Genomic DNA, 133368 nt, shown 5'->3' on the forward strand with positions numbered 1-133368 from the left:
GCATGACAAAGCCGCTTCTGTTGAACCAGAGCAGCACACGGAAACGCCATTCACCTTCCCGCTGTAGCGGTACCTACTTATCTATTTGCACTTTGCCGTGCTTTCGAACTGCTAGGTTGGCAGGAGCTGGGAGCTCACCCTGTTGCGGGGATTTGAACCACCGACCTTCTGATCGGCAAGCCCTAGGCTCTGTGGTTTAAGCGCCACCCGCGTCCCATAGCTTAGAGGTCGATTAAAATATGGCAGGAGCCTCTTCTGGGAAGCTCAGGAACAGAACCCTAGCACAAGAGCAGCTCTCCCCTCCTGTGGTTTCCAGCAACTGGGATTTAAAAGAATTGGGAAGAGTTTATCCATCCTGGCGAGAAGTTTTTGATAACCCTCTCCCGCACGAATCTGCTTGGGGGCCATCACAGCCTCCAGTGGGCGGGAGTTCCACAGTTTAACCCCCTTCTGCGTGCCACGCCCCCTCTAAATTCAATAGGGGGAATGGACCGATGCATATGCAAACATGCACAATCTCTATTCCTATATACACCCCATTGCATGTGCATGCAAAGCGTATATTTTAAAGGGGCAGAATTATCTTGGGGGAGGGGGGTCTCCGAAGGGAGCCTTGCGCAGGAGATGAAAGGGAGTCCAGAGCGGAGCAGCAGCAGCCCCGCCCAGGTCGCCCTACGATCCGCCCAGGCGGGAGGGGGCGGGGCCGCTTCTCTTCCCGGCGCCTGCGCGCTGGGCGGTGTATGTGTCTGGCGTCACAAGATGGCGGCGGCCATGCCTGGCTCCGTCTGAGGGGCTGAGGGCGCAGGGAGGGGACCGCTTCGGGGCTGCCGCGCCCGCCCACCACCACCGACCCGCTCGCTCTCTTGCTCCGGGGCCGGCGGAAGCAGCCTCAGGAGGGGCGGCGGCGCCTGACGCTGCGCGGAGAGGGAGGCCTCGCCTGCGGGCGGCGGAGGCAGGCCCGGCCCGTTTTCCGTAGGCCTCGGCGAGGGGCGGCATGGAGAGCACCGGCGTCGTCGTCGCGGGAGGGGGCAGCAACGTGCCCGCCTTCCTCACCAAGCTGTGGACCCTCGTGGAGGACCCAGAGACGGACCCGCTCATCTGCTGGAGCCCGGTGAGGGAGGGGGCCGGGCGGGGGGTCTCGGGGGGCGTCCTCCTCCCTGCCTGCGGCGGACTTGAAGCCGCCTGCCGCCGAGCCAGGCCCTTCGGTCCCGCTCTCCAAGCTCGTCTCTTGTGGGGGCAAATCTGGTGCGCAGGAGATGCGCCGCTTCCTGCATAGGGGCCTTCACCGGTGTCCCGTGCCCTTATTTCACTGTTTTGGCTTCATGTGTAGTTGGGCCTTGTTGTCCTGGAGAAACTCTCAATGGGAAATCTCTGGCCATCCAGACTTCATTAAACTGTAGCTCCCCTTACCTTTGGTCAGCAGCCATGGTGTTTGGGGTGAGGGAATTTGGAGTCCTGCAACATAGGAAAAGCCACAGGTCCCCCATCCATGTGGGAATGGGTTTGGGCTGTAGAATCAATATAAAGTGTGAGCTTATTGGCTGTTGCCAAGTAACATTACATGGCTAATGCTACTTTCCATCTTTCACTGAAATTTTGCACTAGTGTTTCTGAATTTCACCTTACAGGGTTTCTGAGAATGAAGTTTTGCACATTCAAAAGATGCCATGGTAATATGCAGTCGAAACAAAAAATAAAAAAATTCCTTCCAGTAGCACCTTACAAGCCACATACACCCGGACAACACCATTACTGGCCCCAACAACATCAAACATACCATCTCAGGACTATTTAATTGCTCATCTTCTAACATTGTGTATGCCATCAAATGCCAACAGTGCCCTTCAGCTCTCTATATTGGACAAACAGGCCAAACCCTACGCCAAAGGATAAATGGACATAAATCCGATATCAGGAATCACAAGACAGAGAAACCAGTAGGAGAACACTTCAATCTCCCAGGACATTCTATACAAGATCTCAAAGTAGCTGTCTTATTACAGAAGAATTTCAGAAACAGACTGGAAAGAGAAGTTGCTGAATTGCAACTCATTACCAAGCTTAAAACCATGGAGAGACCTGGCCTGAATAAGGACATTGGATTCTTATCTCATTACCGTATACAATGATGAAGCTTTCTTCAGCCCTTGGTTTTTCCTGCAAGACCAATTGCAGTCGTTCAGAGTCATTAACAGTTGTCAACAGGTTTACCATGCCAATCACCTATTCCCACCACCCTTCTGAGTAATACCCCTCCCCACCCTCTGACTATACATAAGGGTCTGGTGACTTCTGTTTCAGTGTATCTGAAGAAGTGTGCAGGCACACGAAAGCTCATACCTATGACAAACTTAGTTGATCTCTAAGGTGCTACTGGAAGGAATTTTTATTATTTTTTGTTTCGACTACATCAGACCTGTAAATGGTAGTATGCAGTAGTAGTACATTTTCAAGATTTCCAATATGAATAATAGAATTGAAGAGTTGGAAAGGACTCCAGTCATCTACTCCAACTCTCAACTAAAGCATCTATTATAGATGACCATCCAAATGCTGCTTAAAAACCTCCAAGGACAGCCAACCACCTTCCAAACAAGTTTGTTTCACTAAACAGCTCTTGCCATCAGAATTTTTTTCCTGGTGAATTGTCAGAATCTCCTTTCTTGTAGTTTAAAGCCATTGTTTCAGGTTCTATCCTCCAAAGCAGGAGAAAACAAGCTTGCTCCATCTTCCACATGACAGACCTTCAAGATGTTTGAAAATAGCTATCATATCTCCTCTCATTTCTCTTTTCCAACCTAAACATACTCAACTCCCTCAACCACTTCTCATAAGGCTTGGTTTCCACACCCTTGATCATCTTGGTTGCCATCTGCACACGTTCCAGCTTGTCAATATCCTCCTTAAATTGCTGTGCCCAGAGCTAGACACATTATTTCAGGTGTGGTCTGATGAACACAGAATAGAGCAGTACTATTGCTTCCCTTCAACTGGACATTATACTTCTCTTGATGTAGCCTAGAAGACAGTTTTGGTTGGAAACTCTTTCCGCTGGCCTAGGAGCCCATGCTGACTGGTGGCCACAATCTGCAGGCAATGCATTGTCCACTTTCCTGTTGCTCCCTGGTGCTGTGTCATTCTGGCTACAGAGATCACTATTTCTTTACTGTCATTCTGGCCCCTGCCAACAGGCTACACTTACTGGTCCTTTCCTGCCTCTTCCCTACCATTGTAGCCATTGGTTTCCCATATCCTTTGCTGGTTTTGTCTTCTTCTCCTTGCCCCCTTGCTCTTTCTACCACATTGTTCCTGTTTGCCTTTTTATTCTAGACCATTTGTGACCTTTTCCAATCACATAACCTCCAGTTTGTATTTAGTTGTCTTTTTCAGTGTCAAGGTCAGAATTCCAAGCATTGTGGTTTCAGCGCAGCTGAGCGAAGCTGGTCACTAGTTTTCGTGGGAATGTTTATGTCTCTTGCAGTGAGATTAAGTATCTGTTCTCCAGATTGTTCAGCTTTAGTGCCAGGAGGTGTAGAGGAGAATTCACAACACTGACCTCTTTGCTTATTCTCAATTCTCTAAGGTGAAAGTGTGTACTTAGATCCCTCCTCCCCCCACGGACATTACTTTCCTATTGAAAGACATACTGGGAATTCCTGTCATAAGCAGCACTTGCCTGAGTCTTAGCAAGGGGGCTACTGGGTGGCAAAGGGTGCTTGTTGTGGCCAGCTCCCTCTGTTTCAGAGGCAGTGGCCCAGTACAGAATGCTTCTATGTAAAGAAATGAAACTGGAATATCCACAGTGTTCCATCCCATTGGAATACAGGCTTTCCTCAAACAAAGTTTTGTTGACTTTGCACATCAATCTGTGCATGTGTTTAGTTTGTTCTGAGGTATGTGTAGTTAGCAGTGCAGCCTTAGTTCTTTAAACTTTTTGTGTCATCTCAGATGTTTGATTTAACAGTAGGTTGAAATCCTTGAGAGCAGGAAAGCAAAGCCTCTCATTCTTTTCTTCTGTGTACTCTTGAGGGGTTTCTGAAGTAAGCATCAACCTAATGAGAATGAACAGCAGCTTAATTCAATATAGCAGGAGGTAATTCATGGAGTCCCAATTATAGGATTGATGACCTAATTATAGGATTTAAAATGTTGGTTTTATACAGCCATGTTCTCATAAACATGAGGAAATAGTTGCTTGAAGAGGATGGCAAATCCCACTCTTCTCTGGAAGTCAAAAAACAACAAAAACTATTGCTGAGAGAGAATCACAGGCAGCAGCCTGTCTCTGAACCTCAGTTGCTGGGGAACAATAGCAGGAGCATTCCACTGTGTTGAGGTCTTGCTTCTGCGGTTCTACCTTAAGAAGGTGTGCCTGGTTGGCTGCAGTGGTAACCAAATGCTGGATTAGAGAGGCCTTTCCTCTGACCCAGCAGGGCCGTTTTCTGGGTTTATTAACCTTGTGAAAGGGGTTAGTTACAGGTAGGTAGCCGTGTTGGTCTGATGTAGTCGAAACAAAATAAAAAAAATTCCTTGCAGCAGCACCTTAAAGACCAACTAAGTTCTTTATTTTGGTATGAGCTTTCGTGTGCATGCACACTTATTCAGATACACTGAAATAGAAGTCCCCAGACGCTTGTATGTAGAGAAAGGGTGGGGAGGGGTATCACTCAGGTGGTGGAAATGGGTGATTGACTGAAGGATAGCTGTGACTTGTGAAAGGGGGTTTGAATGTGCTCTGTGTCTGACAGGAATAAATAATGGGATGGGTTTGTTTTATAGCTTGATGATGCATGGCAGTAGATTTGGAGCAATGCAAGTTTTAGTTTTAAAAAACTCATTCATTATCACTGATTTTGTACTCAGTATTACATTGGCTCCCAGTACGTTTCCAAGCACAATTCAAAGTGTTGGTGCTGACCTTTAAAGCCTTAAACGGCCTCAGCCCAGTATACCTGAAGGAGCGTCTCCACCCCCATCGTTCAACCCAGACACTGAGGTCCAGCTCCGAGGGCCTTCTCGGTAGTGGCACCCACCCTGTGGAACACCCCCCCCCATCAGATGTCAAAGAAATAAAGAACTATCTGATGTTTAGAAGACATCTGAAGGCAGCCCTCTTTAGGGAAGCTTTTAATGACTGATGTTTTAGTGTATTTTTAATCTTTTGTTGGAAGCCACTCAGAGTGGCTGGGGAAACACAGCCAGATGGGCAGGGTATAAATATTATTATTTATTTACAGTGCTGCCAGATAGAGATGCTAAACTACTTGTGCTCTTTTGGACTTCATCCTAATATTAAAAGTTACTGGAAGGCAATTTTATGATATAGTTAAAATAATAAATAAAAGAGTTATACAAATAATCCTGTATTTGTTTAAAAAATAGTAGTGAAAGTTCTTAACCCTAGTTAGGTATAGAGGAAGGAGATTAGTTGCTCCCAGTATTTCTGATTGCTTAGAGACAAGGCGGCTGAAAAAAATTGTTGTTGTTTAGTCGTCTAGTCGTGTCCGACTCTTCGTGACCCCATGGACCATAGCACGCCAGGCACTCCTGTCTTCCACTGCCTCCCGCAGTTTGGTCAAACTCATGTTCGTAGCTTCGAGAACACTGTCCAACCATCTCGTCCTCTGTCGTCATCTTCTCCTTGTGCCCTCTATCTTTCCCAACATCAGGGTCTTTTCCAGGGAGTCTTCTCTTCTCATGAGGTGGCCAAAGTCTTGGAGCCTCAGCTTCACGATCTGTCCTTCCAGTGAGCACTCAGGGCTGATTTCCTTCAGAATGGATAGGATTGATCTTCTTGCAGCCCATGGGACTCTCAAGAGTCTCCTCCAGCACTATAATTAAATAAAAGATTGTCTTCCTTGGCCTCCGTATGTACAGGTTTAGAAACCAGAGACAACTATTCTTTCCGTCTTTATCTGCAGACTTCCCGATCATAATTTTGTGGGCTGGCCAAAGTGACAGCCGGTCTGGAGTTGATTTGTGTGATAGCTTCCATCTCAACTGAAGGCTTTCACTTTATAAATGTGCCTCCATTAATAAACTAGGAAGATTCCTTGCAGTCTTGATAAAATGTGGTGAACATATACTGGTATGTTAGAAGTATCTCTTGTAAGCAAGACATCGGTTTATACAGTGGTACTTCGACTTACGAACGACTCGACAACCGAATTTTTCGACTTACGAGTGGGGCAAATGGCCGCATGCTTGCAAATTTCTTGACATCCGAATGGAAACCGCGGCGGTTTTAGATAGGGTTTTTTCGATTTTTCCGTTTCCAATGCATTCCTATGGGAAATCACGTTTCCAATGGCACTTTTTGACTTACGAATTTTTCGACCTACGAAGGTGCCTTCGGAACGGATTAAATTCGTAAGTCGAGGCACAACTGTATTGTAAAGCGCCCTGTGATTATGTTACTAATAATTGTGTACTGAATGGCAAGCTGACACCTTTAGCAGCTAGCCAGCTCCATCAGGCTCCCCCAGCCTCTGAACTATGCCAGCTGGTCAGTTTGTAGAAGTTGGTGCCTATGTTTTGGATTTTATTTTCCCTTCCCTCCTTGTCCCTTTTCCCTTGTGTGTTGTGTATTTTATTTACAGTATTTATCATATAAGCTTATAGGTAGGGAGTGACTTGTTTTGATTTCATGTAAGCTGCTCTGGGAGCATTTTTGGCTGAAGAACAGGGTGCAATTACTCTAAATAAAATAATAAATCTACTATTGCTTACTAGCATGGCCACTTCACATGGTCTGTGTCATGTGCCAAATTAAGTTTTACTGACTTCATGTAGCTCTCCCAAGTGCCTTTATTGACTCAGTCAATCTGAGGTCAGCTGCAACTTGCCAAGATCAGAATTTAGAAATGTATCCTAAACCTGGATGTTAGATTTCTGACTCATCTACATTATTGAAGTTTTGATTGATGGTGACAGATAATGTGCAATGGATTTTAATTTTAGAATCATAGAATCATAGAATCATAGAGTTGGAAGAGACCACAAGGGCCATCCAGTCCAACCCCCTGCCAAGCAGGAAACACCATCAAAGCATTCTTGACATATGCCTGTCAAGCCTCTGCTTAAAGACCTCCAAAGAAGGAGACTCCACCACACTCCTTGGTAGCAAATTCCACTGCCGAACAGCTCTTACTGTCAGGAAGTTCTTCCTAATGTTTAGGTGGAATCTTCTTTCTTGAAGTTTGAATCCATTGCTCCGTGTCCGCTTCTCTGGACATGGAGTTCACACCCTCCTGTTTTGGCAAGGCAGCCAAAGCAGCTTAAAAAAGAAGAAGTTTAAGCTGCAACCAACAAAGCAATAAATAAATGAAGAATGAGAACAGTGAAAGGCAGCAGCAGCTCAAATACACCACACACAAAACAAATAGCAACACCAGAACAGCAGGTAAAAATTAATCGGCAGAAAGTGAAAGCAGGTGCACCACAAACCAACAATTTCCACAAGCCAAGCCGAAAGGCAAAATTCTTAACAAATGATGAGGCCAGGTGGATCTTCCTTGATACTTTTAGGCATGCATAAAGGCAGATGCCACAGCCCAAAAGGCCCTGCTGTGTGTGATCACTTTTTCAGGGTGAAAATGGAAGGTTAGGTGGAAGGGAGAGGGTGGATAAAAATCAATGGGTTTTTTTTTAAAAAAAACCAACAAAACCCAAAGCAAGCTTTATAAAATTTAAATTGCATTTTTAAAAATAAAATGCTTTGGCAGGAAAAATCTTTCTAAAGATAGTTTTCTATTTAAGTCACATTAAGTTACATATTCCAAATGTAAGTCCACATTAAGTTACATAGTCCATTTTTTGGTAAATGAATTCCATTAATCCATTCCCAATTTCATGCTCTTCCAGAGGTTTCTGTAAGATTATTTGGGGCAGTTTTTCTAACAAGAAGATTTCACAGGTGCTTGTCTTTGCAGTTCTCAAAAGTGTGAATTTGTGTTTGCAGAGATAATATATCTTTTCTTCCCTGAAAAAATGTTATAAAATAAACATCCAGAGTTAAGGGAAAAAACCTTAATCCCATTGTTCCTTTGCAAATTTATATACACAGAATCAACCCCTTACCTCTTAAATGCTAAGTTCCAAGAGGTTCAATGAATAGATTGTTTAGAGTGGAAAGGAGCTGCACAAGTAGCTAAGTGTGAAGCAGTGAAAGTGCAACATTGTGAGCAGAATACGCCACAAGTCAAATCTGATTTGATTTAAGTCAAATCCACCCTGGAGGGAGAATTGACATGCATTCAAGACTTTTCAGCTGAAAAAGTCTTCCAAAGTGGCTTACAGTGATTGATAAGAAGGCAGTTTTCTCCCTCAGGCTCACAATCTTAAGACTCACAACAAAAGGGAAACAGACTGGAAGGGATAATGAAAAAAGTCGGCTCGGGCACTCATTCTTAGAGGTAAAAATGTAAAGGTAAAGGACCCCTGAGCAGTTAAGTCTAGTCAAAGGTGACTATGGGATTGCAGCGCTCATCTCGCTTTCAGGCCGAGGGAGCAGGCATTTGTCTAGTTCAGAGGTTGGCAACCTAAGGCCCATGGGCCACAAGCCATGGGGGTCGTTTAACCAGCCCATGGACCATCACCGCCTGCTCAGGGACCCCCACCGCCCACTCGGTTGGCTCCTGTGCACCACGCTAAACAGGCGCAGAGCAGGGACCGCCTCCTCGATGCTGGCCAGCTTCCCATTGGCTGCAGGAAGCTCCTGCAGCCAATGGGAAGCTGCGCACGCCTCCGCACTGGAAGGAGCGCCGGAAATAGCATTTGCGCATGCATTAGTGCGCAGACACGCACGCACTCTGGCCCAACGCGGCGTCTGCGGGACCGTGAACTGGCCCAAGCCACAAAAGCTTTGCCCAACCCCCCTGGTCTAGTTACAGAGACCTTGTAGTCAGCAGCAGGAGTGAAACAATTCGGAGAGGAGCCAAAAGTTTGTGCTCTTGCAGGAGAAGCAATGAGGAGGTCCTGCAGTGCTGCTGCCCCATCAGTCTGATGGAATGGAATCTATTGTGCTGCTATTAGAGCCTTTTGGAGATCCTTCACAGTCTGTCTTCATGTTATCACCTCAAACAATTTGGTATTATCAGCGCACTTGGCTGCCTCACTTCTCACCCCTAGCAGCTTTAAGTCGTTTGTGAACAAGTTAAGGCCGGGTCTGATCCTTAGGGTTGAGGACTCTGACTCCTTGCCTGCAAAAGTTAGTTCAGGCGCAGGGATCTGCTCTGCATCTTCTGCTGTGAAGACAGGTGTGAATTGTTTGTTCGGCTTTTCTGCAGTCTCCTTATCCTCCTTCAGCACACCTTTGACTCCATTGTGATCCAAGGGTTAAACTGCCTCCCCCTACCAAAAAAAGTGGGCAGGTAGGAGAGAATAATAAGAGGTGTTTTTGTTTGTTTTTGTTTCTTAGTGTTTCCCAAAATTTCCAGGTTTTCCTTGGGGAATAATTGAAATAATCCTCAGGAAAAATCAAGAAAACTTTCCCCCCATTTTAAAATTTGTGTTTTCCCCCTTCTGGGCCCTTCACATCTCACCTTCTGCAGAGACTGGCTTTGCTGTCTATAAATTAAGGACAGATAATGAAAAACTCGGCACCTTGTCTCTTCCCGCATCAGGCTGCCCTCTCCTTCCAGACCCTTGAATCTTGGCTTTTTCAGAAGGCAAATAAGTGGACAGTAAGACCCTGGTTATTGTTGGCTTTTGGTATTGAGTGATCTAAGGCCATGTGCGTACTAAAACTTTGTACAGCACCTCATTATTTTAGGCACTTCATGGAGCAAATGGTATTTATTTCCACTTGAGTCAGTGGTGTTCTGATCCTTTCAAGCTGGATAAGCCTACATCTGGTGTTTGGAGTGACTAGGAAGGGCCTGGCGGAGATGGGGGGGGATGTGTGACCTTGTGCTTGGGGGCAGTGGGCCAAGTGATCCTTTTGCTAGCGGTGGCTCCAGAGACGGAGCTCTTGTAGCAATCCCTCGCCCAGGGCAGGCAACCTCGGAGAGGTGCAGGGCTGTGTGTGAGCAGGGCTTTGGCCGTCGGTACATCCTTCTCCTGCATTTTTGGGTGGTCTGAGATGCCATCCTCTTGCTCTGGAGGTAGCATGCACGCTTTTGCTGCAGGGTTGTGATTTGTCTATAGCAGGTCTGGTTTGGTTCCCACCTATCCTAGTATTGACATGAGCTGGTTTTGTTCTCCCACCATATGGAATTGTCTTAAAAAGAAGATGACTCAGTGGCAGAGCTCTTTCCTGCCATGAAAGAAAATCCAGTTGTAAAAAGTCTTTCACTCTTTTATATCACTCTGCCAGATTGAAATTTCTCTCTCTCTGTCTGTCTCCTGTAGAGACCATTATATTTTGATAATAAAATTCCTGCTATGTGAGACAGAGAAGTCGTGTCACCTTGCTCAGTAAAAATGGTTGCATGCTTTTCGCATAGCCAAAGGTTGAAATATTGCTCCTGCTGGACTAGAAGCTCCTGAGGCAATTCTGAGCTGGGGTGGCTATTCTCAAGCTGACTGCTGGTCCATGGCAGCTAAGAGGAGTTCCTGGGCAGCCCTTTGGCTCAAGTGAGCATGCAGGAGGGAAGGGAAATTCCTCAAATGAAGGAAAACGTGGTTAAGACAAAACAAAAAATTACAGCCAATAAATTATGATTATGATTATTATTATGATTATTATTACAACCGAGGCGCGGCTTCCTATTGGCTGCAGGAGCTTCCTGCACTCAAGCAGAAGCCTCGCCAAACGTTCAGTTTCCGAAAAACGTTTGAAAACCAAAATACTTACTTCCAAGTTTTCAGAAGCTGAAAGGTTCCAAAACGGAGGCGTTTGCGAACTGAGATTTGACTGTACGTATATGGAGAAAGCAGAGGGCAGTGCATCAGGAGATGTGCTGTTTGTGGGCATTTCTCAGTGCCTTGCTCCAACTCCCCTCTGCCCTCTGTCTTTGCATCTCCAAAGAGAAGGCATGTCAGTTCTGGATAAGAGAGCCCCAGTTAGCTATTGCCTTGGCCAGTGCACTCAAGTAATTCTCAAGGTTTTAGCTTATCAGTTCTTCACATGGGGACACACTGAGCAGACCACTGGCACTATTGGGTCCCTCACTACATAGGTCTTTCCCTAGTCTGCCATGGAGCTAAGAAACTTGGCTCCTGTGTATGTAGCTGAAACTCTGGGGCTGCCGTGCTATCCAATGGGGTTGGCACCAGTTAAGGAATGTTGGGTGAGTCAGTCACACATTCTTGCTGGCTGCCTTGCCTCTCTGTCCTCCCCTCTCACTCCACCCTCCAGCTCTTGGGCTGAGCTAGGAAGAAGGCAGCCTGGCTATTGAGGCAGTTAAGATCAGCAGATGCCAGCCATTGACATGGGCTGCCTTTTTGCCTCATCTCTCTGCTCACTTTGCCATAGTTACAGCAGGTGGGTTTCTGCAGCTGGCAGGCCTACAATAGCTGCTCAGCTCTCCCTGCAAATCTGTGGTCGACCCTGTGCCAGTGTGGATTTCTCTAAGGGCTTTGGCTCAGAGAGTTCCTCAGGTTTAGTATACTAAACAAGCCACACTGGCTTACTGCACAGGCTGCTCGAAGAATCCTGTTGGTCAAATCTTCATATGGACCAATAGACGTGTAGAAATAGGAAGGCTTTGCCGGGGGGGGGGTAATAGAAAAACCGAACCCCCCCAAAAAAACATTCTTCTGGTTTTTCTCCAAGGCCTTGACATTTCGAGAATGATGTGGGAGCAACCACACCCATTGTAAAGGGTGTATTTTAATGTTTAAGGGTGTATTTTAATGTTTAAGGCTGTATTTTAATGTTTTATTTCTGTATTTTAATGTTTTGTTGGAAGCCGCCCAGAGTGGCTGGGGGAACCCAGCCAGATGGGTGGGGCATAAATAATAATAATATATTATATTATTATTATTATTAAAGGGATGTCAAAATCCACTAGTTGGGTGACTAAGCCCAGTGTCCCCATCCTTCTGCTTCCCAGACTTCCCAGTTTCTCATGATTGAATGCCATGATCAGTGATTACCTGCAACCACTGTGGGCTTTTATGTTTTGCCCTTGTGTGCATTTAAGTGGCTGTCATTTGATTCTTGATTGCCTGAATCTGGCCCCTATTTCTACTGGCTGAAGGCACAGCCCTGTTTTCACATCCGTCGGTGCCTGAAGGGCAACACCTCCATGTGGGGTTGCCAACCATGGGGACCAACCCAGCTGCTTGAAGTCAGTGGCACTGCTGCCGCACAGGCTTGCTCATCTCTCTTTCTGTTGTTGCAGAGTGGAAACAGCTTCCATGTCTTTGACCAAGGCCAGTTTGCCAAGGAAGTCCTTCCTAAATACTTCAAACACAACAACATGGCCAGCTTTGTCCGGCAGCTGAACATGTGTAAGTATATTCTCTGTTTGGTGCACAGTTTGTGCGCTTGACTTCAGAAGTCTCTTGCGAACACGAGGGGCTTGCCTGACGGTGGGGTTAGGGCACCTTGGCAGTTTGTCAGAACATGAGCTGCACCGTGCAGGACTTGTGGGCAAAAGTGCTCTAGCTTCTCAGACTGGCCTAGTAGCTTCTTCACATGTAGTGAAGAAAAGAGCAACTTCCTCTTCTGATGTACAGCGGATCATCTTGGCAAAATTGGGTTAGGATCAAATGTTTGGCATTGTTAACATAGAATTGGCATTGTCTACGAAAAGTGTCTGGGTTAAAGAAAAGGTTGAGTACCAGGCTTGCAGGCAGGACTACAAGGGGTCTGTCATGGAGGAGCTTGTGCCTCCTTACGTGGGACTCAAACAGGAGGTAGCAGGTTCATGGAGAATATGTCTGTGAACAGCTAATGGCTCTAAAAGTGAAGAACGAGAACTCCATCTTCAAAGAGGGCCTGTTCTGAGTTCTAAACAGGAACGTCCATCACTGCTTGTGGCCAGCCAGGTGCCCCGGGGGGGAGGGGGGGGGACTTGAGTGTGGACTAGGTGAACCGTGCTCTGCTCCAGCAAGGCAATTTGTGTTTCTTCCTCCTGGAACACCTGCCTTGCATTTTGGGAGCTGAGATCATTCGCTGATGTGCTATTTTGTGTGATTCACTTTGGAAAGTTGGCTCAGGAAAATGACAGCATTAAGCAACATGCAGACTCAGCAGATACTACTTTCTGGTTCTGACGCTGGGGGAAAGTAAAGTCTCGGAGTTGGGAGGTCCAGTTGCCCCACAGGCGTATGCTGCATGTGAAATACAGGCTGGCTTCTCCAGCATTCCCCTGACCACCTTGCCAACCTGCTCTGCTCCTTTGCCTTCCAGATGGCTTCCGGAAAGTAATCCACATCGAGCAGGGTGGTCTGGTGAAGCCTGAGAAGGATGATACTGAATTCCAGCACCACTACTTCCTCCGCGGCCAAGAACATCTCCTGGAGAACATCAAGAGGAAAGTAACCAATGTGAGTTCTCCATAACAGTTGCTGGCCCAGATTCAAAGGAGCTCTTGAGGAACTGATGGAATGGGATGGAAACCACACTGTTTCTTTCAGCCATTACCTGCCTGGGTGCTTCAGGATAGTGCAGAGAGAGGGTTTCTGCTTCTTCCTTCTCAGTGTTTTCGGCTTTTGCCTTGCCTTGTCTGAACTTTGGTTCAGATCACCCAATTTGAGGTGGCCTGTGATAAGCACCTTGTGCATGCATAAGTGAACTCACAGAAGAAAAGGAACTTGCCAACAAGCCACCTCCTCCTGTGTGCTTCTGTGTATGGCAGGAGGCCTTGGCAATCTCTCCTCTTGTTGTACTCTTCTTTTTGCACTGCTTGCAAAGATCTGGCCTTGCTGAGCAGCCTGGACGTCCCTGGCTCAGCTGAAGCCATCCTGTAGGCTAGGATGTCTTGCAAATCATGCCATGTTAATCAGTGCACCTCTCTTGCATTGAGAATGCTCCCAAAATATGTACAGTCATACCTGTGGTTACGTTCGCTGCGGGTTGCGTACATCACGGGATACGAACGCGCCGAACCCGGAAGTACCGGAATGGGTTACTTCCGGGTTCGGCGATTCGCACATGCGCAGATGCACCAAATGACGTCATGTGCAGAAGCACCGAATCGCACGGCGAGCATGCACAGATTGAGTGCTTCAGGTTGCGAATGGGGCTCCGGAACGGATCCCTTTCTCATCCAGAGGTAAAACTGTAAGCCTGTCTGTAAATTCTGCAGTCTGTTGGCTTTCCTCCTGCCTCTTCAGTCTCTGCTTATCTATAGTGCTGCTTGTGTATGTAAACCAGAAGCAACAAACCGCATTCCCAAAATTGTTTCATGAAAGCAGCAAATAGCTTTCTCTCTGAAACTGAGATTAGCGGTTCTCCTAACTCAGGAGAAGGCAGAAGCTGCACAGAACCCTTACCTATGTACCCGTTTCCATACTCTCACTGCCCCGCCCCCCACTGCTCAAACATGCTTCTTTCAGTTACTTCCCTGAGCCATGACCCCCACAAATGTTTGAGGGTATTTTTTTTAACAGTCAAACAGTGTGTGTGTGCGCGCGTGTGTGTGAAATTGCAGTACAGAGAGAGAGAGCGCTAGAAAATGCAGAAGCACATCATAGTCTGCCATGCAGTAGCCAAGGTTGGATAGCAGAGTGGCAGTGCATGCTGGGAAGCACGAGGAAATAAAATTACACTTCAGTGAACTATCTTCAGCAGCTTTGTTGGTCTCTGACTGCAGCTCTCTTTGAGAAGAGGCAGTGCACACTCTGTCTGTGATGCTCAGCCAGCTATTTTCTCGTTTGGAAGCCGTGAAGAGCCATAAGTAATAAATCTTCCTCTGCCTGCAGGTATCTGGCATAAAGAATGAGGATATCAAGGTTCGCCAGGACAGCGTGACAAAGATATTGACTGATGTCCAGGCAATGAAGGGCAAGCAGGAGAACATGGACTCCAAGCTGATAGCCATGAAGCAGTATGTACAATGCAAGGGGCAGGGGGGAAAGAAAGGGTATTCTGGGTTTGGCAGGGGGAGTCTACCTTGCTCTGTGTTCTAGCACCCTCTGCTGGCAGGTAGCATAACATGCAAACCGCCTGATTGCTGCAGGAATTGAACTCACTCCTTAGCAAACTTTCTTGCCAGGTGGTGGACTGCAGTGTTTTTGTCTTCAATTCTCTCACTCAGCATGTTGAGTTTTTAATGCTAACTTTGTCTCTTCCATCTAGGGTGGTGTATCACCCATTAACCGCCAGGGTAGCGTTAATAATAGCAAGGAACTTTTTTTTTTATTGATGCGCCCATAGCACAGTTAAAATGACAAGCGGCAACCACAGTTGTTCAACTAGTTAGCAGCCCTTCTGACATGTCCTTGCTGTGTAACTTGCGGGATGTGGACTTTACCCTGTTGTTGATCAGTTTTCTTCTTGTAGTGCCCTTGTTAAGAGAAGAATAAATACTAATTTTTAAAAATTACATCGGCAGCTAAAATTTAAAAAATCTTTAATTTGACACTGACGGATAGAGGCACAGGCTGGTTCCAGTTTGGGAGGGAGCAAGTTGGGAAAGGCCTTCTTTGACCACCATAGTTGTGAAGGGCAGGGGGAAGGCGTCTGTACTCAGCTTGTCCTGCTTGCGGGCTTCCGCCTTCTGTTTGGCCACTGCGAGGACAGGATGCAGGACAAGATGAGCCCCCTTTGTTCTGCTCCAGCCACAGGGCTCGTATGCTCTCCACTTGGAGTTTACAGAGCAGGGAATTTCTTGTATATGTGGGGAAATTGCTTAACGTTTGCTTATCCCAGGCTATTGAGGACTTGAAAAATTCCCCATGCCTCCTCGCCAGGCACAGATGGAAGGTGGGGCATGCAGTGAGCAGCTGGCAGTTGGTAGATAGTTTGCATCCTGGCTCAGTTGTAGGGGAGACCCAGGAAGGGTGCTTTCCCTTGTGGAGTGGAGCCTCGAAAGGAGGGCTTAGCTTGCACCAGAATTTCCCAGAGCACCTTTTCCTGCACCCACACATGTGGGAACTTAAAGGAAAGAGTTCTGGATCCCAGGGGACATTTCTCCAGGCTGGTTCGATGGCCAGCACTCTGTTCAGCAATGAAGCCCCACTGTAAATCATCTGCAGCCGCAGAGGATGGCTCATATCAGTGGATGAGGGCATGAAGGCAAAGGCTTGCAAATCCTACTTTTCCTGGAAGATTAGTCAGTGGCTTGAAGCAGCAACCCCTTCCTGTTTTATGGCTGCTGTGGTGCCCCTCCTGGCAGCTTTGGGCCCAGCTGTTCTCTTGCCAGGACAGGAACCCTGATCCCTCCAGCCGTAAACAGCTTGACTCCTCGCCCGTGGAATGTGGAGCTTGATGATCACTCGGTCTCTTGAGTCATCCAATCTTGCGGCTTTCTGGTGGGGCTTTTGCCATTCTGAATTGTTGCTGGCCAAGGTCAGGATTTGCCAAGCTGCTTGAAACCGCTTACAGAAGGGAGGGTATTCCAGGCAGACTTGCTGCCTGGCTGTGTGTGCCCTAGCGCTCCTCTTCAAGCCCAGAGACCAGGCCTGCATGCTTCTTGCCTGTCCACAGTGGTGCTGCACAGGGTCAGAGTGTGGTGGAGCTTGGCCTCCCTGTCTTGTTTAGACTGTAATGTCTGAGAATTAAGGGGGGGGTGCTTCAGTACCACCTCCCTATCTGGCAGAAGAAAGAAGCCCAAGTGGGCAAAGGGTGCCTTTTCGGAACCTCATTGTAGTGTAGACCAGGGGTAATTCAGCTCCACAATGATTTTGTTCCTGCTCCCCCAAAACTCTGCCAATTTTGACAATACTGTAACTGCAATAAAAGGAAAACAAGACTTCAAAGTAGACACAGTGCTGGGTTTGGCAACTCGCCTCCTCCCCTCATCCTCAGTGTGATGCTGTGATGAGTGGGCAAGGGAAGAGGGGAGTGTGTTGCCAAACCCCTTCTCATCTGTGGAGGAGGGGCAGTGTGTGTGCCTGTGTGTTTCTGTCTGTGTGTGTCTTGTGTGTATACACTCCTCATGTAGACAAGAAAATGGCTGACTTAAGAGATCCAAAAGCTGAGGGGGTGCTTTCTGCTGTCCATAGAGGGCACATAGCCCACTTGCTTAAGCATAAGCTCTGAGGTTCTTGAGGAGCCAGTAGTGTGAAGGTTTGTTAGCTGTGCTTCATCTTGGGCCAGTCCAGGGTCAGGCTGCTTATAGCAAACTCTCATGGGCCCCAAAGAGACAGGCCTTCCCAGGGCAGCTTCCTGGCCTGATTCCTCTTAGCTTCAGCAGGCAGTGCAGAACTACTGACTGCTGCTGTGGCCTGTGCAGGCCAAGCAAATTGCCGGGAGCACCTTGTTCTCACTGTGCAAAATCACAGTGCCCCAGAAGAAGGGAGAAGGACAACGCCTTCTTGAGTTTAGTGATCCTGAACTTGAAGGGTCTAAACACAAGAGCCACATAGGAAGACTGGCCCTCTTTTGAGTTAAAGTATTGTAACACCATCAGTGTACATGGCACCCCAAGGAGTACAAAGCAGAAGACTGATCCCTCGGAGAGGCTGGCCTAATGTGGGATGGATGTGAGCAGGTCCACCTCCACAGGGTTGGCCTTCATTTTGGTTGGGAAAATTGGCATGCATCCAAAGAGCTTAGGGGCTGCATCCGACCAGTGGGCCCTCTGGGGAGACCACAAGCAGGACATGAGCATAAGAGCTCTTTAAAGCGCTGGATGTAAAATATATTTAAAAAAAGAGAGGGGGGGGAGAGATCTGAAGGAATAAAGTGTTTGTAGTGAAAGGTTGGATGGGTGAATGCAAGAGGCCATTTGGGCCCAAGGGGGCTTTTAGAGCCCTGGTTTCAAATCCTGCCCTGCCTGCGAAAGGGAATGTTTTCATTGTCTGCCTCCAATGCACACTTGTAAAGGCTGGTGGGCCTGCACCTTGTGATGCATAGTGCTGTATAGGAGATGTTAATGTTTAATAACTAGCCAGTCCCTCCAAAGCCAGAACAACACTTAGGGGGCTGCTGTGGGGAAGGCAGGTGGGCTTTGGGGGCTCAAGCTTGGCAGTGCTTTGCTCTGGAAACGGCCTTTGAGTGTGTCAGCTTCCGCTGGCCTCTCTTTCCCCTTCCTATGTTTTCATTTGTGTTCAATCCCTAACCACCTCCTAAAAATGGAATCTGTAAGCCAGAAGCTTCCTTTCAGGGATTTTTTTTAAAGTTTGGAGCGGTTGTGGTTTTGAACCTGATAGCCGCCTTTTAAAAGCTGCTGTTGGCTCTTTTATCACAAGACGTGTAGCTCCTGAGCTTAATGTCTCCTAGGTGAGCCCAGCAAATGCTTCCTGGGGACCTGGGAAGCCAGACTCATGTCAAATGCAGGAGTTATGGCCTTAGGCCTGGTTCCAGATCCCACATCCACCTGGGCTGTGGCTGAGGGGTGAGGAAAATGGCACCAGGTGAGTCGCGTGCTCTCTGCTTTGGTCCTCTTGGCTGTGGAACCCTCATTGCAGTGGAGGGGCAGCACCTGACACTCAAAGCACTGCATTGGGGTGGGGCACTTCTGGTGACTCTCAAGATGTTGCTGGACTCCAGCTCCCAGCATCCTCCCAGACGGTTGGCCAGGCTGACTGGGACCAATGGGGTGGGTTGGAGCCAATCAGCATTTAGAGGGCGGCCATCCCTGTGCTATGGACATTAACCCATTTATTCTGGCCTTTAGTGGAAAGTAAATCCACATATCACTACAATTATGTAACATGTTTATGGCCTGCCTGAAAATTGTTAGTTAGTGTATGACTGTTTTGCTTGTTGGCTTGATTTAAATGGTATCATTTATGTTATTGTAACCAGCCCTGGGGTCTCCTGCTGAGGCATGGGATTGATAATAACAACAACAGCAGCAGCAACAAAATACTCCAACTTCCAGTATAGGAGTCAGGGTGGATTTGATTTAAATCAAATCAATTTAAATCACTAGACAGTAAGACTTGATTTAAATAATTTTTTTTACAGAAAGACTCATTCTTGCTGGTATAATCTTAATATTTACAACCAGATGAAGGTTTCATTTTGGAATAATAAATTTTAAGAGTAGTTTGTACAGTTCTGTCAACAATTACTGCTTTGGTTATACTATTAGAAATACATAGATAATTATGAAATTATTGTGAGGTTCAATAAGTTAACTGTGAATGCTTATTAGTTGACTGGCAAGCACTTCAAGGTCTCCCCAAGGACTTACAGATTTAATAAGTTTACTGTTTAATTTGGGCAACTTTTCTGCTTTACTTTATTGGAAGGAAATAATAATTTCCTTAATAACAATTTATTTAACTAAAACAATAGCATTATAGCATATGTATCCATGTTTGTTAACTGATGTGGTTAAACAATTTTTTTAAAAAAGAACTTAGACTGAGTTTTAGCACACATGAAAAACTTAAAACAAATCCTTAATTCCTGATGAATAGGCTTTGGACTATAATGTAACTTAAATAGAAAACTGTCTTTAGAAAGATTTTTCCCTCCAAAAGCATTTTATTTTAAAAATCCAATTTAAATTTAAAAAATCTGACGTTTTTGATTTTTTTAATAAAAAAACAACCATTGATTTTTATCCACCCTGATAGGAGTATTTTGGGGGGATAACAAAAGAGGGTGCAGATCATCATAAATATGATAGCTTCCATAAGTTCACCACAAAGGTGGCGAGGTTGGGGAAGGTGAAATCAACCGGTCCTGCAGCTCTCGCGCTCTCTGCTAAGTGCGCCTGGTCTCTGAATCCTCGCAGGCCTTTCTTTCCAAGCAGGAAAGCGAGGCAGGAGGGCTCTGGTTGGCCTTGCCTTCGCCTGCTGGGAGCTGCAGTGTCTCCCCGAGCCTAATTCTAAACAGATTGCTGGGAGCGGGGGCCAACCGGGGTGACCGCACCTGTGTTTATCGGGGCCTTCCCCCAGCCGCCTTTGGGGGCTCCGTTGAGCTTGGCTCGGCATGTCGAAGCCCTGCCGCGGGGACGCCGCAAGTACTTCCTCCTGGCCAGACCTCGTTTACAAGGCCCTGCCGTTTTTACAAGGCCCCCGTCGCCCACAGAACGAGGAGGTTTAAAATTTCTCTTGGTAAAAATAAATCCGAGCAGACACCCTTATCTGGCCTTCTGCCGCCACCATCCTCTTCTTCCCTGTAACGGAATTAGTTTCCCTGATGCGGCACCTCTCTTCCTCCTCCTCCTCCCGCTAAATCATACCAAATAATAATTCTGACCTGTGTTGCTCTCTTTATGGTTCCAAAAGCAACAATATATATTATCCTTCTGACACTCACCAGAGGGGATATTTTTTTGCGCTGGAACATTTGCAGAAAAGATTGTGTCTGTCAGTAACGGGCTGCAGAAAAGCTGAGCTCGGCCCTAATGGAGCCAGCGAGGGGATGGCCAAGCTGGAGCCGCCAGTGGCCTCGGAAATGCCTCATTAGAGGAAGCTTCTGGCCTGCGGGGACCCGGGGCCCGAAAGCAGCCTTGGCTAGCGGTGGACAAGCAGGAAAGGGGGAAAGTTCCAGGCTGGGAGCGGTGGTGTCGGGGTTCGCTGCTTCTCCCAACTCTCGTTCTGCATGTAGACTGTGTCCTGGTTTCGTGGGCCCTGCCCTCTCGGTTCAATCAACTCATCCCCAGTGCCCCCTACTGTATAAAAAACATCATTCAGATTAGCGGTTTGCACAGCCCACTAAGGAAGATAATGGCACAATAACATTCAAAACGGTAACAATGAATTGCACATTTATTCCAAATCCAATGAACACGGTGTAATTAAATTAATTCAATTAACTTGATCCAGTGATACCAGCTTTTCAAAGTCTGATAGCCATTCCCCCACTTCTGCCCCCTCACCTCTTAGCACCTCCCTGGGTACTCACCCCCAGGGGGCGCTACCACCCACTTTGGGAACCACTGGGTTAAGTGGGGGCATAGAAGGGAATATCATGGGAATTTCTCCCCCCTCCCGTGTGTGCGCGTGCATGCACTTCTCAGTGGGTTGGATCAAGTTTCCAGCTGCCAGTTTCACCACTTTTCAAGAAGGAGGCCTGGCTCAGCCCTTGCCAGGATTAGCAGCCAGCCTCTTGAGTTGCACGGTTCTCTCCTTTAAGACTCCCCCCGCCCACTGCCCCCCAGGACAAGGAAGGAGGCTTCCCTGCCGGCACTCTGCAGTGTGCTGTGTCGAGAGGAGGATCGTAACGGGAGCCAGTACCCTGCCTATGCAGCTGGCTGAGGTTTGGGAATGAGACATCACTTGCAAGGCCTGGACAAGGGGAAGAAGAATTGCTGTAAATCTCAGGGAAGGGAAATAAATGTCTTGCTTCCATTAAGGAGGTGCAGGAGACTGAAGTACTGGCGTGGAGGAGGCTACCTGGCCTCTTCCTTTCCAGCTGTCTCCTATGAATAAGGTTTCATCCTTAAGAAAACCAGAGTGATGGCAAGGTGGCCTCCTGCCTCTCTGACAGGGACCCCGGCACCCTTGCGCACAAAGAGCCAGAGTTTGTGTGGCTCCAGCCTAGCCTAGCCAAGGAAGGGGGTTGGTCAGTGTCAGAGGGCCTGGTATGGCTACTCTAGAGTAACGACTCCAGCATGGTCTTTTAAGGTTTTTATTAAGTGCTGATTATTTACAGTGTTCAGAGCAGTAAAAATGCATCCTTAAGGTGAGGTGTCTGAACTCCCGAATGGCGATTGGCGCGTTTTCTTCCAGCACCACAGCTTTGGCAGACCCAACCTCTTCCCCCTACGTTTGCGTCGCAATTCGGGAGTTGGGGGAATTGGCCTCCCCCCTGTGCGTCCTACTTCCTGTCCCACCTGCGGCCTGGGCTCCACAACCTTGCCTGAGCCTCGGACACCACTTCCTGACTCTCCGCTGGAGGCAGAGCTCTCCTTACTCTCTCCCGCGCTTGGGGATGGGCTGGAACTTAAGATGGGAGGGACTTCCCTGTATCCCTCGTCCCTCACAGTCAGCTTTCTTCTTCCCTCTGCCCCCTGGCCCACGTTTCCAGGTTCAGCCTTGCCTTGTCCCGGGTGTGCTGTCAACAGCTCCAGTTAGCCGGAGCACCTGAGGGTGCATCTTGAAGGCAGATGAAGCTTTCTGGATGCTGGAAGATTCCGGGCAGATAAAGTCATTCTTCATGCAGCACAAACTCTGAAACTCCTTCCCCCAGGAGTCATTGGTGGCCACCAACCCGGGTGGCTTCAAAAGAGGATTAGGCAAATTCATGAAGGAGAGGGTTGTTGAAGGCATGATGGCTCTTCTGTGCCTTTAAATCTCAGTTGCTGGAAACTGCAGGTGGGGAGAGGTCCTTTGGACTTTCCACGGGGGCATCTGGTTGACCACTGTGCGAGCAGGTTACTGGACTAGTTGGGCCACTGGTCTGATCCAGCAGGTTCTTCTCATGTTCTTTCTAGTCCAGCCCTAGCCCTCCACTTCCTCCTGGTGGGGAAGCTGCTTATGCTCCGTCTTCTGGGCTTGCAACTCCCATCACCCCCAGGCAGCTTAGCCACTGGCCAGGAGTGGTGGGGTGACTCCACAGCCTGTCTGAAGGGCTAGCCTCCCCCCTGCACCCACACACAGAGTGTGCACGGCCCTCTCCGCCTTGCTGACTTGTAACGACTCCAGTCTTCTGGCTGATCCTGCCTGAGGCAGAGATGCTGGGCCAGGCTTTTATGACCTCGACATTAGACGGTTGTAATGTGGTGTGTTACTGCCTCTCTGTGCAAGATGCTGCATGGATTCCAGCTGTTCTGGCGAGTTGCACCGCAGCCCCTGCTTGTCACGGGGGACTTTGCTGGCCCGCAGTCAACCGTCAGCTTCGTCTCAGAATTGCTTTGATGGGCTCTGAGCAACACACTCGTTGTGAACTCTCTCGCTCTGTGTCTGTCTTTTTTTCCTTTTCCTTTCTTCCTCCTTGCGCACAGCTGCGCTTGGGGCTTAGTCACTGCTTGAGATCATCTGAAGCTGGTTTTACTGGCCACGGTGTTCCATGAGGTTAAGGACTGCTGGAGTCGTAGTTTATGGCAGGCTCAGATGTGTGAGCCGCTGCCAGCTGCGGCCTGAGGCTGTGCCAGGAAAACCTGTGCTTCTGCCTGCAGGCTTGCTGCTTTGCCTGCCGAGGGACCTTGTCCTGCGCCTAAAGTGGCCTCTCAACAGGCACCCGCCACTTGCCCCAGGGGAGGGTGCTGGGGAAAGTACTGGGAGGAGGTGCTTCATCTCTTCAGAGACATGGTCTTCAGCCTGTTCTGGGTGCAATCAGGTTTTGTAGCCGGGGTGTGTGTGGGCGCTACCCCTGGCAAGGGGTCGCTTTCATCATCTTGGGCCGGTGGCAGAAAAACCCTGGCCACAGTTATATATGAAGTGTCAAGGCCCACCTTTAAAGCCCCCTGCAATTTAGCAGCGCCATGTGACCCACAGCGCCCCAATCTGAGGTGAGGCGGGTGGCGACTACTGAGACAGTTTTGCAGTGGTGGCCCCATTATTGTATGGACCTGCCAACCTTGTTGTCATTTCAGCACCAAAGACATTTTGAATCTCTCAGACCTGTGTGTGTGTGTGTGTTTAATACGTTGTTTTGTATAGCGCATCAGATTTCTGAAAAATAGAAAAAACTGCCGCCTTTGCAGAGCTTGTAGTGTGTGGTTTGGGATTTTTGTTTCCCTACTGTGGACAGGCAGGCTTTGACCCTGTGCAGCCATTACTATATCCAGTTCTGTTTGATTCTGGAGAAGGGAGTAGCTTTGCGTCCCGCAAAGTGAAGAAGTAGCAGGCTCAAGCCAGCAACCAGCCCACCCCTCAAACAAGATGGCTGCGTCTCCCTCCTTTCTGGGCTGCTTCTACTTGGACCCCTGCTGTCATCGCCCTTGTCATTTATTTATTTTTTGCAAGACTCGCCTTTGCCTTCCTCCCAAATTCCTGCCAGCAGCCATGCGATGAAGTTGCTGTCTGGCTTCCTCCAAGCCTTTGAGAAGGCCTGTCTGCAGGTGCTGTGCGGCAAGCCCCTCTCCGCTCTTTCTGAGTCGTACTGTCCACCCAGGCTCCCTTTGATGTTTAAACATTGCACAGTGCAAGGGAGAGGGCAGAGGGCTCAGCAGTGCTGTGCTGGGACCCTCGAGTGATGGCCTCATCTCCCAGTGCTGCAATGACCAAATGGGTCCTGTTAAAATAGTTCCCCTGAGGATTTTAGTTCTGAACTGCTGGCGCAAACCAACCACTGCATCCCTGGCTCTCCCACCACATGGTACGCCTCTCATTGTAATGACTTGCGAGGCAGGTCCCTAAGTGCCCTGGTGCAAGGGCCTTTTGTTTAAAGACTCTGGCCAAGGGAATGTGTGGATGGAGAAGCTTCTTCTCTCCTTTCTTGGAAGGAGTGGGGTCAACCCACACTATAATAATTATTATTTATTATTTATACCCCAACCATCTGGCTGGGTTTCCCCAGCCACTCTGCAAAGGAGTTGGTGCAGCCAGTGGTTGCCTGTTCAGTTTCTAATAAGCAGGTGCCTTCTGGTTTAACTTTCAAATGTCTACTGAAAACTCCTATTCCCTCAGGCCTATGCAGGCAATTAAGAATACATTTCCCTGCAATGGTTTATTGATGTCTGTTTATAACCTTTTAAAAAATGTTTTTACTGCATGGTTTTATACATTTTTGTTGCAAATTGCTTTGATTATTTAAAAAATGAAATAGCGTTCTATAAATATTTTTATAAACAAAAAGTGTTTTCCCACCCTGCAGAGAATAATTCCTGAGACCAAAAACATTCGCCTTCCATCCTTTTTGCCGGGGACCCCTTTGGAGACCCCACCTTAGGACAATGAGGGTGACCAGCAGACGCCTTTCTTTAGCACACCCCCAGAGCTTCCTGTGAGCAAAAATGGGGCTTCTGCACTCAGGAAATACCAGGGCAAAGTAGGGGGTGCTTGTGGGAAGGAAATGCTGATCAGAGTGTTGGGTGCAATTGAGACTGTGGAAGGAGTCAGCTGTCCCTTGCTGCCTTGAGCAGAGCAACTTTGTGTACATTTGTGAGCACCTTTCCTAGGGTGGCTCCAGGAAAGGCCAGGGGGCTGTCCGTCCTCTGCAGGAAGATCTGGAACCCATGTGATGCAGAGTTTTGGCCGAGCTTGGCCATGACGCTCTCTAGGTGACCCTGAGCTGGCTCCCAAATCCCCATGTGAGCCATATATAAGGCACAGGGTGCTGTTTCCGCGCCCGCCCCCCCACCGTGCGCCTCCCGTTATCAGGAGAGCAAAACGACAGTCTTCTGACTCCTCTAGCGGCCTCATAATTTTTAGGAGAGCACACACCGGGGTGGTGGTCTCCAGAAGGCCTGCAAAGAGTTAACAACCCTTTTTTGTGGGAGGAGGGAAACTCAAAGACTTTCCTTCACACACTGTTTTATAGAGCAATTAAATGGCGGTGAAGAGTTTATATGGGCCGACTTGAAAGGTTTCATTTCAGGGGTTATGAAAAGATCTTAGGAGTGTTTTATTTATCCAATTTTGTACCAGAATGACATAAACTCTTACCCTCTGCCCACCTGCCTCTCTTAAAACTCCCCCTCCCTGTCCTCAGGGGAGGGCCAGAGTCCAGGCTCCCAGGCCTGCCTTTCCACATCCTCCTCCCAAGCAGTTTGTAAAGTGTGGATGGCCTTGAGAGGAGGCAGGTGGGGCTCAACATCTGACCCAGGATCTGACTGCCCTGATTCTGAGAGGTCTTCAGGGGGCTGCAGTGAGGACCCACCTTTGTATTTGCAAGCACAATTTCTGGCAAATGAACCTTCGTGGTCTCTGCCTTTGATGAGAGAGCGTACCATGGCTGCACCTGCAGCACCTAGCTGAGATTCCTCCATTGCAGGAGGTTGGACCAGAGGACCCTGAAGGTCCCTTCCAACGCTACAATTCTACCCAAAGTACTGAAATTTACGCTAAGTTTGAGAGTTTGAGCCCTCTTGTTCCTGAAGTTCCTCAGGAGACTTCCTGCTTCCAGTTCTGCCTTGCTAATTCATGAAATAGAGAAGGGTAGGAAATGGGGTCTTCCCAGTTTGGGGTACTTCCCTAAGAAAACCTGCCAGTAATTATGGTCAGGGTTTTCTGAAGGCACTGCTAGGACATCACTGTTGGGCCAGACCCAGGGTCTTCTAGCTCAGCATCCGGGTTCCACCAGCGGCCACCCAGATGTGCCTGGGGAGCCCACAAGCAGAGGCATGAAACAGCCGACCTTCCCTTGATGTTCCCCCACCCCAGTCGCCTGCTGATCATGGCTGCCTTGCTACCCCTGAAGGGAGAGGCGCCTTTAGCTCTGGTGGTGAATAGTTGCCCATCGACCTGCCTCCCTCAGATTGGTTTCACTTGGTGGACCACCCACCCGCAGGCCTGTATGAAAAGCTTCCCCCTGGAGAGAGCGCTGGGTGCCTGTGCATTTCTGCTGCTTTTTATTGCTTGCCTGCATTCTGGGTCGCTAATAGGTTTTGCAAATTTTGTGATGCTTGCTTTTACACGGCTAGCTGCCGCAAGCTGCTTTGATGTTAAAAGTGTGATGCAAATGAAGGGCAGTATAGGAATTTGATTAATAATAATAATAATAATAACATTTTTAAAGTAAATAAAGCTTCCAGTATGTCTAGCCCAGGATAAAAATGGGCACGTACCGGTATATTTTTCAAATATAAATAGTGGAAGTATATAAAAATAAACACTCTTTTCCATCTTTCTGTAGGTTTTGTTTCATTTTGAAAGTTTTGCTTCATTTTGAAAAATAAACTTTTAATTTACAGTTGTTTATTCTTTATATTTTGAATTGGATATTTATGGGGGCGCCCTATTTTAAGCGCTTAGGGCCCTGTGAGATGTTCCTTCAGCCCTGCAGGCTTCCTCAGGCAGGCAAGAAAGCTGCCACTTGCAAACTGATTGGAGCTGGGGGAGCACAGATCGCTCAGCATTTCCTAGGAGTTGGTTTCCATCAGCTTCTCGAAACGAATTGGTCACTGTGCTGCAGCCTTTTCTGTCTTCACCAGGCCATTTTCAGCTTCAGTCTTGAGCCCACCCCCCCACCCCCTTCAGTCCCCAATCCTCTTATCCATGAAATAATGTTTCCACAGTCCCTTTGGAGTACAACCTGGAGACTTGCACGGAGGGGGAAGAGTGGGCAGGAGGGCAGCACTAGCTCAGGTGGGGCAAGGGCAACTGAACATGGGTCCTTGGTCAGGCCACTGGCAGGAGGAGCGAGGCTCTGAGCCATCCTGCCCACACCACACCTGAAGTGTCCAGCCTCTTCAAAAAGCCTTCCAGAAGGCAGGTGCTTCCACATCCCACCTGGGCATCGGGGACCAGCATGAAGCAGGGCCCCCCCCACTCTTTGCTTGAATTTCGTGGCAGGAAGACACTCTCTTTAGTGAATGAAAAGGAGAAAGTAGAGACGGGGAGGCTGCTGCAGTCGTGACTCTCACAGACATGACCAGAGAGCTGTTGGCTGCCTGTCCTCCCACGAGTTGCGGCCTGCCTGGTTCCTGGCAGGGTTTTTGTGCCTACTATGCTCCTGCGAGGGTTTCCCCTGTTGCCATGCTGGGACTGTGCTGCCGACAACCAGGCTGGACAACCACATGTTTAAACTTCTGCAAGATGCTTCTTCATCTTCCTGCAGTGGCTGCTTGCAGGGTCTCTCTGCCCAGGCTAATATGGCTGCCGCCTTGCTTTTCAGTGAGAATGAGGCGCTGTGGCGGGAGGTGGCCAGTTTGCGGCAGAAGCATGCCCAGCAGCAGAAGGTGGTGAACAAGGTAAGCCCAGCCTTCACTTCTCAGCAAAGGGCAGCTTCCTCCCTGCCCTGTGGGCCACACAGTCAGCTGGAGGCCTGGGGCTGCTGACCTGCAGGGGGCTTGGTAAATGCACCCCCCAGAGCCTTAAAGGGTTAAGGGTCATTGTCTCTTAAGGACAGGAAACAAGATCTCTTGCAGCCAGCTTCCCACTGCCTTGGCATGATTCTAGATTGGAAGTTTTATACCATGGTCTTCCCAATCCAATTTTTCTCTCTGCATAGTTGGCTCATCAGATCCCCACATTCTGTTTTTTCAGTCCTGGATTTTTGTTGCTGTTCCACCACCTGCCATACACACCAGTCAGGAGAGCCTCGCAGAATGTAGGGGGATTCCCCCCCTTCCACCTGTTTTGGGCACATGCACAGATATTTTTCCCCCTGAGTGTGCACCGTTCTAAAACCAACAGCAACAATTTCCCCTGTGTGCATGAGCAGTGCCAATTCCACATCTAGAAGCACTCATGGACAATGAGACTACAGAGCATGTGCAGAGCGGCTTCTATTTGCTCCTGAGAAAACCCCACATACCTGTCACTAGGAGTGAGGTCTTGAGTCCACCCTGCTGGGTTTTACATGCTGGTGGTCAGCTGTGTGTGTGCTGGGGGAGGGGTCTCAGAGATCTGAGCAGGGTGGTCCTTTCCAGAGTGCCTTTGGATCTCAGTCCAGCAGGATTGCCCCCCCCCCTCCAGCTAGAAGTGTGCATCACGCTTGGTGACATTTCGTTTTCTCTCCCACAGCTTATCCAGTTCTTGATTTCGCTGGTGCAGTCCAACCGTATCCTTGGAGTGAAGAGGAAGATGTGAGTGGGCCTCATCCAGAGGCCATCCTTTGATTCTCCTCTTGGCTGGGAGGATCTCCCAGGGTGACTCTCAAGGACCATCCGTGGAGTTTAAGCACAAGCCCAGCCTCTCATTGAGATATTTACACCTGTCTCTGGAAAACTCCAGACTTGCCCTTGAGAAGCACCTCTGGGAGAAATTCCCGACTGTGCCTGCCTTTTCTTGTCTGTACTCTTGCTAAGCCCTTTCTGCAGGAATCCTTTGGGTGTGGTTTATCTTCTCATTCCCCCCTAAACACTCTTCTTTCCCCACCCCTGATCCATTTATTATGTTTCTGCTGTGCTTTGAGTCTCCTTTTTGTGGCTTTATGAGCTGTGTGATTCCTATATGGCAGGGGGTTGGATTAGATGACCCTTGGCGTCCCTTACAATTCTATAATTCTGTGATTCTTAATTTTCTTCCTCTGCATAAGGCTGAGAAGCACCTACATGCTGCTTGTGAGGGGTGTGTGTGTGGGGGGTGTCTTTTAAACCAAACACACACCAAGGGATATGGCTAAATGATTTTGCAAGAGGGCAGCTGTCTTTGCTCCAGCAGGAAAGCAGGAGACGCCTTAAGGCTACAGATGGGCTCTGATGCTCCTTTGCAAGAAGGCAGTCCTGGAGTGGAGCACACGCAAGTGGCTTCGGTGGGCTAGTCCCACACTCCTGGGTCCAAAGAAATGGGAGGAACCCCCAACCCCAGCTCAGTCCCCTGTGGGATGCACACCTGCCCTGGTCCCTGTCAGCCACAACCTGAAAACCCAAACCCGTTTCAGGGCTCCTGCTTCCAGAAAGCAGCCTGCAGTGTCTGAGCTGACCCTAGAGCAGGCATAGGCAATCTCACCCCTCCAGCTGTTTTGGGACTACAACTCCCATCATCCCTAGCTAACAGGACGAGTGGTCAGGGAGGATGGGAATTGTAGTCTCAAAACATCTGGAGGGCTGAGTTTGCCTATGCCAACCCTAGAGGGTGGGCTGCCTGAAACCGCCTGTCAGGAGCGATCTCTTCAGAAGTTCTGTAAGCAGGATGGTGCCCTCTGCAGTCTGGTAGCCCCTTTGGTGCATGCCTGCCGCCTCTGCTCTCTGTGCCTCACAGCTCTCTCTGGCTTTCCCTTCCAGCCCCTTGATGTTGAACGACAGCAGTTCGGCCCACTCCATGCCCAAGTACAGCCGCCAGTACTCTTTGGAGCACGTCCACAGCCAGCCCCCGTTCTCCGTAAGTATTTGGCTTGGACAGAGGGAAGCTGGGCAGCTCAGGGGCAGCCCCATGGAGGCAATCGCCTTTTGGACCCTCAAGGCTCCCAGGGCCTCATGCCAATATCTGTCCTCCTCGCAGGCCTCCCCCCCGGCATACAGTGGTGCGAACCTGTACTCCCCGGACCCCTCCACCAACTCTGGCCCCATCATCTCTGACGTCACAGAACTGGCCCAGTCCAGCCCCTCTGCCTCTCCCAGCAACAGCCTTGATGGAAGGTACGCAGCAGCCCGGGTTTGCTTGGTTCCCTGTGTGAGCGCCCAGAGGGACGTCCAAGGCACAGAAATGGGGAAGGAAGCTGCCTGGGGGTGTGGGGTGGAACAGAACTGCCTACTGCACAGGTCCCAAGGCTCTCTCCCAGCCAAGGCTCTCTTGCGACTCTTGGCCTTTGGCAGATGTGACTGGCAACCTTTCCCTCTGTGGCCCGAATGGCTAAAAATTCATTAGAGTCAGTCAAGATTCTCAGCAAATTTCTAAACCAAAGTGGCATGGAAGTCACTAAAGGCCAATCAAGTTTCAGAGGCAGTAATCCCAGGGTGGTTCTTCCCATAGAAGAACTGCTCAGGCCAGGCCTCGCAGGGGGTTCATTTACACACCCTTTGCAGGGGTTAGTTATTCTGGGTCACTGTGTGCTTCTGTGGAAGCCTGAATTCTGCCATCCAAAGAGGGAGGGAGAGAGAAACACCTGCTTTTTGTTCACAAGAGGTTTTGCCCAGGAGTCCCCCTTTTTCCTAGGTGTGGTTGATTTTCCTTCTGCTCCCTTTGACCTGTGACTCACCCAGGGCTGGTGGACTGAGCTTGAGCCCCAGGATACCTGGCTGTGTAAACGGACCCAAAGAGTGCAAGCAGCATTTTCTGTTGGTGCTTGGAATGCCAGCCTGAGATTAGCAGAAGATGCACGAGCTTTCTTGCTGTGTAGCTTTTGCGTATGGGCAGAGCTGCCTTGGCCAAATTGAGGGGACTCCCTTTGGAGGCTCTGCCCTGAGCCCACTGCTGCCCCTCTGCAGTCACTTGTTCACCATTCCTGCATGCAGAGCCTGAGCTCCTGGAGGGACACCAAGGGCGTTTTTCTCAGAGCCCTGTGCCCAGAAGCCCTTCGTCTTGTGCTGCTGAGCCACGAAGGGTCCGCTTGCCAAAGCGTTCTCTGCGTACAGGAACCCGTATCTCCCGGCCCTTGAAGTGGAGGGGACCTTCTTGGTGCTCTGCCCCAGACAGTTCCCAAGGCGAGCCGAGTTGTGAGCCGGACGCTGCTGGCACTGGGGCAGAATCACTCGCCACAGCGGCAGCCCCCGTCTCTTGCCCTGAGTGTGCCTCTCCGCCAGGAACCTTCCCTTCGAAATGGGAACCAGATGCTTGCCTAAGTGGCTCATCACAGCTTTGTTCTTTTATACCTGGCGACAATTCCAGTGGGGCTAATTGAACCTCCCACATAAAGCCGTTTCGGGGAGTTTGGGTACTGGAGGGAATTTCCATCTGCCAGAGAAACTATGCTCTCCCCCCCCCCTTCCCATCCTCATCTCTCTTTTAAAAATCCCCACTGCTCAGAAGCCACGAGTGGAGGAGGGGGTGGCAGAGCTTAGACTGATTCATTTCCCAAACCTCGGAAGAGAGGAAACGTGCGGAGAGCAGATCCAAAGGGCGGAAGCTTCCTGGGGATGTCTGAGAGTCCTGTGCGAAAGGCTCTAGAGCAGCGTTTCCCAAAGTGGGCCGTGGTGTCCCCTGGCAAGGGGCTCTGGGCTGGCTCTGGGGGTGTGAATGACTTTGGAAAGCTGGTAGCACTTGATCATGGTCATCAGTTTTGTTGAATTAATTGATTAAGTTTATTGAATTATTAATCTTCTGTAATGGATTGTGCAAACTGCTATTCTGAATAATTTTTACAGGGTAGGGCAGGGGGCACTGGGGATGAGTTAATGGAACTGGGGGGGGGGGGTTGGCCAGAAAAAGTTTGGCACCTACTGTTGTAGAGAGCGAATGGTGGCAGCTGCTGACCATGTAGGAATACCACTGTCTGCCCAGGGCTCATGTCTTGCTTTCTTTCCATTCTTCTGTCCTAGGAGTAGTCCTGTAATCCACATCAAAGAGGAGCCCCCCAGCCCCTCTGGCAGCCCTCTGATTGAAGAAACCAGCCCCATCAGCACTCCTGCCGTCGAGTCCCCCCTCTCTCCCTCCGCCTTCATCGACTCCATCTTGCAGGATGAGAAGCCCAGGGGTGCCGTGGCCACAGCCCCTCTTGCCGACAGTGGCGGCAGCAGCACAGCCACTGCACAGGCCCAGTCCCCCGAAAAGTGCCTCAGCGTCGCTTGCCTGGACAAGTAAGTGTGGGGTGCGCAGGGAGCACCTGGCTGCCGCTCGAGGGTTGCAGGCTGGATCCAGTGGGTCCCTAACCCTGTCCTGCTGTCATCATCACCCATCCTCTTTGCCAACCTGCTTCTTTGTCTGAGGGCAGGGGGGTGGATTTATTGACTGTTTATATCCCACCTTTTCTCCCCAAGGAGTTCAAGGTGGTGTGCTAGGTTCTCCTCCTCATTTTATCCCCACAACCCTGCAGGGGAGGTTCGGCTGAGAGGAGGCAGCGACTGGCCCGAGCTTCATGACCAAGTGGCGATGTGCACCTGGTCTCTCAAGTCTTGGTCCAGCACTGCCTCTCGCCAGTGTGGCTGTAGCCCATTCTTCAGGCACAGTGCAGCCTGGATGGTCAATTGCTGCAGCCCAGAGCTGAGCCACTTTGTCCTAGGCTCGAATCCTGCTTGCCTGTCTCCCTCTGGGGCCCCTGCTTGGCCACTGTGAGAACAGGGTGCTGGGCTAGAGGGGCCACTGGGCGGATTGAGCAGCCAGGCTCTTCTCATGCTCTTGCATCAGTCCTGACAGAGGCAGTGAGTTTGCAGCCAGACTGAAGCCGTTTGACCTGAAGCTGGAGGCTCTGGGGCTGGGGGCTCCTCTGTGGAAGGAAGCTAACTTGCCAGGGAGAAGATCACTAGGCTAGTCTGCCCCCGGCCTGCAAGTCTTCTATGTGTTGAGGGCGGATGAGGTTCTTCCAAAGAGTCATAGAACTGTAGAGTTGGAAGGGACCCCCAAGGGTCATCTGGTTCAACCACTGGCAATGCAGGAATCCTTCCCCCACTTGTCCCTCTTAAGCCCTTTGCTGCAGCCTGAAGTAGCATGGCCAAGGCTCAGAGGGAGCCGGGCTTCTGCAGAAGAGGAAAGGGCAGGATTCCCCTCCAGCCCAGGAATCCTGCAGTGCCAGGAGAGCCAGGCGTGGATGTCTTGACCCTCCAGGTCACCTTAAGTCTGCTTTTAAACTTCTAGCCAGCCCATCCCAACAGCTTAGCCACAAGAGCCAGCGGGTGGTCAGTGAGGGAAGCCAGGAGCATCGGGTTCCCAGGAGAGCAAGAGGCAACAGCCCCTTCCCTTCCCTTCCTCTCCCCCTCTCTCTCCAGCCTGGCTATGGGCTCCTGGCCTCCCTCATTGCCTGCTAGAGTGGTGGCTCTGTCAGCGGTGGTGGAAGGAAGGCAGGCTCCAAAATTCAGGAGGGGGTTCCCTGGGCCAGATAAGAGGGTGGTCCTGCAGCACTGACAGAGAGCCACATGGGTCCTAGCAGAGGATGGCCAATTCTCAGTGACATATTTGGAGACAGGTGTGGGCTGTTTCTTTCTCCTCCTCTGCAAGGGGACCACTCATGGGTGCTTCGTAGTGCTGGCTGCTCATGCCTCTGTGCCCCTCCCACAGTTGCAACTGGATTTCAGCTCCGGACAAAGCATCCTGGCTTCCCAGTGCTCTCTGCTCTGGGCATTCTTCTGTGCCTTGTGTGTGAGGCAGCAGGAACTCCTGGGGGCTGCTTGGCAGAGATCAGGGGATGTGGGTCAGTAGCCCATGCCACACGACAAGCATGTCCACACTCAGATGGCACACTTTCAGGGGAGGCCTGCCAAGGAACCTGGAGATCTGGAACTGAAGGGAGAGGTGATCTGCCGGGGGGGGGGGGGAGGAGGTGAGGAGGCACCTACTTTTGCTCCCCAGGAACAAGGAGAAGATGGTGGATCCCAGAAGTGCTGAGAGGGCTGCTGCTTGCCTGTTGCTGGAAACCGCAGGAGGGTAGAGGTCTGCTCTTGCACTCGGGTCCTGCTTGCTGGCTTCCCATTGGGACACCTGGTTGGCCACTGTGGGAATAGGATGCTGGACTAGATGGGCCCCCTTTGGCCTGATCCAGCACAGTTCTTCTTAGGTTCTTACCACCAGGGGGCAGAGGTCATGCACTTCCTGTCTTGGAAAAGTCGGGAGTTGGATGCAAAACAAGCAGGTTGAGGTCAGTGAGTTGCAAGTACCTGATTCTGCTGGTGGAATTTGGAGGTTTTGGCCCTCAGTCCCCAAGAGAAGCGCAGTTTGGATCAGGCACCTGCCCCAAGGAACAAGAATCTGTTGCCCCAGGAATACGGTTGCTGGGTCGCTTCTGCAGGCAGTACCACACCTTCCCTTCTCTCCCTGCCTGCCCCAATGTAGGGTCCCTCCGGTCAACTGCTCTTTGCTCTCTTCCCCAGAGTTGGTTCACACCAAGGGCCTCCCTCTTGCTCTTCCTGGAGGGGGTCGGCTGCCTGCCCTTCCTTGCCTTTTGAAAGTAACCTCCGTTTCCTCCCTGAAGGTGCCGAACTCTCTGGGGCTCCTGAATCCGAGTGTTCCTCTTCTCTTTGTATCTTTCAGTTTGGCTCGCTCTCCGCAGATGTCCGAAGTCACCTGCCTTTTCCCCAGCCCTTCCTCTGCCTCACTGCACTACAGACCACAGCAAGGGTTAGCATTTACATTGCTTGCTGCCCCCCCCAGGCCCTGTGACCACCAGGGAGTGCTGGGAGGAGGTGTCCCTTCTGCCAGGCCACCCGGCTTTCCTTCCACATGGTGCTGGGAGGGTCATTTACTTTGGGGATCGGGTGCCACACTCGCTTCACACCGGAGTTGAACCCACAATGTAGAAAACCACCTTTTTGAAATGCCCATCCCTTGTGGCTCAGGGTGTGGGGGGGGGGATGGGGAAAGGTAAACCCTGAAGCACCTTTGTACGCTGAAGTTATCCCTCCCAATATGGGGCATCCCCTTGAGGGACACCGTATCTCCGGGGTGGAGCGCAAGAAGATCCCAGGTCCACTCCCTGCTGCAGGGCCAGCCCACCCATGAGGCAAGGCAAGGCGACTGTCTCAGGCGGCAGGATCCACAGATCCTGCCCCTAAGAACTGCACACACACACACACACCGCTAGTGCTGCAATGGCAGCAACAGCCGCAGCGCACTCCTCAAAGGCCAGATCTGTGCCCCTGCCCCGAACGCTGCCCCTCCAGCGGCCTCTTGGAGAACAGGAGGGGCTACCCAGTCTCCTCCCAGCCTGCTCTTGATGTAGCTCTTCACTTGCCCCTTCTTCCTTGGTGGGCTTCTTTGTGGTTCGCCTCAGGTGAACTCCAGGCGGCAGGCAGGTTTCCTGGCTTTTTAAGCACGTACAGAACTGGCCTCCTGCCTCAACTGCTAAGTCTGCTTCAGGCGATTCGCCTTCGGACTGAGTGGCCACAACTCCCGGTGTAGAGCTTGCTCCAAATGCACTTCCCCAGTTCCCCCTTTGTCTTTGAATGGCTCCGCCCTTCCCAGTCTCCCGTCTTTGGTCCACGTCTATAATCTGATTGGGCAACTCTGGGGCGGCCCATGCCTGCCGCTCCATAGGAGGGGCTTGGGCCCAGCCCTTGAGAGCCCCGACTCTTAAGCAGTGAGGCTTCCCCTGCTGATCTGTAAAATGAACCAAGGTAGGCTTGCAGAAACCGGAAGGTAGCTGTAACCACTGGGTCTGTTTGTTGGGGGGTGATGGCAGGCCTGTGCAATTCTGCTATTCCAGAGCAGGCAGGAAGGGACGCCCTGCTCCTCTTAAGGCTTTGGGCAAGGAGGCTTCTGAGAGGCAGCCGGGCTCAAAGCCCCAGTGGGCTGCTCCCTCACTTGTGACCATTGAAGGCATTTCCTCCTCAACCCATGAGCAGGCTGGAGCCCTTGGTGGGTGATGGGAGCTCAAGGGGGCCAGGAAGATTGGGGTGGAGATGCACTGGGCCCAGGAGGACCCCTAGGAACCATGAGGAGAGCCCTGCTGGATGAAACCCAAAGAAGCCCTCCTCCCCTTGTGGCCAACCAGGTGCTTCTTGTGGGGAAGCCCCTCGAGCAGGAATTGAACTCAGTGGCAGCCCTCTCCTTCTTCCTGCTGTTCCCCAGCAACTGGCAGTTCAGGGACATGTGCCTCTGGTCCTGGAGGAAGCAGGCAGGCAGCCACCCTGGGCGTCAGCCCCGGCCCTCGCTGCCATCTCTCTCTTCTCTTGGGTCCCCAGGAATGAGCTGAACGAGCACTTGGACACCATCGACTCCAGCTTGGATAGCCTTCAGACCATGCTGAGCACCCACGGCTTCAGCGTGGACACCAGCGCCTTGCTGGACGTGAGTCTTCTGCTCAGGAGTCCCTGCGCCTGGTGGGAGGGGCAGCTGGGGGAGGGTTGTGCCTCACTCTGCTAACGTCACTGTCCCCTCTCCCGGCCTGTCTCTCGTCAACAGCTCTTCAGTCCTTCAGCGACCGATTTGAACTTGCCAGATCTGGATAGCAGCTTGGCCAGTGTGAGTTTGCTCAGGGAAATCTCCGTCAAGGACCTCCCCTTTCCAGCCCCATATGGCGTCTGAGTCTGAAAGTGCTCTCCTCCTCGGAGAAGCCCACAGGGTGATGTCATCCCATCAGCACCTCTTCTCAGGCAGGGCTAATGAGGTGCTGAGTGGGCCTTTCTCGGCGCAGCCTTCTGCTCAGCCCCGCCATCAGCTGACCAGACTCCCCAGAGTTGCTCGCTGGATGTGTTGATGGGAAGATGAGGCTGAGGCTGAGGCTGCCTCATTCCCAACACATCCCTCTAAAGCCCTTCCTCCGTTTATTCACCGCCACCCACCAAGGCACAGCCTGGAGGCAGGGCCCTTCCGAGCATCGCGAAAGGCTGCAGAAGACTGGTCCAGATCTGATCCTGGAGGGTGCAGTTCCCCAGGAAGCTCTCCTGCACCAGCCCCATTGAAGCTCTTATGCAAGAGCTCTTCTGCAGCTCTTGTTTATTTCAGTGTGGCCTGTGCAGGAGAACTTCCTGCCGGATTGTGCCCTACAGTCAGGGAGGTGGTAGACCCACAGTGCCAGCCAGCTAGGGACTCTCCTGTGGGGGTGGGGGGTGGGTGGAAGGCTGGGGGGGGGGTACGGCTGGGGCTTGATTCCTGTGAGACATGCCCAGCAAAGCCCCCTCCTTGCTCTCTGGGCCTCACAGGCTTTGGCTCAGCAGCGCCTCCTCTCCCTTTGCAGATCCAAGACCTCCTCTCCTGCCAGGAGCAGCAGAAGCCGGCAGATGTGGAAGACTCTGCAGCAGACACAGGTGGGCATCACGGCTGTTCCTCTTCTCTCCCTGCTCCCACCCACTGATTCTCCCAAGGCCAGGCAGGAGCGTGAACATCCTAGCAGCTGAACGAGCCGTCCTGGCCCACACAAGGGGAAACTGAGGCACGCCGGGGGGGGGTTCCTGTTGCCTGTTTGACCTGCCTCTTCTCCATCCAAGTCATGCTGCCACAGTGGGGGGGGGGGTGTTCTGCTTTGCTCTGGGGGCAGTCTTAGAGTTTCCAACCAAGAAAAAGTCCTCCTTCCCACGGCAGCCTTGCCCCTCCCCCCCGGCCCCTTTCTGATGGTGTCTCTGCCCTTCCCGTAGGCAAGCAGCTGGTCCACTACACAGCGCAGCCCCTCTTCCTGGTTGACTCGAGCTCCATGGACATGGCCAACACGGAAATGCCCATCTTCTTTGAGCTGGACGAAGGACCCTGCTTCACGGAGGACGAGTACATGGAGGACCCCACCATCGCCCTCCTCTCGGGGCCGGAGACTCCCAAGCCCAAGGACCCCTCTGTCTCCTAAGGCCGGGGCCTGGGCCAGTGTGGAAGGAAGGAAGGCCGGACTCCAGGAAGGGCCGGCTGGCCAGCCGCCCCCTTGCTTTGCTCCAGTGACGTTGCAGACGAGCCCCCTGCTCTCCCTTTTGGCTCTCTGGCCAGGCTGCGAGGGCGTGTTTGTGTCTGTGCTTCGGGTGCCCACCCCTCCGGGTGGCGGCTCTGGGTGGGCACCGTGGCTTTGGAGGGGCGGGGGGATGCCATTGGTGGAAGACGTGTGTGTGTGTTCCTTGGCTGTTGCTGCTGCCGCCGCCTATTTTGGGTGCCAGGCGCCCTAGGCCTGGACGCTAAGCACCGACCCCTTGCCCTGCCCTCTAGGCGGAGAGGAAGGAGAGCAAGCGAGTGAGGAGGGCGTCGCTCTCACTGGGGAGGGGAAGGAGAAAAGGAGATGGAGAATTCCCCCTCCCGTCAGCATGGACTTGTGGGCATTTCGAGAGAAATGAGAGTGCCTCTCGCACCCGGGGCTCAAGGGCTGGGTCCCTTTGTCACGTCTGCTGTTGCGTGTGTCCCCAAATGTTACAGGGCGCCAGGGCGGGAGGAGGTTGCCCCACCCGATGCCCCTTTCCCCCCACGGGGCTTGTTTCCCTTGGCTTAGCAGTAATGAATTTGTACATTTGCATTTTGATTGTTACTAGAAGAAAATTGTATTTTGGATTTTTACATGAGAGAAGAAGCCCCCTCCTTCCCCCTCAGCCTTCCTCTCTCCTGCTATATAAATACCTATATATACATATTCAAATATATCTATATATATATCTATACACGTGAAGTGGCCCATCATTCTCTAGGCGCAGCACACTTTTCTTTCCAAAACACCGCGGGTCCCATCCTGCCAGCCAATACTGGGATGCGGATCCCAGTTACTGCCCAAGGAATATTCCTCCCACCCACACTGGAAGCGGAAGAGTGGGGAGAAGGGGCCCATCCACCTACTAAGAGACTACGGGCCCTTTTCTGCCCCCGTCCCCACAATATCCTGTCTCTGCAAAGGTCTAGATCAGGCATCCCCAAACTGCGGCCCTCCAGATGTTTGGCCTACAACTCCCATGATTCCTAGCTAAGAGGACCAGTGGTCAGGGATGATGGGAATTGTAGTCCAAAACATCTGGAGGGCCGGAGTCTGGGGATGTCTGGTCTAGATAGAGCAGGGTGCCCGTGGTGTTTGTCTTCACCCCACCCCCCACCCAGTGGCTTTTTGTCAGGTTCACTCCTTCATCAACTGGAAGCTTCCTCCTCTGCTCTCAAGTGGACCAGAGCCTTCCAGCTGGCCGGCGAGCAAATCCTGCCAAGCTCCATTTAGTAGCTGGAACCAGCTGACGGGGGGGAGAGCAGAGCGCTGAGTTTGCGGATCAGGATCAGTGAACTGTGCCCAAGCAGCTGGGGGTGGGGGGTGGGGATCCTGCAGAGAAGCCAGTGGGTTGCCTCCCACCCACCCTCCCTCCCCAGGCGAGACTCTTGGTTGCAGCAGGAAAATGAGCCGGTTGCATCCTTCGAAAGAAAACCAAGGCAGGGGCCTCTTCCTCCTGATGCTTCTCAGCCTCTCTGTGTCCAGAGGAGGTGGAGAATTTGGGCCCTCCAAGCAGGGAGCCGAAGGGCCTTACAAAAACCGAGGCAGGGGGCTGTGAGGCTCCGGCCAGGCCTGGGGCGTTCGCCAACCCAGTACGATTGCCCCACGGCTCACTGGGCTTGCAGAAGGGCCGTTGTGGGGTGCCAATGGACCTCAGCCTTCTGCTCTGGATTTCCCAGCTATGAAGCTTTTCATGCTCCTTTTCCGATTCTGGACCTCCTCCGTTATAATGGTCTCCATGTAGCAATCCCCGTTCTCTCATTTGGCAAGGGAGGATCAGAGGCTGCTGGTCCAAGACCTTTTGGGGTGGGGAACGTATCAGTGGAGGGGGTGGCATGGGGAATGTGACGACGAGGGCGAGTCAGGGGCACACACGCAGAGGCGTAGAAAGGGCTTCTGGTCAAGAGGGGCGGTGTGGGTTTGTGAGAAGCGCCGGCAACAGACAGCCTTGTCATTGGCTGCAAGTCTCAAGGTCAGTCACAAATTCGGCACGCTGGATTCTGACAACTCCAGCCCTGCCACAATTAACTGGGCAAAAATATTCCAAGCTTGCCCTGACATGACCTTTCGGGGCGGGAGGTAGTTTTGGTCAGCCTTGTCAGACCTTTAGAATAATGGAATTGTGGAGTTGAAAACAGGGCTTGCTGATCAAAAGGTCAGCGGTTCGAATCCCTGTGATGGGGTGAGCTCCCGTTGCTCGGTCCCAGCTCCTGCCAACCTAGCAGTTCGAAAGCACGTCAAAAATGCAAGTAGATTAATAGGAACCGCTGCAGCAGGAAGGTAAATGGTGTTTCCGTGTGCTGCTCTGGTTCGCCAGAAGCAGCTTTGTCATGCTGGCCACATGACCTGGAAGCTGTACGCTGGCTCCCTCGCCTAATAATGCGAGATGAGCGCGCAACCCCAGAGTCGGTCACGACTGGACCTAATGGTCAGGGGTCCCTTTACCTTTACCTTTACTAGAGTTGAAAAAGGACAACCCCCCCCCATCCCAATGCAGAGATTACAGCTAAATAATCCCCAACACCCCACCTTCCCAGGGAGTCTGTTCCATTGTCAAACGGCTCGCTCTTTCTGAAAGTTCTTCCTTGTGTTGCGTGGGAATCTCCTTTCTTGCCATTTGGATCCATTGGTTTGGGTCCCACCCTCCAGAGCAGCAGAGAACAAGCTTGCTCTCCTGTCCCCTCTGTCTTCTTGCTCCACCCCTCCCGCCTCCCGGACGCCCCAGTTGGAACATGGCTCTAGGGCCAGCGCCACCCCTGCTGTGCTGGGACACCAACTCTTAACGTGGTTTGCTTGTCTTTATTGAACAAGGAGGCAGGCCCACATCTGCATGCATTAGCAGGACACAGTACGGCAAGAGCAAGTCGGGACAGCAGCGGAGAAGGCACCCCAACCCCCCAGGGCCACACAGAAAAGGCCGGCAAGGTGCTGCTGGCTAGCCACACGATCCCTTGGCAACGGCAGCCCCTTCACCAAACCAAGCACACACAGCAGCCTGACTCCTGGCCAGCACCCATGCGCTGCCGCAAGGTGAGCGCTGCCCTCGGAAATCCAGGTCTCGGAATGGGGACAGAGTTCCTCCGCCCTGCAGCAGGCCTGGTCACAATCCGGCTGGGGGGGGGGGGCTGGGGCTGATGGCAGAAACCCTTCTTCCTTGCCATGCACCTTGTGGTGCCCTCCAGAAGCTACGTCTCCTGCCTGGCAGGGGCTGATGAGAGTTGTAGCCCCAAACACCTGGTCTAGTCCTAAGTGCTCCCCCCACCCCCCCAAAAAAATTCTGGGGTAGGAATCAAAGACAGGTGCTGTTGCCTGCCAGCCAGCCTCCCACCCTGCAATCTAGGAAGCTGCCTTATGCCGAGTCAGACCCGTTGCTCCACCTAGCTCAGTATTGCCTGCACAGGCTGGCAGCAGCTCTCCAGGATATCGGAGAGGGAATCTCAGCCCTGCCTAGAGAGGCTATCGGCAATTGAATCTGGGACCTTCTGCTTGCGCAGCAGATGATGTACCAGTGACCTGAAGCCCCCCCCCCAAGCCAGTTATGGGTCCTTGTGCAGGACCACCACCACCCCCCGCTGTTCTGCAAGCTACTCCAAGCTCCCAGACAACCGGACTCTGCTTTGCTCTCCCTCTGCTTCTTGGGGCCTCGCCTTCCATGCTCCTGGGACACGTTCTCACACTCCCCCCAGCCCCACCAGTGGCTCAGAGGCCATGGAAAGCTCTCGGACTAGAAACTTGCTTGGGCTGGCCAAGAAGGCAACCAAGACTCCTGAAGGCTGGGGTGAGAGGGACCTGGGCTACCCTGAGACCCAACAGGCGACTGGGACGAGCTGCCTAGCATCCGGAAGCGAAGCCTGGGGAGGAGGCTCCTGCAGCTGGAAGCAGGGCACCAGGGAGCAGCGGGCCAAAGCTGCTGTCCCGGGTTTTGCTTCTGCTAATGGCCAGGCCTGGTTGCTTGGCAGCGGGTGGGGAGAGGCCTTTTCCTCTAGGACACCTTCATTTGGGCAGTGTGTGGCTTGGCTGGCTGACTGCAGCTTGGCATACCCGGGGCAGTGGGCAGGTTCCTGCGTTTGAGCACAGGAGTCAGGCTGCATGGCCCTGGGGTCCCTGTGGCCAGCCAGGGCAGGAAAGGTGGCGTGAAAAGCACAAGGGGGGCCGGATCCAGGGGGTGGAGAGAGGGGAGCCTGCAGGAGGAAGCAAAGGCTCAGTCAGCAGTGCAGGAGCAGGCAGGCGACGGCTGTCCACTGGGGCATCTCAGGGCCTTCAGCAAGGGGGGGAGGAGGAGGAGGCAGCAGCGCTCCTCACATGCCTGTGGAGAAGAAAGAAGAAGAAGCCGCTCACCTCATCTCCCTGGCCTGGCACCTCACAGACCCCCCCCCAAGCCTCTCTGGAGGGTCTCCTGCATGGATTCCTGGGGGGGTCCCGTCCCAACTCTGATTCTAGGATTCCTGAGCCATGGTAGAGTTTGCCATGCAGTCAGTGCTGGATCTGTTGGGCCAATGATGGTCCTTTCGAAGATTGCAATGTTTTTTTGGGGGGGGGGCAGCAGTGGAAGGAGCCTCCTGGGACAATCAAGGAGGCCTGGAGCTGCTGCTTTGGGAGGCTGAGTGAGGCCCCCACCAGGCTGCCACTGTTTTGCAGGAACACACGGAATTGAGGCTCATGCCTAAAGTGTTCTGGCACCACAAATCTACTATAAAACATTTTGATAGGACAAAATGCACCAGGAAATGCACTAAAATTCATGGTAGTGGAGGCAGGGAGATCGGGACGGCACATAGGTGCTCCCTTGTACCACGTCAGACCACTGGTCCATCTAGAGCCCAGTATTGTCTGCACTGACAGGCAGCGGCTCTCCAGGGTGTCAGGCAGGGAGTCTCTCCCAACCCTGCCTGGAGCTGCCATTATTGCAGATTGATCCTGGGACCTTCTGCTGCAAGGCAACTGCTCCGTCTGAGCTGCTGTACAACCTCCCAACAATCCAACGGGAGCAGATGCTCAAAAAGGAAAGGGGGTTGTATCGCCTCCTCTGCAAGGTTCCTGCAAGCAAATCTGGTTGGGCGTCTAATGGGCACAAACTGCCCCACATGCTCCCTCTGTGTAGGGCATGGGGTGGGCCTGGAGTGCACCAGGGTTCCCCCCCCCCCCCGACACTACGGCATGCCCGCTTTGCAGGGCTCCATGGTGCCAGGGAGGTCTTTGTTCCTGGGAACGGCACATTCTGAACCAACACTGCTTCCCTTCCAGCCCGGGAATCCTGACACTCGAGGGACATGTTGCAAATGGGTGACCCTGCAAATGTTGTGGGGCGGCAACACCCTCACTCCCTGACTGGGATTGATGCAAGCTGGAGCCTGGCAAAATCTGGAACCCCCCACCCCTGATTTGGGGGGTCAGAAATGCATTTCTCAGTGAGTTTGGTAGAGGCCACAGTGGCCTTGAGCAGGAACCGGACCCAACTGCAATGCCTTCAGGGGACAAAAGTGGGGGCACTTCAGGCGTCGGCATGAAAAATCAGGAATGGGGCCCCAGCGGTTGAGGGCATTGGAGAAGGATCCAGCTAACCCAAGGCAAAATGAACCTCAGAATCAGGCCAGCAGCCTGTTCTCCCAGGGGCCAGCCAGTGCTGTGGCCCTTCGTGGGACACTTATCTTGGGAGGCGAGGGACTCCTCTGAATCCACTTCATGGTCCAAGCCTGGGGAGGAAAACATCCCAGATTACAGCTAGAATAAAGGTAAGAGGAGCCTGCAGGATTGGGCCAAAGGGAGCCCACCCAGTCCAGCATCCAACCAGATGCACATTAAGGGAAACCCGAAAGCAGGATTTGTGCGCAAGAGCAATTTTCTCAGCAATTGAGCCAAGCCTTGCCCCTGACTGTCCTGGTCTCCCCTCCGTCTCCCACGCTGCTTGCCTCCCCCAGGACAGAGCCTTGCACAGCCCTCTGGAGGGATTGTCCCCACACAAGAGGCTTCACTTCAAGTGCAAGAGACCTCCTTCTGTGGGGTTGCCCCTTTTCCGAGACCCCTGATGTGACTCCCAACCCAGGAAGAAGAACTTACTTTCTTGGGACTCGTGGGAATGAGCGGGAACATCCATGGCGGGACCTAGAGAAAGCAGAGAGAGACAGAGGTCCCTTCCATCTCCCACAGGTGGGCACGTGGGGCTCAGAGGTGGCCTGGACAGTGCTGGGTGAGCCGGCAGCTCTCCTCCTTCCCCAAGAAGGTGCCCTCCAGGTGGACTACATCTCCCATCACCCCCCGCCAGTATGACCAGGTGACACTGGGGTTGTGGGAGCCATCTCCTAGGGGCTCCCCACCCCCATTTGATGGGCATTGCCATTCAATATGATTGATTATGCGGGGCGGGGCTTACCAGGACATACTGTATTTTATTCAAGTTGGCACCCCTCGACCCAAACATTGAGAGGATCAGAGGAGGCCCTGGCGCGGTTTTCAGTGGAGTCACAGCCAGGCCAGGGAGGCCTGGGGGGAGGCCTGGCTTGTAAGTCAGGGCAGCTGAGGTCAGAGCCCCCCCCCCCCAAGAAGGCAATAGGGGAGTTGACAGGAGGGGTTGTTAGACAGTGGAACCGACTCCCTCGGGAGGATGGGCTCTCCTTCCTTGGAGCTTCTTAACCAGGGGTTGGGTGGTCACCTGGGTGCTTCAGATGAGGTTCCTGCATTGCAGGGGGTTGGACTAGATGACCCACAGGGTCCCTTCCAACTCGAAGATTCTATGAGTCTATGATTTGGACCCATGGGAAGGCAGCCTGGCAGACGTACCACTCTGGGTGTCTCCGGGCAGAGGGTCCAAGCTGAAGGATCCAAGATTGGAGGCATCGCTGTTGAGCATCACGTCCCCGTTGACCTCATCGGTGTGGGCGCGATTGGCCCCTGCAAAGCTCACGGGGGCCACCTCTGTCCAGGGATGGAGCAAGAGAGGAATCAGTGATGAGGCTCTGGCAGCCCCCTGCCCCAAACGGGGGCATCGCCTCTGGGTACGAGGGGGGTCATACGGTGGGGCTGGGGGCCTTTAAAGTGAGCAGGGATGGTGCCAGCATTTTGCCACCTGAGGTCCAAAGGACAAGGTGCCACCCGCCCCTTGGCTGCAGGGAAGCTCCCTTGACTGGCAGCTGGGCCAGCCCTCTGAGTTGTGGGCTGGCAATGGGGGCAGCACACCCTCCACCTCACCTGGGGCAGGCTGTGTGGAATGCACTGCTGTGTCCTCCAACAGAGAGGGGGCCAGTTGGGGGGCCCAGGAGGCAAAGGAGTACAAATGGGGCCAGGAGAGGAGAGCTTGCTGGGTCGTGCCTACCTGTAGTCATGGGATCCGCAGGAGTTCCGATCTCACCTGTGGACATAGAGACAGGTGTTCAAATGACGCACGACAGAGAGGCTGAACCCCACTCAATCTGCTTCTAGACATTTGGTGGAATTCCAGTCAAGGCCTCCATCTCTCTGTGGGCTGTTTGTCGGGAGCCAAAGCAAGTCCCAAACTTTAATAGCTACTTGCAGAATGTGGACCCGGCTCAGGGGCTGAGCCTCCACATGGCCAAGGAAGGTGTAACGGGGGGGGGGGGGGGAGAGAGAGAGAGAGAGTGAGTTGGATGTTGTGAAGTAGCAGCAAGGATGAGAGTGTCCCTGAGCATGAGCAGAGGGCATCGCTCTCACACCTGAGGCACCACAGCCATCTCCCCCTGGCTTGAACCATCTGCTAGAGATTCTTTAGCTGTGAGTCCTGAATGGCAGGGGGCTGGACTAGATGACCCCTGGGGGTCCCTTCCAACCATACCATTCTATGATCCTCCTTTTTTGCTAAAGGGGCATCTCTGGCCTCCAGGATTCCACTTACTTTCTCCCGAGGCCTCGGATTTACTGGAGATGATGGGCTCTGAGTTTGCCATGGGCTCTGAAAGAGATGGGGAGGGGGAGAGAGAGAAGCTGAAGGGGGGGCTGGGGGTCCCGTGCGATGAATCCCCTTTGGGCATTTCCCCAAGTGGAGCAGCAGCTGCTCTGCGTGCAAAGGGGAAGGACTTTGCCACTCAAAAGTCAAGCCCCTTTAGACATACATACATACCTGTTGTCTGGCTGCCTGTGGGGGACGTGGGGCTTGGGGAGGTCAGGGGCTCTGCAGAGAGGGAGAGAGAAGCAGTTGCTTATTATCATTGTTGTGGGGGTCAGCCCCTTCCATTTCTTGGGGTCCTGTACCTACCTACCCAGCGAGGGTTCAAATCCCACAGAGGAGGTTCCTGAACTAGTTGGTCCAGCCTCTTTGTAAGACCAGGGCCTTAGCTGGCTGCTGCTTAAGTGTCCTCATCGGCGTCACAAAAGCCTGAGCTGGGATGCAAGAGCTACCACTAAGTGAGGGGGCCCTCCAGGCCAATGGGTGGGCTTTTCCTCCACCCTCCCCTCCCCTGGCTGCTATTTAGGAGAACAATAGCCAGAGAATGTGCATGTGAGCTGCAAGCAGGCCAGAAGCTTGAAATATGAAAGGATGAAATATGAAGCCTGAAATATGAAAGGATGTCATATGGAGGAGGGAGAAAGATTGTTTTCTGCTGCTCCAGAGAAGCGGACACGGAGCAGTGGATTCAAACTTCAAGAAAGAAGATTCCACCTAAACATTAGGAAGAACTTCCTGACAGTAAGAGCTGTTCGGCAGTGGAATTTGCTACCAAGGAGTGTGGTGGAGTCTCCTTCTTTGGAGGTCTTTAAGCAGAGGCTTGACAGGCATATGTCAAGAATGCTTTGATGGTGTTTCCTGCTTGGCAGGGGGTTGGACTAGATGGCCCTTGTGGTCTCTTCCAACTCTATGATTCTAAGCCGGAGACACAGAGATCTGCTGGATCTGTGCTGGATCCAAAGCTGCGACTAATATAGAAGCAGGATCTGTTGTGGGGTTAATGCTTGGAGCCCCTCCAGCCTATGCTCAAGTTGCATGCATGTGCTTTTAAAAAAACCAACTTATATTCTAAACCAGGGGTGGCCACCTCCCAAGAGACTCTGATCTACTCACAGAGTTAAAAACTGGGAGTGATCTACCCCCTTTTGGGGGGGTTCAGGTCAAAGCTGTTGAGTTTTTTTAAGGAAGGGAAGCCCTGTTTTTTTGAGTTTAGGTCAAACTTGTTGAGCTTCTTTTAGGAGGGAGGCCCATTTTTGTTTAGGGCTTCAGGTCATAGTTCAGCTTTTTTTAGGGAGGAGGAAAATTTTGGGTGAGCTTTTTTTAGGGGTGCCAGTGATCTAGCAGTGATCTACCACAGACATCCAGTGATCTACTGGTAGATCACAATCTACCTGTTGGACGTGCCTGTTCTAAACTGATCACCTTCTTCCCAAGGAAACTGAACAGTGGGAAAGTGCTGGGAATCGCTGGAGTCTCTCACTGCTCAGAGGTTGTGTAGCTGGGGTGCTAGCTGCTTCTTTGCTTTGCAGGATGCTGGCCTCTTCTTTTCCCCTTTACGGGGGTCCCACACGCCCAACTTCCGGGGCCCCTCCCTCTCCCCACCCAAGTGCCGCCTGCAACTCACCATCTGCCACCACAATGGCCAGGAGCAGAAGCGCGGCTGCCGTGAGCAAGAGGAGCCTGCAGGGCAGAAAGGAAGAAAGAAAGAGGGGGGCTGAGCGTGGAGAGGGGGCTGGAGCATTAACATGACAGTGGTTAAGAGTCTGAGCTTTGAGCCATGCCAGAAATCTCAGCTCGGCCGTGAAGTCCCTGGCCCTGCCTCATGGCTTTGTTGTAAGGATGGCTGGTTGTGCAAACCTATGGGAAGAGCTTTAAGTGCTTAAATCAGAAATAATATTGTTTTAAAAGTTCATCAGGTTCTTCAGCAGCGGAGAGGTGCCTGCTGGGAAGTCACACTCCGATCCCAGAAGTGGAGGGCATTCTGTACATGCTCAGTGGCACACCCATTCACCCCAGCTATGATGGGGCACGATTCCCTCAGAAAATCTCCTGCAGAACAAGCACACAGCAGTGGAGAGGAGATGCTGGAGAGCCCCTGTAGAAATGAGACCCTGCTGATCCCTTGATGATGATGATGGTTTTATTATTTACACCCCACCCATCTGGCTGGGTTTCCCCAGCCACTCTGGGTGGCTTACAGCACATAACAAATTGTAAAATGTACTGTACATAGCTGTCATACACAGGTGACTGCAATTCATGGGATGAACAAAGACATTGGATTCTTATCTCATTATGCATGATCAAGCTTTCTTTAGCGCCTCAGCCCTTGCTTTTCCCCCGCAGGACCAATTGCAGTCATCAGCAGTCGTTAACAGCCATCTACAGGTTTACCACTCCCATCAGCCCATCACCCATTCCCCCCCACCCCCCCTCTATATATACATAAGGGTCTGACTTCTGTTTCAAGTGTATCTGAAGAAGTGTGCATGCACACGAAAGCTCATACCAAAATAAAAACTTAGTTGGTCTTTAAGGTGCTACTGAAGGAATTTTTTTTATTTTTATCTCAGTTAGATAGAGATAGACACACACACACACACACACACACACACACACACACACCCCACACATGATACAGGGCTCACCTACACTTCTGCATGTGCTGTGCCTTCAAAGCAGGAGTCCAGGCAGTTTCCCGCTTGAGTTTTCCCCTTGCCCCTCTCCCTTCCAAGGGAAATCCCGCTCTTTAGTGCTACATCAGAACAAATGGCAATCTGGGGAAAACCCAAATTCCTCTTAGCTCCAATTGAGCACTAAAGAGCAGGGTTTTTTTCCCAGGAGGGTGAGGGAAGCAGCAGAACAAGGGGAGGTGTGGATAAGCCAGCCTGTATAAACATATGGTTTCACTGTGAAATCACTTTGGGAGGCTTTACGAGAAGCGATTCATAAAGGAAATTAAATGAATTAATAAATAGTCAGCTGAACAGTGCTTTGGGGTACAGTCATACCTCGATTTAAGTACGCCTCAGTTTGAGTATTTTCAGTTTAAGTACTCCGTGGACCTATCTGGAACAGATTAATCCACTTTCCATTACTTTCAATGGGAAAGTTTGCTTCAGGTTAAGTACGGACTTCCGGAACCAATTACACTCATACCTCGGGTTAAATACGCTTCAGGCTGAGTACTCCACGGACCATCTGGAATGGATTAATCCACTTTCCATTACTTTCGATGGGAAAGTTCGCTTCAGGTTAAGTACGCTTCAGGTTAAGTACAGACTTCTGGAACCAATTGTGTTTGTAAACCGAGGTACCACTGTATACATCTTTGCGGATAAAACATATTTTTGAATTTGTCAATTCAAAGTGGATTATAAAGCACAGTGACTTAACTATTGCATTTTGGTCAACATTTGCAGGAGGAAATAATTAAAAAGTGCTACGGATACTGAGCGACAGAAGCAGCTCCCCAGGGTTCTGGGAAGAAAAGGAGTCTTTTATCTGGCCCACCTGGAGATGCCCTGGATGGGGAGCTGAGTCTGGGACTTCCTGAGTCCAAACAGAAGCTCCACGGCTGAACCACAGGCCAGGGCAAGACCCTGCCTTCCCCCTCCTCTGGGTGCCACCTCCCACCTCCTTGGGGGCAACTCAGCAGGTGCCCAGCCCCCGATGCACACGGACCCTGCTACAAGGCCATCCTTCAACAGGGGCCTGACTCCAGACCACCCGCTGCCCAGTGGGGTCCCCAGTTGGTCAGCTTTCTGGCAGATAGGCCTCCCTGGCTGCAGATATAACGGGAGGGAAACTGAGGAGAGGAGAGGAGGGGAGGCTGACCTGTTCTGCGGGATGCCCTGCAAGACCCACACCTGGACAGGGATCTAAACCTGGATTCACCCAGGGCAAACAGGTGCATGGACCCAGCCCACCCATAGGGCCCCCTTTCCGCACCCAAGCAAAGTCGGCACGCACCTGTGTTGTGCCCGCATGATCCTGGGCATCTGGCGCTTGGGGCGGTGCTGGGATCCAGTCTCAGGAACTCTGGGGGAGGCAGAAACACTCTGTGTGCTGAGCCACGGGAGGCCCATTATATGGGTCTGTCCCCTCCAGGGGGGAGCCGGCTGCGAGGGGCCAGCCAATCCAGAGGCTGGCAGGAGGGTGATGGGTGGGGCAGAGCCACAGAGGCCCCTGAGCAGCCCCTGGGCTCCCTTCCTGAGGGGCAGGGGGCTTTGTCCCCACCCCCACCTGCCTCTGTGCAGCAAAGGTGGGGGGTGCCCGGCCATGAGGGGCAGCCCTTCCTCGCCCTGCCTGACACCAGCCCAAGCCTGGGCACAGGTACCCCAGCATCGCCTGCTGCTCTCAGGCTGCCTGCAGCTCCTCAAGCAGAGAAAGGGGGGGGGTCCTTCCCAAGGAGACTTTGCTAGCTGAGATGCTTTTAACTGGAGGGATTATTTACGCCATGATGAAAGTCTCAGGTGCCCTTCCTGGACCTTGGCACTTGCTCCCCATCAATTAACCCAGGCAGCAAAGAGGGGAGTTTGTTCGGTGGAATGCAAGGACTCCTTTATTAGCACAAAGGACAATTGGGAGTTCAGAGCAGGGTGTGTGTGTGTGTGTGTGTGTGTTGGTGGACTCACTCGCTGGAGCCTTACTGCGAAGACTGTGCATTGGTTAGTGTGCACTGATCTACACACATAAAACAAATTCACGCACAAACCCAAACCCCAAAAGTCCCATGGCGATCGGCAAATGGTAACGGGGGCAGGATCGTGAAATCTGGAAGCCCCTAGTCATGAACCAGCACATGGGCAGTCAGGGCCAGCTCTAGGTAGACCCCCGGTGGCGCAGGGCGCCACGGCGCTGGCCCGCCAGGAGGGTGCCACGAGCTGCGCCCGCCCGCCCGCCGGCCGGTCCGCCGGTTCGACACGCAGCTGTGCCCACAGCAACCACGCTGTGCCTGCCCGCCCGCCGCGCAGCAGCGCCTGTGGCAGCCGCGCTGCGCCCACCCGCCCACCACGCTGGGAAACGGGGCGGGGGGGCGCCGGAGGGATCCGTCGCTCCAAGGCGCCAGGGGCGCTTAAGACGGATACAGATCCAGTCGTTCTGACTCAAGAAACAAGGCAGCTGAGCAGCTCGGCAGTTGTATGTATCCATGACTGAGCAGCCCTTTTTAGGATCCACCCTGCTCACCCTGAAAAGGGGGAGGGGCTTGAAATGGTGCCCTAAACATAGTCTACCTCCCTTTCTCCCTGACTGGACTACCACGCCCAGTGGGGTCACCAGCCTGTGGAAGGACGTGTGGATCCAGAATTGGCCTCCACAGTCACTTACGGACTCATTGTTAAAACCGTGTTCTTGGAAGACAATCTTCCTTGGCTACGAGGGATCGTCAAAGAAGAAGTGTGGGTGCAAAGACTACAGAGAATAACTTTGCTCCGATGATGGATTATCTATACAGTATCTGTCTGTCTATCCACCCACTCACAAGCCATGACTGTAGGAAGCGCCTGCCAGGACGGTCCAGGCCTGGGGTCCTCCCTCCTGATCTCATGAGCAGATAAAGCCCCCCCCATGCGCCCCCAGCCAGGTACACCTCTCCACCCCCACCCCCCAGCAATGCGCAAGGTGCCAGCGCCAGAACAAAGCTCCCTTTGTGGCTGTGGAGCATCTCAATGTGCTTTTGTTCAGGGCCTCTCTCGGCTCTCCTGGATTAAAGGCTCTCACAGGGGTGACGTAGGGCCTGTGGGGCTGGATTCGGTTGCAAGGGCTGCCTGGCTGCCTGCCCCTGGGAGGACTGAGGCAGCCGCGGTGGCCCCTGTGACAGCTCCCCCCCCCACTGCCAGCGCCTTCTGCCAGCTCCCTGTCTGCCCAAAAGGGTCTGAAGCAAGGGGTGGGGGCTGGACGTGCTCCGTCTCCCTGCCTCTTCCTCAGAAGGGGGAGCCCCCAACCTCCCCACAGGGGGAAAGGGCTGGCTGCCCAAGGGGGTCCCCTGAACGTGGCCAGGAACTCGATGCAACTGGCCGTTGGAGCCTTGTTGCCATCTCACTGCCGGCACATTCCTCTCTTTGTGGAAGCCAGACCAAACCTGAACTGAGCCCCAAACGGAGAGAGCCATCAATTGGTTCTTTGGCTTCCTCGTAGCCGAGGAAGATTGTCTTCCATGAACACGGTTTTAACAGTGAGTCCGTAAGTGACTGTGGAGGCCAATTCTGGATCCACACGTCCTTCCGCAGCGGGGACATAGGTTTCCGGGCGGGAGTTGATCACGATTATCCTTGGCAAGTGAGAGGGTACCCGGGGGCCTTTTAAAAGTGGTGCCAAATGCAGATCCCCACTGGACGGAAGACTGATGGGAGTGTGGAACCAAAGCAGGGTCCCTTCCCCCCCCCCCGGCTCATCTAGTCAACACCCTGCAACGCAGGAAACTTAGCTAAAGCTTGGTAGAGCATGAGACTTGTAATCTCAGGCTCCTGGGTTCAAGCCCCACCTTGGGCAAAGGATTCCTACACTGCAGGGGGGTAGACTCTTCTTTAGGTGGAAAGAAGATTCCACCTAAACATTAGGAAGAACTTCCTGACAGTAAGAGCTGTTCGGCAGTGGGATTTGCTGCCAAGGAGTGTGGTGGAGTCTCCTTCTTTGGAGGTCTTTAAGCAGAGGCTTGACAGGCATATGTCAGGAATGCTTTGATGGCGTTTCCTGCTCGGCATGGGGTTGGACTGGATGGCCCTTGTGGTCTCTTCCAACTCTATGATTCTAAGACTAGAGGACTTGTGAACCCTTCCAGCTGGCTGTGACCATTGCCTCCTTCCTGCTTGCTGGTCCAGGCCTTACTAAGGTGACTTCCCTGATTCTGGGATGCTTGAACCAGCAACAGGGAGCAGCAGCCTTTGATGTGCATCTCTGGAGACAAACGGCTTGGAGGAATCCGGCGCCTGCCTCGAGTGCTGAAGGAGAAGTCATGCTTAGTAACCTGGAAATTTGGTCCCAGGACAATGCAGCCGAAGGAGTGGGGAGCTGCTGGGGGTGGGGTGGGGGTTTCCTGCTCCCCCCTCCTCCCACCTGCCTGGAGAACACTGTGCAGGCCCCGGCCCAGCAGCTGGCCGGCAACCAAGCTGCGGAGGTATGAAAGGCAGCCGCCAGGCTCCCCGTCGGCTCGTAAAGCCTTCCCCGGGATCAGCTCTCGCCTGCAGCCATGTGCTTGGGCTCCAGGGAGTCCTGGGGGCCTGGCCCTCTGGGATGGGGCTTCTGGCACCTGGCTCCAGGCGCTGGGCGGGGAAAGGGGTTGTGCTGGCCAGCCGCTGCCAGATGAAGGAGGCCAGCTGCACAGAATCAGCCCTGAGAAACCCCACTGCACCTGACCTCGGCTGTTTGTGGCCGGCGGGGGCAGCGCGCAAAGAGGGCAGCGCATTCCGCCGCGGTTTCAGAGCCAGCCCAGGCGCTTCAGTGGTCCCTGATGAGCAGAACCAAGCCCGGAGCGAGTGATGGGGGGGAAGGGGAGGGGAGGCTGCGAGCAGGACTCCTGCCTGGGCCACACCAATCTGGGGCGGGAGGGCAATCTCGTGAGCAGGAGGAGAGCTTAGGGTGGCACCCACCTGCACCTGCCCCTCACCAAATGCCTGGCGTAGCTCAGTCGGTCGAGCATGAGACTGTTAACCTCAGGGTCACGGGTTCGAGCCCCATGTTGGGCAAAATATTCCTGCATGGCAGGGGGTTGGACTAGATGACCCCTGGGCCTTCCAGCTCTACAGTCCTGTGATTCTCAACACAGGCATCTTGCAGGCCTGAAGCGTATTTTTGGCATCAGATGTGTCTCATCAGGTCAGTTGTCTCTGGGGGTATAGCTGGGGTTCTTGACATTAAAAGATGGCAATAAAACAGCCTTCCTCAACCTGGCGCCCTCCAGAGGTTTCAGACTACAGCTCCCACACCCTGACTGGAGCTTGTGGGAGATGTAGTCCAAAATACCAGGAGGGCGCCGGGTTGGCGATGCTCCAGTAAATCCACAACAAACTCCCTCCTGAAACCTTTCTGCTCTCAGCAGTTGTGGGGGATTTGCACACGCAGCCTTGGCTCCCCCTCTTTGCGCCCAGGTAGGCCACGGATGCGGCCCCAGAGGTCAGGAGCAGGGGGGGGGGCTTTTAATCTCCTGAGCAGGCAGGTGTAGCCTGGATGTCTGCGAAGGGCGGCGGCCCCTCCCTCCTGGCATTCCTCCCCCCACCCCACCGGGCCTGGCAGAACAAGGGGCTCTTTGCTCTGGGCTCAATGCGCTTTTGTTCCCCGATGAAAGGGTCTCCAGGAGGGGCGGCTCAGGAGATTGCAGAGTGCGATTGGGAGTGTGGGGCTCAGGGGGGCTCAGGAGGCAGCGCCGCAGCCGCCGTCCTCATAATGAAAGGCCAGCTTGCCAGCCAGTCTTGGAATCGCTTCCAGTGCTCTGGACCACCAGCAGCAGCTGCTTGCATGACCCTCCTGCCTGGACCCAAAGGCAGAGGAAGGGGCTTCTCTGGACCTCAACTCAAGGGCAGCAAAAGTGGGAGGGACTATTCACACAATCCATCTGCATGCAGGTCCCCTGAGGGAAGCAGAGACTCCAAAGCTCATATTTCAATGTGGCAAGTTGCATTATCATAGAATCATAGAATCCTAGAGTTGGAAGAGACCACAAGGGCCATCCAGCCAACCCCCTGCCAAGCAGGAAACACCATCAAAGCATTCCTGACAGATGGCTGTCAAGCCTCTGCTTAAAGACCTCCAAAGGAGGAGACTCCACCACACTCCTTGGTAGCAAATTCCACTGTTGAACAGCTCTTACTGTCAGGAAGTTCTTCCTAATGTTTAGGTGGAATCTTATTTCTCGTAGCTTGAATCCATTGCTCCGTGTCCGCTTCTCTGGAGCAGCAGAAAACAATCTTTCTCCCTCCTCCATATGACATCCTTTCATATATTTGAACATGGCTATCATATCACCCCTTAACCTTCTCTTCTCCAGGCTAAACATGCTCAGCTCCCTAAGCCGTTCCTCATAAGGCATCGTTTCCAGGAAGGTTTGGGGAGTTGGTTCCTGCAAAACTACCAAGGGGATCCCTCCAACATGGGGGTAGGGAATGCCCCACCTGGATTGGGGTGAGGGGTGCCTCAGATTAGAGTAGGCTGAAGGCAAAGAGTAAGGTTACCGTAACTTCCGTCATGACAATGTAGTTGTATGCACACTCAGAGGATGACCTCCAAACCATCCTAAATATCTTCGCAGAAGCTTACGATAAGCTTGCCCTATCGCTCAACATCCAAAAAACCAAAGTGCTGCACCAACAAGTACAGTACAAAAAAACCTCTCTGCAGCGCCACATATCCAACTCAATGGCGTAACATTAGAAAATGTCGATCACTTCTCCTACAGGCAGTTATCTTTCCACAAGGGCCAACATTGATGCCAAAATCCAGCATCATCTGAGCTCAGCAAGTGCGGCTTTCTCCCGACTGAAGTGCAGAGTGTTTGAGGACCAGGACATTCGCAGGGAAACCAAAATGCTTGTTTACAAAGCTATTGTACTACCGACCTTACTATATGCTTGTGAAACCATCATCGACCACTTATAAACGCCATCTCCAATTCCTCGAAAAACTACATCAACGGTGTCTCTGAATTTTTTTTCACATCACTTGGGAAGACAGGCGAACTAATATCAGTGTACTGGAAGAAGCAAAGATCACCAGTGTTGAAGCAATGATTCTTCAACATCAACTTCGTTGGACTGGTCATGTTGTGCGGATGCCTGATGATGGTCTTCCAAAGCAACTACTCTGTTCCAAACTTAAAAATGGAAAGCGTAATGCTGGTGGTCAACAACAGAGGTTTAAAGACTGTCTCAAGGCAAATCTAAAGAAATATAGTATAAACACTGACAACTGGGAAACACTGGCCTGCGAGCCCTCCAGTTGAAGAACATCCTTTACCGAAGGTGTCATGGGCTTTGAAGACACTCGAACTCAGGACACAAGGGAGAAACGTGCCAAGAGGAAGGCATGCTTGACAAATCCACACCGGGATCAACTCCCACCCGGAAACCAATGTCCCCACTGTGTAAGGACATGTTTAGACCATGTTCATGGAAGATAATCTTACTTGGCTCCTTAGGATCGCCAAAGAAGAAAAAAGAGGGGTGCCTGCCAGGCTCACCACAGGCAGGTGTGAACCCAGTTTCTTGAGGAGGATCTCGAGGAGGAGCAAAACCATGTTAGTCTTTGCTAGAGCAATGAGGAGGAGTCTTTGTGAGACCCTGAAGGCTAACACATATGGTGGCAGAAGCATTTGTGGACTACGGCCCACTCCCTTATGCCAGGAAGGGCTTGGAAGTTTTCAAAGTGCCACAAGACCCAGCGTTGTCTTTGGGGGAACTGAGGCTCTCAGGAAACAAACCGAGTCCCTTCCTGTGAACTGAGCGCTGTTGCTGCGCTTGGATCTGCTGGCGTCGCCAGGTGTGAGCGCTGGTCCTCAGGTCGAGTTTTCACAGCGTGGAATTAAACCCAACCACCTGCCAGCCGCTGCCACTGAGAGGAAGGAGGCTGTGCCTCCCAGTCCCCCCCCCTTTTTAATTCCAGTGATTATGGAAGGCATGAGTGGGGTCATTTCTAGAGGGCAGGTGGCCCAGCCCACACAGGACAATGGGGACACTCAGTGTTCTTGCCAGCAACACTGCCTCCCTTCTCTCTTGAGTCCTGCTGCCTGGAATGTGCCACCTGCACACATCTTTCTGGGTGCCTGGCTGTGTCTTTTTTTTTGGGGGGGGGGGTTCAGCTGCCCCCTGGGAGCTCCATGCAGCACTGCAGATCATGGCTGGGCTCTGCATTTCTGGAGGAAATTGAATTTCGCATTTCTTTCGATCTGCAGCTTCTGTTAAATAAAGCACAGGTAGCGCCGGATTTATGTATGAGCTAAGCAAGCTCTAGCTTACGGCCCCACTCTCTTGGGGGCCCCCAAAAAAATTAAAGGGAAAAAACTGGGTATATCTTTCCAAAATATAAGATGTTGTTGTTGTTTAGTCGTTCAGTCGTGTCCGACCCTTCGTGACCCCATGGACCATTGCACGCCAGGCACTCCTGTCTTGAAAATATAAGATAAAAAAACCAAATAAAATAAAACCTACATATAGCAACAGTATTTTAGGTTATGTAGGCTCCTAGGTCATGGCCCCTGCCTGCCAGCCTGCAGAATGCAAAAAACAGTGACCATTTGTTGTTGACAAAGGACAGCTGGACATATAAAGGGCCCCATTCCCTTCAGTAGCTTAGGAACTCATCAAAGCTAAATCCGGCCCTGAGCACAGGGAAACTCTTTTGCTACGCCATGTCAGGTACCCCATGGGCTGTATTTTCCAGGAAAAGGGTATGTTCTTTGTCATGTGCATGATGTAAGTGCCTGGGAGGTGGTTGGATCAATGCTGTGTTGGTAAACGTAAAGGTAAAGGGACCCCTGACCATTAGGTCCAGTCATGACCGACTCTGGGGTTGCGGTGCTCATCTCGCATTATTGGCCGAGGGAGCCGGCATATAGTTTCTAGGTCATGTGGCCAGCATGACAAAGCCGCTTCTGACAAACCAGAGCAGCACATGGAAACGCCGTTTACCTTCCCGCTGTAGCGGTTCCTATTTATCTACTTGCATTTTGACGTGCTTTCGAACTGCTAGGTTGGCAGGAGCTGGGACCAAGCAACGGGAGCTCACCCCGTCACAGGGATTCGAACTGCCGACCTTCTGATCAGCAAGCCCTAGGCTCAGTGGTTTAACCACAGCGCCACCTGGGTTCCAACTGTGTTGGTAGAGTAGGACTATTTTGAGTGGCACCAAGTCATGAGTCTGAGGTTATGAAATTCAGCCAGATTCTATTTTGCTTCCTCCTAACCTTTAGGAGGATTCTTATTCGTACTATTAGAAGTAATAGAGAAATGGTTACAGATGCGACCATAATGCCAAGGGGTGTCTATGCTGAACAGTGGGGAGAAGAAAGAGAACCGTCAGTTAAGATGGATAAGAAAAACAACTTCCCTTTGGGATGTAAACAAAGGCAGGCAACACTCGGACACCTCTTCTAAACTGCCAGCCTTCTTTCTTCCAAAGGAAAACGTGTTTCAAAGCAGCATTTGCAATACCTTGGAAACTAAAAGGGGAAGGGGAATAATAGCCTTGGAATTTTGAGCAGTAGGAGATGTTGCGCTTTGCCAACAGAGGCACTGGGAAGCCCAGGTCCACACATCACATTGTACCCTCCAGATGTTGTTGGACCAGCACTCCCCCCCCAACCATTGGCCATGCCTGCTGAGGCTGATGGGAGTCCCCCCCCCCGCCAGAAACCTTTGCTTAGTGTGCATAGATTAATCTCACTCCTTTCGCTCTCCCTGGTTCATGCAACAAACCACTATCTCTGGCTTAGCGTGACCTGCGTGGTTTGCTTCTCTCCAAAAAAAACGGAATCCGTAGCATTGCAGACTGTGGTTTGCTGAAGCAAATCAAAGGACAGTTCCCAATCCAAGCGTTAGGGCATCCCAGGGACTGTGTGGTTTGTTTCCTCCTAGTGAGAGTGAGGAGGAAAGAAACAGCCCAGAAAGGGGCATTGTTGCTCAACCATCAAGAGGGGCTGCCCCTGACATGCAAACAGGGCGATGATGATGAGTTATCTGAACCCATGTTGGACCCTAGGGGTTTGGGGGTCCGCTTTTGCAGAGGGGTGCTTAGTCGTTTTCAGTCCGAGTGGTATGTTAGAACAGCCGAGCCTCTAACAAATTTAAAAAATAAAACACAGTGAAAATGTAATTCACAGATTTGCACAAGCGATAGAGAAGAGCTGTAGTTCCGTAATCCGCGGGAGCTTGGTCCCCAAGTCCTGTCTCCCACATCCATCTCTAGTGCCAGGGCAAGGAAAGTGGCCTCCCTGGGCTAGAATGATGCAGCAGCAGCTGGTCCAGCCGCCCAGTGGAGACCTTCATTTCCCTGCTTTGAGCTGGACTGTGTCGGGTCTGCCGGGGGCAGGAACGATCCCCAGACATAATGCAGGAACGAATCCAGCCCGTCTCTCCCATCAGCGTTCAGCGTGCAGCTCTAGGGAGTTCCGACAGCCCTTTCCCGACGATTTATTACGACCCACGTCTTGGAGACACTGAGTACATTTTCAGAGTCCTGCAGAGATAAAACGTGGAGGGAGCCAGGCTGAGGTTGTGCACTAAAAGGTACTTTATTAAGCGTAAGGCAGAACAAAAGAAAAACATGTCTCCTCTCGCTGAGAGAAGTCCAAAGAAAAAACACACAAAGGGAAACGGAATACAGCAAACATCCCCCTCCGTGATTCCAAAAATCTTGGCTGGAATGCATAACACAGGCATGTGCACAGTGAGAGGAATAGGCTGGTCTGGCTGCTCTTGCGCATGAGTTGGCTCAGCAAACGATGCACCATCTGTGCCCGCGACACTTCTGCAAGCACATTTCCACGCAGCAATTGCAACCGTCATGGGGGTGGGTACAGTTAGAGCATCTCCCCAGGTACAAAGCCCTGTGTCGCAGGTCCAGCCGATCCGATGCACCTGTGCAGGGTTCTAGACACTGTGCGCCAAGTTCCCTCTGGGTTGTTGAGATTGCGCGACCATCCTTGGCTCATAGGCGGTTTTGGCCAGAGGTTGTGGGGCCTCTGAGACCCCTCTAGACAGGGCACCTGGTGTTGCAAGGGTCTCCGGAGCGGAAGAGGTTGTAGACGTTGACCAAGGGGAACATGAGGAGGGCGCCCAGCATGGAGCCCAGCTGCACCATCGCCCCGCACCAGACCAGGGCGCTGTGCCCCTCATCCCGCAAGACCACCCCGATCATCAGCTTGACGTAGGAGAGAAGGCCCACGAAGAGCACCCAGCACAGGATCTGCAAAGGAAGCCAAGCATCAGCAGGGGGTGGCCAAGGGCCTCTGGGTGCCCCACCCAAGCAAACGCCAGAGTTTGATGAGCAGTGGGTGAAGGCACAGGGTCTCAAGGCCACCAAATGCAGGTTCATTGAAGCACATTGGGCCACCTTCAGGTGTTCGTTCATGCGCATGATGGATCCATAGGGGCTCTGACAGTCCACACTGGGGAGAAGAGGACGGTGGTCTCCGTTCGGAGTCCATTATATCAAGTGCTGCCTTTTCTTACACAAAGCTGCCCACCTCCAAAGCAGCTGCCGGGGGTCTTTCTCTGGGTGCCCCTCACCCAATGAGGTCGGTGCCTGGTAGTGCCTGGAGGGAGGGCCTTTTTGGTTGTGACACTCTGGACTCTCAGGCGAGGACCTCTTCGCCCTCCTGGCCTCTTAAAACCTCACCTGGATCGCCATTGATCCTGCTGCTTCCTTGCTTAGCAAGGGCTCCCTGACTGAGACCCCAGAGATCCATTGCTGTCAGTTAATGCAGGCAATACGGAGTTAAATGGGAGCCCACTGGATATGTCTGCCAACCTGCGCCTTCTGCCGGTTCAGCTGGCTAAAATGTTTTCCTTAATACAGTGGTACCTTGGTACTCAAACAACTTGGAACCCAAACACTGCAAACCCGGAAGCAAGTGTTCCAGTTTACGAACTTTTTTCAGAAGCCGAACGTGCTCCGTTTTGAGTGTTGAGCTTCCAATTTGAGTGCCACACTCCCGTTTTGAGTTATGCTGACGTCTGTCTGTTTTTGCTAGTCATTTTGTGTTTTTGTGGCTCTGTTTTTTTTGTTCTTATGACTGTGTGGAACCCAGTTCAGCTACCGATGGATTGATTGTGTGACTGCCGTACACTGTTTATTGCTTTCATTTTATGGATCAATGGTCTCGTTAGAGAGTAAAATTCTTGTTAAATTGCTGTTTTAGGGGTTGTTTTTAAAAGCCTGGAATGAATTAATCCATTTTGCATTCCTTTCTATGGGAAAGCGCGCGCGTCTTGGTTTCAGAACGCTTTGGTTTTGGAACGGACTTCCAGAATGGATTAAGTTTGAGAACCAAGGGACCACTGTATGTTGGTTTTATAATTCTTATTGCTCAGTTTCTGTGAGCTGTCCTGAAATTAAAAGAAAAGAAGGCTATAGCTATATAAATATAAAAATTTCCTTCAGTAGCACCTTAAAGACCAACTAAAGTTTTTTTTTTACTGAAGGAATTTTTTTTATTTTGCTTTGACTCAGACCAACACGGCTACCTACCTGTATATAAATATAGTTACATCTGTTTAGATGTCCCATAATGAAGGAGAGGTGGGGGTTTCTCTCCCCCTGCCCACTTTCCTGGCTCCTCCTGTACTTGGTTGATTGCTGATGCTGGACTGGGGGGGGGCAGGACTGACTTCCGGGGGGGGGTTGATTCCATGTGAGGCAGCTTGGCATCTGATTTGGGAGACGGTGGTAGAAGGCGTTGCCTCTGGGTGCCTGAGGAAGCTGAAGTGGGAGGAAGGGTGCAAGGGCCTCATCCTGCCCCTCACTCATACTTACAATGAGGACCACTCCATGGGATCCATGCAGCAGAAGCGGGCAAGGGCTGAGCACCGCCATGGCCATGATGTAGCAAGCAAACAGGGATCCGGCAAAGGACAAGACTCCCATGACCATCAAGGATCTGGGGGGGGGGAGGAGAAGTTGGGGAGAGAAAGGGCTCAGGATCCCAGCTCAGGATCCTCCCGACACCCCTGGTCTTCTGCTGGAGGCCACCAGGTTTAGCACTGGGGCATCCTGCCCTCTCCAGGTTTAGTGCCACCTCTGCTGGGGTGCTGCTTACCCTCCAACACCCCTCTGATCAAAACAGAGGTCCTCGTTTTGGGTCTCAAGCTCTTGCATGCGCCAGCTGGCTCCCGCAAGAACATGGGACCAAAAATAGGGCATTCCGGGATCCATTCGGGACCTGGGATGGCTTCTGTAATTCCGGGATGTCCCGCTCAAATTGGGATGATTGAGGAATTTGGTGCGGCAGGAGACAACATGGGCAAGCTGCCTTAATGGCCAGTCACCCTCTTGCTAGGCCTGCTTCGTTATTGGTTACGTTTCTTGTTGGAAAATATCTTCCGCCCTTACAGACCCCAAGGTGGCATGCAAAGGAGACGGAAGGGTGAGAGAGGTGATCTGAGTGCCACCTTCAAACATCTCAAGGGCTGCCACTCCGAAGATGGAGCCAGCTTCTTTTCTGCTGCTCCAGAGGAGAGGGGACCCCAACCAACGCAGTCAAATTGCAAGGAAGGAGATTCTGACTAAATGTTAGGAATAATATTCTGACCATAAGAAGAAGAAGAAGAAGAGTTTGGATTTGATATCCCGCTTTATCACTACCCGAAGGAGTCTCAAAGCGGCTAACACTCTCCTTTCCCTTCCTCCCCCACAACAAGCACTCTGTGAGGTGAGTGGGGCTGAGAGACTTCAAAGAAGTGTGACTAGCCAAAGGTCACCCAGCAGCTGCATGTGGAGGAGCGGGGAAGCGAACCCGGTTCCCCAGATTATGAGTCTACTGCTCTTAACCACTACACCACACTGGCTCTCATAAGAACCATTTGACAGTGGAGTGGACTCCCTCGGAAGGTGGTGGGGTTCTCCTTTGTTGGAGAAGTTGGGTGGCCTTCTGGATTAGGGATTCTTCAGCTGCAATTCCTGCACTGCAGGGGGTTGGACTAGATGACTCCTGGGGTGCCTTCCAGTTCTAGGAAATCCCAGAGGTCTGCCCCACGCCCCTCCACTGACAGCGCAAGCCCTGACTCAGCAAGACCACCTGCACGTCTTGTGAACTGGCCCCAGCCAAGGGCCCTGCCTGTGCCTTCTGCCCCCCTTCCCAGCAGCCCACTCACCTGTTGGGCAGGTACATCCCCAGGAGGCAGGCGAGGGGGTTGGCCAAGGCAGCCAGCGTGGCAGAGAGGTGGTACGTGGTGTTTCCATAGGGCAGGCAGGAGTAAGATTGCACCGCAGGGAGGACGCCATTGGTCAGGGCGTTCACCCAGCCCAGAAGCCCAAAGATGTAGGCTACCTGGTGCCAGGAGTAGGTCCCGGATCTGAAGAGGCTGCCCGCGGGGTCGCTGAGCCTGGGCCGTTCCTCCACCGTGGCGCGCCCGCCGCCCGCCGCCTCCATCTGGACTCGCACCCGGTACTTTTCCTTGGCCTGCTCCCGCTTGGCGGCTGGCAGGTGGTTGAGGAGGAGGAAGGAAGCCAGGCAAGAGGCCGTCATGGCACAGAGGAAGAGGAAGAAGGCAGTGGCCGAGAAGCGGGCCGGCTGGTACTCCGCCCGCAGGCCTGTGCCGTTGCCCTGCCGGCTCCCGTTGACACAGCGGAGCGTGCCCACCCCCTGCCCCAGCGCCACCAGCCCTGGCAGGAGGCCGCTCAGCCCCTCGCCCACAAAGTAGGTGCTGAGGTAGGTCGCCCGCAGCCTCCGCATGTAGGGCAGGAAGGTGACGGAGGAGGTGCAGTCCACCAGGGCCAGGAGGAAGAAGAGGCAGAGGAGGGCCACGCTGTGGGGGGAGCCCCCCACCACGCTGGTCTCCCCCCAGAAGAAGGCCAGCAGCAGGCAGGCCAGGGAGCCGAGGGAGAGGATGCCGTAGATGATGCCTACTTCGCTGAGCCGCCCCGGGAGGAATCGGTGCGCCAGGGTGACGGCCAGGGGCCCCACGTTGGCCAGCTGGGTGATGACGGTCAGGCAGGACGGCAGGAACCAGCCCTCCGGGGCGCTGGGCACGATGAGGGGCAGCTCCACCCACATGCCGTTGATGGCCACCCAAGAGCCGGTGCCCAGCAGGCAGACCAGGGTGTGCACCGCCAAGCTCATCGCTGTGGCAGGAGGGTCAAGGGTCAAGGGTTGGGGGCTGCCGTCCCGTGGGGCCGCTTCTGGAAGAGTAAAAGGAGGCAGCGGATTAAGAAGAGAAGAGCATAAGGAGAGCCTGCTGGATCAGGCCAGGGGCCCGTCTGGTTTTCACAGGGGCCAACAGATGCCCCAAAGGGCAAGCAGGAGCCCAGCACAAAAGCAACTCTCCCCTCCTGCAGTTTCCAGCAAGCATTGCTACCTCTGATCGTGGAGGCAGAGCAGAGCCATCCTGGCTAGGAGCCATCGATAGCCCTCTCCTCCATGCATTTCATAGAATCATAGAATCGTAGAGTTGGAAGAGACCACAAGGGCCATCCAGTCCAGGCCAAGCAGGAAACACCATCAAAGCATTCTTGACATATGCCTGTCAAGCCTCTGCTTAAAGACCTCCAAATAAGGAGACTCCACCACACTCCTTGGTAGCAAATTCCACTGCCAAACAGCTCTTACTGTCAGGAAGTCCTTCCTAATGTTGAGGTGGAATCTTCTTTCTTGTAGTTTGAATCCATTGCTCCGTGTCCGCTTCTCTGGAACAGCAGAAAACAACCTTTCTCCCTCTTCCATATGACATCCTTTTATATATTTGAACATGGCTATCATATCACCCCTTAACCTTCTCTTCTCCAGGCTAAACATACCCAGCTCCCTAAGCCGTTCCTCATAAGGCATCGTTTCCAGGCCTTTGACCATATTGGTTGCCCTCTTCTGGACACGTTCCAGCTCGTCAGTATCCTTCTTGAACTGTGGTGCCCAGAACTGGACACAGTACTCCAGGTGAGGTCTGACCAGAGCAGAATACAGTGATACTATTACTTCCCTTGATCTAGATGCTATACTCCTATTGATGCAGCCCAGAATTGCATTGGCTTTTTTAGCTGCTGCTAAAAAAGAATTTGTCTCATCCTCTTTTAAAGCCATCCAGGTTGGTGGCCATCCCTGCCTCCTGTGGCAGGGAGTTCCACAGTTTAACTGCATGGTTAACGTGGTTAATGCCCTGAGATTCCCTGGGGTTTGAGTGAATGCCTGGCCTTTTCTGCAAGGCAAGCCGTCAGGTGGCTCCCTCTGCCAATCCGCCTCGGTTTTTGAGAGGTGGGTTTGAGCTGCAGGCTTAACAGTTGCAGTTGTTAAGCTGCAGGCTTAACGGGGGGGGGGGTGCTGCTGCTGCTGCTGCTGCTTCTGGGAGCCATTCAGGCAAAGGGTTTCAAATATGTGTGGTCCTTGCAGACTGCCGCTAGTCTGGGTTGGAATTCAAGTCCATCTCAGCTCAAGCTGGTTGCATGGTTAAAGTTCCTTTGGAACAAGAACATGTGTTTGTTTTCTTGCCAAAGGATGTGGGTAGCTACACCTGCAACAATTGCAAGTTGGTTGCCCTACTAGAAAACAAGGTTGCCCTTCTGGAAGGGAAGGTGCAGCAGCTTCAGGGGCGTGTATCTACGCTCCAGAGAATTAAAGAGCTGGAGCTTTTCTTGGATGCAGCAGAGCACACTGTCTGCACCAAGGAGGAGACAGGGGATCTCCCTGAGGAGGAGGTCAGTTCCCCAACACAGCAGCCAGATGTATGGAGGAACGTGACTCATAGAAGTAGAAGGCCCAGGGATCGCTCTGAGTGCTTAGAATTACACAACCGTTTTGAAGTGCTCATGGAAGACGAGGAACAGACTCCACCTGAGGATCTCTCCCTCATCACAGTTGATGAGGAATATGAAGACGAGCAACCAAGTCAGTCCTCTGGAAATATGCAGGTAACCTTGGAAGGGACAGCACATAGAAGAATCCCAACCGAGCCTATGAAGAGGCGTGTAGTGGTGATTGGGGATTCCCTACTGAGGGGTACAGAAGCAGTGATCTGTGGGCCTGACAAGATGTCTCGAGAGGTGTGCTGTCTACCTGGGGCCAAGATCAAAGATGTAACAGAACGGCTGCAAGGAATCATAAAACCCACCGACAAATACCCCTTCCTTTTGGTGCATGTGGGAACCAATGACACTGCAAGCCATAGCTTACAGAAGATCAAAAATGATTATGAGGCTCTGGGCAGGAAGTTGAAGCAATTAGATGCACAAATTGTCATCTCTTCTGTCCTCCCAGTTGAACGACTTGGCCCAGGGAGAGAGGGAAAAATAGGGAAAGTGAACAACTGGCTTCGCAAATGGTGCAAACAGGAACGGTTTGGATTCCTAGATCACGGTCTGCAGTTTCTTGAAGATGGACTTCTGGCAAGTGATGGACTGCACCTCACAAAAGTTGGGAGGAATGTTTTTGCCACAAAACTCAAAAACCTCATCAGGAGGGCTTTAAACTGACTTATGTGGGGGAGGGAGACAGTGGTCCTGAAGGTAGGAGTCTATCAAATGCTGAAGATGATCATCCAAATGTCAAGGACCAAATGGAGCAAGCAGCATGCAGACCTAGTGGTGGGACGAAAATATCCTTAAATAAGAGACATGGGGGAATGATCAACGGTCTTCAATGTCTGTATACTAATGCACAGAGCATGGGAAATAAACAAGATGAACTTGAGCTCTTGGTACAGCAAACTAAATATGACATAATAGGCATCACTGAAACCTGGTGGAATGAGTCTCATGACTGGAATGTAGTAATAGAGGGATACAATCTATTTAAGAGAAATAGACCAAACAGGAAAGGAGGAGGAGTAGCTTTATATGTTAGGGATATGTATACCTGTGAAGAGATCCAGGATTTAAAACTTCAAAGCCAAATTGAGAGTATCTGGGTCAAAATTAAGGGAGAGAAAAACAACAGTGACCTCATTGTGGGAGTTTACTATAGATCCCCAAGCCAAACTGAGGACACAGATGATGCCTTCCTGGAACAGATGGCCAAGCATTCCAAAGGAAGTGAGATAGTAGTAATGGGGGATTTCAACTATCCTGATATTTGTTGGATGTCAAACTCAGCCAAGAGCATAAGGTCGAACAGATTCCTCACTGGCCTTGCAGACAACTTCATTGTCCAGAAAGTGGGAGAAGCAACAAGAGGATCAGCCATTTTAGATCTGGTCCTAACCAATAGTGATGACTTGGTTAGTGGGGTAGAAGTGGCAGGATCATTAGGTGGGAGTGACCATGCTCTTCTGGAGTTTATTATCCAGCGGAAAGGAGCAACCAAGCATACTAAGGTCCAAATTCTAGACTTTAAGAAAGCCGACTTCAGAAAACTTAGGGAAACGCTGGGTGAAATCCCATGGACAGTAATACTAAAAGGGAAGGGAGTTCATGATGGTTGGGAGTTTGTTAAAAGGGAGATATTAAAAGCACAACTTCAGGCAATACCAATGAGACGGAAACATGGAAGGTGCCTAAAGAAGCCAGGGTGGCTATCTAAAGAACTTTTGACTGAGTTAAGATTTAAAAGGGATATGTACAAAAAATGGAAAAGGGGGGAAATCTCCAGAGAGGAATTCAAACATATAGCCAGCACGTGTAGAGACAAAGTCAGAAAAGCTAAAGCACAGAATGAACTCAGGCTCGCCAGAGAGGTTAAAAGCAACAAAAAGGGCTTTTATGGGTATGTCCGTAGCAAAAGGAAAAACAAGGAAACAGTGGGGTCACTCAGAGGAGAAGATGGTGAAATGCAAACAGGGGACAGAGAAAGGGCAGAACTCCTCAATGCCTTCTTTGCCTCAGTCTTCTCCAAGAAAGAAAACAACGCCCGACCTGAAGAATATGGAGCAGATGATTCAGCAGGGGAAACACAGCCCAGAATAAGTAAGGAGGTAGTACAAGAATACTTGGCTAGTTTAGATGTATTCAAGTCTCCAGGGCCAGATGAACTACATCCAAGAGTATTAAAAGAACTGGCAGAGGTGATTTCAGAACCACTGGCAATAATCTTTGAAAATTCCTGGAGAACAGGCGAAGTTCCAGCAGACTGGAGGAGGGCAAATGTTGTCCCTATTTTCAAAAAGGGGAAAAGAGAGGACCCAAACAATTACCGCCCAGTCAGCCTGACATCAATACCAGGAAAGATTCTAGAGCAGATCATTAAGCAAACAGTCTGTGAGCACCTAGAAAGAAACTCTGTGATCACTAAAAGTCAGCATGGGTTCCTGAAAAATAAGTCATGTCAGACTAATCTGATCTCATTTTTTGACAGAATTACAAGCCTGGTAGATGAAGGGAACGCTGTGGATGTAGCCTATCTTGATTTCAGCAAGGCCTTTGACAAGGTGCCCCATGATATTCTTGTAAAGAAGCTGGTAAAATGTGGGCTAGACAATGCTACCATTCAGTGGATTTGTAGCTGGCTTACTGACCGAACCCAAAGGGTGCTCATCAATGGCTCCTCCTCATCCTGGGGAGTAGTGACTAGTGGGGTGCCACAGGGTTCTGTCTTGGGCCCAGTCTTGTTCAACATCTTTATCAATGACTTGGATGATGGGCTTGAGGGAATCCTGAGCAAGTTTGCAGATGACACCAAGTTGGGAGGGGTGGCTAACACCCCAGAGGACAGGATCACACTTCAGAATGACCTTAACAGATTAGACAACTGGGCCAAAGCAAACAAGATGAATTTTAACAAGGAGAAATGTAAAGTACTACACTTGGGCAAAAAAAATGAAAGGCACAGATACAGGATGGGAGACACCTGGCTTGAGAGCAGTACATGTGAAAAGGATCTAGGAGTTTTGGTTGACCACAAACTTGACATGAGTCAGCAGTGTGATGCAGCAGCTAAAAAAGCCAATGCAATTCTGGGCTGCATCAATAGGAGTATAGCATCTAGATCAAGGGAAGTAATAGTACCACTGTATTCTGCTCTGGTCAGACCTCACCTGGAGTATTGTGTCCAGTTCTGGGCACCACAGTTCAAGAAGGATACTGATAAGCTGGAACGTGTCCAGAAGAGGGCAACCAAAATGGTCAAAGGCCTGGAAACGATGCCTTATGAGGAACGGCTTAGGGAGCTGGGTATGTTTAGCCTGGAGAAGAGAAGGTTAAGGGGTGATATGATAACCATGTTCAAATATATAAAAGGATGTCATATAAAGGAGGGAGAAAGGTTGTTTTCTGCTGCTCCAGAGAAGCGGACACGGAGCAACGGATTCAAACTACAAGAAAGAAAATTCCACCTAAACATTAGGAAGAACTTCCTGACAGTAAGAGCTGTTCGGCAGTGGAATTTGCTGCCAAGGAGTGTGGTGGAGTCTCCTTCTTTGGAGGTCTTTAAGCAGAGGCTTGACAGCCATCTGTCAGGAATGCTTTGATGGTGTTTCCTGCTTGGCAGGGGGTTGGACTGGATGGCCCTTGTGGTCTCTTCCAACTCTATGATTCTATGATTCTATGTCCCCTTGCTTGTCCCAAGGCCAGCTCAACTCCCTGCTAATAAATCAGACCAAGTGCTCAACAGACCACCGGCCACATTGAACAAATCCGGATGAATGGGTCTGGAAGTGGCCTTGGGGAGCATCAGAGAAGCCCGGCTGCAGCTGCTGGATCAGGCCAAAGGGGGCACATCTGGCCCAGGACCCGCTCCCCTCCCAGCAGAGAATGAGATGCCCGCCCCCCTTGTCAGTGGTCTTCAACAGGTGGGTCGGGACCCACAAGCGTGTCGAGGCCAAACTCAAGCTGGGCCACAACAGGAGCACGGCCACCATGCAGATGTATGGCAAAGGATTAAGCAGCAGCTCCCCAATGCATGTTTGGGATAAGAGTGGGTCTGAACAGGGTGACGGTCCCTGCCCTAAGGGAAGCCCCCAAGGCGATTCTCCCCTGAGTTTCCCCTCCCTCCAGCATCACACAGCTGACTCGTGTTGGGCTTGTGATCACTGACGGTCTTGAGATCCTTTTTGCTGCTGTTTGTTCCTCTTCTGTTGGTCTGACTCGTCTGCCTGCTTTTTTTCTCTGGCTCTCCTTTTGGGGGACACAAAGCAGAAGTGCCGGAGGAGCCTTGCCTTGGGCTTGAAGCAGCCAAGAAGCAAGCAGAGAGTGTCTGTGGGTCAGGCCTGCTCTTGCTGCTACCCAGGCAGAATCCACCAGTCTTTCTCCTCCAGCGCAAAGAAGCCTTTCAGGGTTTGGGGAGCAAATCCCCCAAGGTGTTGCTGGGGGGCAGAGAGAGGCAAATATGCCAACTTCAGTTTCTCTCAGTTTCTTGCTTTTCCACCCTTGAGTGATCCTTTCTCCACATTTCCACATCAGTTTTCAATTTCTTTAAAATGTCCTCATGAAAATTCACCAGCTTTTTAGTAGAAATTTCTCCTAATGTGCATATTAGTATGCAACATTGCCCGAATACACATTTTAGCAAATCAATTTCCCCTAAAATTATGCTACTTTCACTAACATGTACGTCGTTATCGACACTTCTCCCCAATATATGCATTTTTGCACATACTGTATTATGTGGCTGGTGAACTGCACTGCAAAATTCAGAGAAATGCAGATTTCGAAAGCTAGATGTGTTTTGATTCCCTTATTGTTTGAAAAGCGTGAATTAGGGAGATCCATGTTTGAATGTGAACTGAAGCGGATTTTGGAGACTGGTTATGTCCAGTGCAGGGACAATATCCAGACCTCCCATCTCTCCTGCTCTTGGCCAGGAATCTCCCTATTCTGGGTCAACCACAGGCAAAAGGGCAAAGGGGCATTGTGCCTGTGGAGCCTGGCAGAATTAGGCTTTAACCTCCTCTCCTTTGAGCTCTCAGGCAGCCGTCTCTTCTTCCTCCTCTTGCAGACACAGTCTTTGGACTTGGCCCAAGAAGGGGCAAAGTCCTGCCACTTTGTCCATATCGGGGCCTCATTTTAAACTGTCCATGCCCCTCCCAAAGAGGAGAATGGTTGCACTCTGCAAAAGGGGGCCTGCTGCAATCAGGGGCAGAGACTGAAGCTATGGGGGAACCTTGAGAGAGGAAGAAACATAGGTAGGATTTGGGGGTGGGGGTGGACAGAGGGGCAAGCAGCAAGCACAGAAGCAGTTCTGACCCCCTCCTCCAAAAAACCAACCTGTCGATGCCCCAGGAGCTGCCTCCTAGTTTCTTGGATATTAAGAACTGCTGTTGCTGCTCTCACTTTTTCTCTTTCTTCTTTCTTACCTTGTTGTTTAGTCGTGTCCAACTCTTCGTGACCCCATGGACCAGAACACTGCCTTCCTTCCACTGTCGTCTTACCTTACTTTCTTTAAAGGTAGAAGATGCCATTTGCTGCCCCCTCCCCCCCACACCCCTGGCCCAGTCCAGGGCATCACTGTCTGCCTGGACTAAACCCCTTAGCAGCCTTGGGCTGTTTCCCTAATGGAGGGCAAACCCTTTCTGGGGTGGATGGGGAGTTAAATTGCACCAATTTGCTTTGCTTGTCCAATTTCAACTCGTCTCAATTTTTCACAAGAGCTTCCTCGCAACTGTGGCAGAGAAATGAGCAGAGAAATGAGATTCCTGCATTGCAGGGGGTTGGACTAGATGGTCCTTGGTGTCCCTTCCAACTCTAAAGATTCCATGAACACAGATGTAGACACAAAAACACACACACAGGAAAGTGCTGGTGGGGAAGGGCAGAGATTATTCCCCCCTTGCAGGGAGTGACAGCTGAGGGCCCCGACCCCATCTGGTGGTTGGGGGAGCCCATGATTTTAACAGGCAGGGAAACTGCGTCAGGTTAAGACCCAGCACCCCTCCGCCTGGGAATTAAGGTGTGGCTAAAGAACAATTCTGACTCACCCGCTAGTAAACCCCAAACCACCTTGTGTCTCTCTCCCACCACCCGACAGGGGGGGACGCCTTTGTGGACTTGGAACTCCTTTGCTCTGAAACCAGGCGATCACCCTGAATTCCATGGAACCACTGAGAGGGGTTGGACTAGATGACCCTGGTGGGTCCCGCCCAACTCTGCAATTCTGCGGTTCAGGGGAGGCGCCATCCTGGCTTCATCGGTTTGTTGCGCTTGCCTTCTGAAGCTGGGAGTTCGAAGTAAACTATCCATAACCTTTTCCCCAGCTCCTGACTCAAGAAAGCTGAATCAATCATTACAGAGGATGGCTGCAGAAGGGAGCATTACGAAATGGCATTTTGTAGAAATTTAACTTCTGGGGAGCTGGAGGAGGAAAAGACGGAAAGGCTCTTCGGGAGGTGATGAGCCATTTAAAACAACCCTCCCCAAAAGAAGGGGCACAGAGGCAGCCAGATTGCCCCATTTATCCCAAGTCTCTCCCCCCCCTTGCCACCACCACCTGCGGTGTCCGTCCAGAGCTGCCCAGCACCCCCCCTCCCGGCTGCACCTCGTACCTGCTCAAGGGGGGCTCCTCCTTCTCCTCCTCCTCTTCCTGGCCCCTAGTGCTCCCGGCTCCACTGAGCTGAGCAGAGCTGAGCAGAGGGAGCACATGATGGGCTCGGATCCACGGATCTGTCAGCTTGCAATGTCACACCCTGCCTTCCCCCCGGGGGGGGCAGGGGGCGGGTAGGGAAAGGTTGCAGCCTTTGGGACTCATTGGTTTGGAGAAGAGGCGGCACGACAGGAGGTTAGAAAGCACTGCATCATGGCCTAGGGGCAGTGGATGGGGGAAAAGTTTCCTTCCCTCTCTCCTAACATCCCAGGAAGCTGAATGCGGGAACATTCAGGGCAGCACATGATTCGACTGTGGAACTCACTGCCACAGGAGGCTTTGAAAGGGGATGAGACAAATTCATGGAGAATGAGACTGTTGGAGGCAGAGATGGTTCAGAAATACCGCTTGTTGGAAACCACAGGAGGGGAGAGGGCTCGTGTGCTCGGATCCTGCTTGCAAGTTTCCCACAGGGAACTGTTCGTTCAGCCATTGTGAGAACAGGATGTTGGACTAGATGGGCGCCTTTGGCCTGATCCAGCAGGGCACTTCTGAAGTTCTTAGTCATGCCACGCAGCACCAGGGCAGTGGCCACGCTCCAGCCCAGCCCTAGCTCTGAACCCCTCCCTGGTGGGTCACCCTTGCAGGGAGAGCGTTTGTCGGCCCAGAGGCAGAGCTTGCAAGAGGGAGCTTGGTTTCAAGAGCCCTGGGTTGCCCTCCAGTCCCGAGTTTGTCCGTGACATAGCTCCCCACCCCTCTTCCTGTGGCCTCAGACAGAGGGTTCTCTGTTTGGCACAAAGGCTTTCCAGACCTCAACAGCCTCTGGGAAATCAGGGTGGAGTGAAAAGGATGGCATCTCTGGCAGAGCAGAGCATCACTGGGTCCTGTTAACTAGTTCAGTGCTGGTTCCTTTAAAAAAAAAAAACCCCGATCGTATTAAAACTTTTCCTAGTACATTAGAACCATCATCATCATCATCACCATCAGCTAAACACAGTAGAAAGACTGCAAAGTCCTCTTTCACAGGTAGATCTTGTCCCACACAGAGAAAAGTGATCCCTTCTGGCTCTCACCTGGGAGCCTCCCTTTCTTCTCCCACCCTGGGAGATCTTCCTTTCCCTTCCTCAGCTGCTGGGCATTCCCCTGGCAGGAAAACGTTGGGAAAATGCTGCCCGGGAGTGTTTGCCCTGTGCTTTTAAAGGTGAGGGACTGCAAACCTGTGGCAGATGCTCAAGGCCACTGGCCTCAAGGGATGGTACCACTAACTGGGGTGGTTTGCAGCCAGAGTCTGCAACCAAGGAAGCAAAGAAAGAAAGAAGGGCTGTCCTGGCAGACTGGGGGAGTTCAGCTGGTCCCAACTGCAGCAGTCAGAGCGCTGGCTGGGTTGTCTTCAGAACTCCCATAACACCCCCCTCCAAAGCAGCTCCAATGGCAGGGAAGGGAGGGTTGATGTAGGATTGGAATGTATTAAGTTAGTTATGATAGAAAATATAATTTTGGATTATGTGGAGTATAAATTTTAGGTTAAGGGGAATTATTAAAGATAGGTAAAAGCTGATAGAATATGGAATTGGTCAAGTTAATCGGGAGATTTCGGGACCGGAGTGAAGAAGCGGTGGAAGATGACCGGAAGAAATTTAAAGTTTATTTAAAGAATAAGCGTATAATAGGATAGAAACAATGGAAGTGAAGGAGATACAAAGAGGTTGTAGATATTATAATGTTGAGAAATAAGTATTGTTAGAAATTGGTATAATTATATGAAAAGAAATGAAATAGCTGGGATGGTAAAATATAAAGATATTAAAGATATAGAATTAAGATAGTTTTAAGTAGTAATTAGATGTTGTATAAGATTTAGAAATTACTAAATGTGATTTATAATGAAACGCAGTAAGAGGAATGAGAAAGCCATTAGAAATTAGATTAGAAGATTGAATTGTAAGAATTTTTGTTTTGTGTTTTTGTATTTTTGTATTTTGATATTTTTGTATTGTGTAGTTTTTTTGTAGTTTGTATTTTGTATGTTTTTTGTTTTGTTATAAAATCTCAATAAACATATTAAAAAACAACAACAAAACAGCTCCACTGGCTACCAGTTTGTTTCTGGGCCCAGTTCAAGGGGCTCATGCTTAAAGCCCTAAATGACTCGGGCCCAAAATACCTAAAGAGCTGCCTCCTTCAGACACTTTTGGGAATTAAATATCAGCAGAAGGGGCTGTCTTGGCAGTTCCAGCTCCCACAGAAGGCTGGGATGGTGGCAGCCTAAGAGGGCCTTCTCTGTGGCAGCCCCCAAGTTGTGGAAGTCCCTCCCCAGAGAGATGAGTCAATATATAAAGGTAAAGGGACCCCTGACCATTAGGTCCAGTCGTGACCGACTCTGGGGTTGCGCGCTCATCTCGCATTATTGGCCGAGGGAGCCGGCGTATAGCTTCCAGGTCATGTGGCCAGCATGACAAAGCCGCTTCTGGCAAACCAGAGAAGCACATGGAAACGCCATTTACCTTCCCGCTGTAGTGGTTCCTATTTATCTACTTGCATTTTGACGTGCTTTTGAACTGCTAGGTTGGCAGGAGCTGGGTCCGAGCAATGGGAGCTCACGCCATCGCGGGGATTCGAACCGCCAACCTTCTGATCAGCAAGCCCTAGGCTCAGTGGCTTAAGCACAGTGCCACCTGGGTCCCTGCGAGTCAATATATAGCTTTTGGCAAATGCTGAAGACCCACCTACGGTATCTGCCCTTGTCTTTGACACCTGAGATGTGTATTTTCCATTTTATGTGGGACGTGATGAATTGAAGACCACCCAGCACATAAAGTCTGACTCTGATTCATTTTATTCATTTAAAATATATTATTCATTTAGGCAATTTATACTTTCTTTGCAAATGTTTTTACCCCATCCACATTAAGGAAAAAATATATTCCAGTCGTGTGCAGCATAAGAAAAACAGTAAAATTACATCCATAAAAGAAAAGCATCACATACCAAATAGATATATAAGCTTCAGATCTCTAAGTGCTTTATAGCATCCTAAAAATATCGCAAATACAAAAAAATAGAGTAGAAATAGATCTTGTCCAGGCACCCCCAAACTTTGGCCCTCCAGATGTTTTGGACTACAATTCCCATCTTCCCCGACCACTGGTCCTGTTAGCTAGGGATCATGGGAGTTGTAGGCCAAAACATCTGGAGGGCCGCAGTTTGGGGATGCCTGATCTTGTCTTTGGTCTCCAGCCCTGCTCAAGGCAGCTTACAATGAATGAAACCGTCAGTGACAAGAAGATAGCCACTCGGATGATCCTTGAAAGAACCATTGAGGTTCAATGCTGTCCAGGGCTTGGCAACGGAAGGTTTAAGGGAGGCCTAAGGGAGAGTACCGTCCGTGACTGGCGGCTGAGCGTGCCTGGGGCCCGTCTGCAGTGGCTTCCATCCAGCCAGAGGGGGAACCCCAGGAAGGACCCCAGAAAGGAACTGACAAGGAGTGGGGGCCCCTTCCTGCATTTAAGGGCTTCGGGTTGAAATAAATAAATAAACAAACCAGCACGTTCAGTTGTGGCCAAAAGTCAGGGCAGATCTTCCAAGGACTGGCAAACCATTCTCAGGTCGAGAAGTCCCCTTTAACCAACTGGCTGCTGCTGTTTTCTGAGCTAGGTGAACTTCCCAAAACGCCGTGCCGGGCAGCCCCACGGGCGATGGAGGCCCTGCCAGAGCCGCTGCCAGGCTGGCTAGGGCTTACTCAGTGTTAATTAGCCGACCAATACAGTTCAAGGCAGCGATCCTAAACCCTCTTTCCTGGGAGTAAGCCTCACCAAATGCAATGGGACTTAAAAAGCCAGTTGTCTCCTGCTTTTCTTCGGACTGCAGCTGATGCAAAACAGACTTAACTGGCACAGCTCTATGAGATCGCAAAACGTTGGGTTTGAAAGGTCCGCACCAGTGCCCATTCACTACAGAGCCCAATTCAAGGAGCCGACACTGGTTTATACTGCTCTAAACGGCCTCGGACTCAACTATTGGGAGTCCAGCCATATCCTTGTCCCTCTCATGAGATGATTAGCTACCAAGGAGGCCCTTTTCTTTAGCCATGCCATCGCTCCGAGCTCTGCCCAAAGCTGGGAAAGCGCTAACTAGGCTTTGGGAAGGAGGGGGCAGGAGACTTGGACCCTTTGGGAGCCCTCACGCCTCCTTCCCAGAGCCCAGCGCCTCACTTGCCCGGCTTTGGGGAGGCGGCACAAGAGCTGCAGGTGGGCACAAAAAATGCCTCAAGGGCCGCATGTTGGTCTGCCCTGTTCTAGCCCTGCTAGAGTCACAGGGAAATATGAACAAAGGACAGCCATTCTAGCTGAGACTAACATAGAACAGGCCTGAGGGGAGGCTCCATAATTCTGTGGGTGGGCCACTTTCAGCAAATTCGAGTTCCCTGCCCTGGGACCTTCCTGACTTATTCTGCTCTCTGCTCTGCCTTCCCTGAGAGTCCCAGCCCTCTGTTAGCTGTCCCTCCTGCTTCACTACAGTTAGGCCACCTTTCTCCCCAGGAGCTCCAGGTAGCGTTCATTCTTCTCCCCATTTTATCCTCACAACAACCCTGGAAGGTAGGCCAGGCTGAGAGGCAGGGGCTGACTCAGTAAGAGCTTCATGGCTGAGTGGGGACAAACTCCCAGGTCCAACACTCTTGCCCCCCCCCCCGGGTTTAGTGTAAAACCTCCACAGCAATTGTGCAGATTTTGCACAGAATGCAAGGTACGTAAAATGTGTCTCGGTTACCTAATTTATTTCTGGGTGCTTTGTTTTAAAAAGCCAATGGAACTGTAGCCAGCCCATCTTAAAAAACAAAAGTATTCCTGACTGCCCCCACTTGCCCCCTGAAGCCAGTCGCCAGTCGCAGGGTGGTGCCCCTCCCTCTCCCCCTCCTCACTTCCACAATGCAGCCCACCTCCCCCCATGGCAGCCTGTTGTCCCCCCCCCCCCGCGAAGACACCATTCCCGAGAGGTTCAAGGGGCCTGGATCACCAACAGGGAGGAGGCCTGCAGAGTTTGTGTGTGGGTGGGGGGGGGAGTCTTTTGGTCCCAGATGGGGGGTATAGAGCTTGGTTCTTAAGGCATGGTGGTTAAGGCCTCTGTGTCTGTAGCAGCACCCCACCCTCCTAAGCATGTGGCCAAGCAGCCCCTCAAGGCAGGAAGCTGCTACCTGGACTGCTGCCAGGGAAGGATGACCCTCCCCCCCTCCTCAGAGTCATCCTGGGCTTCTGCCCCAAGATGGTTCAAACTAACCCATGATGAAGAGCAGAGGAGAGAGGGGCTGCGAGCAAGCAAGGGGGTCTGTGCGCTTCGCCCCTAAGTCTCTCTCCTCTGCCTGGGGGGAAACAGCACGAAATGGTTCAACTGGCAGTGCTGGAGGGGAGCCAGGAAGAGTAGACATGTCCCCCCCCCCTGCAGCCAGGACTGCTCCCCCCCCAAGTGCTCACAGCCCTGGAGAGAGGCGGCCCAGGGTGGCTCCTCGGAAGCATCGCCTCCCTGCTCTTCCTCCTTGCCGTCACAGCCTGCAGTTGTCCACACAGTACTTCCCACTGGAGAAGAGCTGGTAGATGCTGGTGAGGGGGAACATGACCAGCGCTCCCAGCAGAGAGCCCGCCTGGATGATGGCGCCGCACCAGACCAGGGCAGCGTGGCCAGCCTCGTGCAGCAAGCTGCCAATCACCACCTTCAGGTAGGAGAAGAGGCCCATGAAGAGGATCCAGGAGATCACCTGCCGAGAGAAGAAACCCTCCGCTGAAACAGCAGCAACACCTGGGCAGCTGAGGAGGGGAAGGCAGAGGACGCGGGGCGGGCTTGGGTTGGGGCTCACCGTTTTGAACCGCTATTGTGACTTGGGGGTCGGAGCTCACCCTTGTTTTGGTGAACAGAGGAAGACTCCCCCTGGGGGCAATGCTGCGGCCACTGCAGCCTGACCTGGAAAAGGGCCTGCGGAAGAACCTGCAGGATCTGCTCCTGGCCAGGGGAAGGGTATGGACTCAGCCACCACCGCCGCCACTGAATCATAGAATCATAGAGTTGGAAGAGACCACAAGGGCCATCCAGTCCAACCCCCTGCCAAGCAGGAAACACCATCAAAGCATTCCTGACAGATGGCTGTCAAGCCTCTGCTTAAAGACCTCCAAAGAAGGAGACCCCACCACACTCCTTGGCAGCAAATTCCACTGCCGAACAGCTCTTACTGTCAGGAAGTTCTTCCTAATGTTTAGGTGGAATCTTCTTTCTTGTAGTTTGAATCCATTGCTCCGTGTCCGCTTCTCTGGAGCAGCAGAAAACAACCTTTCTCCCTCCTCTATATGACACCCTTTTATATATTTGAACATGGCTATCATATCACCCCTTAACCTTCTCTTCTCCAGGCTAAACATACCCAGCTCCCTAAGCCGTTCCTCATAAGGCATTGTTTCCAGGCCTTTGACCATTTTGGTTGCCCTCTTCTGGACACGTTCCAGCTTGTCACTATCCTTCTTGAACTGTGGTGCCCAGAACTGGACACAGTACTCCAGGTGAGGTCTGACCAGAGCAGAATACAGTGGTACTATTACTTCCCTAGATCTAGATGCTATACTCCTGTTGATGCAGCCCAGAATTGCATTGGCTTTTTGAGCTGCTGCATCACACTGCTGACTCATGTCAAGTCTGTGGTCTACCAAGACTCCTAGATCCTTTTCACTGCCGCAGCTCCTCCTTGGGGGAAGGAGCAACATCCTCACTGCCCCCCCCCCTGTGCCCAGAGATCAATAGCTCAGCCAGGGAAGCTGCCATACTCACCACCAGAGCAGCTCCTGCAGGGCTGCCTACCAGGGGAGGGCAGGGGCTGAAGGCCGCCAGCACCATCAGATAGGCTCCAAAGACACACCCCACGGCAGAGATGATGCCCAGACCCAGGGACGACCTGGCAGGAGGCAGAGAAGCAGGAAAGCACTTGACACCTGGAGCAGCTGCTGCAGAGAAGATGGCTTGAACTCAAGCACCAAGTTTCGCTCTCCCTGTCTCCAGGGACACATACTCTCCCCCCCCAGATTTTCCCCTGAAGTCAGGAGAAATCTCGCCAGCGGCGAAAGCAGAGCCTTTCCCCACTGAAACATTGGCCACATGCTGCCTCCTTGTGGTCCAGCGGGGCACCATCGCCCTACAGAAACCTTCGGGGTTTGCAAGTTGCTCCAAGAATTTCCCTCTAACTTGGGAGTAATTCCCCTATTTCAGGGCCAAACTGCAGCCTTGGGCCGGTAGGCATTGGAAGCAGGACTGCAGGGCAAGTCTAGCCCTTTGCCCCCCCCCCCAGCACAGCCCCGAGCCATTCCTCACCCCAGAGGTGTTACAGGCCAAAGTGAGGAAATCTTGTGGGCCTTCTTCTCAACTAGTCATGGTATAGCATGACCAGATAATACAGATAAGCAACTTCTAGCAGCTGTCATACCAGGAAGTGGTGTGTGTGTGAGAGAGAGAGAGAGGGGGGGGGAGATAATCATTTGAAGCAGAAAACTGTGTTGGGACTGTTGATATAATTGGTCCATGTCTTAGAATCCTAGAATCATAGAGTTGGAAGAGACCACAAGGGCCATCCAGTCCAACCCCCTGCCAAGCAGGAAACACCATCTTGATCAGCCCCCCTGCAACGCCTGGGTTCTGTTCAGGGTTATCACGCCAGATGCCCCAAAGGGCCTAAGCAGGACCCCTCCGCCTTGAGCAGCACTGGCAAGAGGGAGAGGGATCTGCTCAGAGGAGGAGATGAAGGTGACATGCTGTTTGGTTCAGAAGAGCATGGCGAGCCAGGGGGGTAGTGGATCTCTCTTGTATCTTCTAAGACCAGAAAAACTCTATTACAGTAAATTAGTTCACGCTGTACCAGCATCTCTTAGAATGTGGCTTGGGCATTTGTGCTTGTGCCATGAGGCAAGGGATGAGAAACAGCCCTGCCTGATAGCTGCCTGTTTTGTGGGAAATGAAGGCGGCTGCTGTTCCTGCTGGGTTCACAGCCAATGGCCCAGCGGCCCCCGTCCCAAGGGGAGCCCCCAGCCCTGCCCAGCTTTTGCTCACCCACCTGCACAGCAGGAACATAGCGGTGAAGCAGGCCACGGGGTTGGCAATGTTGCTGAGCACCACGGACAGGTGATAGGCCATGTCCCCATAAGGCAGGCAGGAGTAGCTCTGGACGGAAGGCAGGACTCCATTGGTCAAAGCGTTGGAGACCCCCAGGAGCACCAGCAGGTAGACGTTTCTCCCCGTCCAGAAGGTGGAAGCCGGCTGCTTGGCGGGCTCTCCGGCCGCAGCATCCTCTGTGACGTGCTTGGAGGCGGGCACGCTCTCGGACTGCAGCGGGAAAGACTCCTCCGTCTTCACGCTGTCCTGGGAAGAGCTCTTCTCCTCCGCAATGCCGCTGCGGCTGTGCCAGAGCACCAGAGCCACAAAGGCCAGCGCGGAGACAACCAGCAGGGCCAGGAGCAGCCAGAAGTAAGTGGTGGCCGAGAAGTTCTCCTCCAGAAAGTGCGGCTGGGTGCCGTTGGTGCCATTCCGGCACTCCAGCTGCCCCACGCCCTGGCCCAGGGCAAGCACGCAAGGGAAGAGGGCGCTGAGGCCCTGCCCAATGAAGAAGGTGCGGATGTACAGCTGGGGAAACTGGTACATGAAGGGCAGGAAGGAGACGTTGGAGGTGCAGCACACCAGGGCCAGCAGAAAGGCCAGCACCAGGAAGGCCAGGCTGTGGGGCTCACCGGCTACCACCACAATGCGGCTCCAGAAGAAGGCCAGGAAGAAGGCCGCCACCACGGCCAAGAGCTGGATGCCGTGGATCAGCCAGCGCTCCTTCAGCCGCCCGGGGGCGAAATGGTGAGCCAGGGTCACGCTCACGGGGCCCACGTTGCCCAGGGCAATCAGGACGGTCAGGTAGGCAGGCAGGTTCCAGCCTGGGAAGAAGAAGCTCCATTAGGTGACTTTGGCTATTGCATCATCCTCTCCTCTCTCTGCAGCTGAACTCCTGCTCTCCAGTCATTCATCAACTGACACACTTATTGCCCCCCCCCCCACAGCTAGAACTCTGCAGAAGCCCATCCACGGCCATTCAAGGAGGCAGTGCAAGGCCAGGACATTTGTAGCAACACGTGGAGAAACATTCTCCTTTTCTGCTGGAATTACAGGATGTCCCCCGACCCAGCCACGAAGGGCCGAGCAAAATAAGGGAGCAAGAAAGGCCTCCTTTGTCTCCCAGGCCCTGCGCCCCCCATGAAGGAGCAAGCATGATGCCTCCACAGAGACGCTGGGCAGGGCAGCTTCTGCCGAGAACAAAGAGTTCTCACAAAGAAGGGCTTATCACAGGGAACCTCCCTGCCTTATTTTGTTTTCTAAAGGAAAGCAGTATTTATCCCCTCCCTTCCCCAGGCAAGACGGCAAAGAACATTCTTGTTTTATTGCAATCACTGGGTTCAGCGTGTGCAGCTTGTGAAGGAAGGAGGGGCCGCCATGGAGACGACTTAAGGCCCTCAGCCTCAGCACTCGCTCCCAAGGGTCTGCTGGATGCGGTCACTGACCCACCTAGACCAGCATCCTGTTCTCACAGTGGCCAATCAGGTGCCCCAAAGGGAAACCAGCAAGCAGGACCCAAAGGCAAGAGCAACTCTCCGCCCTGTGCTTTCCAGCCATTGGGATTCAGAAGCATTGCTTCTGCTCCGACTGTGGGAGCCGAGCTGAGCTGTCCTGGCTAGGAGCCACCCTTCGCCCGCTCCTCCATGAGTGTCTCATTGTCTTCTAAAGCCTTATCGGTTGGTGGCCCCCACTGCCTCCTGTGGGAGGGAGTTCCACAGTTTAACTACGCACCGAATAAAGGAGTACTTTGATCTGTCCTCAATCACCCAACTATCGGCTTCCTTGGATGCCCACGAGTTACAGCGTTACGTGAGGGAGGGAGGGAGGGAAACCTTCCTCTATCCACTTTCTCCATGCGTGCAGAGTTTTAGAAGCTTCTATCGTGGTGTCTCTTACACACACTGTGTTTGCGTGTCTTTAAGAGGAGGAACCCGCCCCAAGTCTTATGGCTTGCATGGAGGCAGCCTCGGGGAGGGGACTTTTCAGAAACATGACAACAGCAGTTTCTGGTGCCTCTGAGCATCTGCAATTGAGGTGCAAAGCGAGAAGCTGGCTCCTTTTCCACAGGGGGAGGGGAAACACCTAGAACATCTGCTTCCAGGTCTAGCCAAAGTGGGTGGGGCCTTGCCCTTGGCCTCTAGAGCCCAGCAGGGGCTGCAGCCTGTGGAGCCTCCTCAGGCAGGACACCCAAGCCCCTCCCAAGGCCAGGAAAGAGGGGGCCTTGGCCAGCACGCCCCTCCAGGCCCTCCTTCTTTGTCCTGCCCCTCAAGAGCTTGGCTGATCCCTCTCGCCCCTTCCTGCCTCCCCACAGGAGCCGCTTCCTTCCTGTCCTGCTGCAGCTGAAGCTCCTTTCCTCCCGCAAGAGAGGCCAGCCCGCCCCCAGCCCCTGCTCCTCACCTTCCGGCAGCAGCTTCACCACCACGGGGAGCTCCACCCACAGGGAGTTCACGGAGACCCAGGAGCCCATCCCAAAGAGGGCCACGAGGAGGTGGGAGACCACGGTCTGGCTGCTCAGTGAGGCCGACATCCTCTTTGCCTGGCGAGAGAGAGAGGGAGGGAGGACAGACAACTCAGTGGGCTCCTCACCTTCACCTGCAAAGGAATTCAAGCTTGCGTAACCTTCCACATACACCCCCTTGTGTGCCATCCTGGCCTCGCTGGTCCCGCCCCTCCTCCTGTTCTCTCCTCACTGGCAAACACTAGAGCAGCCACCCCAAGAGGGATATATTGGAGCAGAACCCCCACGGGAGGGCATGTTCTGGTAACCTCTTGGCCAGACGATTGCAACACGCCCTGGAAGATGACCCGGAAGCTGCAGGCGGTGCAAGATGTGGCAGTCAAGATGCCGACAGGTGCCACACAGGGGGCTCATAGGTCCCTGATCTTTAAGGATCTGCAGCGGCTGACTGTTTGCTACCAGAGCCAATTTAAGGGGTTGATGCTGGAGTTTAAAGGAGTTCATGGCGGGTTGGGACTGAGTGCCTCTCCTCTAACCTGCCGACCTGCATGCCTTCAGGTCTGCAGGAGGGACCAACCAATATAGTTTCGCAGGTAGGAGCTCGGAGAAGGGCCTCCATGGTCATGGAACCCCAGGGGTGGCGTTTCCGCCTTGTTGTTTTTGGAGTCAGCATAGGACGTACCTTCCCTTCCTGGCATTTGGGGAAGGCTGAGCTGAAGAACTGCTCTCTTCTAGTGCAAGATTGATGTATTATTATTATTATTGGCATACCACCCTATAGCCACAGGTCTCAGGGTGGTTCACAAGATCCATTACGCGTGTGTCATACTTTAAGCTTTAGAATCATAGAATCATAGAATCAAATATGGCTTGACATATGGCTGTCAAGCCTCTGCTTAAAGACCTCCAAAGGAGGAGACTCCACCACACTCCTTGGCAGCAAATTCCACTGCCGAACAGCTTTTACTGTCAGGAAGTTCTTCCTAATGTTGAGGTGGAATCTTCTTTAACTTTAGTTTATTGTTTTTTAAAAGAAAGTAATTCAGCTGTGTACTGCCCTGCAAGACCTCAGGTTGAAGGGCAGGTTATGAATGGAGTGACTAAATCTGGTAGCCTCAGCCATGCTGAAGGGAGCTGCAGTCCAAAACATTTGGAGGGGATCAGGCTGGGGAAGGAAGATTTAGGCAGCGTTTCTCAAACTTTGGTCTCTAGCTGTTGTTGGACTACAACACCCATCATGCCTCACTAGCAGGACCAGTGGTTGGCCATGGTGGGAGTTGTAGTCCAACAACAGCTGGAGACCCAAGTTCGAGAAGCACTGACTTAGAGTGCAAGCTCCTTGGGGCAGAGCCTCCCTCCCTCCAAGCACACAGCTTTATGCTGCAGTATGCTGTGTGAATCCCTCCTGCCTGCTTGCACATAGGATACTCAGAGGCCTGCAGAATGCCTGGCAGGGCACACTATGCCCTGCTTCAGGAAGCCCATGCGAGCCTGCTCTGTGGGGACAACTGACTTTTGGAACCACGAGGAATGGGAAGTCAAGAGCAATGCAGCTTTTACCTTGAGTGAAGACAGCCAGTCCGGGAATCTGAAGCAGGGCTGTATCTTGCAGCATAAGCAATGCCAGGAGACTCTATTGGGCAACGCTAGCCATCCCTAGAGGGAGGGGAAAATGCACCTCTATTTAATCAGATGCCCAATGCTCAGGTGATGATAGAAAATTTCCAAGGAAATGAATGCAATTTAGACAAGAATTCTCCCTTGCCTGCAGCTGCACTCTGAACCCAACATTAAGAGGTGGCGGCGTATTCTACTTTTCAAGAGCAGTTGTTTGAAAGAGCAGAAGGCCACAACCAGAGTGATACTATCAAAGCTCAGGTAGTCAAAATCTCCCTCCTTATCTGAGCAAAACCACTGGACACAAACACCAGCTTCCAAGTAGTACTTCTGTCTTTTCAAATATGTTGCTGCATGTACATCACTTACATTATTATTATTATTATTATTATTATTATTAAACAAAAGATGATGTGCTGGGAATCAGCTGGTGTGCAGAAAGAATCAGAGACAGGCAGTTAGCGGCTCTCTCTTTAGTGTCCTTCCGTGGTCAGCGGGGGGAAAGATGGAGATGGTCACCTGGGCAGGAGGCTGCATGGCCAGAGTAAGGAGGGCTCCAAGTCAGAAGACTGCTCTGAACTGCTGAGTCGGCTCTTGAAGGAGAAAGGCTGCCCAGTGGCTGCCTGGGAAAGGAGCAGCCGAGCCCTTTGTGCCCGCGAGGAAGGGAGGGCTCCTGTCCTTTGCTGCCTGGCTGGTCTGACCCGTTGGGTCACCCACGGCAATGAGCTGCTCCAAGCCCTCCAGCGAGTCGAAAGAGGCAGGCGGAACATAGGAAGCTGCAGTCTGCCTGGCTCAGTTCTCTCGCCTACGCTGACTGGAAGCTATGGCTCTCTAGGATTTGAGGCGCTCAGCTCTCTTGGTCCTCCTTAGAGATACCACTGGGATTTGAAACCGGGACCTTCTGCACGCAAGGCAGAGATGCTCTGGCGCTGAGCTATGGCCCTTTCCCATCCGGAAGGTGCCCTCATTTGTTGGTTGGTGCACCGTCATGGTTTCTGGTTTGGATGTGTCCTCTTCCTCCAGTGAATTGCAATCCTGTGTGCCTCTCCCTCTCTTTCTCCCTTTCAGACACACACTCACGAGTTTCCCCTTTGAATAATATTTAAAAAATAAGAACTGAGAAGATGGCTTCATTTTTACCGTAAGGTTGTAGTGATCAAACACCCTGCATTTAGTTACAGGAGTGAAACATTCATAGTTGAGAAGTTCAAAAAGCCTCAGATCATAGAATCATAGAGTTGGAAGAGACCACAAGGGCCATCCAGTCCAACCCCCTGCCGAGCAGGAAACACCATCAAAGCATTCTTGACATATGTCTGTCAAGCCTCTGCTTAAAGACCTTCAAAGGAGACTCCGCCACACTCCTTGGCAGCAAATTCCACTGTCGAACAGCTCTTACTGTCAGGAAGTTCTTCCTAATGTTTAGATGGAATCTTCTTTCTTGTAGTTTGAATCCATTGCTCCGTGTCCGCTTCTCTGGAGCAGCAGAAAACAACCTTTCTCCCTCCTCTATATGCCATCTTTTAATATATTTGAACATGGCTATCATATCACCCCTTAACCTTCTCTTCTCCAGGCTAAACATACCCAGCTCCCTAAGCCGTTCCTCATAAGGCATCGTTTCCAGGCCTTTGACCATTTTGGTTGCCCTCCTCTGGACACGTTCCAGCTTGTCAGTATCCTTCTTGAACTGTGGTGCCCAGAACTGGACACAGTACTCCAGGTGAGGTCTGACCAGAGCAGAATACAGTGGTACTATTACTTCCCTTGATCTAGATGCTATACTCCTATTGATGCAGCCCAGAATTGCATTGGCTTTTTAAGCTGCTGCATCACACTGTTGGCTCATGTCAAGTTCATGGTCTACCAAGACTCCTAGATCCTTTTCACATGTACTGCTCTCAAGCCAGGTGTCTCCCATCCTGTATTTGTGCCTTTCATTTTAAGATCATTTTAAGCTAAGCCTCTGCACAGAAATGCAGCACAAAACAGGAATCTTCCCTGCCCACTGACCCCCTCCTGTGCCACCCCAAGGAAACAACCTTACCTTTGAGGAGGGTGTGGAATCAGCAACAAAGAGACAAGAGAGGCGTTTCTTGACTTTCCTTATCTAGATGTGATGCTCCTAAGCATAATTTTCTAGCAAGGAGCATGAAATTGTAAATTCTCTGCCAAGGAGCATGACATTGCAGATTTCTCTGCAACTCTGTTCCATGCAACTGACTAGCAGCTAATGATCTGTTATGTATTATATGGGTGGAAATCATTAAGGGTGCCTTACTTGGAAATATAACAGGCAGAGCAGTGGTTGTAGTGAACTTTACTTCTGAAATATGGCACTTAATGGTGCAACAAACTAAAGAGGAGCTGCAATTCCCCTTAATTACATGCATAGGCATCACTACAGGATATGCTAACATGCAATGACATGATGTACAATTAAGTTCAAACCCTCTAGGTAAGCCTAGTAAATAACCTCACAAACTTTACTAGCCTGGTTTTTTTAATTCACTAGAGACTGCTTGCAGCTGGCAGAGGAGGAACATAGATAATAATAATAATAATAATAATAATAATAATAATAATAATAATTTCTACCCCACCCATCAAGCTGGGTTTCCACAGCCACTATGGGCAGCTTTCAACAAAACATTAAAAACAGAACAAAACTTCAAACATTAAAAACCGAGCTGCATTTTGATGCTGGGTTTTCCTTCTCCAGTTTCTTGGCAGAGGAAGGGCAGGGAGTTCCTTTCCTTCTCCATTTACTTGTCTGTATCCAATTTCTGGCTTCCGGGCTTTTGCTTAAAGACAAGGTGGCTGTAGGGTTTGCCTAACCTCTGGGTGCAGGGGTGGGAAGCTGATCTGGTTGATAGGCGAGGGTCAGATTCAATAATCTGTGATTAAGAATTCAAGCATGGTGATTACCACGGGGCTGGCAAAGAGCCCTGCTCGATGCTTTGAAAAGCCTCTGACCCAGTGGGCTTGAAGGCACCACTATCAGCTGATGGGCTTCAAGCCTGCTTTATGCAGTGACTGGCTGTGCAATCACGGGGAACGCGATGAAAGTTGTGGGACGGGTGGGCATGCTTTGGGGGAAACAGTCTTGGGGGACAAACTGGGACTCGTGTGAGACCACACTTGGCCTGGGGGCTGGAGGTTCACCACCCCTGTCGGATGACATCCTTCTGAATAAAAGACAGACAGACTAAACGTCTGGAAAGCAAGCATTGTGGACCTGAGTTTATATCACTTTGCCATGCACTCAGTATTTGATTTGATCTTAAAGGCCTGTGGCATCCTGAGTTCTGTCCTTAATGTCAGGAGCTTCCAGTTCTGTCTGCCAGAAAAGGCTATAGGCTGCTGCAACTGGAGTTTCTCCTAAGCCAACAGCCCCCTCCCCCAGCATTCAGTGCGTACATGGAGAGGGAGGAACAGGACTGGGGATCCCCATTGGCTAGGGCTTCAGACTTTTGCATGCAAAGTGGGAAGGCCTGAAGAGGGAAGTTAATGCATCAGAAATCCACTGGGGTTTCTGATGGCATGGGAGGATGGCAAGCTGAACCTGCAGAGACCCTCGCTTCAAATCTCCCTTCTGGATGTGCGAAGGTTGGAGGTGGAGTTGGTTGAGATGGGGGTAGGACTTGTGCATGCGGCCTCCCTCCTCTCTCCACACCTTCTGAGAACATGTGAAGGCAAATGCTCCTACTCTCCGAGTAAACTATGTTCCCTTCAGTCAAGGAGACGGATTGCTAAAGAGAGACTGCTCCACCTGTTCTTGCAAAAGCAACGGTTGCAAAGGAACCAAAATGTTCCCCTCAGTTCCCCCCCCCCAACTTGAATAAGAACTTTACAAAGGGACGTTTACAGGGGAGGTTAATGCCACCACTCCTATGTTGGCACAGGCCAATCTAATTCCCCTCCATATTCCATGATTGTTTACCAGTCCAGAACCACCACCTATTCCCTGCCCAATCACCGCAGTGCTCTCTCTCCAAGTGACGTGTACCAGGCAGTGTTAGAAACGGAGACAGAAAAGCCAGGAGCTAAAGGGCACTTTAAACCAAGGTTATGGGCGCCACCATGGAATGTCTAGGCGTGCTTTTTTAATAACAAAAATACAAAGCTGAAATGAATGAACTGCAGCAAAAATATTGTGTTCTTTTTTTCACATGGTCTGGCCATTCCTCTGCCCACCCCCCTAATATTCTTAAGAGAGTCTCTTCTTCTCCAGTCTTCAGAGCGTAGCTGGAAGTGGGGAGGCAGAAAAAGGTCCTCCTTTCCTTCCACTCTGCAGTTTTACTCTGAAATCTCAGGCACAGTACTGCACCCACAGCTCAGAAACTGCTTGCACTAATGAAATTCCCTGTCGCAAAATGTGCCTAGAACAATGCGAGTTTTGGACCCTGGTACGAGGCACCTGGATTTGCAGATGAAAGCAGAGGAGGATATTGACCTGATCAAAGAAGCCCCTTGTGCAGGAATGATGCTCCAGCACAGCTTCCTTTCACCAAAACAAGTTTGTCTTAGAAGGGAAAATGGCAGGCAGGCTGCCTCGTCTACCACGGAGCAAGTTTCATCCTGCCTGAAAGGAACAGAAATTGGGAGCATGTCTAATTCCAGAATGGCATCACAAACATCTGCTCTCCCTGCCAAAATCCAGCCCCAACAGGCAAGAAACTGCCCCCATCTCACGGCACTTTAAAAATTTATTCCTGCACGTTCTAGGGATGGGCCTCATCTGCAGAAATAGTTGCACAACGCTCTCTTGCGTTCCTGCCTGAAACATTCCCAACTGCCAATGTGGAAGGAGGCAGGAAGAGAAGTGTCACAGAATCCTTACCTTCCACTAGTCTCAGGCACAGACCCCTCTGGGAGACTGCGGAGGGAGAAGCATCACTTCTGAGGTTGGCAACCAAGGAGGAGGATGGAAAGTTCAAGCGATGTCACAGCAACACCGGGTCAAGGAACCTGGAAGCACAGAGCCTATCAGCAGCAGAATCGAAAGCCAGCATGTGCTGCTGGAATGAATGGGGTGATCAGAGTCCAATTCCTGCTCAGCTTGATGGCCTTGGACAGGTCCCTGTCTCCTTCTGCACAAACGGTGGTTCTCCCGGTGTTGGACTCCAACTCCCATCTGCCCCAGCTAGAACGGTCCACGGTCAGGGCAGGGCAGGTAGGAGTGGAGCGCATAAATCCCAGGAGGGCCACGTGTTTTCCTTAGACTTGCCGTAAGAATAAGGCTAAGATGCAAATGTAAGACGTAAGACCAAAAGGGTAACTCACTCTTCCAGTGCATGTTCTCCTTCCCCTGCACTCTCCTCCAGCCCAATCTTCATTCTGGGGTACTACAAAACAGAGGAGTTCTCGTCAATCTCTCCAGGTTCTCTTGATGCCCTCTGCAATTCTCTTACGGTACTTGCCACCTCCACCAAGCCATTAACCGTAATTTCTCTAATACCCTCAGCACCTAAATCGGGACATCCCTGCTCCCATCAGCCTTTCTCTGAACCAGGCAGCAGCAAGCTCCCCAGTAGCACAACAGGAGCAGCAGACTTTGCTCCTCATCCCTTAAGTTACTCATTGCCTTTTACAACTCCAAGTTATCAAGAGCTTCCACACAGGAAACCGAGTAAGTCTGCTGCAGCAAAAACAGAATCTTTCTACACTTTAAAAGTCTAAGAGGCACAACACAAGGGATGAAAGAAAAGGGCCTTCCATGATTTAGCAACTGGGCAAAGAATAGGAAGCAGATGGTAGAAGCAGACAGTTCCCACAATGGAGGGAAGTAAGAAGTTGAGCCTCTAGTCTAGCGGATCTGTGCTTTTGAACTTGTATGCGACTTATCTGGAGCCAGGAGTAAGCAGCACAGTGACCTAGTCTGTAGATAACAACAAATTACTGTATTCAGGATGGCTTAGGCCAAGTGGCCTTCAGAGCGCTCCAAAAGCCCTTCTCCAAAGTGGATGAATGGGCATTAAAAGGGCAAACACTCCCCGCCCCCCCCAAACCCCTTTGTGTACACAGTCCTGGGGTCTGAACAGGCAGCGACTGACAAGGAAGGAGATCACTGGTGCGTAACTCAATGAAAATGTCAAATTAATATGCAATAATAGCTCAGGGTGAGGCAGAAGGAAAATTCTGTGCTAGGTGTTATCAGAAAAGGTACCAAAAATATGACTGTCAGAATCTTGGCTTTACACAAATCTACAGTGTGACCACACTGGGAATAATGGGTACAGTTCTGGTCACATCTCAAAAAATGAATTGTAGATGCAGAAAAGGGCAACCAGAATGACCAGGGGCAAATAGCACCTTCCTACTAGGAAAGATTAAAGCGCTTGGCATGTGTGTCTCAAGTTGGTTTGGGGGGGGGGGGAGATTAAGGAAAGCCACGATTACTTACAAAATTATGCATAGCGTAAAGAAGGTGGACAGAGACAAGTTTTTCTCCCTCTTTCATAATTTTAGAATTCAGGCCAGCAAAATTGATTTCAGAGCAGACAAAATCCAGAATTAAATTATGAAACTCAGTGCCCCGAGGCAGCTTTGAAAGGGGATTAGACAAATTCACGGAGGGTGACAGAACTAAGCTGTTCTGTCTAAACAGAACCTCCGTCTTCAGAGGAACCATACCACTGAATATCAATGACTGTGCTGTCAGGTGGGGAAAACAAACAGCCATTATTATTATTACTATTATTTACATTTTTATCCCGCCTGTCGTGCTTGTGGCCTTCCCAGAAGCATTTGGCTGGTCACTGAGGGACAAAGGTCACTGCACCAGGCAGACTTTGGCTCTGATCAGGCCCTTCGATGGCCTCCCTCCTTAAGGAACTGCCGACAGAGCCTTGAAGCTCCGAAGGGCTGACCTGGCCTGACCCCGCGGAGCCAGCTGGTTTCCTCCTGCTCCGGAGGGCAGGACCCGAACCCAGGGCTTCCAGTGGCAAGAAAGGAGGAGATGGTGACTTAACACCGGGGAGCCCTTTCTGAGGGCCAGGGGGGGGTCTCCTCACTTGGAGGCTTGGAAGCACGAAGGACCCAGCGGAGATTCCCGTTGACTGGATGACCCCGCGGGGTCCCATCCTGCCGAAAACCGAAGCCTCTCCTCACCCCAACCCCCCCCCCCGCGTCCTGCTGCTGCAGGAAGGTGAGGAGGAGCTCCAAGGGGTCTCCTCGGAGGAAAGACGCTGGCGCCCGCCTGGCCCCGGAGTCTCCCGGCGGGAGGGAGACCCCAAAGAGCGGCTTAAGAGGCGGCATTTGCCCGGGAAGGGCCCCCCCTCGTGCTCCCGGGCGACTCACGTGCTGCCGGCGGCGGCGGTGTCGACCGGGACGCAGCCTGGCCACGAGGAGGACGGCCTTGAGGCCCCGCCCTCCGCCGGAAGTCCCGCCCCTTCATCCTGGGAGCCCCGCCCCGGCTGACGGGACGCGGCGGAAGCCCCGCAGGCCAGGTAAGCGCGCGGGCGCCGCGGCAGACCTCCGCTTGGCCCCTTTCCCGGCATCCCCCGCGCGGACGCGCTCCTTCCCACAATGCCCCGCGGGCCCTTGGCCCCCCCCCCATCCTCAGGAAGCGCCTTCCTTCCCGGCGTCCCACAATGCTCCTCCGCGCGCGCCTGGCTGGGCAGCGCAGCCGCCTTCCCACAATGCCCGGCGGTGCCTTGGCCTGGGCGGCCTGTTTCCCTCTCCCCCTCAGGAGCAGCCCTCACGGCTCTTTCCCAGCATCCCCTGCGCTGCCTCCCCACAATGCCCCGCGGCACCCTTGGCCAAGGATCCAAGGGAGCATCTCCTCTTTCCCAGAGTCCTCAGGGCTGCCCTTGGCAGGAGTGGAGGGACAGGGCTTGGATGAGGCAGCGCCTGGGCACCAGGGGAAGAAGAAGAAGAGGGTCCCTGTGCTGCTCTCTCGTGCCCTGTAGGCATTTGTTGTTGTTGTTGTTGTTGTTGTTGTTGTTGTTGTTGTTGTTGTTGTTGTTGTTGTTGTTTTATTTATATCCCGCCCATTTGGCTGGGTTTCCCCAGCCACTCCATTGGCATTCGGCAGGAAAGGGGGCTCTGGAAGGCAGCTTCAACCCGCATGTGCCCTGGCAGCAGGAAGCCTGTAATCCTCAGTGGTTCAGGTGTGGCCATAATAAAGAAGGGGGTGGCTCCCTGATCTAGGCAAGGCCAGTAAGAGTCAGACCTTAGACTTCCTTGAATATAGAGAAGATTCTAGTTGGAAATAGGAGCTGTGAGGTGGAAGGCCCCAGCTCAGCTGAGCCGTAATAGCATGATGTGGCCTTAAGCAAGTGCCATGGACACGCGCAAACACGTACACACAGAAAACATGGGAATAATGTTTTATGGGAATAATGAGACAGGCCTGCTTTACAACTTACTGAAATAGTACATTTCAAGGACTTGGATAACTTGGGGGAAAGAACTGTATAAACACCAGGTGTAAATAAACTGTTATCCCTTCTGGCCACAATGGTTGTTCTTCTTTCACATTTCCCCAGGAAGAATTCACTGGACACCCCCTTATGATCAACCATAAATGAGAAGGCCAGCATGGATGAGAAGCCCGGAGGGAGTGAGCTGTCTCCAGGGATGCCCCCCGCCTCTCTGAGACGGGTTCCCCGCAAGAGGGGGGCAGAAGTGAGTGGGAAGACGGGGCATGCCGGCCAGCCCCCAGCAAAGAAGAAGAAGGCGGCTCGCAAAGCCCCTCGGAGAGTTGCCCCTCATTACCTTGTGCACGAGACGGACAATGACATGCTGCTGATAGTTTCCAACGTGGAGGAGGCACGACAGCGGCCGCTCCGGAAAGTGCCCAAGAAGAAAGGGAAGCAGAAGCAGAAGCAGCAGAAGAAGAAGGGATTGAAGAAGCAGGCAACACACGGGAGGAAATGCGTAAAAGGGGAGACTTTGGCAAACCAGCATGTGGCTGCTGAGGATCGAGGAGAAGAAAGCAAGGCATTCCCCCTCAGCACCCAGCCAGCAACTGGAAGTTCCTGGGGCGAGTGCCTCCCAGTGGAGATCCTGGTCCAGATATTCCGTCACGTTGTGGCATCGGAAGGCTCAGTGCCATTCCTCTGTAGGTAAATGGAGCGCTGTGGGCGCAGCCAAGGAGAAGGAAACCATCTTGGCGTACAGCAGCCTTTGTCAACCTGGTGCCACCTTCATGGTTTGGACTGTGCTTTGCTGCCAAGAAGTGTGGCGGAGTCTCCTTCTTTGGAGGTCTTTAAGCAGAGGCTTGACAGACATATGTCAAGAATGCTTTGATGGTGTTTCCTGCTTGGCAGGGGGTTGGACTGGATGGCCCTTGTGGTCTCTTCCAACTCTATGATTCTACAATGCCTTATGAGGAACGGCTTAGGGAGCTGGGTATGTTTAGCCTGGAGAAGAGAAGGTTAAGGGGTGATATGATAGCCATGTTCAAATATATGAAAGGATGTCATATAGAGGAGGGTGAAAGGTTGTTTTCTGCTGCTCCAGAGAAGCGGACACGGAGCAATGAATTCAAACTACAAGAAAGAAGATTCCACCTAAACATTAGGAAGAACTTCCTGACAGTAAGAGCTGTTCGTCAGTGGAATTTGCTACCAAGGAGTGTGGTGGAGTCTCCTTCTTTGGAGGTCTTTAAGCAGAGGCTTGACAGCCATCTGTCAAGAATGCTTTGATGGTGTTTCCTGCTTGGCAGGGGGTTGGACTGGATGGCCCTTGTGGTCTCTTCCAACTCTATGATTCTATGATTGGGACTGATGGGAGTTGTAGTCTGAAACATCTGGAGGGCACCAGCTTGGCAAAGGCAGCCGTAGAGCATGCATTATTTTGGCAGGTACTCACGGTGAGTACCTGTAATGCACGGTGGCCCCGTGAGGACGTGACAGTCATTGCTGGTTTTATCTCTAGGGTGGCCCGCGTGTGCCGGCTCTGGTATGGAGCAGCTTCCAACCCTGTACTTTGGCAGAAGGTGTCCATTGGCCACTGCTGGGTAGCCCCAGGCCAAAAACATTCTGTTCTGGAGAAGAAAGTCCTGGACACAATGGAGTGGCTGGTTGCCAACCGGTGAGTATTTGCTTTTCCTTTGTGGGGGATGCAGTCTTCGTATGCGAGGAGCATAAGTCACCTGCCAGATTTCACCGCCTTTTCTTTGGCAGCGACTCTGGGTTCCCTATCCGTCTCCTTGCTCCTCTGGAGACTATATGCATCAGGTCTGGAATGCGGAATCATTTTATGCACTTGCTCCTTGCAGGTTTTCTCACCTCCAAGACTTTGCTCTTTGCCACTGGAAAAGCCACGTGCCTTTTGTCCTGAAGGTGGGTGAGGCTACTGCAGTCTTGTGCCTTTTTAAGGTAAAGGGACCCCTGACTATTAGGTCCAGTCGTGACCGACTCTGGGGTTGCGTGCTCATCTCGCATTATTGGCCAAGGGAGCCGGCGTATAGCTTCCAGGTCATGTGGCCATCATGACAAAGCCGCTTCTGGCAAACCAGAGCAGCACATGGAAACGCCGTTTACCTTCCCGCTGTAGCGGTTCCTATTTATCTACTTGCATTTTGACGTGCTTTCGAACTGCTAGGTTGGCAGGAGCTGGGACCAAGCAACGGGAGCTCACCCCGTCACAGGGATTCGAACCGCCGACCTTCTGATCAGCAAGCCCTAGGCTCAGTGGTTTAACCACAGCGCCACCTGGGTCCCTGGCACACAAAAACCCGAATTTTGGAAGTGGGCAAAAGATGCAAAAAAAAGACAACTGCTACCGTTTTGTTTAACTTTTGTGATATAGTGCTGTGTTTCTCTGTAATGTATAGAGTACATTGATGCCGGAGGCAAGGTACCTTCTGTCAGCTAATCTCCCTTTCCTGTCCTGGACTATTTAGGCAATTGGCAAATCCTGCCCACTCCTTGCATCTCTCAAGCTGTCCTATTGCCGTGGGGTGACCACTGAGTCTCTGTGCACACTGGCTGGATGCTGCCTGCAACTGGAAAGCCTGAACTTGCAGAATTCTCAGGTGAATGGTGCCTGTGCTCAGCAACTGCAAGGAAGTGTCTCAAGGAGAGGGCAGAGTTCCTGGATCCCGCTGGCTTGAGCCTGGATCCCACTGCCTTCTCTTGTAGATGTTCAGCTGCAGATTGGTTGCAATCTTGAGCTCCATAACTGATGTCTCTCTTCTGCGTTTCCAGGTTGACCCTTCGGCCGTCATCAGCTTTCTGGAAGCTGCTGGCTCTCGGATTCGCCATTTATGGTTAACGTACAGCAGCCGTCTGAATGCCATTTTTTCTGTGCTTTTGGTAAGCTTAGCTGAAACCCCATGGAGGGATTGGCTTGTCACAGAATAACTGTTGTAAACAATGTTGAATCTCTGGCTGGGGAGAAATCCTCCCTGAGGGGGCAGCTCACAAATGATAGAGTGGGTGCATAGTGCATTGAGTTCAGCCCCCTGGGACTTAGTGCAGGACATGCAGAACTGAAAGACCCCCGGCAGATGCAATCCTTAGGCTGTGATTGAAAACCTTTCCATTTTTTGGAAAGAAAGTGCTTTGCAGTCTCTCATTCAGTTGGCCTCATAGTAACACTTTTGTTCCTAAGGTTAGGGTTGCAGAGAGAGTGTGGTCCAATGGGTAGAGCCTTGGATGTAGATCTGGAAGAACCAAGGTAATAGAATTGCTTATCCAATGGACTCTCAGGGTCATTCTGCATTTGTCATGTACCTCTCTTAGTTGGTCTTTAAGGTGCTACTGAAGGAATTTTTTTATTTTACTCTCTTCCTGGGAGCAATGGTGGCCAACTCCATAGAGTTGTAAAGACAGATGAGAGGGCGTAATGTGCGCAAAAACTTTGCCCATTAGGAGTATTGTATAAAAATGTAATGATTTTAATGATGTGTAGTTGGAAGTCTCTTAAGGACTACACTCTGGAGGTTTTCTGATGCATATTTTTTTTCAGTTTGTTCAGCTTGAGAATGTGAAAAAGATCCTAGGAAGTTTGATGAGGCAAATCACCTGAATGCTTGACTCTTGTCCACCCTAGCAGCTAAAAGCATTTAGTTTATCCAAGCTCCCCTCCCATGAACTTGTCAATGGAAATACTGGGGGTAAATGTATTTATTCTTAAACCAGGAATGGGGGGGGGCACAGAGGCCACATCTCCCATCAACCCTCACCATTGGCCATGTGGCTGAAGCCAATGGGAGTTGGATGTCTAACATCTGGTGTGCCACGAGTTAAATAAAAAGGTGCCAGAATGGGATAGACTAAATGGGTTCACAAGGTAGGAAATGTCTCTTTATCATAAGGGGAGGTACTGGAGAAGAAAGTTGGCTCACGGTCAGTTTCCGGGCCCCAATTCAAAATGCTGTTTTTTACTTCTAATCATGTACAACCTCCAGAACAAATTAAGTTCGTAACTAGAGGTACCACTGTATTAAGAACAGCTTTGGCTCATATGCTTCTTGGCATATGGTGCTGATCACCAGCTGAGATCTTTGGAGAAAGCTTGACTTCGTACCCCACTGTCGTCTGAGGCTAGGCTGGTGGGCATGCAGGATCAGACCTTCTTTTGGAATCTAGGTTTTAACTAGTCCTGCTGGACCCCAGTGCCATTTTCAGTTGTCATTTATATCTGACTTTGCTTTTCAGAATGGCAGCTGCCCAGAACTGCAGCTTCTAGAGGTGAACACAGAGATACAGCAAAGTACGCAGCACTTCCAGTTTCCAATTGAACAGCTTCAAGTAGCTTGTCCACAGCTGCAGGTGTGTGAGGATTCACTTGGGTTGTGGGGCTGCCTTCTCTTATTCTGAGATGTGTAACTGGGAGACCTTGGAGCACCCCACAATCGCCTAACCTTGACTCCCATGGGTTCAGATCAGGGGTCACAAGCAAGAGACTTCAGCCAGGACAGGGAAAAATACCTCTGCATGGTATGTGAGTGAGTGAGTGGTTTGGTAATGTGCAGCGGAGAGTCTTTGTCTTTGCTTTGTGGTGTGGAGAGGCAACTCCAGTTATTTGGTAACAGATGGCATGGCTTGGCTTTCTTGCTTGAGTCACCTGGAGTTTTTAACCGCTCCACAGATGCGCAGTGGGTGTGGGTTTATTTGTTGGTATGTCTGAGAGAGGAACTCAGGTGGGGAGATTTCCCCTCAGGGCAGGGATTTGGGCTTGGTGTCTCCTTGCCCTGTGGCTGATGAGTAATTCAGGGTTGCTCTCCTGACCCTCCTCTTCTGCTTCTTCCTTCCAGGTGTTGCGCTTGCTCAACCTCATCTGCTACCCAAAGCCCATTCCCCGCTCAGCTCCGACTTCCCCTGGCTTCCCACAGCTGCAGGAGCTGTGCCTGGCCACAACCTCTTTCACCTTCGTCGATGACAGCGTGCTGAAACGGATCCTGTGCACTTCAAGCCGACTCCGTGTGCTCGACCTGCGCGGCTGCTTCCATGTGACACCCAAGGGGTTGGAGCTACTGCCCTGCCCAGGTGGGTGTGAAAGGATCTGTCGCCTCTGTGTTTTCTGGGCAGCCTAACCATCATCATATCATCATCCCATCACTCATGCTCATACCTTTGTTGGCAAATCTGCTTGTTTAAAACAAGGCCTGGCTCAGTCCTTTATAGCATGCGGGTTGGGACTCCTCCTTTTAGGAGCTTCCTTAGGCTGAGTTGGATCATTACCTAATACTGCTGGGCTGCTGCCTGAGGGAATAGGGTCTCCTCTTCAATAAGGGTGCCTTGTTTGTATAGGGAGCTGAGCCTTCCCCTTAGGCGTGCATTATCTCTGTGCAGCCATTCTTTCAGGCATTTATTCCCCCAAAAGATAAAAGAACTCAGCGAGGGGAAAGGGGAGTTTGAATGCAAAACCACAGTGAAGTAAACTGTGTGGAGCACACAGCTCTGCTGTTGTCGTGTGTAGTTTTAGAGTTCTCAGACACATGAAGTTGAGATTACACAGATCTTGGATGTAGGAAGGTCCTCTTGGCCACCTCATAAGGGGCCCTTAGCAGAGTTGTTCGGCCTGGCAAGAGGATGGTACATAAGATGTTTAGAAGTTATCTGTTGGTCTTAACAGGACCTCCCCAGTCAAAACCAGTGGCGGTAGTGATGATATTTGTTTCAGTGAAACATGGCTATATCACTGGATAATGAGTTTGGCCTTCCAACCCTGTTTGGTGTAAGATACATTCAGGTGGCGGTTGTATCATGTGATTTTATTATTTTATCATTGTACGTTTCCTTGTTGTCACTACGCTCATCCCACCTGACACCAGATGTCTTCCGCAGACCTGGAGCAACTCTACCTGGGCCTATATAGTGCCAGCCACCTGCACCTGCCCCTCCAAGGCAGCCCCCTCATCACTTGGAAGTGGAACCACAGCTTGAGAGAGCTGGATCTGACCGGGCAGAGCTTCAGTGAAGATGATCTGGAGCAGGCAATGGCTGCCTTCACTCGGGGAGAAAGCACCCGAGGGGAGCCAGCCCTGCGCTCCCTCAACCTCACGGGAACCAAGGTTGCCCTCCATACAGTCAGGTGAGCCGAGAGGGCGTGTCCCCTGAGATGATCTCTTCCCCTCCCCCAATTAGGTCCCAACCCAGCTCTCTTCAACTCTGGAGGAAAACAATGTGGGTGTGGGGGCCACTTATATACTACTTGCATGCTGCCTTCCTTAGAGGAAAGGTGAGAATTGCTATTCTTTGGACAGAACCGCTTCTGCGCTGTGTCTTGCCACTGTTGAATACCGTATATCTAGGCATATAATCATTTAATATCCCTAAACCTTCAAAGTAGAAACAAGCAAACAATTTCACTATGGCTTAAAACATACATCTCAATAATTTTTTAAAGAAAATAAGACAGCAAGATAAAATGGCAGTAGTCGAAAACAGTTTCATCACTATTTGGATCTTTGGGGAAATGAAAACACCCTCTGCCAGAGGGGCCTCTCCAGGGGAGCATTCCACAAGTGGGGTGCCACAGGTAAGGCAAATGTTTGTGCTGCTGTGGCGGAGAGTGGTGAAATTGGGAGAGTTCTTCTGGCTGCAGCTCTCATCACAGACTGCCAGCAGTACAAAAGCAGAGGCGGTGGGTTTCTTCCAGTTTGTGTAGGATTATGGTTAGACCGAAAAGTAGCAAGCGCCACTCACAGCATGACCTCTGCTGAATGCTGCTCCCTGTGCTGGAGCTTCAGTGTGCCTGGCAGGCAAGTCTGCCCTGGGAATGCCCAGACTCCCCACAGTCCGGTGGCTTGAGCTCCAGGCCTGGAATGCTGCAACCAGCAGAATTCACTTGTCGGCAGGCCTGGCCCAAATAATGGCTGCTTTTCAGGCCAGCTTTTCCACCCCCAAGCCCCCTGTCCCCGATGGGACGGAAGCCACATTTCTGAGTAGTTGGGAGGAACTTTGCACTGTTTTCACATTTACGGTATCTCTTATTTTAAATCCATTTGGGACATTTTGGAAGGCAGGTGGATGTTTCTCCAAGCTTTGGGATGATCAGGGTTGTGGCCTTCAGGGGAAAAGCAGAGGCATGTCAACCCGTTGGAACCCTGGTAGTGTTTTATCCTGTTGCTGAGCTTCATATTACGAGTGGCCTTGTGATAATCTAATGCTTTGCCAATTCCCCACACTAACAAGGTAAGAAGGAGCAAGCCTGGGGCGCTGCTTAACATAGATCTCCTTTCCTTCTCCCCATAAGCACCCTGATTGCCAGCTGCCCTGGTCTCAGCTACCTCAACCTGTCATCCTGCCGCCATTTGCCACGGGGCATGAAGAAGGTGTACCGGGGTTATGATGAAATCCGGCGGTGTTTGCAGCAGCTCCTGACCAGCTCGGAAGAGCCAGCCGCACCAGGGGGTCCCTCATAGCAGCTGCCTCTCCAGGAATACTGTAATAGGAGGATCAGTTCTGTCTCTCCTTGCCTCAGCAAGCCAAGTTCCTGTCCTTTTCATTACCTACACCTTTCCCAGAGGGGTCTTACGCCTTTCTCAAGGCAGCAGAGGTGCAGGAGCCGTCCCTTGCAAGGAGAAAAGAGACTGTGATGTTCTCGCTGCGCTGCTGGGAGGGGAAACATTCTAGTTGCTCTGTCCCCACCTTTTTTTATAACTTATTTCTGTTGTCTTTTGTATTGTTTGTAGCTCCAAACTCTACCAGAATAAAAGAGTTTTCTAAAATTTCCGCAGTGGGTGTGACTCTGTGTTCTCTCTGGGTCTGGGTTGTAGAAAGCTGGTTGCTCAAACAGGAGTTATCCAGCAACTTCCGGATGCTTTCTTATCCTTGCACCTGGACCCTCCCAAAACACTTTGCCCACTCTAGACTAAGAAGATAGGGGGAGCTGCTATTTGTAACATCTGGGGGAAGTTGCTGCCATTGACCATTGAATTGTTTTGCCTACCCATGTCAGGGATGTGGTTTAGAAGATCCTTTAGCGAGCTTTTAGTGTCATTAGCCCAGTCCTGTGGAACTCTCTCCTACTAGAGATTCAGCGGGTGCCTTCTGTGCCAACTTTCATATGCCTGCTGAAAGCTTTCCTGTTCCACCAGGCCTATGCAGGCAATTAAGAATACACCTTTCCACAATAGTCAATTGGTGTCTGTTTTTATCTTCTTAACATGGCTTTTATTGTTTTTAATAAATGAATGAATGAATGACCTTGTACTTTCGCTCTAGCATGCATGCTTCCCATTCAGGTTGGTGGGAGGTGGTCTTCTGTTCAGCTCTTGGGGAGGAGAAAGTGAAGCGAGAGGCACGGTCACTCCTTGAATTAAGCCCCTTCCTGTGTGATTCTGCAGAGGGCAGCAGCTGTGGTCTTGTCTGTGGTGTGAGCCTGGTTTCCATGGGGATGAGGGATTCTGTTGGCCACTGTTGCTACGGAAGCTGTCCAGTGACTGTCCCACACCTGCTGCAAGGCCAGGTGGAAAAGGGTGCACATAAATAATTTGGGCACTGGTTGGTCCTGGTTCTTGGTCCTGTCCTGGCTTTTCCTTAGTGACGCCTTCTCTGAAAGACAGAGGCAGTCTTTAGAAGGAAAGGAAGTCGGATTCCTAAGGGGTAAGTAAGAAGCTGCAAATGCTTACCATGGAGTTCCAGCCACAGTCTGTGACAAGGGTCCTCCCTCTTCTCCCCAGCAGTTCTTTTCCAGGAAGGAGAAAGGGCCGAGGCGCTCCCTGAAAGACCCAGCAGGATGGCCAAGGCTATACTCAAGGGCCCCCTGCTCCTCTGGCACTGCAGCTTTGCCAGAAGAGAGAGAAACCTCCCTGAGCTGCTCAAGGAGAACAAGTACTTCCCGTTCCAAGTGCAGCAGCCCAAAGGTGAGGAGCAAAGCCTTAGGAAGGCTTCTTGGGTCTTCTTGATTGTGCTGAGGACTGTGGGAGGACTGTCTGAGATGGGCCAACGTTACACTCCATATGAAAGGATGTCATATGGAGAAGGGAGAAAGATTGTTTTCTGCTGCTCCAGAGAAGCGGACACGGAGCAATGGATTCAAACTACAAGAAAGAAGATTCCACCTCAACATTAGGAAGAACTTCCTGACAGTAAGAGCTGTTCAGCAGTGGAATTTGCTGCCAAGGAGTGTGGTGGAGTCTCCTTCTTTGGAGGTCTTTAAGCAGAGGCTTGACAGGCATATGTCAATAATGCTTTGATGGTGTTTCCTGCTTGGCAGGGGGTTGGACTGGATGGCCCTTGTGGTCTCTTCCAACTCTATGATTCTATACACTTGAAGTCTGCTCTAGCAACCATTGCACATATCGTAGGGAACCATCAAACGGTATCTCCCCCCCCCCGCCTCCTCAGTGTTGGGAACTGCAGTCAAACCTAACTCTGCATGAGGGCTAGTTGATGCATGAAGGAGTTAAGACAACAAAGCCATGTTCCTAGACTCAGCTAGGCCGTGCCTCCTCTGCGAGGGAGGAAGTGTAAGTGCTTCTCTTCCTTTCTCACACTCTTCCAGCCATGTAACCAACCAGTACGGACAGGTCTGAACTTGCACCAAGTTCAGATGGCATGTTTGAAACTTTATGGTGCATTTTGCACCCAAGAGTAATCTGCCTCTGTTATCCTTGCTGCTGCATGGATCAGTGCAGGAATCAGACCTTTGGATTTAGTAAGGAAAGCCTTTAAACATAACTTAACAGTGTGTGTCATTGCTACAGGGGTAGAGAGAGGGGACGTGTGTTTTAAGGCAGACTAAACAGGATATGTAGAAGGGTCTAATAACCCTTATTCCACACTATGCTGCTGGATAACTTTTTAACCCTGCTGGGGGCTGTCTCCCCCATGAGAGTGTGCAAAACCCCGCATTTTGAATCCAGGCACCCAGCTGATGCTTTTGTCAATTTACCCACACGTGGGTCAGATCTACTTTTATCCCACAAACCCAACCCTATTCCTGCCTCTGACACGGGCGAAGACAGGAGAGGGAGCTACTCTCCGGAGTTACTCTCATACAAGATGCATGTCAGGGGTTGGGCAGGGAAGTTGAGCTGCTTAAACCTCCGTGTTTCAGAATACGGTGGTATATTCATGATAACAAGGGGGAATCTGTGTCTTAGCTTGCTGACCCCCCCCCCCAAAATGTGTCTAATGTGTCTAAACAGTTCTCCACTGTTGCATGTTTTGTGTCATTGAAATCAATCAATCAATAAACTTTATTTGCATAGCCAACAGCCATAGCAACAAAATACATGCAATATAGAATTAAAAACAACAAGGATAAAAAGATCATATGACTATGGTTGTCGTTTAAAAGGTGGCCCTTAGTCTCATTGCACCCTCGATGAATCTGGCAACTTGTGTTGTTCTCAGGTCATTTTGATCTGATAGAAGAAAGAACAACGTGGCCTCGATTGGGCGACCTTAGAAGTAGGGGTGTAATGAGATCGAGCTGCAAGTCTTTGTAGAGAGGACATGACAGAAGGATGTGAGCCACTGTTTCTGTGTTGCCGATTCCACAGGGACAGAGTCGTTTTTCTGCTGGAATCTTTTGAATCACATCCAATCTGGCTAATGTAAAAGCACGTCTGAATTTTGAGATGGTTAGTTTATACAGATATCGTGACAAGGGTTCCAGCTGGGAGGGGGAAAAGAAGGTAAACCAAGGGCAGGATTTCTTTATGATGGCCAGGTTGTTCTGTTGCTCAAGGTCTTTTAGGCGCTCTCCAATTAGCCTTTTTGCATTGGTATGGCCCATCATAAGGAGCTGTTGTGGATGGAGTCCGCAGGAAATGAGTTTTTGGTGCACCAAACCACGAACTTTTATGAGAGTCCTGTAACACTAGAGGCAGTAGGCCGGACGGATTTAAATTTAAGCGGAGCCAGTAATTCAGTGTTCTTTGCCAGGATCGGGTTTCTACAGAGGGCAGGCTTGCTTCCAGGCGTAAGGCAGCATTTGGAACACATGGTGGAACTGCAAAAATCTGTCTTAAGAATTGTGTCATTGAAATATGAAACACAATTTCAATTGTATCAGGAGGTCTCATTTTGTGTTTTCTGTGCTTCCCAGCTCTGGCCACGGGGATGCTGGGATCTGTGGCCTGGGCTGAGGGAGGGAGGGAGGTGGGGGACTTGGGAAGAAGGGCCAGCCCTGGCCATTTCAGCCTGTATGCTCCGTGGGGCTTAGCCCTGAATTGTGCCCTTTCTGCCTCCCCCACTACAGTGTTTGTGATGGAGTATTACAAGGACATGATCTGGAAAGGACTGTTGATTTTCCTGGTTTCTTTGGTGATCAGCATACTTCACTTCAAATCAGCACGGGTAGGCACAGGATTCTTGCCACTATTGATAGCCAAGTCCCAACTAGATGTATTTGTCTTGCCACAATTCCCCCCACTGTGGGAACACAGCTTTCCCCTGAAAGTATTGAGCTAGTCACTTGGCCCACACCCCAAAGGGTCTGTTTCTCTCTTGACTTTGCCTTCCTTTCTGTTGGCTCTCCTGACACCGCTTTGCATCTGGGAACCAGCTTCTTCCTCCACAAACTACCAGGTACATTCACAGAATCGAATAGGAATCTAAAAGGGAGTTTGTCCTGTAAGGCAGGCCACCATTGCTCCCGTTTTGCGTCTAGGGAACGGATGCCACGAAGTACACAGCCTCAACTGTGCTTCTTTTGTGAAGTTGAGGGTCCGTGTGTGTGTGTGTTTCTGCAAATTGGTATTAGGAAGAGCTTGCTGGATGAGGCCAATGGCCCATCTATTCCAGCATCCTGTTCTCCCTTCAATGAGGCCAAACTTAGATTCACAAAATGTTTAGGGGTATGTATACCCCTGCGTACCCCCCAGAAAAAAAAGCACTGGCTAGGAGACATTCAGCTTCATTGTACGTCCACAAATTCTAGTGCTTCTGTATCAACTATATCCATGTCCTGCTTAATTTTATACACCTCCTGACCTGTAAGCTCACGATACAGACAGTGCAAAACACTGGGACACTGGGTTGACTTTTTCAACTTTCAAATTCCAAAAATTAGGGGAATTCAAAAGATATTTTGGTAAACTTAATATAATTTGATTTTGCTCGGTAAGTAAACGGTGTGTAAAATTGCATAGAAATAATAAAAAATGATTGCCCAGTGCTTGCAGTTATTTAATTAATTTATTTATAGCATTACATGACATTTTCAGGAGGTAAAATTAAAATTCATTGGTTTTCCAAAAGCAGTTGATGTGCTTTTTCATCGGATGTTGACTTACCAAGCTGAATGTTGCCCAATCACAAACAGAATAGCAGATTTGAATTCCTTACACCGCAGAACTTATTTTTAAGACCTGTCACTGAAGAAATTAGATTTCACCCCCTAAAATGACCCTCCCTACCCCCCCCCTCTATCCTTGCTGGCTTTTCACCTGATTTTTTGTGTGACTTTGTTGAGAGTTTGGGGTTTTTGTTGGGCAGAGTGGGGTGCCCTGGCCTCCTCACCCTGCTTCTGAACTCTCATGCCTGCCAAACTCCCCCCCCCCCCGGGAGCAGGCTCCTTTGTTAGCTGGCCCTACATTTATATGCCTGGCAGTGAGAGGAGCCGGTAGTCTCGGGGGTTCAGTTATGGTCATCAAAGCTGCAGAGACGTTGGCCTGAGCGTCACGGTAGAAAAACAGACCACACCCAACCAAGCACCACTCGGAGCGCATTTTGAGGCCAGTGTGAGGTCCATTATGGCAGCCAACAGGTTCCACGTTATGTCTGAAGAATGCCTCCCAGCAGAGCAGTTCCTCGTAGCAGTAAAGACCCCCTGCAACCTTACAGAGAAAGGGAGGGTTGCAAAGAGAGTGCAAAGCTTTTTCACGGATAAAGTTGCTCCCCTCCACTACGTGGGTGGCGCTGTGGGTTAAACCACAGAGCCTAGGGCTTGCTGATCAGAAGGTCGGCGGTTCGAATCCCCGCGATGGCGTGAGCTCCCATTGCTCGGTCCCTGCTCCTGCCAACCAAGCAGTTCAAAAGCATGTCAAAGTGCAAGTAGATAAATAGGGAAGGTAAATGGGGTTTCCGTGTGCTGCTCTGGCTCGCCAGAAGCGGCTTTGTCATTTTGAGCAGATGGACCTCTTTCTAAGGTTCACCCCGGCACCCCTAACCTTCTCTTCCTGGACCCTTTGCTCTCCTTTCAGGGTTCCCAAGACTTCACAGCTTTCTTTGTCTTTGGCATGTTGACCGGACTCTGGCTGACCATCAGCAACATCCACAAGCGCAGGCTGATCATCAACCACGTCAAGGAGGTGTACCAGTTCTACATCAAAGGCATCCTCTGGCAGGAGGGGCCGCTGCATCAGATCTACGTGCGGCTCATAGCCCAGTCCGATGGTACCACCAGCATGGCGAGGCATGGCGGGGGGGGGCACACTTGTCGCCTCCTCTGCTAAATTCCTCCTCCTCCTCCTCCTCCTCCTCCTCCTCCTCCTCCTCCTCCTCCTCCTCCTCCTCTCCCATTATGTCCAGGCCTTCCCTCTCCTCAAATCTCTCCCCTCTGCTAAGCTACCGGTACTTGCTAAGTCCCACTCAGTCTTATCCTATTTTTGCATTTTAACTAATAACATTTAATAACCGTCTGATTCCAGGGGTGCCCAAACTTTTTTCAGAGAGGCCCAGATTTGAACATGCGTGAGGGCTGATCAAAGTTGTTGAGCTTCTTTTAGGATTGAAGTTGCTGAGCTTTTGAAAGGATTTTACCCCAGGACATATACTGCCACGGGGGCCAGATTAAATTGACCAGCGGGCCGGATTAGGCCCCCGAAATGGACTTTGGATGTGCCTCTGAGCGGCCTACACAAAATTAAAATTGTAAAGGTTTTTTTTAAAGAAGCACTAGTATGGAATAATGCCCTCCCAGTGAGAGAGGGAGAGCAGGATCCATACTGGGCATACCCTCCAACTCCCGATAAGAAAAATCCAGGATCAGCAGTGGCGCAGCTCCGGAAGTCACTTCTATGCATGTCCGGACGTGCGTAGAAGCGACTTCCAGTGCCCAGACATGGGCAGAGCAGCACCCAAAATCGGTTCTGCGCATGTCCAGACATGCGCAGAAGGAGCCTCCCTGGCAGGTAGGAAATTTGGGGGATTTACGGGATTTTTTTTATATAGATATTTATTGATTTTCCACAAAGAAAAAAAGAATTAACAGAATTTTAAAACAATATCGAAAAAGAAAAGGCAAAACAAAAATACAAAATACAAAAAAGAATACAAAAATACAGGAGAAAAACGAAAAATAAAAAGTAGAAAACAGTACATCTTATCTTCATCACAGTGTAAATTGGGACCTCCTCGGGTTCCCGTCCCTGTGGTTCTTAAACACATTTCTAAGTAGCAAATTCTACCTTCAAATAATCACCTTTTATGATACATCTCTTATTTTCCTGTTCTAAATAACCTCTTCAACTATTCCACAGTTTTATTTACCACTTAATTTCTAATCTAAAATATTACTTTAGCATACTTTTTAAAATACAATTTAAAATCTTTCCACTCCTCTTCAATCGCTTGTTCTCCCTGATTGCGGATTCGTCCGGTCATCTCCGCCAGTTCCATGAATTCCATCATCTTCATCTGCCATTCATCAATCGTTGGTAATGCTTGCTGCTTCCAGTATTTAGCAATCAAAAGTCTCGCTGCTGTAGTGGCATACATAAAAAAGGATACCTTCTTCTTAGGGATCTCCTTTCCTACAATGCCCACTAGGAATGCCTCTGGTTTCTTAACAAATGTGCCTTTCAGCACTTTCTTAAGTTCATTATAAATCTTATTCCAGAAGTCATTCACTAGTGGACATGTCCACCACATGTGGTAAAATGAACCTATTTCTTTCTTACATTTCCAACATTTGTTGTCGTGATTGTGGTAAATCTTTGCTAACTTTTCTGGTGTAAGATACCATCTATACATCATTTTCATTATATTCTCCTTTAATAAACTACACACAGTAAACTTAATATTCTCCTTCCACAACTTTTCCCAATCCTCAATCATGATGTTATGTCCCACATCCTTTGCCCACAAAATCATAGCATTTTTAGTTTGTTCATCTTTTGTATGCCATTCTAGCAACAATTTGTACATTCTAGAAAGTATTTTCGTCTTGGGTTCTAATAATTCTGTTTCCACCTTTGACTTCTCTGTTTGAAAACCAATTACTCTATCCATTTTAAACACTTCATTTATCTGATGATATTGGAGCCAATAATCGGGAAACGGGTTTAAATACGGGGGTTTCCCGCGAAAAATGGGAGACTTGGCAACTATGATACTGGGGGTCAGAACCTAAGGGAGGAAAAAATAGTGAAAGGATTGAAAAGTGAAAATTTAGGTGGATGGTACTGTGTAACAGTTAGAGAATTGGGCAGACAGCAGGGGATGTAGAAGGAAGTGTGGTTGTTTGGCTGCGACAGAGTGGGAGTGGGGGGGAGGAGTAATATTGAATGTTATTTACTGACTGGTCAAGACGGTCCGAAACTGGATTGACTTATGGATCTGGCTGAACCGCCTGGGAAATTCCGAGTCCGGGGGGGCGGGGCGGGGCTGAATCAGATGTAAATGTTTTAATGTTATTAGGATAGAAGAAGCAATGTTTGAATTTATGGATATTTTTGGGAATTAATTTTAGGCTAAGGGGTGAAATAGAAAGATAGGTGGTTGGGAAATTAATTATGGGTTAGGAATAATTGATGTTTATAGATTAGGAAAAATTGAAAGAATATGAAAAAGAAATGTTAAAAGGATTTAAGATATAATATGAAAATTGCTCAAGATGGAGTTAAAAAATGGACCCAGTAAGCATACTAAACAGGATATTTAAAATGTCAAACAGTCTCTATTCCTCACGCTTCACTGCGCTGCATGATTCTGTGATTTTAATACTCTGCGGGGGTCTCTTTCTAAAGTGTGTTTAGCCCCACACTTTGGATCTAGGGATCCAGCCAATTCTTTTATTAATTACCCCACAGAGGTGATCTACATCTATATATTTTCCACCCCACATCCTGGACAGGAGAGCTCAGACACAGCAATGGCAGCCCTCCAAAGTAACACTCTTGTTTCCTCATCATTCCAGCCTCCGGAAAACGCTACTACAGCCTCATTATCAATGGATACCGCCTGGAGGTGCTCACTCTGGCTGCGCTGACGGACCAGTTTGAGGTATGGGGGGGACGGGACGACCACTATAGGACTGCTATTTTATCTGAAGTCTACTCCTACTGATTTTGATGGCGTTCGCTTCCCAGCAGCCACCTTGTCTTTCTTCATTTTCACTTTTTGATCTGACTAACATTTGTATGTCAAAAGTGCCTTTCTGTCAAGTAACTGCAGAGGTCCAACAGAAGGGGCGATGAGGCTTAGGGAGCTACCGGTACCTCTGCTTCCCCCGCAGGCCTCAGGTGCCCCCTGGGGCTCCATGCCCGGCTCTCCCCACCTTTGAGAGTTGCAGGGATGAGAACAGGCTCCATCCTTTCAGGCCTGCTCAACCTGCCCCACCTTGCTTGTGTCTCCCCCCAGCTTCTCGATTCCGTGGGGCGCCGCATCGCCCGCAACCTCAACCTCAACTTCTTTGACTATGAGGACGTCTCCACGCGCCATGTCATCAGACACGCTCCGCCGGAGAGGGACGACGACGAAGACGAAGACGACGAAGACTACGGGGACAACATGAGTGTGTGAGGGGGGCGGGCAGGGGTGGGTGTGTGCTTGGCTATTAAAAGTGGGCACTCTGTTCTGGGAGATGGTTGTGTCCAAAGTGTGTCCTTTGCCAGGCCCTGCCTGGTTCCTTTTGATATAAATGCTCCTTTTCCCCTTATGGGGTACCCAAGAGCCCATACAGAGTTCTTTTGTAGGTTCTCTATCGGTAGGAGAAAATAACAGAGGCCATCCAGAGAATATTGAGAAGCAAAGCAGCTAGTAAGCCTGATCTTTATTAAACTGTTGCAACAGGGTGCTCCCCTCGCACGCAGGAGAAAGGAGGAGGACCCAGAACCAAGGTGTGAAAGCCCTAATATAGACATTTTAAATTGCCCGCCCTGGAGTCCAAAACCATCCCCAGAAACATCATACATACATCACAGAAGGGGTGTAGCCCAAGACCACCCCCCAAAATACAGCATACCTACATCACAGAAGAGGCGGCCTACAACAGAAATCTGAGTGTGTTGTTTATCTCCTGTCTGGCAAGTTACCTGATTGCATTATCTGGGTTTGGCCACTGTTTTGTTATTATAACTACATAATTCCTGAATCTATGAGGTCATAGGCTCACACCCTGTTCATATCTTGAATGTGCTCTTAAGGCAGGATTTGTGAGGAAAGAGACAATGGGGAGGTTTCCCACTTTGACCTTGCAGAGAAATATTTGAGGTCAGTTTGTTCAGGACCTTTTCTATGGGGTTTCAGACATGTGGTTTATATATACAGTTATGAACATTTATTTTTCATATACATGACCGTAAAATTCTTGTTACAGGTAGGTAGCCGTGTTGGTCTGCCGTAGTCTAAACAAAATAAAAAAAATCCTTCCAGTAGCACCTTAGAGACCCACTAAGTTTGTCATTGGTATGAGCTTTTGTGTGCATGCATTGCACACGTCTTCAGAATTCTTAGAACAATTTCTTCTCTGTCCATCAGTAGATGTCTTCTGAGCCGCTTTGTGTCTGCAACCGCCCAGGTTCAATCCTGAGGAGATCTCAATGGAATGGGAGAAGGGGCTGTAGCCCTGTTAGGGGAAAATCAGGGTGCAAGGCTGCTCTGCCACCCGGCTCGTCGGGCATGAGCCCGCGGTCCACTGCGGAATGAAATGGAAGGAGTCCAGCCACCAAACAGCAAGGTTTATTACTGCGCAGCAGGTTCAAGCCAAGACTGAACACCGAGAACAGGGTTACAAGAACTTTTAAAACTTCCCACCTGAATCCCATAATGCATTTCAAAAGCGTCATTCCTACATCACTGTTACATAGCTAAACATCAGAAAGGGGGAGGTACATACAATATTAACATACTGGTAAACAAGATTAACATAAGGGCAATGGTTCAGGGCAAAAGTAAATGTGTGATAAATGCCGGGAGGAACTTCTTGAGTATCCACAGAAAAGGAACAATAAGGTCCTGGCTTTGCATCGTCTGTCACATGGGTGGGTCTGATTATGGGATTTGTTGTTTAGTCGTGTCCGACTCTTCGTGACCCCATGGACCAGAACACGCCAGACACTCCTGTCTTGCACTGCCTCCCGCAGTTTGGTCAAACTCATGTTCGTAGCTTCAAGAACACTGTCCAACCATCTTGTCCTCTGACGTCCCCTTCTCCTAGTGCCCTCCATCTTTCCCAACATCAGGGTCTTTTTCAAGGATTCTTCTCTTCTCATGAGATGGCCAAAGTCTTGGAGCCTCAGCTTCAGGATCTGTCCTTCCAGTGAGCACTCAGGGCTGATTTCCTTCAGAATGGATAGGTTTGATCTTCTTGCATAGGCAAACACCTCTGAAGTCCCACCACAATAGAACAATAGTACAATAGAACTTCCTTTGCATGTCTGGACCCCTTGGCAAGTCTGGTGATGAGATTAAGCTTTCCTTGGCCAGCAATCAACTCAGCAATTGTCACCTCTGGGCACTTCATGGAGTCCCTTTTTCAAGGGCAAAATAGCATTGGAATGGAGGAAACTGGCAAAGGAGTTGATTTTTTATTATTTTTAAAGCTAGGTAACTTCCCTGAGCTGTCAAGTCGAAAGGATACATTTAGGCATAATATTTGTAACATTTAACAACTTTAAAGATGTGCCCCCCCCCGGTAATTTCCGTGACAATTCCAATCCTCTGACCCGCGGTGTGCTTGCTTATTGCGTGTGGATATCAGAACCCCAGAGGTGGGCAATTGCATCCATTTCAGCAGTCCAGATTGTGGGACTTTTCTCTTCTTGGGTTAGAACTCCCATCGTCCTCCCTGAGCACTGGCTAAGCTGCCATGGGCTGATGGGAGTTGAAGTCCTGCACCAACCGGAGTGCCACAGCTGTACCCCAGCCCTGCAGCCTTTTTTTGGGGGGGGGAGTGTTCTCTCTCCTTGCTCTCCTGCTGCCTCCTTCGCCCACTAGATGGCGCTCCTTGCCTTTGACTCGGGGCCTCTGGCTGCAGCAGCCCTGAGAATTTGGGAAAGCACCTTGCTGGCTCCCCAGCCCAGCTCCTTCCTCCCTTCCAGCAAAGGCGGAGGGCGGGCAGGGACGAGGGCTGTGCAGAGGCTCCGGGCATAGGGGACTTGCCGTTGTCCTTGGGCGAGCGTGGGGGGGGGGGAGAGGGGGCTTTAGGAGAGAGGGGCTGGAGGGGGGCAACTTTCTCTTTCTGCGCGTGGGGTGTCCCTGTGGCCGCCTGCCTGCGCACCTTCCAGAGGCGCCTGCTCAGCTCTCCCACTGCGGTCCATTGCAGCACTGAATCCGATCTCCTCCCCGCGCCGCTGCAGTTTGTCCTCCCAGCACCTCTGCCTGGCAGCAGCTGCAGTCCCGGAGCCTCCGCTTGGCTCCCAAGATTGCGCCACTTTGCACAGAGAACTGGAGAGTCGGGGGGGGGGGGACCGAAAGGGCCGCCTAGCTAGCCCAGCCCCCGGCCCGGCACATGTGCGCCGTGCTTAAAAACTGTGGAATTTGGAAAACTAGAGCGGGTGGGAGGCAGGATGAAGCGAGTTACTGAAGGTTAGGACCGGGAGGGTTTGTTTAAAATGCTCAAATATAGCCTGGTTAGGGAGGCTCTGAATGTGCTCAGAGCAGTGGTGGATGGGGCCCCTGAATTTTTCCTCTGCGGCTTAGATAGGCTACCCCAAACAAAATCTCCCCACCGAGTTAATTTTCTCCTTGCACGGGAGCAGGGCACGAGTCCACCCCCCTGCCATTTCTCCGACTGGTGGTTTGGGGGAAACAGGTTTGGGAGCAGCTGCCCAAGGTGGACCCCACTGAAGAGGGTATTCCATTAGTAGCGAGCCCCCCCCCAAAAAAAAACTCCCCTCAGAGGAGGCACCCAGAGGAAGGTCTCAGATAAAGGTATGAAAGCCGGTTCCTACTGGGAGAGGCGCCCTGAAAGATACTGGGGTCCTGATCCGTACCTGGCTTCATAGGTCCAAACCAGCACTTGAATTGGCTTTGGCAACCTCCAGACAGACAGCTCCGCTGTGCCAGGATGGGTGAAATAGGAGCTGCTTGCCTTGAGCCTGCCTGTGATTGGGCGGCCACATTGCACACCACTTGCAGTTTCTGAACCAACTTCCCAGGCAATCCCACAGAAAGCGCATTGCAGGAATCCGACCTCAAGGTTACCAAAGCAAAGGTGGCGGCTGCGGGCAGGTTGTCCCAGTCTAGGCAGCTTAAGCTGCTGGAAGGCCCTCTGCCCCACTAGGGACACCTGTGTTCCCAAACGACAGATGGGCTCATTCAGAGACTCTGAGAGTTTGGATGTACATGGAGCACAGGGGGTGGGGTTAGAAGACTGTGAACCTCCAAAACGCCAGTCCACATCCTAGCAAAGGTGGTGTCAAAGTTGATTCATTAAAAGACCCAGGAGCCCCACCTCCACTCCCTTCCTAGGAATCATTCCATGCGCATAAGAACATCAGGAGAGCCTGCTGGATCAGGCCAATGGCCTACCTAGTCCCGCATCCTGTTCTCACAGTGGCCAACCAGATGCCTCAATGGGAAACGAGCAAGCAGGAATTGAGCACGAGAATTGAGCGCGAGAGCCCTCCTCCCTCCCTCTGTTTCTGTGATTCATTAAAACCTAAGATTCCTCTTCCGGGGAACCAGCAATCAGGACCTGAGCACGAGAGCAGCTCTCCCTAAACATTAGGAAGAACTTCCTGACAGTAAGAGCTGTTTGGCAGTGGAATTTGCTACCAAGGAGTGTGGTGGAGTCTCCTTCTTTGGAGGTCTTTAAGCAGAGGCTTGACAGGCATATGTCAAGAATGCTTTGATGGTGTTTCCTGCTCGGCAGGGGGTTGAACTGGATGGCCCTTGTGGTCTCTTCCAACTCTATGATTCTATGATTCTCCCCTCCTGTGGTTTCCAGCAACAGACCTTTGGAAGCATGGCTGCCTCCGACTGTGGAAGCGGAACAGAGCCAGCCTGGCTAGGGGCCATCAGCAGCCCTCTCCCCCTCTGTGAATTTTTCCAGTACTCTTTTAAAGCAGTCCAATTTGGTGGCAATCCCTGCCTCCTGAGGGAGAGCGTTCCACGGGTTAACTGTGTGCCACGTGAAGAAGGACCTCCTTTTCACTCTCCTTGCTGTCTGCTGTGGAGGCCAGACCAAGGCCTTCAGCATTCTAGTCCCCCAGATCTTCCCGGTGCTCCCAGGAGAGGAGTCTCTCTCTGGGCTCCTGCTTTCATTAGCCTTACCGCTGCGGCCAACTTCACCCACCCATCTTTCAACCCCTGCTCTCTGGGGTCAAGGGGGTGTGATCAGGCTTGGAGTTGCAGGTAGGTGTGTGTGTGTGTGTGTGTGTGTGTGTGTGTGTGTTTGCCTGGCCTCTGCTCCTCTCTCTGCTCTCCTGAGGGTGTGTGTGTGAAGGTGTAACTCCTGCCCAGGTACAACCATTGCCCCCATCACATCACCATCACAGGGGACTGAATTGAAAGAAATTCTTGCCTGTGTGTGAGCATTATCAACAGAAGCCTCTTCCAGGAGGATCCATCTTGCCTGGAGCTCCCAGGACATCCAAACAACAGGAGAAACAAAATAAAAAAAATTCATTCCAGTAGCACCTTAGAAACCAACTAAGTTTGTCATTGGTATGAGCTTTTGTGTGCATGCACACTTCTTCCGATACACCAGACCCTGGTGTCTCTAAGGTGCTACTGGAAGGAGTTTTTTTGTTTTGTTTCGACTACGGCAGACCAACACGGCTACCTACCTGTAACTAAAACAGCAGGAGAGTTGGGCATTTGCACCAGACCAAGAGGCCACCTGCTCCAGTGTCCTGTTTCCCCCCAGTGGCCAAGGAGATGCCCTTGGAAAGCCCACAGGTAGGGCGTGAAGTCAACAAACCTCCCCTCCCTTGTTTGTCTCCCTGCAACTAGTGTCCAGAGCAGTAGACTATCTTGGACCATGGAGGGTCCATTTAGCTTGTCTTCGGGATTATTAATTCACGGCTAAAGATCCTCGAACAGAAAGTTCACGGAATTTGCAGCTCTGAAATGCTGACTTAAAAACACAGGGTTTTTGCTCACCATTTCAGAGCTAGAAGTTCAAAGGGCGATGGGGAGGGGAAGGACATTTGAGCTTCAAGCAGGAACAAAGTGGAAAGCTTTGCTAACACTTTTTTTAAAATGGAAAAAAAACCCTTCGGTTGCAGTTGCCACAACTTGGGGCACTGAATACCATCAGATAAAAATTATTTGTATAAAATCTGCCATGTACTCAGTCAGTTGCCCTGAGTGAACCTGGAATCTAGTAGTATTGTGACCAGTGCTTTATTCCTAGAAAAATAGGTGCCGGACCTCACCATGAAGTTGTTACATTAAGTGCCACATTTTTAACAACAAAAAAGGAGGTGCTGGTCCTGTGTACCCCTTAATTCCCCTCTGAATAAAGGCCTGGTTGTGACAGAGGGAGCAAAGCATCGTCTTCCAGTTTCTCCCTGCTTGCAATGTCCTTTTCCTGCATTTCGGAGGGGTGTGTTTGTTCTGCAGGGCTCTCCAACCTTTTGGGGCCCCTGGACCCCTTTGCAAATGGGAGGAGACAGATGTGAGCTCTGTGTTCCCACCCTGAACCTTCTCCTACAGGTAACACCTGGATGCTTATTTCAAGCCTAATTTCAACAGGGGGGGGAAGGAAGGCACACCCTGTGGACGCCAGGGAAGACCTCTGCAAGTGGCTCACAGGTGCCTGGAAATAATAATAATAATAATAATAATAATAATAATAATAATAATAATAATAATTTATTATTTATACCCCGCCCATCTGGCTGGGTTTCCCCAGCCACTCTGGGCGGCTTCCAACAGAAAAATAAAACACAGTAATCTATTAAGCATTAAAAGCCTCCCTGAACAGGGCTGCCTTCAGATGTCTTCTAAAAGTCTGGTAGTTGTTTTCCTCTTTGACATCTGTTGGGAGGGCGTTCCACAGGGCAGGTGCCACCACCGAGAAGGCCCTGGTTGGCATATGGGCCTGCCCGTGAGGAAATTTGGAGATGACGGATGCTGTAGTCCAAAGCATATGGAGGGCACCAGCTGTTGTTGTTGTTGTTGTTTTGCATTGTTTTATTGATTGCCGTCCTTCCCCCAAGGAGCTCCAGGTGAGATGCGTGGCTCTCCTCATTTCATCAACACAACGACCCTGCAAGGTAGATGAGGCTGAGAGGCAACGAAGGGCTCTTTCACGAAGGAGCTCTCTTCTCTCGCTTCCAGCAACTCCCAAACCCCTCTTTTCTCATTTCCTGAGCCAGACAGCCTGCCAGCCCACCCCCAGTTCGCCAGCACCCGCCCCACAGGTTGTCCGGCACCCAGGAAAGCGGGACGTGACTGTGGGTGCGAAGCAGCACGGGGGCTGGGCTGGGCTGTGAGCATTCACACCTCTCCCTCTGCCAGGCTCCCTGCAAACCCAGAGGAAATCCACAGGGACTAGTAACCTGGAGGATCTACCCGCCCCCCCCCGAAGTTGGGAGGCAAGGGGCTCCAACAGGGATGGCATGAGGAGCCCCCACCCCCGACTTCCCGCCCCAGCCCACCACCCCTCCCATTGCAGCAGCAGCAGCAGCCGGGCTGGTGTGGCAGGCCATGTAATGGAGCCCCCCCCCCCCCCGCCGTTCAGCTCCACGGCTGTGCGAGGCGACCCCCTTTAATTGCTTTTATAAAGTGAACAATGAAACAGACTCCATCCACAACTAATGAACTCCCCTCTTCTCCCCCTCTCCCTCCCCCCCCCCGCTGGGCGGGCGGCTGCCTGCGGCCTCCCCGGAGGGGGGGGGGGGAGAAGCTGATCTGTTTCTTTATTTACCGCTTCATTTGCGGCCAGTGACAAGGAGCGGAGCACAAAGGCGCGGGGGGGGGGGGGTAGGAGAGCTGCGTTGGGTCCTAGAGCCCAACCCTCTGGGCTCTCCCCCAGCCAGGCTGCTGCATGCCGGGGTCTCCCTAAGAATGATAGAATTGTAACGTTGGAAGTATGGGAATGTAAGGGATGTGGATTAGGATATATTATTAGATAGATCCTATCCAAGCTTGTGTTAGCAAGCTTCCAATATCAGCAGAGTGACATTCCCCTTTTGTGCGCAGCAAAGCATGTGCGTTAGATTCGCTAGAATCTCTATAACAATATTACACTTTATAGTTCAATATTACACTTCCTGGCAAAGGTCCCCTTTGTCCCTCTTAAAAGAAATACACAACACAGTGTTTATAAAATAAGATAGAGTTTACTTACAGTTTCATCCTGAGTTACAGCATAATCTCAGAAAGGCAGGCTTGCTTAGAAAAGTTACAAGTATATATACATCTAGAGACTACTTAGTAAAGTAAGACTCCATTTGGTCTCACTCTTGGCTGCAGGCCTAGAGTGAGAACCATGCTAACTAGAGATTCCCTGAAGATGTGTTCCCATCGAAGGAGGAAGTAGCTAAGAGAGAGAGTGATTGCAGGCTAGGGCTTTTGTCTAATCCAACTCATTTGCATGTCTGAGGGAACAGGAACTGACCTGTAGTCAGGTGTCCCTCCAGGTGAGTTCCTGTTAGTGGACACTCTAGGAACTGTTGTGACTTGTCTGCCCCAGTGTTCCATCCCACAGGAAGGGACCCCGGGGGGTCATCTAGTCCAACCCCCTCCAATGCAGGAATCTCAGCTAAAGCATCCGCGACAGAGGGCCGTCCAATCTCTGCTTCAAGACCTGCAAGGGAGGAGAGAGAGAGTCCGCCACCTCTTGTGGAAGTCTGTTCCACTGCTGAGCAGCTCTTACCACCATAATGTTCTTCCTGATGCTTAGTAGGAATCTCTTGTAACCTGAAGCCACGGGTTCGAGTCCTGCTCCAGGTGACAGCCATCTCAATGTCTTTTTTTGGGGGGGGAGAGGGAGGTGTTTTCTCCAGGTCTGCCTCCAGGCCAGCTCAAACCTCTGCCCTGACCCTTGCAGGACGCCTCACCAAAGGGCCAGAAGGGAGGCAGGGGGGTGGGGTCCCCCATTATCTCAAGGGCTGCCACATGGAAGATGGAGCAAGCTTGTTTCTCCTGCTCCAGAGGGTCGGACGTGAACTAATGGATTCAAATGGCAAGAAAGGAGATTCCAATTCAACATTAGGAATCACTTTTCTGCCAGTAAGAATCATAGAATCGTAGAGTTGGAAGAGACCACAAGGGCCAACCAGTCCAACCCCCTGCCAAGCAGGAAACACCATCAAAGCATTCTTGACATATGGCTGTCAAGCCTCTGCTTAAAGACCTCCAAAGAAGGAGACTCCACCACACTCCTTGGTAGCAAATTCCACTGCCGAACAGCTCTTACTGGCAGGAAGTTCTTTCTAATGTTTAGGTGTTTAGGTAGAGCTACTTGACGGTGGATCGGACTCCCTGGGAAGGTGGTGGACTCTCCCCCCTTGGAGGTTTTCAAGCAGAGGTTGGATGGCCATCTTTCGAGGATGCTGTGGTTGAGATTTGGCTAGGTACCCTTGGTCTCCCTTCTCTGCGCACCTTCCAGCTTGTCGATATCCATCTCCAACTGTGGTGCCCAGAGCAGTACACCAGACTCCAGGTGGGGGTTTGACCAAGGCAGAAGAGAGCCTCTGGCTTTGTGGGGCATGAAGTGGGCAGCTGACCTGTTGCTCAAGCAAAAATTCAAACAAAGTCTGCTCTGGAAGTTTGCTATCCTCCTTTCATAGAATCATAGAATCATGGAAGAGACCACAAGGGCCATCCAGTCCAACCCCCTGCCAAGCAGGAAACACCGTCAAAGCATTCTTGACATATGCCTGTCAAGCCTCCGCTTAAAGACCTCCAAAGAAGGAGACTCCACCACACTCCTTGGCAGCAAATTCCACTGTCGAACAGCTCTTACTGTCAGGAAGTTCTTCCTAATGTTTAGGTGGAATCTTCTTTCTTGTAGTTTGAATCCATTGCTCCGTGTCCGCTTCTCTGGAGCAGCAGAAAACAACCTTTCTTCCCCCTCTATATGACATCCTTTTATATATTTAAACATGGCTATCATATCACCCCTTAACCTTCTCTTCTCCAGGCTAAACATACCCAGCTCCCTAAGCCGTTCCTCATAAGGCATCATTTCCAGGCCTTTGACCATTTTGGTTGCCCTCTTCTGGACACGTTCCAGCTTGTCAGTATCCTTCTTGAACTGTGGTGCCCAGAACTGGACACAGTACTCCAGGTGAGGTCTGACCAGAGCAGAATGTTGTTGTTGTTTAGTCGTTTAGTCATGTCCGACTCTTCGTGACCCCATGGACCATAGCACGCCAGGCACTCCTGTCTTCCACTGCCTCCCGCAGTTTGGTAAAACTCATGTTCGTAGCTTCGAGAACACTGTCCAACCATCTCGTCCTCTGTCGTCCCCTTCTCCTAGTGCCCTCCATCTTTCCCAACATCAAGGTCTTTCCCAAGGATTCTTCTCTTCTCATGAGGTGGCCAAAGTATTGGAGCCTCAGCTTCACGATCTGTCCTTCCAGGGAGCACTCAGAGCAGAATACAGTGGTACTATTACTTCCCTAGATCTAGATGCTATACTCCTATTGATGCAGCCCAGAATTGCATTGGCGTTTTAGCTGCTGCATCACACTGCTGACTCATGTCAAGTTTGTGGTCTACCAAGACTCCTAGATCCTTTTCACCTCAAGCCAGGTGTCACCCATCCTGTATTTGTGCCTTTCATTTTTTTTTCTTTGCCCAAGTGTAATCTCCTTTGAGAGATCATGGACACACAACGGGGTCTTTCAATCTGGAAACGTTTGGAATAGATTTCCTTCCAGCACGGAGTGGCTCAGCCAGGGCCTGCGCTTGCCCTCAGAGGGACTTGGCCTGGCAGAGCCCTGGCAACCTCCAGGGGAGGCGGGGGCAGGAGGACAGGCCAGTGGGAACAGGGGGGGCAGTGTCCCAGGGGGACAGGCCCCTCTCCATCCTTTGCCACCTCTGCTGAACTAAAACCAAGTTGGCCCAGCCTGAGCCACTCTCTCCAGTAGCTGCAGCTGCAGCTGGCTCTGACCTCAGTGGGACATCTCCTGACCTGGTAGAAGGTGCTGGCACTCAGCACCTCCTCTGGAGAGGGTGGCCTCTTCTTCCTTTTTTTTTAAATAATAATTTTTATTGCTTTTTTTACAGAATACAGAGAAAAACACAGATAAAAAGAAACACTACAATAAGAACACTAAAAGAAAAATAAACACAGGACAAAAAATTGCTTACTCCTATTTTCCTCTCACATTTTGTGTAAGGACCCCCTCGGGCTCCCATCCACTGTGGTTCTTTATCATACATCATTTTAGCAATTCCTATACCAATTTAATCACCTTATATGATCTTGTTTTACACCTTACACATAACATGTCCATCATTTCCACAGTTTAATTTCAACCTAATTCTGATCTTAATATATAACTTTTGCATATTTTTAAAAATACAACTTAAAATCTTTCCATTCTTCTTCTGTCGCTTCTTCCCCCCGGTTGCGGATTCTTCCGGACATCTCAGCCAATTCCATAAACTCCATCATCTTCATCTGCCAGTCATCAATAGTTGGTATTGCATGGGATTTCCAGTTCCTTGCTAATAAAATTCTTGCCGCTGCTGTGGCATACATGAAAAAATTTACATTTCTCTTAGGAATCTCTTTGCCTACTATGCCCACAAGAAATGCTTCTGGTTTTTTTAACAAATGTGTTTTTCAACACCTTCTTCATTTCATTATAAATCTTTTCCCAGAAGTCACTCACTAGTGGACACGTGGAGGGTGGCCTCTTCTTCCTGCTTGCTGGCAACTTGAGCTGCTGTTGCTGCTGGGACAGGCTGTGTGTGTGTGTGTGTGTGTGCTTGGCGTTTGGAAGCCGGAGCTTTTGCTCAGAGGAGGGTGGTCTTCCCTCTTTTGGGGGCACGGGCATGTCATGGACCAGGGGTGGGGGTGGGGAAGGGGACTGTGAGCCAGCTGGCCCGGCTTCCCTCCCCCCACCGCTGCCCCATAGTTGCAGAGGCCCTTCTGAAATGCTCAGCCCAGGGTTAATCTGTCGCACAGAACGGAGGAGAATAAAAATGCACGGTTGCACCTTGGAGACTCTCGCTGTGGCAGGCTGCTGACTGCATCAGATGAAGAACCGTATCCTTTCCTTCCTTGCTTGCATTTGCAGCTCTCTCTCTCTCACCACACACACCTTTTAAAATCAGCTTTTGGGTCCTCTCTGGTGATGAGGTGAAGGGGCGGGGGCGGGGGCAGGGCGGCTACAGCCATTCTGGACAGGCTACAAAACTGCCTCCCTCCCAAACTCAGAGGGCCTTTCCAATCTGATGGGGTTTTTTTGCAGGTGGAATTCAATTCCTGCAACATGTCATTGATGCAATAATAGCACATTCTTGGTGGATTTTTACTGCCCCCCCCACGTCATTCTTGTATTTTCTATTTTTTGATGTCTCCCCATTGCTACTCCCCACATGCACCCCCTTGACCGCTTAGATCTGCAGAACTGGCTTTGTTACAGGTAATTTGTAAAAAAAACCCACAATGTTTTAGTCTGGAACTCCCTGCCTATTGACATCAGCAAGCATGGTCCATGGCCAGGGATGATGGGAGTTGTAGTTTAGCAACCTCTGCGGGGCCAACAGTTCCCCACACCGTCTGTAAATCTTCATTTTCTTTATACTTTTCTTTTTCAAGCTGTGTTGGGACAGTAAGGAGTCAGGATACCTTCCAATGGCCTCAGCCCACAGGTCCTACATGGCTAGGGCTGTTCTTTTTGCCCTCCCCAATTCTGCTGCCTTCGTTGGCCCATCACTCAAGGGGGTTTGGGCAGCATAAAAGCACAATACGAAAAGCTCACAATTTTCATCCCTCATTTTCCTCCCAAGGTTAAGATTTTCAAATTACAGTAGACTCACAACTTGCACACATTCAATTTGTGCAAATTCAGCTCTTTGCATTTGGCTGAAAAACTAAAGAAAAAAGAAAAAAAGAGGGTGGGCTTGAAGGGGGTAACATTACCAATCCTACCTGCCATTGCACTCACCTTGGGAGAGTGTTCTGAGGTGCAGGGAGGCTATACAAATTTTTGGCTTTATGTGCTATCCCTGGACCTAAGTTGAGAGTCAACTACATTTGCAATAGTGGCTGGTCATTGTGGAAAATGGGATACTAGACTAGGTAACTGGCCTTTGATCTGACCCAGAAGGCTCTTCTAATCATAGAATTTGAGAGCTGGAAGGTACCCCCAAAGGCCATCTAGTCCAACCCCCTGCAGTGCAGGAATCTCAACTAAAACATCCATGGCTGACGGCCATCCAACCTATGCTTAAAAACCTCCAAGGAAGGAGAGCCCACCACCTCCACAGGAAGTCCATCATGCTGTTGAACTGTTCTTACGGTTAGAAAGTTCTTCCTGATCTTTAGTCGGAATCTCCTTTCCTGCAACTTGAAGCCATCGTTCGAGTCCTACCCTCCAGAGGAGGAGAAAACAAGCTTGCTCCATCTTCCATGTGACAGCTCTTAAGATATTTGATGATGGCTCTCATATCTCTGCTCAAGTCTCCTCTTTCCCAGGCTAAACATACTCAGCTCCTTCAACCGTTCCTCATCAGGCTTGGTTTCCAGACCCTTGATCATCTTGGTCTTCCTCCTCTGCACACCTTCCAGCTTGTCAAAGTCCTTCTTAAATTGTGGTGCCCAGAACTGGACGCCACAATTGTTAACTCTTGCTTTACTTTGTATTTATATACAGTACTTAACCCTATCTATATTTATTGATCACAATATTGAATTTCTTCTGTAAAATAAAAAAATTCCTTCAGTAGCACCTTAAAGACCAACTAAGTTTATATTTTGGTATGAGCTTTCGTGTGCATGCACACTTCTTCAGAATTTCTTCTGTGTTTGCCAAATTGCTGAATTTTGCAATTTCTGAATTTATCAATGTTTTACCTGTATTTCCAGTGCTCTGCATTTTGATGTTCTGAATGTTTACTGTAAGGCACTTTGGGCACAGTTCGCTGTGGGAAAGCAGCATGCAGGTAAACCCAATCAATCAATCAATCAATCAATCATTGGAGATAGAGCAGTGGACAGGAGGCAGGGCCCTGTGATCCCAGCATTGCTCTGTATCCTGGAGCTCCCTTCCCCACTGAGGTTTTGTCAGTAGTTTCTCCACGATCATAAGCGTCAGAAACTTGCTTCCCGTTGTCGCAAACAAAAAGCTAATTTTCCCTGGAAGCCAAATCCTGTGGCAGATCCCGAATCCCACACGTGCGCTGCAGGCTCGCAGGGACGGACGCTAAATATGTGTGGCCGGAGCGTGTTTGTGTGTGTGCGAGCAGACTGGCACACGGAGTGTGGCGTGTTCCTCCGGTGCAAAAGGGATGCCCCAAGCAGGTGTGGGGAGAAAGTGAGCAGACAGCGCAGCAGGAGGGGGGAGCCGGAGCAATTAAACTGATTAACGGCGGCAACATCTGATGTGTGACGAGGCAGAGTGGGACAGGCCCTGCCATCGGGGCGTCCCCCCCCCCCACCGCCTGCCCTGGTTCGCATGCAGAACTGCAAAGCTGGCAAAGGCAGACAAGCTGCAATGATGCCACCTGGAGCTGGTGAAGAGGACTCTGGAAATCCTGCGGTGGAAAAGGGAAGGCAGGCAGGCAGGCAGGCAGGAATCTAGGCTGGGCAGTGGGTGGGTTCCAAGAGGTGGAGGGTAGGGTGGGTCATAAAAAACTTTTTTTGGAAAATGTTTCCTCCCTTGATCTTATATCAGGCGTATGGTATAAACATAGTCAAATTTCAAATTTGGGACAAATCGGTTAATAATGTGATGTTTTGACGCAACACATAATATGAGTGGTGTTTTATTGTTTGTTGTTTATGTTTACTTGTTTAGTACACCGTTTGCTTAATTGTTCCATAATTTGTTCAAAACCATTGGTTTTTCATGTAAATTATCAACATGTTTTATCTTAAATAAATAAATATTGCAGAAAATAATAGTATGCAACTATTATTGCTCTACATAAAATCTAAAATTTATGTTTATTAGTTCACAATTTAACATACTGAGAATAAATGAGTCAAATTCCTATGTTTTCATCACTCGTAGTGAGGCAAAATTCCAATCTGTAGGAGCAGGGTCTAAATATTAACTGATTTGTCCCAAATTTGAAATTTGACTATGTTTATACCATACGCCTGATATAAGATCAAGGGAGGAAACATTTTCCAAAAAAAGTTTTTTATGAGCCACCCTAGTGGAGGGGGGCTCTCTTAAAATCTCAGAAGTGTAGGAAGGCACCCTGAAGGCCCCCAGGCCAACCCGCTGCAATACAGGAACCACGGCTAAAATGCCCCTGACAAATCTGACCTCTGGAAGGAGAGTCCACCCCCTTCCTCGCTAGTGACGATTAGACGGCTGGGTGTGTGTGTCTGTGTCTGGGAAAATAAAAAAATTCCTTCAGTAGCACCTTAAAGACCAACTAAGTTTATATTTTGGTATGAGCTTTCGTGTGCATGCACACGAAAGCTCATGCCAAAATATAAACTTAGTTGGTCTTTAAGGTGCTACTGAAGGAATTTTTTTATTTTGCTTCGACTCAGACCAACACGGCTACCTACCTGTTACTGTGTCTGGGAAGTTTATTCCTTCGGCTGCTGCATTGTCAAGTGTCTTGGCCACACCTTCTGCTGGTGGGGAGGAGAGAGGGAGGGAGGGTTTGGGGGAGGGGAAAACTTGCCCACCTTTGAGCTTGAACTTGCCCACCTTTCTAGTGGCCCCTCGGGAAAATCACAGAATGGAATTTTAGAGTTGGAAGGGACACCCAAGGGCCATCTAGTCCAACCCCCTGCAATGTAGGAATCACAGCTGACCGTGTGGAGCCTTGCGCTTGGGAGAATCACCCAGCATTTGCTCTTGGCCCTGCAGTCCTCTCGGCCACCCTCTGCTTTCAACCGCAGAGGCTTTTTTTTAGACTCCATGCTCCCTTGGACATGGGGATCAGACTATTTAGGGGTTTAATTTTTATTTCATTTATGCTGATGATGCTCTGTGAAGCTCCGTGTACATTCGCAGCACTTTGATAAGAATCAGAATATTAGATTTTAAAAAATCCTTCCAGTAAGCACCTTAGGACAGTGCTTGGACAGTGTCCTCGAAGCTACCAACATGAGTCTGACCAAACTGCGGGACGCAGTGGAAGACAGGAGTGCCTGGCATGCTCTGGTCCATGGGGTCACAAAGAATCGGACACAACTAAACGACTAAACAACAACAAAAGCACCTTAGAGACCAACTAGGTTTGTCATAGGTATGAGCTTTCGTGTGCATGCACACGAAAGCTCATACCTATGACAAACTTAGTTGGTCTCTAAGGTGCTACTGGAAGGATTTTTTTATTTTGTTTTGACTGCGTCAGACCAACACGGCTACATACCTGTAACCAGAATATTAGATATTTTGTTGTTGTTGTTTCAAATGGTTTCCCTGACTTGAATGATATCTAGCATGATGTCACGTCCTCTAAACTTTTGTGGCGGTGAGGGGAACAATAGAAATTTAATCTTCTTTTTCCTGTCACTGCACACTCTTCTTGGTACCTGCAAGGGGGAGGATGTTTGTGAACTTTCCTCCAGGGAGCACACTCCATTTTGAACTGGACTATGGACTTTTGTAACCTTTAAGGAATGTTGCCTGTCTGATTTTCACTGCTGTAACTGTTGAATCCTGGCAAGACTTTTAAGTGGGTAACCTTGCATATTTTCTTGTTTAGTTAACAGACTGGGAGTGATTAATTTGTTAAGAGAGATATATAGAAGACAAGACCAACCAAGTTGGCCTAATCATCCTTGGATATCATAATTGTTCTAGGAGGTTATACAACCTTGCCTCTAAAAAAAGCTTGTAAAGATAAACTGTATTCTGTGTTATAAACCAAGCACTGCTAGTTTTTTTCTTTCCACTTTCCAATGTATTACTTATCAACAAAACAAAAAAACACTCGGTGTGGCACAAGGAAATTTTTCTCTGGCCCAGAGAAAGAAGTCTGAGAACCATTGTGTTAAAGGGTTATTCAGTGGAAAGAAAGGACATACAGTAATCCGATTCCTTAAGATCCCAAACAAATTTCCTTCCGGAAAACATTTGCTCACCTTGGGAAGTCAGGAACACAGGAATAACACACAAACTTGTTTTGGAGGCCAGGGCAAATCTCTGGGATATGAAGCTGAGTCCGTTCCCTTCAGGGATGACAACAAACTGGGAACATGGGAAGAGACCCGCTGGCTCAGAGCAAGGTCAGCTCACCTAGTTCAGCATCCTGTTTCCAACAATGGACAGCCAGCTCTGCGCACCCTCCGCCCCACCCCGAAGATGGCAAGGAAACGGGCAGCTGCCTTCGCTTTCACCGTGGAAACTGGTTGTCAGGAGTATGGGCAGGAGTCAGGCTCTGGGGCCTGTAGTGATTTGCAGGACTGGGGCCTGCCTCAGCTTGTGCTGGAGAAGCAAGGAGTGGCCACTCAGGTGAAGACCTCAGCTTGTGCTGGAGAGGCAAGGAGTGGTCACTCAGGTGAGGCCACTTGATACCTCACTGCACCTGGTGGCAGGAGCTGGGAGGGATAAAAGCTCAGCATTTCCCTTCAGCTCTTTGCCACAGCAACGCTATCCCTGCCTGGTTGCATCTGGCCTCTTGCTCCGTGATCCTTGGACCCTCGCCTTGCCGACGCCTTGGACCCTCAACCCTTGGACCCTCGCCTTGCCGACGCCTTGCTCCTCGACCCTTGGACCCTTGCCTTGCCTACGCCTTGCTCCTTGACTCCCAGACCTTCGCCTCTGCCTTGCTCCTTGACCCTGAGACCGCCTGCTGCTGGACCCTCAGCCCTGCACCTGTTCCTGCTTCTACACCACCATCTTGCCTCTGGTCCTGACGTCCTCAGCCAGGGCTTCAACCGCCCGCCGACCGGACCGTGACACTGGTATAGAGGAAGAAGAGAAAGGGCATCTTATTTCCGGGCAGCTTTGAGTCGCACGGAAGATGGAGCAAGCTTGTTTTCTGCTGTTCCAGAAGGGAGGACCCAAACCAAGGGATCCAAAGGACAAGAAAGGAGATTCTGACTCGACATTAGGAAGGACTTTCTGAGGTTGAGAGATGACCAACAGTGGAACGGACAACCTCGGAAGGTGGTGGTCTCACTCTCTCCTTTGCTGGAGGTTTCTAAATGGAGGTTGGGTGGCTATTTGCCAGGGGTGCTTTGGCTGTGGTTCCTGCGTGGCAGGGGGTTGGATTAGATGACCCTTGGGGAACCCTTCCGATTCCAGGGATCTATCATCTCATTTTAGCTGCTCAACAACCAGGTTTGCTGGCTCTGGTTTTAGGGGCTGGAGGTGTAGCTCCGGCTCCTGCCCACCTGCTGGGCAAAATCCCTCCTTCTAAGGTCTCGTGAAGCTGAGGCTCCAATACTTTGGCCACCTCATGAGAAGAGAAGACTCCCTGGAAAAGACCTTGATGTTGGGAAAGATGGAGGGCACTAGGAGACGGGGACGACAGAGGACGAGATGGTTGGACAGTGTTCTCAAAGCTGCAAACATGAGTCTGACCAAACTGCGGGAGGCAGTGGAAGACAGGAGTGCCTGGCGTGCTCTGGTCCATGGGGTCATGAAGAGTCGGACACAACTAAACAACTAAACAACAACAACGTCTCGTAAATATAACTCATATGTTCATAAATCTACAAGGCAAATGCATACATAAGTATATAAACCACAGGTCTGAAATAGCACAGGAGAGCAATCCTGAAGACATTTTGACTCTTCCAGCCACCTCAAATTATTCTCTGTATTGAGAAAGGAAATAGGAAAAAAAACCATTGTCCCTTTGCTCAAATCCTGTGAGGTATGTATGATGTTTTGGGGATGGTCTTGAGCTACTGGGTGGGCAACTTCAAAAGTCTATATAAGGGCTTGCGCACCATTGTCCCGGGTCCCTCCTGCCCATAGCTGCCAAGTTATCCCTTTTTTAAAGGGATTTTCCCTTATGCTGAATAGGCTTCCTCGCGAGAAAAGGGAAAACTTGGCAGCTATGCTCCTGCCTCCTGCGTGTGGTTGTGAGCACCCTGTTGCAACAGTTAATAAAGATCAGGCTTCCTGGCTGCTTTGCTTCTCAATATTCTCTGGTTGCCTGTTGTCTTTGTCCATGGAGTTTTCTTGGCAGGAATACTGGAGTGGCTTGCCAGTTCCTTCTCCAGGTGGATCACGTTTAGTCAAAACTCTCCACTATGACCTGTCCATCTTGGGTGGCCCTGCATGGCATAGCTCATAGCTAGACCATAAAGAAGGCTGATCGCCAAAGAATTGATACTTTTGGATTATGGTGCTGGAGGAGACTCTTGAGAGTCCCATGGACTGCAAGAAGATCAAACCTATCCATTCTTAAGGAAATCAGCCCTGAGTGCTCACTGGAAGGACAAATCCTGAAGCTGAGGCTCCAATACTTTGGCCACCTCATGAGAAGAGAAGAATCCTTGGAAAAGACCCTGATGTTGGGAAAGATTGAGGGCACTAGGAGAAGGGGACGGCAGAGGACGAGATGGTTGGACTGTTCTCGAAGCTACGAACATGAGTTTGACCAAACTGCGGGAGGCAGTGGAAGACAGGAGTGCCTGGCGTGCTCTGGTCCATGGGGTCACGAAGAGTCGGACACGACTAAACGACTAAACAACAAAAACATTCTCTGGTTGGCCTCTGTTATTTTCTCCTACTGATAGGGAATCCACTTAAGGACTCTATACGGGCTCATGGATACCCATAAGGGAAAAGGAGCAGTACTTTTCTTATAACAGTCACATTCTGAACTGAGCCCACAATCTGAGGCAAGGGGCTTTCCCCAGCTTTTCCCACTGCACCCCAAGCCCCCCTCTGTATGCCCTGCCCCCACCCTTGCCTTTTTCCGATGTCTTCCTGGATGCTTTTGGGGGGGGGGGGTTGCAAGTGGGCAGAAGAAGGGGAGGGTTAGGGAAGGAGGAGGAGGCCGGCCCCGCTCAGGGAACAATGAACCGACCCACACAGGGGAGCCAGGAGGATACGGGCAAGGAGGGGGTGATGAAGATGGGAGTTGGCAGCCGTGCTGAAGGAGGAGGCTAATGAGGGCCTGAAACATCTGTTGGGCCTGGCAGGCACCTGCCAAGATTCCTGCACAACACACCCCCCCCCGCCACCTGCCACCTGGCCACCTCTCCCTTGCCCACTGGGCAGCTGCCCCCGTGGTCACTTGCCGATTGCCAGGCACTGGGGACGAGGGGCAAGGCTGGCTTCTAAGTCCACGGGGCTCGGCCTGGCTTCTTGGGCAGCAGGATCCTTCCTGTGGGATCCTAAGCTGCAAGTCCCCCAAAGCCCCACAGTCTGGGGGGAAAGGGTGGCCTGCTATAGGGAAGAAGAGGCTCAGTGGGAGAGTCTTTGTTTGCTTATTGCATTCGTTGCAGCTTTTCCTTTTTTTTTGTCCAAGGAGCTTGAGGTGGCCGATGTGGTCCTCTGCCTCCTCATTCAATCTCCACAATGACCCTGTGAGGTAGCTAAGAGGCAGTGACTGGTCCAAGGTCACCCGGTGAGCTTCATGGCGGGGGGGGGATTTGAACCCTGGTCTCCCAGGCAGGGCCGACTTAAGCATGCCTGGCGCCCTGGCGCGACAAATCCCTCCGGCGCCCCCCCACCCCGTTTCCCGGCGCAGTGGGCGGGCAGGCGGGCGCAGCGCGGCTGCCGCCTGGAGAGCCCGCACCCTGCGCCATCCAGCCTGGCCGCCCCCTGTTGCAATGCCCCTGCGCGTGGCGGAGGCGCCCCCAGGCCCGCGCGCCTCCAGAGAGCGGCCTGAACAGCTGAGAGGCGTGCCTAGGGCTGCATCTGGTGCGCCTGGTGCGGCCTCCGCCGCACCTTTCAGTGGGCGTAGCGGCACCCCTGGTGGCCTGGCGCCCTGGTGCCCCGCGCCACCGGGGGCCTAGAGACGGCCCTGCTCCCAGGTCCCAGCCCAACACTCTAACCAGGACACCACACTGGCTCTCTGCTCTGCAACACAAATGTTCCTAGTGTTGGGATGTGGCTAGATGCTAGGAGAGGATATATTTATTTGATATTATCCTTCCTTCCTTAGCTCTGTAGTTCAGCAGAGTGCAATCCCTTTGCAGCTTAGAGGGGAAGCTTTGATAGACTAGTCTTAGTCTTTTAGCTCAAGCAATCCGGGGTGCTGTAAGACAGACTGGATTCTCCTAGAATCTCCTCCTTTCCTTCCCCTTAAAACAAGAACCTCACAAACAGTCTTGCAAAAAGGAAAATGTAACATTCACTCACTCGGAATACTTGTCGAAGAGTAACCGATAAAGCAGCTTTGTTCAGGCAGGCTTAACGTGGCAATTCGGTTACAAAGCCATGCTTAAGTCTAGCTTAAGATGCTTGGAGCTCAGGCTTTGCAGATGTTCTCCCATGGCTGCCAGAGACGAAAGGGATGGAAAGAGAGCAACAGGGTGTGCCCAGGCAGGTAGGAGAAGAGATAGCTATGTCCGGGCACAGAGGGAGGGCTTGGAACACAAGAACATCAGAAGATCCTGGATCAGGCCAGCGGCCCATCTAGTCCAACCAGATGCCTCTGTGAAACCTCCAAACGGAATTTGAACACAGCACTCTCCCTCCTGTCTTTTCCAGCAACTGGTCATCAGAAGCATTGTCGCCTCCGACCGAGAGGCAGAGCCTAATCCTGTTGGTGGCCATCCCTGTCTCTTGAGGGAGGGAGTTCCATAGTTTGACTCTGCACTGTGTGACTAAGTCCTTCCTTCTTTCTGCCCTGGATCTTTCAACCTGGCTTTTCAGGTGCTCTCGACACCCTCCACCCCAGCTGACACACGACGCAGCTCAGGGCCAAAGCAGCCCTCATTAGCAAGGAAACAGCTGGGCTGGTGTCTGAGCCCAGAGGAGCCAACCTGTAGGCTGGGGGGTGAAGCTGGTTGCTGCACAGACTCACAGAGGCCCTGTGGGGCTGGAGGTGCGCTTTGCGTGATCTAGTCACGGGCTGCGCTGGGGGCTCCTGCCTCTCTCCAGTGGCTCAGCAGTAGACCCTCCTGTCTACCAGGATCCTGCTTCCCTTTGCACAGGTGGGAATCGTTGCCAGAGTTGGTTTCTTTTGCAGGAAGAGCCCCCCCAAAGCCTTCATGGACATTGCTACAAAAGTGAGGTGGTAGGGGAGGGTTTTGCTTTGTTTTTGCAAATGCTTTCACCTGATGGTGTCCCCACTTCTGCTACAGAGAGACAGAGGACCCCCCTTGTTTGTGTGGCGTGGAGGCATTGCATTTTAGGGCTTGGCAAAAGGGAACGTCGACTCACAACAGGACTCCGTTCTGAAGGGACCACCACAAATCAAGGCTGAGGCCCATTCCCTCCACCAGGTTGTCTGGAAGGTTAGAAACCAAGCACAAAAAGATTCAGAAAGCCAAAGAGCTTAAAAGTGGGGTTGCCGCCACTGACGGTGTTTATACCTCTCCCACTCTCACCCCCAACAGATAGATTTGGGAGTATTGTTAAATATATCTATCTATCTGCAACCCCTATATGACAGTGTAGTGACAGAGGGTGGCCTCTCCCAAATTCTGTCTATGGGATCTCACCCAGTGTTTCCCTAAGTTTTCTGAAGTCGGCTTTCTTAAAGTCTAGGATTTGAGTCTTAGTATGCTTGGTCGCTCCTTTCTGAGTAGACGGTGGAAAGCTCCATTTACAATGAAGGAATCAACACTCACCGTGTTTCCTAAGAAATGGCTGGCTGCTGAAACATTACAATGAAAGGATTTGAAGTGGATCAAATTATAGGAAGGACTTTGCATTCCAGCTTCACAGCTTCCTTCATTTGCTGCGGGTATATTATTTTCAGCAGAAACAGGACTCAATTTTTGCACCTCCAAAGGACAGGATCACACTTCAAATGACCTTAACAGGATGGGTGACACCTGGCTTGAGAGCAGTACATGTGAAAAGGATCTAGGAGTCTTGGTAGACCACAAACTTGACACGAGTCAGCAGTGTGATGCAGCAGCAGCTAAAAAAGCCAATGCAATTCTGGGCTGCATCAATAGGAGTATAGCATCTAGATCTAGGGAAGTAATAGTACCACTGTATTCTGCTCTGGTCAGACCTCACCTGGAGTACTGTGTCCAGTTCTGGGCACCACAGTTCAAGAAGGATAGTGACAAGCTGGAACGTGTCCAGAAGAGGGCAACCAAAATGGTCAAAGGCCTGGAAACGATGCCTTATGAGGAACGGCTTAGGGAGCTGGGTATGTTTAGCCTGGAGAAGAGAAGGTTAAGGGGTGATATGATAGCCATGTTCAAATATATGAAAGGATGTCATATGGAGGAGGTAGAAAGATTGTTTCCTGCTGCTCCAGAGAAGCGGACACGGAGCAATGGATTCAAACTACAAGAAAGAAGATTCCACCTAAACATTAGGAAGAACTTCCTGACAGTAAGAGCTGTTCGGCAGTGGAATTTGCTGCCAAGGAGTGTGGTGGAGTCTCCTTCTTTGGAGGTCTTTAAGCAGAGGCTTGACAGGCATATGTCAAGAATGCTTTGATGGTGTTTCCTGCTTGGCAGGGGGTTGGACTGGATGGCCCTTGTGGTCTCTTCCAACTCTTCTATGATTCTATGAAGGAAGCCCCACGGCATTCAACTGGGTCAAGACTAGGCAGCCTTACATTGCAATCCTAAGTCCCATTGAGCTCAATAGGATTTACTCTCTGGCATGTTCCTGATCTTTCTCACAGTTTCTGTTGCTGTTATAGCTAACCTTTTCCCTTGACAGAGACTTAAGGCAGCTTACAGCTAAAACCTCATTCCATTCCATTTATCTGTTTAAGCTGTTGTACACAATCCCTTCCCTCACACATTTTTTCTTTACAACAACCCTACGAGGTAGGGGAGGCTGAGAGGTTGTCATTGGCTGAATCTGACTGATTTAGATGTGCACATGACATGGGGGGGCAAGATCAAATGCAGGAGAAGGTTCTTGGTGTAGAATAAAGGTAAAGGTAAAGGGACCCCTGCAGGGCCGCCTCAAGCCGGTCGGGCGCCGTGGCGCGGAGATCGCTCCGGCGCCCCCGCCCTAGTGGGCGGGCACAGCGTGCAGCACGGCTTCCACGCAGCTTTGCCACGCAGCGCCCTCCTGCCGGCCCCGCGCCACCGAGACTACCCCTAGAGCCGGGCCTGGACCCCTGACCATTAGGTCCAGTCGTGACCGACTCTGTGGTTGTGGCGCTCATCTTGCTTTGGGGGCCGAAGGAGCCGGCGTACAGCTTCCACGTCATGTGGCCAGTTTCTGACGAACCAGAGCAGCGCACGGAAACACCATTTACCTTCCCGCTGGAGCGGTACCTGTTTATCTACTTGCACTTTGACGTGCTCTTGAATTGCTAGGTTGGCAGGAGCTGGGACTGAGCAACAGGAGCTCACCCTGTTGCGGGGATTTGAACCGCCGACCTTCTGATCTGCAAGCCCCAGGCTTGTGGTTTAACCCACAGCACTGGAGAAATTTTGGAGGGGATGCATTGGCCCTCCCTGTGTTTTCATGGTTCACCATTTCCTTCTCCCCTATGGCTCTTCCCTCTCTCTATTGCCTTTTCCACCATCAAAAAATTGACTGTAAGTTCCTTGAGGCAGGGACCTACTTTTTCTTCCTCCTTTTGTTCTGTAAGGTGCTAGGTATTGCAACA

At 51.0% G+C, this 133368-nt stretch overlaps 5 protein-coding genes and 1 non-coding gene across 13 annotated transcripts; 4 read left to right on the forward strand and 2 right to left on the reverse strand.

The window, feature by feature from the left end:
* The first annotated feature begins 751 nt into the window (after positions 1-751).
* Positions 752-38595, forward strand: HSF1 (heat shock transcription factor 1). 2 transcript variants are annotated; one of them, XM_035124623.2, is made up of 14 exons: positions 752-1111; positions 12288-12396; positions 13301-13437; positions 14815-14939; positions 27677-27752; positions 28528-28589; positions 29730-29826; positions 29947-30083; positions 31923-32180; positions 34564-34650; positions 36213-36318; positions 36433-36492; positions 37208-37277; positions 37605-38595. In XM_035124623.2, exons 1-14 carry the CDS (start codon positions 995-997, stop codon positions 37805-37807), a joined length of 1644 nt encoding a protein of 547 aa, XP_034980514.2. In that variant the 5' UTR covers positions 752-994; the 3' UTR covers positions 37808-38595. The 2 variants fall into 2 exon arrangements, with proteins under 2 accessions (XP_034980514.2, XP_034980515.2); XM_035124624.2 differs by lacking the exon at positions 34564-34650.
* Positions 38596-53414: 14819 nt separating this feature from the next.
* On the forward strand, positions 53415-53488 carry TRNAN-GUU (transfer RNA asparagine (anticodon GUU)). Its single transcript has one exon. It is a non-coding gene; the product is annotated as a tRNA-Asn (tRNA).
* A 5520-nt stretch (positions 53489-59008) lies between these two features.
* LOC118089764 (riboflavin transporter 2) lies at positions 59009-63608 on the reverse strand. Its single transcript, XM_035124638.2, has 3 exons — positions 62603-63608; positions 61266-61389; positions 59009-59696 (listed from the first exon to the last, which is right to left on the reverse strand). Exons 1-3 carry the CDS (start codon positions 63568-63570, stop codon positions 59484-59486), a joined length of 1305 nt encoding a protein of 434 aa, XP_034980529.2. The 5' UTR covers positions 63571-63608; the 3' UTR covers positions 59009-59483.
* A 10978-nt stretch (positions 63609-74586) lies between these two features.
* Positions 74587-91464, reverse strand: SLC52A2 (solute carrier family 52 member 2). 3 transcript variants are annotated; one of them, XM_035124635.2, is made up of 8 exons: positions 91379-91460; positions 89363-89424; positions 88920-89047; positions 84020-84115; positions 82399-82537; positions 79964-80825; positions 78691-78814; positions 74588-77632 (listed from the first exon to the last, which is right to left on the reverse strand). In XM_035124635.2, exons 5-8 carry the CDS (start codon positions 82526-82528, stop codon positions 77420-77422), a joined length of 1329 nt encoding a protein of 442 aa, XP_034980526.2. In that variant the 5' UTR covers positions 82529-82537; positions 84020-84115; positions 88920-89047; positions 89363-89424; positions 91379-91460; the 3' UTR covers positions 74588-77419. The 3 variants fall into 3 exon arrangements, with proteins under 3 accessions (XP_060134197.1, XP_034980526.2, XP_034980528.2); XM_035124637.2 differs by lacking the exon at positions 89363-89424 and having other exon boundaries at positions 91379-91464; XM_060278214.1 differs by lacking the exons at positions 88920-89047; positions 89363-89424; positions 91379-91460 and having other exon boundaries at positions 74587-77632; positions 84020-84111.
* Positions 91465-91477: 13 nt separating this feature from the next.
* FBXL6 (F-box and leucine rich repeat protein 6) lies at positions 91478-99950 on the forward strand. 5 transcript variants are annotated; one of them, XM_035124616.2, is made up of 10 exons: positions 91478-91527; positions 92569-93147; positions 93962-94117; positions 94305-94404; positions 94932-95063; positions 95236-95343; positions 96691-96804; positions 97290-97521; positions 98323-98569; positions 99734-99950. In XM_035124616.2, the coding sequence occupies exons 2-10, from the start codon at positions 92621-92623 to the stop codon at positions 99900-99902; spliced, it is 1785 nt and encodes a 594-aa protein (XP_034980507.2). In that variant the 5' UTR covers positions 91478-91527; positions 92569-92620; the 3' UTR covers positions 99903-99950. The 5 variants fall into 5 exon arrangements, with proteins under 5 accessions (XP_034980507.2, XP_034980508.2, XP_034980510.2 ...); XM_035124617.2 differs by lacking the exon at positions 91478-91527 and adding an exon at positions 91684-91985; XM_035124618.2 differs by lacking the exon at positions 91478-91527 and having other exon boundaries at positions 92014-93147; positions 94305-94368.
* Positions 99951-100092: 142 nt separating this feature from the next.
* Positions 100093-109176, forward strand: TMEM249 (transmembrane protein 249). The gene is made up of 5 exons (XM_035124655.2): positions 100093-101345; positions 103691-103788; positions 105636-105828; positions 108572-108657; positions 109015-109176. The coding sequence occupies exons 1-5, from the start codon at positions 101219-101221 to the stop codon at positions 109174-109176; spliced, it is 666 nt and encodes a 221-aa protein (XP_034980546.1). The 5' UTR covers positions 100093-101218.
* The last annotated feature ends 24192 nt before the right edge of the window (positions 109177-133368 follow it).

The sequence above is a fragment of the Zootoca vivipara genome, chromosome 8 (genome assembly GCF_963506605.1).
Source record: "Zootoca vivipara chromosome 8, rZooViv1.1, whole genome shotgun sequence".
Classification (NCBI taxonomy): Eukaryota; Metazoa; Chordata; class Lepidosauria; order Squamata; family Lacertidae; genus Zootoca; species Zootoca vivipara.

Coding starts and splice junctions, on each gene's coding strand:
- HSF1 (XM_035124623.2), top strand. CDS start 995: ATGGAGAGCACCGGCGTCGTCGTCGCGGGAGGGGGCAGCAACGTGCCC. Junction 13,438..14,814: donor TCAAGAGGAAAGTAACCAAT/GTGAGTTCTCCA, acceptor CTCTGCCTGCAG/GTATCTGGCATAAAGAATGA. Junction 29,827..29,946: donor ACAGCCAGCCCCCGTTCTCC/GTAAGTATTTGG, acceptor TCCTCCTCGCAG/GCCTCCCCCCCGGCATACAG.
- LOC118089764 (XM_035124638.2), bottom strand. CDS start 63,570: ATGAGCTTGGCGGTGCACACCCTGGTCTGCCTGCTGGGCACCGGCTCT. Junction 61,390..62,602: donor GGGATGTACCTGCCCAACAG/GTGAGTGGGCTG, acceptor CCCCCCCCCCAG/ATCCTTGATGGTCATGGGAG. Junction 59,697..61,265: donor CCCATGGAGTGGTCCTCATT/GTAAGTATGAGT, acceptor CTTCCTTTGCAG/ATCCTGTGCTGGGTGCTCTT.
- SLC52A2 (XM_060278214.1), bottom strand. CDS start 82,528: ATGTCGGCCTCACTGAGCAGCCAGACCGTGGTCTCCCACCTCCTCGTG. Junction 80,826..82,398: donor GGTGAAGCTGCTGCCGGAAG/GTGAGGAGCAGG, acceptor TCTTCTTCCCAG/GCTGGAACCTGCCTGCCTAC. Junction 77,633..78,690: donor CTGCAGGAGCTGCTCTGGTG/GTGAGTATGGCA, acceptor TTCTCTCGGCAG/GTGATCTCCTGGATCCTCTT.
- FBXL6 (XM_035124616.2), top strand. CDS start 92,621: ATGGATGAGAAGCCCGGAGGGAGTGAGCTGTCTCCAGGGATGCCCCCC. Junction 94,405..94,931: donor CAGTCTTGTGCCTTTTTAAG/GTAAAGGGACCC, acceptor TGGACTATTTAG/GCAATTGGCAAATCCTGCCC. Junction 95,064..95,235: donor TGAACTTGCAGAATTCTCAG/GTGAATGGTGCC, acceptor CTGCGTTTCCAG/GTTGACCCTTCGGCCGTCAT.
- TMEM249 (XM_035124655.2), top strand. CDS start 101,219: ATGGCCAAGGCTATACTCAAGGGCCCCCTGCTCCTCTGGCACTGCAGC. Junction 101,346..103,690: donor CCAAGTGCAGCAGCCCAAAG/GTGAGGAGCAAA, acceptor CCCCCACTACAG/TGTTTGTGATGGAGTATTAC. Junction 108,658..109,014: donor CGCTGACGGACCAGTTTGAG/GTATGGGGGGGA, acceptor GTCTCCCCCCAG/CTTCTCGATTCCGTGGGGCG.